The sequence below is a fragment of the Diadema antillarum genome, unplaced genomic scaffold (assembly GCF_040938485.1).
Source record: "Diadema antillarum isolate AM-2024a unplaced genomic scaffold, OU_Dant_1.0 seq00001207_RagTag, whole genome shotgun sequence".
Taxonomy (NCBI): domain Eukaryota; kingdom Metazoa; phylum Echinodermata; class Echinoidea; order Diadematoida; family Diadematidae; genus Diadema; species Diadema antillarum.
In genome coordinates, this window is record NW_027272000.1 from 58,762 (window position 1) to 179,077 (window position 120,316).

The 120,316-nt window shown below is 37.9% G+C and overlaps 3 protein-coding genes across 3 annotated transcripts; all 3 read right to left on the bottom strand.

Annotated features, from left to right (window-relative positions):
• Positions 1-15,280: 15,280 nt before the first annotated feature.
• Positions 15,281-40,450, bottom strand: LOC139744748 (ubiquitin conjugation factor E4 A-like). The gene is given in 22 exon segments (XM_071655171.1): positions 15,281-15,398; positions 16,043-16,200; positions 17,590-17,841; positions 19,042-19,118; positions 19,966-20,140; positions 20,819-20,932; positions 21,365-21,557; positions 22,874-23,027; positions 24,320-24,583; positions 25,903-26,172; positions 27,355-27,576; positions 28,200-28,317; positions 29,681-29,863; positions 31,274-31,347; positions 31,350-31,475; positions 32,233-32,304; positions 32,307-32,379; positions 34,284-34,448; positions 35,337-35,458; positions 36,170-36,260; positions 37,574-37,682; positions 40,353-40,450. Coding segments are annotated over 21 exon segments (3,096 nt in total). The 5' UTR covers positions 37,649-37,682; positions 40,353-40,450.
• Positions 40,451-56,094: 15,644 nt separating this feature from the next.
• LOC139744734 (uncharacterized) lies at positions 56,095-74,202 on the bottom strand. The gene is made up of 7 exons (XM_071655157.1): positions 74,007-74,202; positions 67,512-67,838; positions 63,171-63,464; positions 60,709-61,023; positions 59,707-60,033; positions 57,443-57,552; positions 56,095-56,692 (listed from the first exon to the last, which is right to left on the bottom strand). Exons 1-7 carry the CDS (start codon positions 74,200-74,202, stop codon positions 56,624-56,626), a joined length of 1,638 nt encoding a protein of 545 aa, XP_071511258.1. The 3' UTR covers positions 56,095-56,623.
• Positions 74,203-74,324: 122 nt separating this feature from the next.
• On the bottom strand, positions 74,325-75,788 carry LOC139744736 (uncharacterized). Its single transcript, XM_071655158.1, has 2 exons — positions 75,281-75,788; positions 74,325-74,776 (listed from the first exon to the last, which is right to left on the bottom strand). The coding sequence occupies exons 1-2, from the start codon at positions 75,786-75,788 to the stop codon at positions 74,325-74,327; spliced, it is 960 nt and encodes a 319-aa protein (XP_071511259.1).
• Positions 75,789-120,316: the final 44,528 nt, after the last annotated feature.

Here is a 120,316-nt window from a genome sequence, read left to right on the forward strand (position 1 = left end):
AATTTTCGTATTTTTCTTTTGTTCTACTTCTCATTGAGTAATTCAGGTGTCTTCCAGCAGTTAACAGAAAAAGATGAATATCATTCCAGTTATCAGATTGTCAGTTATGGACCACACATTGAATTTTATGGAAACATTAGCAGAGGAGTTCCCCAGTCAGTAGTAAGTATCCATTTTAGGCAAAGTAGTCTCATCACCCTTTTAATATAGGATAGGAGAAAAGACATCCCCTGAAGCCCAGCTGATGAAAGTGCCTACGTATATAAATTTTACAAGTATACACATGTGGGTATGATATCGGCCGTATTAGTAATTATTCGACTACACAGGCTTTGATGGCAAAAAACATCATGCTTGTGTAACATGTGTTTCGACAGTGCCAAGTTGTACCATAGGTGAGGTATGAGTTATGAGGCTACTGGTGGCCAAGCAGTGCGATAATATGCACATCTGTTGTAAATGCTCGCATCAGATGTATGTGCAAGTATAATATAATCTGGGTCAAAGGACAATCTCAATTCTAGTTGGCTGCATGAACATCTGTTCTCAAAAAGGGAAATGATAACGAAAAAGTTATAACAGACACCTGTTACCTCACCTGTCCCATTTCATGGTAGATGGATTTTGACAAGCAGATATTTTTGGATTGCTCAGATGTAATGCATACATGTAGGAGAGAGTACGTAGTTGTCTATCATGCATCAAATTGTTCACTACATGGTAGAAAAAAAGAAATGATGGTCCAGACTTGAAAGAGAAGCAAATGAAGAACATAATTTAGTCATGCGTGCATTTCGATATCAAGGCAGCTGGAATTTAAGAAAGCGTCTTCGCACGAGTGTCAACTGGAGGTCCGCTCTCACTTCACTTTTCTAAAACAAATGACTTACATTGATTCCATGTGCCCTGGAAGCAATTAGCTCCCAACCAATCAGCTCTGAGCATTTTAATTGCTGCCATGGTAACTGCAATTATGTATAACTCTCAGTAATTGCAATATCTTTGGGATGGAATGCACCCCGAGAGGAAGAACTGGCAGATAAAGCACTGATTTGTAAATAGAAGTCTAAAGTGTTCTCAAGTTTGGTCGTAGAGGTTACGTGTGTCGCAATGAGCGTCTTTTGTCGTCTATGTTCAGTTTGGTAAAGAAGCATGCAAGAGAGAGAGTGCACCGAAACCAGGGGGGCATTTCATGAAGGAACTTGTCGGATAAAATGTCCGACAAGTCAATTATATCCGACAAGTTCAGAGAAATCAGCCAATCAGACTAAAGAATTTCTCAAAACTTGTCGGATATAATTGACTTGTCAGATATTTTATCTGACAAGCCCCCCTGATGATAAGGAGAAAGAGATTTATACACTGTAGTCTTGATTCCATTCTGCATTAATAGATTTTGAATGTGCACTGGCGTGGCTCTGGACTCTTTCTAATGATGCAACCACTGAAAACGGGATTGTCAAAGATCTGGCAGTGATTTCAGACAATTTGAAAAAGAAAAACAATTGAAGATAATGGCATTTTGATTGCAATTGTACCTCATGTACACTACTGTAAAATGACTGTAACAAATTGATGTAATTATTTTAAAGAGGGAAAACAGATGCTTGTCATAGCTTATTAAAGAGTACTGCAAAGACAGATAAAAATAAAGTGAGTTGCGAGTTATGGATTATTGATGTTTTCTTCATTAGATGTAAGCAATGCTTTGTTGTGCCATCTTTGTTCATGTGAAGGCAAACGAATCAGTTTAAACCCTCCGGTACGTGTATTCCGTGTTCTGTGAAGATTGTATTCCTGTTTGTCTTAATCACCTAAATCTTGTTTTATGTCAGTTATTATACAGTGGCGAAAACGTACAAAGTGTTTATTTTTCTTCTGTTCCGGTTTCTTTGTTTAAATTGTTGTTGGTCAGAACAGGTCTTAGATCAAACTGTTTTTTTGACATTCTTGTATTCTAGAGATGTATTCGAGTGTTAATACCACCAGTGTTGTGCTTCAAAAAGTGTCCGTATTGTGTCTACGAGTGCTGTCATCGAACGACGTCGGAACCTGTTGGATTCAAACGGTGATGCCCTTTCCCCGAGAGATTCTTCGCGATCTGTGGAGTTTGCACGCTGTTTCAACTCGATATGTTTTGAACACCACATGCATGTACAGTATAAGACTTGACCGTGGAAGAAAGTAAATACTTGCGATACGTCGTATATGAGAACCAGCACAATTGGAACGGTGCATTAAAAGGGCCTGACCCTACCATCTTACAATGTACTATTGTTTGAAATGGACTTTTAAAACATGTCACCTTGTATGTTTGTACTTTTAAGAGTTTAGTACTCCTAATTTGTCTTTTTGTCCTGTTCTCATGTTTGCCATGTACATTTTCAATCTTTTTTGCAGCCTGTATATTCATTCTTCAGTTGTGGAGAATTAAGTGTATATTCATCAGAACTGTACAAACTGTTAATCGTGCAAATCATGCCTGTAAATATACATCACATGTAGAACTTGTTTGCATATATGATTATAAGGAAAGAAAAAAAAAAGAAGAAGACTGTGGTATACAATCTATGTACTTGTGTGCAAGTTATTAACTTTCTGGTGTAGCCTTTTTCCTTGTTCGATAGAAACGCGAAAACTGTAAATCTTTCGGGAAAATTTTATGATGTTGCATCAAAAGCACTTTTCGTTGCTTTCTAGTGTTCGTACATGTGGACCTTAAACTGATTGTGTAATGCAGATATTGTCAAGAAATGAGCCTAGATAAAACTTTGATGAAATAAAGCATCCTCAACAAGCACAAGCAGTACTCACTAGTTCTATTATCGGTTCAAAGTAACCTTAGGTCTATAAATTTATGCAAAAGTGCATGGCTGCTTTCTTAATACCTGTTTCTGGTGTTCAGGCTATCTGAAAATGCTTTGTCCGACAATAGAGTCAAAATTGCAGACTTGTTTGAAATCATGTTGCAACAATTCTCTTTTTTTTTGTTGCAAATTTTAACCCCAGTTTTTGCTAAAAACTTTTGAACAGAATAGCCTTCAATATTATCACCTGTGCTGTGTAGCGTTTAGTACTAACTTTATATGGGATGATCATGGGTAATATTTATGGAGTCCAGCAAGTATGTACTGTAGCTGCAGAGACCTGAAATAAAATTTAATGAATTGCGCCATCTTTCAGAACAGAGTTTTGCGAAATTTTTCCATCGGTATCGTGTAACACTCATGTCAAAGACAAAATGCATATTTGGTAGTGCGTGTGCATTTTGTTTGCATCTTATAGAATTTGCCACAATTTGCATTTACATTGTATGTCATATGATAATCTGGTTATGTTGCTTGATGATACTTAATGTCAGAACAGTACCCTTTAATGAAGAATGGTCCATTGTATGCACTGTATGTGATCTTGTACTACAGTGTATTAAACTTTCTAGTAGAAATAAGTACTGCCATGAAATGACCTGAAATCTTATATTAAAAGGAGTTTGATAACACTAACAGGAAAAAACATGTATTCACTTCTGATCTTGTGCCCATTGTGGACACAAGCAAAAAAGAAAGCCTCTTTCTTTTTCCAGACCTTTCCTGCCATACAGGCTTAATATGGTTTTCATAAAGGGTATTCATTCCCAGTATATGAGCAAAGCGCCAGTAATTTTCGAACTAATCATAAAAAGTACCTTTATCTCACCAGTACCAGGGACTACTTTAATAGATAGTGAGGTACTTTCTCAGTTCACTGACCCATTGTAATTTTGAAGTCATAATTTGTTTTTGCATGCGTGGGGCCTGTTTCATAAAGAGTTCCGATTAATCTTACACTCGATTTACTGAGCGTAAGATCAATACTGATCATAAATCTGTTTCATATTCAAGATACTTCCGCTTGATTTAAAACACAGTTTTGATAGCAGATCAAGCGTAACTTTTGTTTTGATGCTTTTTTTGTAAGTATTTTGTTCGTCACAGATTATATTCATATTTGCACAGTTTATTGTTTGTCTTTGCTTTACCATTTCCTGTGGAAGGCCAGGGTAAAAGACTGACCAGCCCATGTTCAGGAGGTTGTTTTGATTTAGCCAAAAATGTCAAAGTCTTCACTCTTGTCTGTTTTGATTCTTTCAAATTCATTTGAATTCTTCCATTTTGCTAGTTTTTTGTGTTTGTGTTTGAAATGAGTTTGAATTGAGGACTTTTATTTGTGGTATACTGGCCAGAAATCTTTAAGTGTTAAAGTTGTTTCCTCATTCAGTTTTTTTCTCCTTTATAAAAAAGTGAGAAAATAAAGATTGAAAAAAGGTGTTGCCCAGATGTACAGTGTGTGGAAAGGATGAATGCCATTTTTAATCTGTATGGTAGAGTACAATAGCACAAAAGAAAGGAAACTTCTATCTAATGCATGGCAAGTCTGGTAAGATATTGCAAAGCAAACCAGGTCCCATAATGAGATAAACACCCAGAAAAGAAATAAATTTTCATTACTGTCTGTGTGATTATTAGTGTTGTTTTTAATATGATTATCATCATCGTTATTGTCAAAAATCAGTCACTGCTCTTTGAAGTGTTTCGGAAATTCACAAGAACTCTATAGAGTTGATAAATGGAATCCATAGCACAAGTACACCACACATATTTAAAAGTGTCAGCTCTAATAGTGAACAGCTTGTCAGCTTTGTACTGAATGTTGTTGGTGGTGTTTTTGGTTTTTTTTCTCCAAATTCATACATCAAGTATGGCAGTGGGAATATGGGCCAGTATAATAGGAAGAACGGTAGCAAGCCATTTGGAAGCGTCGATGTGATGTATATGTTGTATGCCATCGGGAAAAAAAAATAGATATAAATGCTTTACTCAAAGAAAAGTTAATGTCATCAGCACAAGTGAGTGCATTCATTTTTGTGGATATCATTTTGATATCTTAGCAGTCATGTTGTAAGTGAAAAGCTGTTTTTATGATTTATGTATTTATTTCCTTTCTATATTGTACAAATCATAGGGAGGTTTTTTAGTTAAAGCGAAACATTTTTTTTTTCTTTCTTTCTGAAACCAAAGCCTCGGACTTCATTGATTGATGAGTTTTAACCATGTGAAAGTGCAGCGTCGTTTACTAACTTTATTTGTGTGTATAAGCATCCTTTTCTCCGTGTGTTTCAAATGCAACTGGTATACATTGCTCGCTTAAATGATTTTTGATATTAAGAAATTGTGATTACGTCAGTGTCGGTACCGAGCAAGCCACTGGTTAGTGTAATGGAGATTTAAAAGAAAAACGATAACAGATTTCTGAAATTCAATATGTGATTATGTTTATGCATTGCTTATGTTTTTTGTGACATTGATTAAAAATTCATGAAAAGGGCACATAATGCTTGGTGATTTGCAGTCATTATCATTGTGAGAGTTCAAAGGTCAAATTGAATGATCATTAGATCATGTGCTTGTCATGTCCAATGCTGATAATTCCTCTTTTCACATTATGTTCCTTGTGATATTGAACTTATTAAAGGGATGGTATAGGTTTGGTTGAGATGGGGATCCAAGTTTTAACTTTTTGTGAAATGATTAGAAATTACCTGTAGGAAATATGAAAGAGCATACAATTCTAAGAGGAACTAAAGATTTATCTGATAAATGAATCTCAAGTTATAAGTATCAAGATGTTAAGTTATAAATAATATTGTTTTGTTCTGCCTCGCAGATATTTCTCACCATCAAGATTATTTTATCAAATTGACACTTGCCATTTCAATAGAAGTTACATATGTTGTATTCAAAACAAGACTTACAGAACCTAAATAGACAATTATCAACTTAGGTAAATACTTTTGGCTTATCAAGGGAGACAACTGCCTTTTGGGTGTATACAACACGGTGTATATGATAACCCTTTATAGGGTTGAGGAACAATGTGAGAAAAAGTAATATATTACATATTTCAATGAAGAAGAATGCATGATCTAAATGTAACACATCATACAAATACTGAGGAGATGCATTTCCCGAAATTTTGATGAAATAGAAAGGACCTGTCTGAATATTTGAGTGTGTTAGGAGATGTCTGTAAGACATCAAATTTAGAAAAGGAGGAGGAACTTATCATCACCATCACTACCATCACATCTATCATCATCATCATCATCATCATCATCATCATCATCATCATCAGTATGCCCTATCATAATTATCATCATCACCATCATCATGATCATCATTATCATCATCATTATTGTTTTTATCATCATCATCATAATCATTACCACCATCATCATCATCATCATCAGTACGCCCTATCATAATTATCATCGCCATCATCATCAGTAGGCCCTATCATAATTATCATCATCACCATCATCATGATCATCATTATCATCATCATTATTGTTTTTATCATCAGCATAATCATTACCACCATCATCAATATCATCATCATCATCATCATCATCATCATCATCATCATCATCATCATCATCATCATCATCATCAGTACGCCCTATCATAATTATCATCGCCATCATCATCATCAGTGGGCCCTATCATAATTATCATCATCACCATCATGATCATCATTATCATCATCATTATTGTTTTTATCGTCATCATAATCATTGCCACCATCATCATCAATATCATCAGCATCTTTACCACATGTGCAGAGCTGACACCTAGTGGTAGGTCTTGGTTACACCACTTGGTCAGAGCTAACCAGAGTGCACTGCTCCTGGAAGGATATCATCTCTCCGTCTCTGGAGGAACTTGAAAACATCTTGCGCTGGCAACATCCAACCGCAAAGGTGCTCCCCCATTGCTCCATATTCTTCTCCTTCCCCTCTTCTTCTTCCTCCTCCTCTTCCACCTTCCCTACTCCTCCTCCCCATCCTTCTCCTCCTCCCGCTCTTACACATCTTCCTTTTCCTCCACCTCTTCCTCCTCCCCTCCTCCTCCTCCTCCTCTACCTCCACCTCCCTCGCCTCTTCCTTGTCCTCTTCCTCCCTTCCTCTACATCCTCTTTTTCTTTCTCCTCTTCTCCTTCGTCCTCTTCTTTGTTTTCTTCCCCTTCTTCTCTTCCCCTTCCACCTCCTCATCCTCTTCCTTCTCATCCTCTTCATCATCCTCTACCTCCACCTCCTCCCCCTCCACCTCTTCCCCTCCCCCTCCTCTTCTTCCTCCTCCTCCTTTACCTCCATCTCCTTTGCCTCCTCTGCCTTCCCTTCCTCCTCCTCCTCCTCTTCCTCCTCCTCTTCCTCCTCCTCCTCCTCCTCCCCATCCTCCTCCCCTCCTCCTCCGCCTCCTCTTCCTCCTTAACAGTGGAATGATTTATTGGAGAGGTGTCTGCCAGAATAAATACACACCATCTGCATCATGTGTATATGTGTGTGTGTGTGTGTATGTGTGTATGTTCTGTGTGTCTGTGTTCTGGCCAAGATGATGCTCCTACAGAAGATGATGCTACTCAGCTTCCTCAGAGAGAGTGAGAGAGAGAGAGCTGGATTAACCTCCCTGACACCAGTGTTTACATTACTGTGCAGGCGTGGACCCCGTTTTCACAGGATGCGGAGAACAGTTCCCACAATTCTCACACACTGCACAATGTTTAATGTCAGATATACTGAATGACTGAGATTGAACAAAAGACTGCATAACTGAGGTGAGTATGAAAGACAGACATACACGTGAACAGCTGTATGTCATTTTAACCCTGCTGTCTGCTTTGAGTGCAAATAGGCCCAGAAAAGTCTGTAGCATTGTACATACTGTCCAAATTAAGTCCCTCGCGCAGAAAAGGATAAAATGAGTGACATTCTTTGGGATGTACATCAAACATGTAATTGCCTCTGTGAGATCGTCATGAAACCTTTTTTTTTTTAAATTACCGATAACTGTTATTTCCTAAACACAAATTACAATTTGCTTCATTGAAACTGTGTACACCAACCATTAAAAAAAAAAATCTTTTCTTGCTATGCAGAATTAATGGACATTTAATTGAAGGAATGTTCTTTCTACCCCCCCCCAAAAAAAAATAAAAAAAAATCTGAATTCCCGATAGGGCCCACAATATATCAAACCCTTTTGGAAAGTTAGTGGCCCGTGAGGACTTTTGAGTGGACCCGCGCCGCTGGGATGCTGCTAATGTCAAGCTCGAGCCTCTACCTGCTCTACAGACATCACACAGTCTTACAGAAGCACAGCAATTACTTGACCAAAAGATTGTTCTGTATCTGGTCGTTGGGGATATGTTCCGCAGAGACTACGTCTGGCTTCATGGAATCCCTATGTCTACGGAAGAGAGCCGTAAATGTCAAAAAAATTATAGAGAAACTCCTCTGGACCGACAGATTTTTCTGTCTATAGCAATTACATACTAGCTGATGCTGAAACAAAGGAGCTATGTTCCTGTGCAAACTGCCCCCTCTCTTGATAGCATTCAAGAACCCGTAATGTGTGAGGTCCCATGCAGACAAAGGGGCATAAACTGTTGCAAAGCTGAACAGCATGAAATGGCACATATGGGGCTGTGGAAAGATGCCTTTGTATACTCAATACAAGAGATCCCTAAATTGCAGTTAAAGGGAAGCTAGACGTTATTGTTCCAAAGAAACTATTATAAAGGCCCCCTGACATTCATTTACGGTAATGTGTCATTATGGCTTCTGCTATGTGAATGGGTCTTAATGCCTCAAATTCAGTAATTATTATCCCGTTGGAGACTAGTCCTGAGTAGGGCAGATGTCTATGAGAAATGTGTGTTAAAGAAAAATCAGCTCATTTTCAATGGGTTAATTATATAGATTTTTATGTATGAAAATATTTGTTAAATATTACAAGTTTTCATTATTTTTAAATTGCCCCCTAAAAAGAAAAAGAAAAACAAATCTGATGATGTTTTCACCAGTAAAGTCAGCTGAAGTGAACACAAGAATAGGGCCTACTGATTATATATGCACTTTGCCAAATCCTGGAACACTTCCCACATAGAAATGACTATCATGCCATCATACTATCTGAGGTGTAGTTTTATATGACACCTGTCTTGTTAATTAGTTGTAAATTTGTGTATTTATATAGTCTCAAAGAGATGCAGATCATTATAAGGCATTGTGATGCCTAGTTCAGCTAAATTTCCGCTTGATGACTGAAGAAAAAGGCAAGAGAGATTTTCAAGGGATGCAGAAAAAAAGAACAAGAAAATTATACAAAATCTGTAAAAAATTTTATTTTTAAATAGTTCCAAAATTTGTGATTCGCAGACCTTTCCACATCAACTGCCATCCCAGGAGTCAACATGTAATCACGGTAAGGGGACATCTAAGTTTAAAAAGGGGGAGAGAGAATAGAATTCAAAAATATACAGATCAAGAAAAGCTTATTACGTTAAAGGGACTACCAGGTATGCATTGCAAATGCATTGTATTGATTCATAGTACCCTGATCATCACTTCTGTGGCCAAAAGAATAGCTATGTATGTGCCACATATTTTACAGTAATGTTCTTACTATTTTTTTCTTCACATCACTTGGACACCTCCACCAAAAAGAGAGCACACACACACATACACACACATACGCATCTATGGTGGAAACCGAGGACCTGTTTTACCCATAAGAATTTTACCACAGAACCGAGGACCTGTGTGTCAGTAGGACTCTTGTCAACCGAGGACTCATTCGTATATTACCATCCAACAGAGGACTTATTACAATAATGCTAATCGAGGACCTACAAACATGTACCCCTACATGCAAAAGCATGCAAAAGCAGACCGTTTGGAATGGTCTGCGTACCGAGGACATCCTAGGTTCTCTGTGTGTCCTCGGTCTAAATGCAAAGTTCGTATGTGTGCCCTCGTTTTACTTTTTTTTTTTGGGGGGGGGATAATTCTTTATTCGAATTTCGTTCAATTTCATATCAGAATGATCAGAAACATTCACAGAACAAAAACAAGACATCATACAAAAACAGACTGCATTATACACAAACATAATACAAAATAACATCAACTTCACACTATATAAGGACAAAATGCAGTAATACCAACATTGTGCAAACTAATATCAAACTTACATTGTAACTCTTTTAACCCCCCCCCCCCAAAAAAAAAAAACAACCCCAAAACAACAAAATCAGCTTTTTGTTTTTTTTAACACATATTTTTGCAAAAGCCCGCAAAACACCATGGGTAAGTGCACACACACACACACACACACACACACACACACACATACACAAAATAAAAACATTCCAAACCAAGTTTCTGACAGCGACATCATCTGTCAATCAATGATAAAGTATTCATTTATGTATGTTGGTCATATATTAGCAACAATTACAAGATAAGAGAAAGCACCTTCCCTTAGACCTAGCATGGCTTGCGTGTTTCTGCGCAATATTTTTTATTAACCCATTGAGGACGGCCTGATTTTGCTACAACACGCATTTCCCATAGACACCTGCCCGAGTATACCCGGGACTCACCCTCAATAGGTTATTCACACTGAGTAACATGAAAACACTATATCTGGGTACAGAAGCAAATAATGCCGCCTCCAGCACCACTTCGTGGCGGAGGCATAAAAAATGTAAAGACTTCAGACCAGCAAAATCACATTGCTCTAAGAGGGTTTTATTTGATATCTGACCTCTTTTCAACAAAGTTCCACTTCCTACTTTCCAAGACAAACTCTACTGCATTTTCATTCACATGGCTCATCAGAACAAACTCACATTGCAGGAAGACAAAGCAACAGAGGAGGATGCAGAGTGCATTTCACTTTTTTGATCTCTTTATTGCTAGCAAAATTTGTTTTCATCAAAAAAAATCTTGAGTTACTTGTGGCTGTCAACAGATATCAGGCTGAGAGACAGTTCATTATGTAATGTGTACCTCACAAGAGTAGAATTATAATCCAACCACCAACAACACAGCTACAACTGTATCACCACGAATTGTAACAAGTATGTGATATATGATTAATATGGTATTTCAGAAATGAAAATGATTACCATGGTAACCTTTTTATGTACAATAATCTTCAGAATGCAGGAAAATATAACAATGCAGAAATCAACTTTCTGTTTTTAATTGCTGAAATATTTGTGCATGTTTTTTTAATGCATGTATAGAAAAGCAGACCCCATCAAACCCAGTTATAACAAACATCGAAACAATGAGCCAGAACAAGACATTTTGACGACGACTAAAAAATTGCTTGAATATCATTTTTCTTATTTACTTCATCCATCCTATAAACTCTGATCAGGCTGGTCTTTGAGGCTTTGCTGTATCTGGGGCATGTAACAATCGTCAAATTTGGCACACATATTGTCTGCGATATAATATCAAAGAATATGCCTGGATTTTCTTAATCAATTATTTTTTCATGAACAATTATTTATGCTAATTTATGCAAGAAATTGTTATTTGGGCATGAACTGCTCATGCAAGCTATGGGAATGACTTTTAGGAGGAAATATATGATATAATACCAAGCTAACATTGTAAAACATGAACAACAGCTATATTCAAATTGATTCTTTTGTATTTTTTTTTGTCTATGCAATTTCTCATGTATCTCATATATCTCAAAACAAAATCTTTAGTGTACAACACACTGTGACCTTGACCTTGAAAACTTTCATAAAATTTCAAGCATACAGAATACATGATGATATATTTGAATAACAAATCAAAAGAGTGATTATGATATAGTTCCTCTCATTCCATGGAAATTTATGTGTTATATTCAAGCGGAAAATTTCATTTTCGACCCACAAACTCCAGTAAAATGCCCTGTGACATGGTAAGCCTAACTATTAGTCCAAATTTTAAAAATTTGGAATCAGGAGATGCACAAGACTCTACGCCCAAAAGTCACGAAAGACCAAGGTGCAATATTTCTCAGTTGAGAAATGATTGCGAAAAAACAACAGGGGCGGATTCACCAATTCCCTCCATTCAACTCATTATATAATGAGTTTCTACAATTTACAATTGATCATGAGGAATGATTCATATTGCTATATCATTTTCAATATTCATGCACAAGTATTATACGCACTTGACATGACGACACTGATTAATAAAAATGATACTGCAGCGCACAGGGGACATAATCATTTTCCCATTCATTTTAGATGTTGGCTTCCTTTAATACAAGGTATGCTACCATCTTACCAGTGGCATTAACCTTCCTAGTTTGTGGAGATTTTAGTCAATTTTTGACTCATTTTCAAATAATTGTTGTTGTTGTTTTTGTTGTTATATTATGCACATAATGCTGTATTCTAATTCAATATTTTTTCCGTACTAATGTGCTTTGAAACATCAGTATTAAGCGATATATAAGTTATTAGCATTATCATCATTATAATTATCATTATTATTATCATTATTATCATTATTGTTATAATTATCATTATTATTAGCATTATTATTATAACAGCATTGATGGTTCTGATCCTCACGCGAGTCTAGCACGGTACATGAATGGCAAGGGCAAAAGGCCGAATTGCAGAGTGAAGAAGCTTGTTTTCAAAGGATCTGGTGGAAAACCTACACCTCATCTGTGTTTCTTTGCTCTGGATGATCTAGAAGAGAACACAGAGCTGGGATATGATTATGGCCTACGAGATTTTCCATGGCGAAAAGTGTGAAAATAGGCCTCCGCAGCCTCGAACATTTCATTCATATGATCCATTTGCTGTGAATCCTGGTTAGGAACATAAGTATTCTGCTTAACCCTTCATTTGCCCACCTACTTAGCATAATGTACCAAGCTTTTTTTTATTCAGTAATACATCCATGCATCTGGATGCGGTTGCCATGGTTACAAGACTGCGACCCAGCTTGCATCATGCCACTGAATCCGTTTTGTGCGAGAACTGTCACCTATTACAATATTTATAAAGTAGTTTTCAAAATTCCTTCATCCTAAAACAACTTGCTACATTGTAATTGTTACAAAATTACTTTTGTCTATCCTCCTACCATTCCCTTATGGAGAACGACACCACCGTTACATATTTTACACACTTATTGCACATTTTAGCGACTATTTGCGGCTGTAAACATACAGACATGTTTGTTGCTTACTAATTAATAAACATTAAAGGTCTGGAGAGCTTTAACATGTAATGAAAGAAACAATAACAAATACGCTGCACTTTACACCGACAACCGCCTAGATTAACGATCGAATGCGATCATTCACTTGACACACATGCTAGTACTGCTTACAGTGTATATGATAAATCTTTCATACCCAGACAAGTTTGTTCAATCACTCATCAGCTGCAAATTCTTTTTATCTTGATATAATGTTTCAGACACCTCATTTTCTTTGTAAGAATACAGTTAGATGAGGATTCTCTTAAAATAATTTGTATCAATTGTACAGTATCAACACTTCAGTCTCGCCCCTTTTAAATCTCTCCTTAAAAGTTTTGTTTGTCCCGACTTCATTCGTTCCAATGGGCAGACAGAATTCAAAATAAAGAGTTCAGAAAGAGTCACATATACTATATTCTCTATGTGTTTGCTTGCAAGAGTACATTAAAAAAGCAAAGAGAAAATCCAATACTGCCATAAAAAAAAATGGAAAAGTAATGATTTTCACGATTCAGAATTCAAAAGCCAATTACAAAAGAGAGTGGTCAGTTACCGTCGGTCACTGCAAAGCCTTTCTTCTGCAGTGATTGCAGCAGTAAGATCATGAGAATAAATCATATAGAAGAAAAAAAATATCTAGAAGTATTATCTCATGAAATAACAAAATCAAGATATTCCATTCCACCTTAATGCTCTTTCATTTTATTCCATATCCATAGCCCTGTCTCGAAAATGCTGTGGATGAATAGAACAAAGGGCAAAATAAGCATTGTTGGATCTCGGAACACCACAACACGTCTTTGTCCAAGTACAAAATATTGATATCTGCAGTGAATTCAATGTCCTCGAACATACACCTTCAGTCCTATAATATATGGCTTAATACTCCAACATTGTGCGCATGGGGACTTCATTGGGACAGGCTTAACTGCTGGAATAAATAATATCTATATCAGGATACATGCACTTGTAAACACCACACAAAGTTTAGACTCTACCAATTTTTGAAGCTTGCTATGCAACAGCTTTTAATATAGATATACATGTACATATAATCTGTCTTCATTGGCAGAACATGCAATGGTTTGTATTCTTCTTTTCTATACATAAAGTCTCTGTTTTAAGTGCAGAATCGGTCACTCTAGTATTGTCTGCAATATATTTTTAAAAAAGAATCTCACAACAATTTATCAGCTGTTTGATTTAAAATATAAAACATCAGCATTAAAGTTGAATACAAAAATTCAAAGTACACTGCACTTCTGTTATAACGAGCATGGTTAAAACGTAATTTTGATACTACGTAAAATTCAGGTCTCAAAATCATTATCCAGATTGCTTTATCCACTTTATTTGTTCAGATATAATGAAATTTCGATATAGCAAAAGAAAACTGCCAATTCTGAGAACTTCATTATAATGGGAGTCCACAGTATCAAATATTTAAAGATAACATAAAGAAAGCACACACCATGTGTGCAGTTTGATACCAATCAAAAATAGTAAATTCAGAGATTACTTTGCATGACTCCAGCATAAAACAACAACAACCATAAAACAAAAATGGAAAAAGGATACCTCATTGGAAAGGAGTATAATGATATTAAAAAGAGTTATTCCCAAATGGGTCTGGAGAGTCTACCTCGTACAAGGCAGGACAATGTATAAATATGAAAAATAGGATATACTCTTTTGTAACTTCTACATGTACCTGCCAAAACGCACAGAAATTGCTTGTTAACCATTAAAAGGCTTGGCGACCTCTTGGAAAACCTGTCCAATTCCTCCGAGATATCATCGCAAGCCCGGCAGCGAAGGAGCACGACACCAACAGACGTCTCTCACAAGAAACGTTCATAAAATTCCACAGGAACGTTGCCACTCGTGCTTGGATTGTCAACTCGATCAGAGTTTGAAACTTTCTGCGGGTTGATGCGTGACAAGCGGCGATATGTCTGCCCCACTGTCTGTGGCTGTGAGTTATTTCTTCTTCTCACTCTGTTCCAGGTTCCTCTGCTCAATCAACTGCCTCAGTTCCGTGTTCCATATATATTCCCTCCACCTAAAATTCCCAAATGCCATGCCACTCCCGTGGTTTGCCAACTCAAGGCTTGAAACATTCCCTTGGGTTGATGAATGATAAGCCACTTGAATGTCTTCGGCCGCGGGTTATTTCTTTTTCTCCCTCTGTTCCAGTTTCCACTTCTCAATCTGCTTCTTCAGTTCCGCGTTTGGTATTACCTCCTCCATGGTCAGCGGCTTCCTGTTGAATGGGTCGATTTGATCACTGCAAAAAGACCGGGAAACAGGGGAAAACGTGATTGGCAAAACTTATATGAAATTCATCAATACTTCCACCAAGGTAAAGAAAAGTGACCCTTACAAATCATCCAATCATTACAAAAATAAACAAATTTTAAAAATCATCTAAAAATGACAACAGGAATAAGATGGGCATACATCTAAAAAATGAAAGACTTCACATTCTTCCGTGCATAGATTGTATACATCATTCTTATATGGGCTGACATGAAATATATTCATATACTTGTTTCCTTGGTATATACTCATATTTCTCTCATTGTGACATATCTACACACTTATTTTTTATATTATATATCTATATATTTATCTCAATGTAAAAGTGGACATTTTCACACATTTCGCAGAAGAACCAGCAACTGGCGCAAAAATAAAAGCATGCAATTATTTTTGCTTGCCACTCATTCCAGTAGTTAATGCCTTTATTCCATGGAATTACAAACATGCGGAATTCATCTTACCTGGTCACGTGCGAAAATTACTAATGCAAAAATATCCACTTTTACAGTATATCTATTTCTCTCTGGATGTTAAGTCATCTAACCAAATCTTTGGCTCCTGGATATCACAAAGGTATGGTACTCTGCTGGTGATACACTTCATACACACCTTAGAAGATGCCGAGCTATTGTGGCCCTATCGATGCTCATTCCAGATGTTGGCAGGGTCACTGGGTCAGTCATGAGGGTAAAGGTCAAGGGGTCAACGAACTCGTCTGGGGCATCCGCAAACAGTTCCTCTTCCACTTCTTTCTTCTCACTCAGTTCCTGCATTTTAGAGAGAAACATAACACATGCAAATATAGATGAATATATATGGAAAGAGACAGATAGTACGATAGGTAGACAGACAGAGAGACAGATAGATGAATACAGATAGACAAACAGATAGATCAATAAACAGATAGATTGATAGATGGAGAGATAAACAAATTGACAGATAAATGAATACACATAGACAGAGATATAGATGATTTAAGTGTCTGGTACGAAACAGATTGAAGAATTTAAGTGGACCCAAGTCAGAGAGGTGTTTCCTTTTCTCATGTTTCATAATCCATGTTCCACCAACATCCATACAACAAGATGCATATTTTCCCACTTCTGGGTCGCCGTCAAAGAGATATACACTAAAGGCAATAAGGTACATGTGTATACCGCTCCAATGCAGTACTGAAACTGTTACAATGATATGATCACAACAGCCGTTTCCATGATGGCAGAGGCAGCAAGTGAGTTTCACAGAACGAAAGTTGACCGATTGAAGAACTAGACAAGCACTCAGAGAGCACAGACTTCCGCCAAGCTAGCAACTCATTTCCACCCTTACACGCAGGATATTTCCCAAAATAGAAGCATTTTGTTTACTTCATTGCACGTTGCCTTGCCCGAGCAGAGCACACTTTTTAGTGGGCGTACAACTTTTGTATGTAAACCTCCAGTATGCACAGCTTGAACCCTAAGTCCGTTGACCTTATATGCCAAAAGATGAAAAATCCTTCAAAAATCCATAAAAATTCCTGGATCACTACTAAAATTGAATGAGGTGTTCCATGTGTCAATATCAACTTTTTATGCAAGTTTCACTTTAATCCGTACTCAATTTTTTGAGTTAGTTTGCAAACAGACAAACCAACGCCCATGATCACTTAACCTCCTCCTTCCTTGACGGAGGTACATAAATATTGAACTTACCATGGCATTCCACTAGAATGGAAAAAGAAGGATGAGTTAGTAAAACTAGCACGAACAGCATTTCTGGATCTGTCTAGCCTAGCTATCATTGCTAACCCGTCTCCCAGAAAGAACCACATACGGGCACATGGATTGCGAGATGCGAGAATTGAATGCTACGTGGTCGTCTCTTACGCTGCACTCACTGCGGTCTGCTTTGCAGAACCATCTTCAATATCGCGAGGTTCTTATTTCCGCAACTTTTCTGAGGCAGGTGTTACTCGGGAATTGAACAACATGCGATAAAAATATTTGGTCTAATCCCGATATGAAAGCGACATGCACATGTACATTTTTCCAATCATTACTATATTCCATGCTTGCCAATTTTAACCACTCATGAAATTGTCCGGAAGTTCCGATTCACAAAAAATTAGAATTGCTAAATACATGTATTATGTCATATATAGTAATCCCACACACCTTGACTCTCTTGGCAAACTGCGCCAGTCCCTCGATGACCTCCAGGTTTGTGCCGATCTTCTGCAGGACGCGGTCGGCGCGGACGAACAGCATCGGCGTGTAGTTGCCCTCGTCCTGGGCGGTGGCCTGGCAGAAGCTCTCGGCCGCCCCGAGGTGTATGTACAGCTGGCAGATGTCCTTGACCAGCTGCTTGGGGTTGAACTCCACCTCCTCGAAGTCGTTGACCTTCAGGGTGATCTTGTTGGGACCAACCTTGATTGATTGACAGGCAATCCAATTCAATTTCAATTAAATTCAAAATCTATTTCATGTTCAAATGATTTATTTCACTTTCCAATTATCTACTTAGTTTTCCAATTTACAACACAAATTAACAAAGTATACAGGTCAGATAACGATATAGTCAAATCAAGTGGCGAATATCATTATTTTAAGACAAAAATATTTCCCATAATTCTGCCAAAATTGGAGGAACACACACGCACATACACGCAAAGAGCAGTACAAGTAGTGCTTGTAATGTGCGGTTTCTTCAAATAAAATTGAAAGAAACAGATGTCATGCAAAACACTTTAAAACAATGTCAGCATCAGCACAAGACCCAATGTGCATGCAACCAAGGGTCTAAAGAGGAAAAAGTTTTCAAGACGATAATTCCTTTATTTAATTGTTAATATTCATTACTTTTATTACCTCTAAAGCATTTTGTAATAGGTGCTTTAGAAGATTTACAGATTACTATCATTATCATCATCATTACTACTGATATGCACGTATGAAGACCAAACAGGGATACAAAAAAAAAAAAAAAATCTATACGAGCTTTAAAGAAGAGAGGTTGGAAAACAATCAGGGAATTCAAATTTACAATTTTGAATGTGCAATCTTTACGTCCTTGTAAAAAAAAGAAGATGCACTGTGATTTTCTTCCCATTTTAACCAATAGGCTATGGGCACCTCATGGAGAAAAAGAGACTCCACATCATTCTCAACCTGCTCAAAAGAGAAGGGAATTATGTGGAAAGCTTGATCGCAAAACAGATTTAGCCCCATTTATTTTAAATTCAAACGAAGACCACCATCACCTAGAGCAAAATAGATCTTTTCCAGTGATACAACTGTACCTCATTTGTTGCATAATGCAGAGTATTCTCAAAGTAGTTATGAAAAGACATCCCATATTTTCTGTAGTAGCACTTTCTTTGTTTTTCAACTGGTTCAATTTCAAATATCTAAAATTGGCTAGAATGGAGATAACTTGTTTTGCAGTCAAACTCTTCATGTGTTGACATGGATGTATGTACACAACATCATTTAACGTGTTGAGGACGAGTCCCGAGCTTACTCGGGCAAGTGTCTATGGGAAACGTGTGTTGTAGCAATCAGCCTGTCCTCAACAGGTTAAGAAAAAAAAACCCGCAATCAAAAGTCACAGATGTGATCACCTCTTACCAATTTATGAAGGAAATTGTTGAACATCATGGCTACCCTCTGTACCATCACAGGGTGGGTAAAGATAGTGGTGATTTCTGAGAAAGATATGAAAGGTCAGTGATTTCTGTAATTCAATTTTTTCAAGTTGATGTAGGGCAATTTGTCAATCAGTTGCAATTCAATTTTTAATTCCAAACTCTACATACAATCAAATACATTCTATAAACACGAGCTTACGAGAGTACACAATGACTTACGGGCTCGTACAAAATAAAATCATAATTTCTATTCTCTGAATATTAATGCATGTCAGTAAACGTTGCCTTATATGATTACAGAAAATACTTTCACCATTTTTGTTTATGTCATTTTACTTTTTGCTATGACTTTTTAACCCACTGCATACCACATTAATCACCTGTTCATTGGTATGTGTGTGAAATTTGTACACGGTTCACTCATTGGCATAGAACGGGTAAAATAACTGTACTCTGTTAACATTTTCATAGGGTCATGATACATACATTTCATGCCAGTTGAAACTTTTCCTTTCTGTATACTCCTGTATTCCCCTGTATACTACTGTATCCACCGTATGAATCCTGTTTTCACATCTTGGAAATCTCTGAAGGCTTCCGTGGCGGTAGAACGTTGAGTGGTAGAAGGCTTAATGGGGCACCACATACTCTTTCTTCGGTGTGTATGTAGCCCTGAAAAGGGCCTACCCACTCCTGACGTTTTGGCAAGCATGTTGTTGCCATTCTTAAGAGAATGAAAGAGAATTCTCCTTAAAACGGCATGAACATCCTTGTCAAAAAGTTGGGAGCAAGTAGACCCTTTTCAGGGCCACATACAACGTACATACAAAAGAAAGAATATGTGGTTCACTGTTTAACCTTCTACCATTCAATTTTTACTTCATTACTCTACATTTTTGCTCACCACTCGTGATGTAGACCAGTGTGCTCATGGTCTCGTTCGACATGATGTTGTAGAACCGCGCGATGCCACACGTCTGTCTCAGCGCCTCCTCCTGCTGGCGCCGATCGGTCGGCGACAGTTGCATCCACTCCCCGGATTCTCTCTGCCCCTGGAGCACTTTGATCTGCTTCACATACTATGATGTTGTCAAGGCCAAAAAAAAAAGAGTTAAGACAAATCATTATTCGTATCATTGTATCTATACAAGTCCATGAGACAATGTTATCTCCAGACTACAGTTTACATTCTCTGTTCTACGAATTAACAAGTGGGGCTTCAAAAAAGACATAGGATTACATGTAGCTAAAGAAAGTTGTCCATTTTTTGTTTTGTGTAACAATTGTGAGATCAATATGGATAAAGAGCCTGAAAACATCATCCATCAAATTTCAGACCATCAGAATCTTTGATTAAAATGCAGCACAAAATGCTAACATTGTAGACTGACTACTACTGATGGTTTTATAAAAAGCATCTATTCTGTGTCTAAGAGTATAATCAGATCTGTCAAATAGATAAGTCATGTCTCAATTCAGAAGATGTTTGTTTCATTTGATACTCTTATCACTACCATTGCAACTCCATCCCCATCTTAATCACACTACTCATCATTATCATCCTCATCATCATCATCATTCATTAAATACTCTATCATTACCATGGTAACTCAATCTCCAACCTAATCATATTACTCATCATCATCATCATCCTTTATTTCATTACATACTCTATCATTACCATGGCAACTCCATCAACATCCTAATCACACTACCCATCATCTTCATCATCATCATCATCATCACTGCATACTTACATCGAGGGCCTCGTCGAGAAGGAAGATGGAGTCGTTGATGAGATGGTTGACGAATTTCAGAAACAGAGGTGCCACGGCGTCCTCCATGTGAGCTATGGCCTCCTCTGCTACTATCTGAGGTGTAATGGAGAAATTTTAGAATGCACTATAGACATTACAGAATGTATCATAGACATTTCAGAATGTATTATAGACATCTCAGAATGCATTATAGACATTTCAGAATGCATTATAGGCATTTCAGAATGCATTACTGACATTTCAGAATGCATTACACATTTCAGAATGCATTACAAATGAAAGGGTAGCCACTGAGCAAATGTATATCATAGGCACAGTTTTGACCATGACTGTTTGAATAGAAAGATAAAACCATATTTCTAAACATGTTTTGAAAGCTTTATAAAAACCTGCTTGAAATGTATTTCTCAGGATGCCTAGCTTATCTAAAACAAATCAATGCCAAGATAAACAAATCAATGCCAACAAAAAATAACCTCCTTGGCAGAGATAATCAATCAATCAACTCCTGTCACTGAGTCTCACCTTTATTTGGTTCCTGTGCTGCGGCATGCTCCAGAGGTACTTGAGCACTTTGTACATGGGGCGTCGATAGTTGAACTTCTGCTCAAACTGGTGGGGGTCGCCGGTGAACTCGATGTCGACGAAGATGCTGATGAGGGAGCGGGAGATGTGCTCCCCGAGAGGGTGGGCGTTGAAGGCTTTCTGCCGGTGGAAGCTGTCGAAGGAAAAAATATCCCCAAAATGCACCATCAGTATGATAATCACAAGTCCTTGTTGGAGCTTTATCTCTATTCATTTGTCAACATAGTACACAAATTATGACACTCTCTTTTGTCACTCCTATCAAACATCACGTAGTTATCTGTTAACTTGGCAACTGTAAATCTCTCCATATTATAAATTCTCACAGTCTTGACTGAAAAAATGCAGTTGAACTCTAATGCAGTATGAATGCAAGTGGTTATAATAGATTGAGTTTCGTTGTGTGTGACATCCGATCTACAAAAAAATGGCCAAGCATTTTTGGGTGTCAAGGACCTGAATTGTATTCTCCCATCCCCTCACTGCCCCCCCCCCCCACCCCCTACTGGAGCAATGGAGGGTGGAGTCACAGAAGGTGGAGCCATGGCAAGTGGAGCCATAGAGGGTGGAATCATGGAGGGTGGAGCCATGGAGAGTGGAAAAATGGAGGGTGGAGCCATGGAGGGTTGAGCCATGGAGGGAAGAGCCATGGAGAGTGAAGAAATGGAGGGTGGAGCCATGGAGGGTTGAGCCATGGAGAGTGAAGAAATGGAGGGTGGAGCCATGGAGGGTGGAGCCATGGAGGGAGGAGCCATGGAGAGTGAAGAAATGGGGGGTGGAGCCATGGAGGGAGGAGCCATGGATAGAGATTGGAGTCATAGAGAGTGGAGTCAAAATGGGAGGAGCCAGGGAGGGTGGAGCCATGGAGAGTGAAGAAATGGAGGGTGGAGCCACAGAGGGTGGAGCCAAGGAGGGTGGAGAAATGGAGGGTGGAGCCATGGAGAGTGAAGAAATGGAGGGTGGAGCCATGGAGGGTGGAGCCATGGAGGGAGGAGCCATGGAGAGTGAAGAAATGGGGGGTGGAGCCATGGAGGGAGGAGCCATGGATAGAGATTGGTGTCATAGAGAGTGGAGTCACGATGGGAGGAGCCAGGGAGGGTGGAGCCATGGAGAGTGAAGAAATGGAGGGTGGAGCCATGGAGGGTGGAGCCATGGAGGGAGGAGCCATGGAGAGTGAAGAAATGGAGGGTGGAGCCATGGAGGGAGGAGCCAAGGAGGGTGGAGAAATGGAGGGTGGAGCCAAAGAAGCTGGAGCAATGGAGGCTGGAGCCATGGAACAAAAGGAAGGAATGGATTGGGAGGAAAACATGTTGGAGGAGAAACTAAAGGAGGAGTGAGAGGGTGAGGAGCAAAGCCAAACTTGTAGGTGCAAAGAGGAGAGGAGCTGGGGGGGGGGGGGGATGAGTGGAGATGGGCAAATGGGTGAGAAAGGCACTGAAAGCAACTCACACTGGGATGACAATACCACGACTGCCTGGCTTCTCCTCAGGCATAAGACCTTCCAGAATCTCGGCCAACTTGGCCCGTTGATGGGGGTTGGTCATGTGACTCTTATTGCCCATGAATACGGTCACAAAGGTCATCAAGTCTTTGAGTGATTCACCTGATGCAAGGGAAATACAATGATTGATTGATTGAGGCTTATTAAGGCCATTTATTCGGCAAAATAATACGCAAAAACATAATAATAGTGGCGTTTACAATGAGAGCAAAGGCAGCCTTGAAAGCATCTTGTGCTTGTATTAGAATGCCTACACATGAAAATACTATATACTTTACAATAGCAACATATATCACAAATGATTCTGTGTGAAATCAAGTACCTGTAGATAAACAAAACACTATCACATTTAATAATACATACATATTATATACACTCATACAGATACACACACACACACACACAAACACACACACACACACATGCAGTATACATAAGGATAGAAGACAGGATAGATAAAAAGTATGTTGTCTACTCAGTCATGGCTATTAAACTGTTCGAAAAAAAAGAGCGCTTCAGTAAGCACTTAAATCTAGAAAGAGTTGTGCTGCATTTCAAAGCAGTGCTTATCGAATTCCATTCACTTACACCGGTGAACTTAATAGAGTGGTATAAAGCTAACAAATGAATCTGGATTAAAATTGGGTCAAATCTCAGTTGAAGGATATAACAGATCACTGAAAAAGTGGATATATTTGCATGAGTAATTTTCCGTGCCCGTGCCTGTAAGATAAATTTCAAGTTTTTTGATTTTTTGGAATCAACACATTAGTGGAAGATATGACAAGCAAAAATATGCATGTGCATTCATCTTCATGCTAGTCTCTGGCTGCACAAAATGAAAAAAAAAAATCAACTTTTACAGTATTCATTTTTTCAGAGGGAAGCATAGTGAGAAAAAAGTTCTCACTCCTTCATAATTCTTTATGTTTCAATCCATAGAGTAACAATGATGGAGAACATCCAAATATTAACATACATTTATGTAAAAGAGGAATTTTCTTCTGTTGAAGCTCAAATAAGTTTGGAAAAATGTGAACAATTATGTGAACAATTTTGCATGGCTATGCTTATATTCCATCAAATGAACTATTTATGCTTCTTAGTTGCTGTTTCTTTTTAAATTGGTTTGTATGGAAATTAATGATGCATGTAATTATGTCACAGATATATACTATTGTATATGTATAATGAAAATTGTTGAAATTGTAGGAAATAGCCATGGTGTCTAGTACCACTTATGTAAACATGTTTGATGATACTGCTTAACAATATGGAATTGTAAATTGATGCCATACAGGGAAAAATAAATCAAATCAAATCAAATTAAATGAGTTTTAGTCTAGTATGCAACCCCAGGGATGACATAGCAGTTAACACAGAGTGGCACATACCTCCATCTTCAAACTTTGCCTCGTTGAATCTCCGCAGGAACTGGAGGTACGTGACGAGATTCTCAGCCAGAAACTCGGGGACGGTGCTCAGCTGGGCGGGAGGCTTAATCGGGAGGGGCAGGGAGGGAACGACGAAGGCGGAGGGATCGTCCGTTGTCGCGTACAGAGCGACGAGGCGGGCCGTGGCGACGTGGAGGTTGAAGGCCATGTCCAGGAGTTGGGGCTCAAGGAGGGCAGTCTTGATGCTCAGGAATAGCGACATCGCTGTGGGAATAAGAAGGAACATTGAGACATTACAAGCTAGAGAAGCACTCCGAAAGCGTGGACCTCTGCCAAGCTCATTTCCACCACTGATCTTGTTCTTCCATAGAGATCAGCATTCCACCCATAAGTATGCGTGCTTGAAAGTCGCCAGATTTCTCAACAGAACCTTTTGTTACCTACAGTTACATTATCAACTTCCAGCTGTGCAGCGTGCCTCGCCTTAGCAGGAACTAGAGCATACACTTTAGTGCACGCATCAAACTTCAAATATGCGCAGCTTGAACTCAAAAGTTCATTGACCATACCTGCCAATATATCGAATATCCTTCATAAAATCAATACAAATTCCCGGATCACTAACAAAATTCAATTATCTGTTCCTTGTGTCATTCCCAACCTTTCCTGTAAGTTTAGATCCAAATAAATTCATAACTTTTTGAGTAATTTTGCACACAGACAAACAAACAAACAAAAAAACCAACACACCAACGCCGATGAAAACATAACCTCCTCCCTTGGCGGAGGTAATGATAATGAAGCTGTCACATATCATTACTATGAAGAAGCTTAAAGGGATGGTATAGTTTTGGTTGAGATAAGTGATTCAGATTTAACTCTTTGAGATATAGTTAGAAACAACTTTCATGAAATATTAAAGGGCATACAATTCTAAGAGGAATTAAGAGTTTCTTTGATGGAAGTCAGTTTTGAAATGGCTGAGATATATCCACCTTTTATTAGGATTGCTTTGTTTGGATATCTTAGCCACTTCAAAACAAATTTTCATCAAATAAAACTTTAAATTCCTCTTAGAATTCTATGCTCTTTTACATTTCATAAGACATTTCTCATTATCTCAAAGAATTATCATCAAAAGAAGTTTGAAACCTGAAGTCCCATCTCAACCAAAACTGTACCATCCCTTTAAATGTGTGGCAAAGAGGCCAATTTGCATAAACACACTTTTAGATGCCTAATTCATAAAGATGAGAAGGCATGACAAGGTATCTTCTCAAAATTTCTCCTTGGCACTGGATTAGAATATAGAACTAGCCAAAGTAATTCACTGTCTCACACAGCAGCAAGTGTACCGAAGTTTTGAGAAGTAGCATTTGTGTGCTGAAAAAGGCACTTGGGCGAGGTTAAACAAGTGGCCTTATCAATCTGCACTGTTGTCCACCAGTACTACCCAGTGACACAGACTATATTTCATATACTACAACCTCTTTTTTTTTTCTTTCTCTTTTATTTCCTTACGCACCTGTTGCATCCTACCCCCTCGCTTCCATGTAAAGCCCACCTAACAATACTGATATTACCTTTATCCATCCTGTCACGCAGCTGTACAACGACAGGGTTCCCCGTCGGTCCCCCCATCTGTTGGACCATCTCCTGAAAGGCCTGCTGTATGTGGTGCAGCTCCCGGTTGATGGCATAGAACCGATCGATGAGGGCTTGGAACCCCAGCTGCAGGCAGGACTGCGTCAGGAAGAAGATTCCCGAGGCAAAGTTGTACGGGGGACGGGTGGGGACCTCGCCCCCCTCATCCCCCTCCTCCCTACGGACCATCCTGGTTTCTTTTGGAAGACCTGCCAGAGATGAATCAAAAGAAATACTTTGTGAATGTTCCACCTTTTGTGCAAAGCCCTCTTTTATCCATTTTTCTACCGCATTTGGCAATCTTTCAAGTATGCAGCGCTTGAAAAACATCAATGTCATCATGACAAATATCACAGAATTTACTTTATTTTTTCAAACGGGAAGATAAATATGAGAAAGACCCCGATGAAATGTAAAAAACATTTATGCATTCTCTCTCGACGTTAATTTCAACAGAAGCATGTCAGCTGAAAAAGTAGGAACAAAATGAATATTTTGATGAAGGATTCTTCTATTGATAAGTATCATTTCAATCAAAGAAGCTCAACATACATGAAATAAAAAAATCAGTGAAGTGCTTGGGACAACACAGCTACGAAAGTTACGCTGCACAAAACATCACAAGCTTTTTTCCATGAAGAGACAATGTCAAGAAAAGAGAGACAGAATTAGGGAGGGAGGATGGCATCATTTGAGGTCAAAGTCTGAATGTTTGTGACGTCTGGACCATGGACACATTCAGAGAATAATTTTAGCATGTGACTTCACAATGTGATAGGTACTGTTGGCAAATTAACTCAGCATTTCCATTTGACCATCTTTTCTTATATAGGAACCGCGCAATGAACAGACAGATGAATGATGAACGATAGGGTTGAAAAAGTGAAATCATATGGCAATAGCCAAGGCAAAAATATCAAATCAATTCCCTCCAAAGTACTGTAAAACGAGGAATTTTCGCCTGCATTTTAATTTCGCGAATTTCGCGAGCGCCAAGATTCGCAAAATTAAAATGCACGCGAAAGTTCTTGTCCACATTATATGTACTGAATGCCAGTGGCAGTTCGCAAAAATTTTATGCCGCAAATAAGGCTGTCGGCTCCAATTCGCAAAAAATTCATGCCGCGAATATATCATGTTTTACAGTAACCATCTTTCCAGAACTTCTAAATGCCTAACAACAACACAATGAAATAATTCTTTAGATTCTGCAAATTTTTTTCAGACTAAGTTTGTTCTTTCTCTCTTCATTCTCTCTCTCTCTCCTTCTCTCTCTTGCTCACTCCTTGTCCAGAAAGAGAGAAAGAGAAAAGAGTAAAAAGATCGGAAAGAAAATAGAAGAAAAGACAGCGATCGTACAAAGAGAAACAGAAGCTAAATTAATGAATGACCTAGAAGATGAACTCCAGCCTCGTTCATCTGTTCATCCGTGGCGTCCTGCGGGAGATTGACGCTGGCGTAGCTCAGGTCAACTGACAAAATGGCCGTCGTGTCCGGCTTGGTGAAGGGTCCGCAGAAGCGGAGGAGCACGGACGCGAGGTTGATGAAAAAGGCATCGCTGGCAAAGGCGATGCCAAACGTCGGCAGTTGCCTGGCCCACATCTTCTTGCGGCCTGACGAGAAATAAAGAAAGGAAAGCAAAGAGTAATGGTGATGACACTTTACATGATTCCGATAACCCTTACCGTGCATCCTTCCCTGACCAGAGGAACAAATCCACTGGACCGTTTTATTTCCATTAGGCACAAACGACCGGAAATTAGATCTTGATTAATTCAAATTTAGTAATTTCTCTTAACATAGCTTGGAAATCCAATTTGGAAACCAAAGATTTCATGACCAGGTTGACGACAAATAGCCCTTGCTTGAAGAGTTGCATAGAGTATTCCTACCCCAAGGACAATAATAATCACTCGTATTAATCATTACTCAATTCTTATTACTATTACTTATCATTAAATGTAGTAGAATAGTTTATATTATCATCATAATCATAAAAGTGGTCATTATCATTATTACAAAATACTACTAACACAACTTTATGACTGTCATCACTATTATCGTCACAGTTATCACTTTCATAAAAGTGGCAAAGGTAGCAAGGAAAGGTTATAAGCATTCAAGGTACATTGTATATGATTTATATTCTGCTTGATTCTACCATAAAACTGTCAAACTCTGTGACGTTCTAGTCACTGTAAACATCTCACTGTCTTGAGACAGGGACGCCGCCCACCTGTGTTGGCGTGGATGCATTGGCCGATCCAAGCGAGGAGGCGATTCTTGTTCTCCGGCGAGGACTTGAAGAGGGCGCGCATGATTCTGTAGACATGATCCGCCAGCTTGCCGATTGGCTGGTTTGGAAGGGACAAGACAAGATCAAATCGATATATTTTGGTGCACTGCTTACATCGTCAAAACCTCTTGATTCCTGTTTGTCTGATTTTCCTCCATTTTGCCCCAAAATTACAAGTGGGTCTCCACATATAATTTACCTTGGAATGATGAATTTAACCCGTTGAGGACAGTTTGATTTTGCTACAACACACATTTCCCATAGACGCTTGCCCAGGTATACTCAGGACTCGTCCTCTACAGGTTTAAAAAAAAGGGGGTTCTGGTTGCCAAATTTTATTATTGATCAAAGGTATGATATTCTATCATAATTTCATGTACAAAATAGTGGATACAATAGTGATACTGACTACAATAGTCACAAAGATAATCAGAGGCTGGAGGTCACCCAGTCATAACAATTACTTTTTGTTTGTGTAAGCAGGGATATAAACTCTTGTCATTTGTAGGGGAGCTTGCGTGGCTGAGAAGTGAAGACTACACAAATAAGACTGCAGGCTTCCATGCACATATGATGAGGCTCAAGACCCAGCCCAGCAGTAATTCACATTGATACACCACTTGATCATCATTGCCAATTCTTTTGGAGGGGACTTAATAGAAACCTCCAGATAATTTTCTGACTTTGCATTTGAACAACTAATTATTGGTTATACTGGGTACAGAGTTTTAGAATTTATAGTGACTGGGATGAGGAATAGGAATGTTGTCAAAATCTATAACAAATCACAATGAACAAGGATGATGACATGGCAACTTCACCATAAAATACAGGACTGGGGGCTCAAGGAAGAACGATAAAAGCATACATAAATTCTACACAGGTGAATTTGTCTTTAAAACAAGCCTCATATGTCATCTTTGTTCAGTGTGACTTGTTTAGGTTTTTTTTTCAGAGTATTGGTTTCTCTGCTCAAGAAGCACAATAAATTCAAATAAATCAATACATGGCGCTATCAATTTATGTGCTACATGATGTGAAATTATGAAAATTGTCTGAAATTCCCCTTTCAGCTGTTGGTCCTACTTGCAGGAGAGCTATATACATCATTCTCGCATTGAAAGAACTCTCTTCACTTATTCTCTCATAAAGAGCATGCGGTAACCATCTGAAGTGTTCACAGATGCATGTACAAAAAGGCGGATATCTGAAATAATCTTCAGGACTGATGTACAAATTTGTAGGCAGAGTACCCTGAAGAAGAAGCAGAAGAAGCAGAAGTAGGAGGAGGAGGAAGGAGGAGGAGGAGGAGGAGGAGGAGAAGGAGGAGGAGAAAAAGAAGAAGAAGATTGGAAGAAGAAGAAGAAAAAAAAATGAATACGATGAAAAAGAAGAAGAAGAAGAAGAAGCACCAGCCTCACTTTCCAGACGTATTCTTGCGTGGCCTGGTGCTCCCTGGCCGACGTCCTTGACGGCTTGTCAAAGAAATCCATCAAGCCGTTATCTCGCGGCAGACAGGAGAGGGAGAGGATACAGCCAATGAGAGTCTTCTCGTAGCTCTTGGCATTCTTGGGCTCCTCTGGCGTGATGTGGTCCATCAGGAGCTGTGATACAACAAATAATATGAATTAGCCAAGGGAGGTCAAAGGTCAAGCCTTTGCCACCCCACACCTTGACACCAACTGGGGACCGTTTCATGAAAGTTGTCAGCCCTGACAAGTTGTCAGTCGTTAACAATCACCATGGTAACAAGTCAGTGACAAAAGCTTCTCAGCCAATCAAATCCACAGATTTTGCTGAAATTGTCAGAGACTCACCACTTGTCAGCGCTGACTGAATTGATGAAACACCCCCCTGGTTTCCCACAGAACCAAACTCTACTCACTGAAGAATATGTGACCGTGCACCACAATAAGCAACAAAAAGTCACACACACTGATTTTGTGTGAGGACTGAAAAAAGTTAGAATGGTACAACCTAGCTAATCTGGAGTAAAATGAACATGAAATTGTGGTTTTAACACTTTTTAATAGAATAGTGTGATTAGGTTTGTCTTTAATATAGAGTCCCCTTTTCATTTCTTAAAAACCCTGTATATACTCTTTACTTTCAACTCTAATAAAGTTAGAAAGGATGATGCTTCTGCTTTGAAATTTTGCAGTAATTATAGAAAAAATGTATGTTTATAAAGCATGCTCAATTTCAGCTTAATCTGATAATCCCTTCATTGTTGTTGCTCCTGTGGTTTAGATCCCGTTTTTGTCCAATTCATCGCACAGCCAGCATGCCTTGGAAAAGAATAATAACCGCTCGAATAGACCCTGTACTTCAGAGCCTCTTTTCTCAGTTTACTTTTCTGGAGTGTGCGCTTTCTTTCCAATATTAAGATAGATTAGGAGAGTCCATTGGAATTGAGATATACATCATTTTAAAGCTTAAAGATTGCCTTTTCAGAATCTGCTCTTCACTAAAAATCCATGTCTGGCAACTTTTGGGTGATTTTGTGATGCAGGGTCACATATAGTAAAGTTTACATTACATTCGGCATGAGTAAAGACAAATTGATCATATGTGTAGGGAGCTTTAAGGAAACCTATTGGCAGATATATTGTGCTTCTTCAATTGAATAAATCTTCATTCACTGCTCAGCCTGAGTACATTCAAAAGTGCAGGTCTGCATTTGTGACCCGCCACAACAAAAGGATCTGAAAGTCGCTGACAGCTGAGCCGAGAAAATCGAGTTTGAAGTCAGATCATCAAAATCGGTCAAAACCATTGAATTTCTGTTGTTGGCATAATGTTGTAGTGTACGTAATGTTTCGTCTATCATCTGCCAAAATTTCAAGGCATTAATGATCAAAGGGAAGGCAAGAAATTAGCGTTTTTCTTGGCCATGAATTTCCGACTTTCAACGGAACAGAAACGTGTCCGAAGATTTGGATTTAGTGCCGCAGATAGACTCCGCTCCTAGCAACGAGGGAGTGATCTAATTGGTCAGTGCGTGGCAAACATACCTGTGCCAGCTGAGGGTGTCTGGCGTAGAAGCCTAGAATCTCGCAGTAGGCAAAGTTCATGGGGTTGACCAGTTGGGGCTGTGGCTCATCTGCTTGTAGAGAAGATCAAGGATGGGGGTGAACGCCTCGCCGATGGGGAGCGAGTCATCGAGTTGGATGGCATCGGCCACCTCGTGGAAGAACTTGACAGCGGTGTCTCCACCTGAAAGTATAGAAAAAGGGGCATTCCTAATTGTGAATGAAGTATGATTGTTACAATTTGATGATGTTTTGTACATATTACTGCATCATTAGTATATGTTTGGTTTTTCTTATGTTCCAACATCAATTTTGTCATGTGTAAGTGGCATTTTGTTTTGTTTTTGTATTTCATTTGTTCCGATAAGTTATCTTATTTGATTATGGTATGGTTGTTTTATGTACTGTTCATGCTGATTAAGTGTATGTAACAGTGCCATGAGCATTATTTTTGATGGACTTTGGTGCTTTATAGGAGGCCACTATATTATTATTGTTTATTAATGATTTGTGACTGCCTGCTCAAAACAAACGAAAAAATAGGCCAAAAATGACTTTTAATATTTCTACAGAGTTTGAAAGAGTAAGGTCAACCATTAAAATGATATATAGCTTGTTTTAATAAAATCCAATCATTCTAATCCATTCGACAAGTGACTGAAAAGACAGAGTAAGGAGGTGCAGTTTCATAGAAAAGGGAGAAAAGAGAATAGGGTCACTCAGGCTTACTGTGCAGAAGTATTGCTGAATATAATATACATTTTCCAGTGAAAGCAGTGCCTGTCCCCAAAAATTTAGTCCAGAAAAACAAGATATCTTAATTTTGATCTTGTTTTCAGCCCCCAAATTTTGACAATGGGTGAAGAAAAGATTACACACACACACACACACACACACACACACACACACACATAGACAAACCTAAAAAAAAATTGACATACCCTCCTCTCTAGTGAAAGACTGTAGTAGAAGATCCAGGACTTGCTGCCTGGTGTTCTGGTCATTGTACACTTCGGCGTCAGCAGGCAGGTGGCCGCGTTTGACACGCAAATCCTCTGGCAGCGCTCTGCAAAGTCGGCAACAGCGGACTGCGATCAAACATATGGAAAGAATTGAATCAGTGCAGCTTGTGGCCCTACGTATACAACTCAAATTTATTACCTAGACGTTGAATAATGTAAATTTGAAAGTACATACAGTAAGAATGCAATAATCCATTACATTACCCAATAATCTTGATCCAGATACTCTGAAAATTATTTCTCTCAAAAGTCAACTCATATATTAAAGTGATTGAAACAGAAGGTCTAATACCAGAACAGCGATTGTGACTTGCATAAACACAGCAAAAAGCAATGTCGGCAGGTATATCTTATGTATGCAACGTTTCATGGTTATTACTACCTACCGTGTATCTGTTCGATAGATCAATACATTTAATTTTGATGTCTGATATTAATGAAGGTAGCGTTTACAGGAGTGTAAGGTAAACACATGTCAAAACTCTATTCTTTATCATTTTATTCATTTTTTTTTATTTTGGAAACTTACATTTGTAGCTGGGGCAGACTCTCATAAGGCAAACTTCTTTGTCTACTGGTATAAAAGTCTTTAGAAAAACACCACTTCTTTCTTTTTTTCAGGGCAGATGCTCAAAAAGAACACTACCGAGTACTTTCTCCCAGGGTTGATAATCGAGATATCTGCTAACAAAAGCAAAATCCTGTCGGTTTGATTGGGTGTGCTTTAGACTCCAAATGTGACTGCCTAGCCCCAAACCCACAATAGGTTGCAAATTAGAATCCTCTGTAATGGACCAAAATATGTCATCTGGGTTGACTGACTCAATTTGTTTTATGTGCCATGGTGGAAACCCTCTGTGTGCCACATTATTCTAGGATACCAACGTAGTCATGCTTTGAGAAAGCATTCTGCTTTTCAAATCTATGTTACTGCTATATAGATTTCTGTTAAGCTGGACATGTAGTGAGCAAGGCTGTTGAAAAAATTCCCAGCTTTGCGTGGATGAAAATTGTATTAGAAATCGATGATTGTTTTGTTTGAATGACCAGTAGCTATATTACTGTAAAGACATGACTTTTGCACACAAAATACAGACATATAACTTAGAATTTACATGCAAATCTATCAGAGAACATCGCTTGATAGTCAATAACCACATAAATGCAAGCTACATGTGAGACGAACGGAAGCGCGAGAAAAGCTTTCATTGTATTACAGCATTTGGCGATTTATCGATTGGTTTGGGCGGGGTTTGTGGGTTTGAGCAGAATATGCGAAGTTGGCACGCCGTCGACTGAGTCAGATGTGCAAACGTGGCACAAAAAGAGTTAAAGTTTGTCTTGCAAGAGAGAGCTACCTTATCTCTATCTCCTGTCAAAATTTGGTGGCTTAAAACAATACGGAAATTGAGATGTTAGCAGCTTTTCTGAACCCTATCTTTTTTTTTTCCCCCCATATGAGTGCCTCTTTCACTGTCAAAGAGAACGTTTTCACAGATAACTCCCACACTTACGCCTGAGTGACCCTTATCTTCAAATCCTCTCTTTTCCCTTTTCTAGGAAACTGCACCTCCTTAGACCCTTCCATATTTCAATCACTTTTTGAATTGATTAGGATGGTCCAATATTAACAAGTTATTCATCATTTCAAAACTTTGAGCTTACTCTTTTACTATACAATAGAAAAGTGGAATTTCATTTGGGCTACTTGAGCGGGTTTTGAACTGGACAGTCGCAAATATGAAGAGGACCACGTTCATTATGAAATGTGACTCTCAGAAGCTTGTAGTATTTAAGCCGCTGATGACGAGTCCAGAGTATACTCGGGCAGTTGTGGTGTTTTAAAGAAAGAAGAAAAAGAGAAAAAAATGGGGCCCTATATATACTCAGGCAGGTGTCTATGGGAAACGCATGCTATAGCAACATCAGCCCGTCCTCAATGGGTTCAGAGTCTTTTTTGGGGGGCTCACATCTTTCTTGAGCATGTCTGCTGCCCTCTGGTGGGAGTCCAGCAGGTAGTTGATGATGGATTTCTCCCCGGCCATTCTTGTGTCATCCAGGCAAGGCTTGCTGGAGTCTGTCATGTGGATGATGTGGAAGGAGGGGTCTGGGAGGAGCAGTCTCTCAAAGAGGGCCTAAATGGAATGGATGAGAACAATTATAACAATTATAATATTAATAATAATGATGATGATAATAATAATAATAATAATAATAATAACAATAATAACAATAAGAATACTAATAATGATGATAATTAAAACTAGAAAAAAATTGAAGAGATCTGCACTCTCCGGGTGCATTCATCATTAAGGCTTCCGATCTCTGGCTGTTATCTGGGTATCTCTGGGTGCTTTCGAGTGCTCTCCTAAAGCAAACCATACCGTACCGTAATGGCGCCAGAGGAGCATTCGAACGCTCCTAAAGTGTACCGTACCATACTGTACCGAGCCAAACGTGGACCACTTCCCGATGTCCTCCAAAAATGTACCAAAAGCGTACCAAAAGTTTGATGTAAAGCCTGCGCGTATCATGTGCATGCGTCACAATGCAAAGACATCATTCTCTTTGTTCTGGACAGCTGAAGTAGTTCAAGTGCACAAGGTGAATGACCCTTTAGCTACAAAATGCTTGACCTCTTCTAAAAATAGCTCATGAGGTACACTTCTCAACAGAGTGCTCAAAGTTTCAAAATCTGGCATAGTACGGTATGGTATGCTTTACTTCAGTTCGGTACAGTCCGCTTTAGAGCGCTCGAACACACCCTCTGTGCCCAATTCAAGCTGTACAAATAATTGAAGTCGCTGCGCAGCCATCTTTACCAGGCACACTCTATGGGGACTTGCACACATTTTCCAATATAGACTGTCACCAAGACCGTATGATGTAGTGAGCAAAGACATGGGCGATATGCGTGGTAAGACGGCAGCGCAGTAGCTTCAAAGCAATTGGCCATTGATATATCCAGCTACCTTTTGTAGAGATCAATGGTTTAGGCATGAGAAGATGACCTTTGACCTCACCATGTCAATGTTCTCCCAAGAGAGCCAAGACCACTGCTCCCCGTGTTCCTTCTCCAGCTGGTCAGCCATGTCAACCAGGTATACACAGCGGGCAGGCATCCCAGCATCCAGGGTTATGCCATCTACAAAGGGGGGGGGGGGGGGGGGAGGGGGAGGGGTATGGATGCAAGACATAGCATGGTATCATCAAATCATATATTTCATGACTTAGGGCTGCCAACATTCATCCACCAAAGTCAGGGAGGTTTAAAATAGCAATCAGGAAGATCCCTGCATGCCACATGCAACTCATTGGGGGAAAAAAAGTTCCAAGATCAACGAGATCTTATGTAGTCTCATATCTAGACATGAAGCAATATTGAAGTTTTCAGGAAGGTTCTTGCAGAATCCATAAGGACATGGCAGCCCTGCATAATGTCATCAAAAAGAAACGTTTTGAAAACCTGAAACCTTGAACTTTACAGAGGCAATAAAAATCAATAAGCACCTGCCATATTTAAGCTGGATACATTCCATATGAATGGCCAATGGCACAAGTATACTGGTAAACTGTACTTTAGATTCCAGAATTAAATTTTACTAGATACCCCCGACTGGCAAATGCAAGGTTGAACTTGTGGATTCAAGCAGACATGGGTATGTCGAGCTCGTGGGGCAAATTATTTGTACATGGCCCCATTTTACTCTCTCTTTCTTTAAAACAACATGTCGCGCTCATAACTATGCGAACTACCAAAGTTTGCACTCAACATGCAAAACCTAGAATACTGTCCACATCACTACTGCAAAAGCTCCTATGTAACGATTTGTTAGAAAGCTGCCTGTATGCTCACCTTGATCAACGGTAATAAGGAAGACTTTCTGGATGACCGAGTCCACTAGACTGATCTCTCTGGCCGTTGAAGTGACCTCGATGACACTAGCCTTCTCGCAGACAATGCATGAAGACAAGATGGGATGAGAGAGAGAAGAGAGGACACAAATACAACCATTTCACATTAAGCTCCAAACATTCACCCTTCAAAATTCTTCCAGTGGATATGCACAAGGATGGCAATGTGAACAGGGCATTGCTGATTTATGTCTCTGTGCTTTCTCTTCTTCTTTTTTCATAAGTGGTTATGCATTGAAATACAAAAATTCATACAAACAGCAAAACAAACAATTTAGAATTTTAGGCATTTTTGTCCATTTGATTTAAACTTTGTTTGAAAGACAAACAAAAACATTCAGATGAGTGAAACAGTGAGGAATTATGAAGTCTCTTCCGTCTGGCTGGTATGATGTTCTTAAACTGCTAGCAAACATTAACCCGTTCCTTCCGCAATTCTCTGAGTGCCTTAAATGCCCCCAAACGATATTCTTTTCGCCCGTCGACAGAGAGGCACACAGGTTGGTAATCCAGCTGTGTGAAGGCAGTCACGCGGTTCATTGTTTCCCCCTACATGTGCCAGTGAACAATGGAAATATCGATCGGGAACGAGGTATGAATAGAGCGTGCGCTGATGAGCTCTCAGAATCTTTTGTTCTACACAAAATCAGGTACCTGAATGAGGTGACTGGAGTCAGCGAACCCGCATTTCTAACTGATCTCAGCCTTGATCGCTATGTACATGTTCGTAAAAGAGTTTACGGCAGAACAAGCAAAAAACTAAATCAGGAAAAGGTACATAATACTGTAAAACACGCATTTTTCAAACAGAAGGAGAACAAATCCTGATAGAGTAAACTCTGATCTTTTTATCAAACTCACTTTCCTGAGCATTTTAACACAAAGAAACATGAATTTAGGCCACTGAAACAGGCACCCTTGTCTTCATTTTGTATATCAGTTGCTCCCACGGGAACCTGGTTTACCAGGTTCCCGTAAGGAACGGGTTAAGTCAACTTCAACTCACACACCACCACACAATACTTAAATTCATTAACTTGTAACTTCACAATATCAAGTGAACTCAACTCACACACCACCACACACTACTTAAATTCATTAACTTGTAACTTCACAACATGCTTGAAGACAAAGGGTTTAGTTGATTGCACAGGTATGATTATCTAATTCACTCTCTCACGCCAACCATATAAAAATGCCACTGACATTATTCATGAACAGCTTGTCAATGATGTAAAGTTTAAGATATGTGCAATCTCATTCTGAGAACATTTTCAAAGCATCCAAAAGCCCCAAGATCATACTAATGAAACCTGTAAAAATCAAATCAAGGTCAGAATCTCACTTTTGGTGCCTCTGCGCTGCCGGCATCCTGACCCGGAGTCAAGAGAAGGGAGAAGGGATTGGCCTCAGACGCCATGGCAACCAGCGATCTCTCTGATAGCGACAATCACCTACAGCACGTAAAGGAGAAGAGCAAATTATAATAACACATACTGTGTAAGATGGCTACACAAGCAGCTTAACATACCTGCCCTCAAAGTAAGCTCCTTGTTAGACATAAAAATGCATGTATGTCAGTTTGGAGGTTTTTGTAATCATTTTTTGACATAATTATGGCTCTCCTCCAAAGAAGGGGATTTCTCAGAGCCAGATACAGTCTCCGCGGAACATATCCCCATAAACCAGGTACAGGTACAGACTGATCTTTTGGTCAAGCCTGACTTTACAACAGCAATTTCAGGTACCACAGCAAATAACCTGAATTATTGTTCACTGCCAATTACAGTACGTAGGTAGCTGTGGCCAAGTTGCTGTTGTTGTAATTTACAGTTGTGAACTACAATGATCATTACCTACCTCAGTCAAAGAGGTCATGTTTTTGCCAGCGCTGGTTTTCTTGACTATTTGCTTATAATCTAATATTCTGTTTGCAAAATAACTGAGAAAAATAGACAGATTTAAATAAAATTTTAAAGAAAATTGATACTGCCACAAGGAACAGCTTGAACTTGTATACCAAGTCATTGGGTGTCTGGACAGGTTGTGGGACCGGATGCGTACTGTAAAGTGCGTCTGGTTTGACAATGACGTGCCTACATAAACAGTTGTTTGTCAGTGAGGAGCTGCGCGTAAATGCGTATTCACAGTAGAATAAGCAAGTCAGTACGCGAGAGTCTTAAGTGTCTGGACACCCAACCCCCCATCCTACAGATGACTACATTTTGGTAGGATATCATTCATTGTCTGGATCTAGGAATAGGATATTTTTTGATTTTTTGAAGTATTCATTGTATAAATTGGGAAACACGGCCATTTGCAGGGTACGTCATTATGACATTAGTCAGTCAGTAACAGTTAGACTCTACTAACAGTTAGGTACCGGTAGCACGTCTGCCTCTCGTAATGGACCCCGGTTCCATTTCCAAGTCCCACTGCTCAGCAATGACAATGACAATGTTATGTACAAAGTATCGTCCCCTCTTCTACATACAGTCTGTAGTAGGCCCTACTAGTAGCCCCGGAGACCCGCCGCTCTGCGGCGGGGTCCTGGCGGCTACCCCGCAGTTTCGTTCAAGTGAGAATCAAGAACAACTCCCTATTGCCACATATACGGCAACTTCACAAATAAACCATGGCTGAATGTCCATCATAAACACAGTGACAATATAAAATGAAATATACACTACCCCATTGCCTTGGTCCTTCTCACCAATTTATCTGGAAACTGCATAATTTGCCACATTTTTTAGGAGTAGGCGGTCTGCCCTAGTGGAGAGCTTTGCTGCTATTTTGAACGTGTATATCCATCAGTACGCATCTACGCATGCGTAAACAATGACGTCAACGTTACGGACGCAAAAGGATATGAATAATGCATCATCGCACGGTGAATATGCATCATGTAGCGAGTAATACAGCTGTCAATGCACTGCACTGAATGCATTGTGTGCGCATGTGCAAGTGATTGTGAGTTTCAGTGAGCATCGGTGAGCTGAAGATATTTGCCTTATAAGACAGCATTTTCTGCATCATAAGCAATGAAATGCATCAAACAGTCGCCGATGTGAATCATTTAGGTTTAGTCGACCCATGTACGTATTCCCAGTAGTTTTTGTTGAAAAATTAAGGAAATACAGCGCCGGAACGGCACCCGTTTGGTACAACATTAAAATATCGAGGCCAAAACGGCGCAGCCCCAACACTGTACGTTGTACGTTGGGGCTGCTGGTCGCAGTTACCCTACTAGTAGATTCTAGTACGTAGTAGTAAAATTTATTCAGGTAGCTGTTAGATCTAAGCGGCAAAACACTCTGTCCCTCAGATAGGACATAAAATTAATTAAGGCAAATTAAAATGGAGGTCCCATGATAGGCCTAACCCCAGCACGGGGCGCTGTAACATGGTAACAGTATGTCAGTACGTATTGGGGTCGCTGTTGCGCGGTTACCATAGCCTAGGCCATGTCATGTCATGTGTGAGAGACTCACAACTCATGTAACGTTAGGGCCTAGCCTAGGGCCTACGTGAATTTACTACAAAAGACCCCGCTTCATTTAGGTCCCTACCGCTATTTAGTAAATTTATTCTACATAGCTCTAGTTGATAGTAGGGCCTACAGTAAGACAAGCAAGGCCAAGGCCAAAAAGGGCAAGCAGGGCCAAGGGCCAAGGGCAAGGCAGCTAAAAGTAAAATAACCCAATCAGTGAATGAATGCAGAATGGAATTGGAACCGCCTTAAATTTACTACAATTTGTATTTTCTACATCCAACTTAACTGGACACCATGAGAGACCAGCTGAATCATGTCGGTTACCCAGCCATCTTTTCAGATAGAAATGAAACATACAAATCGTTCCTTCATTCACTCATTGCAATAGCAACGAAACGTAGTTTACAGTGTCAGTGCAGTGAAGCAGTACACTACACTACGAGTGAGCGAGTGTGAACGTCCGCCAGAGGTTGGGCGTGTATAGGTTGAGCGTGTGCGCTCAAACCGGCACTACGGGCCGGTTGTACATCGAACAGTCGGCTAGAAACCCACAGCATTTAGGAAATAAAACTCATTACAAGGCAGCAGATACAGTTGAAAAAGAAAATTTTAGCAACTCAACAGTGTTTACCTTGAAATCACGCAGAAATGTGATCTTCTTCCTCGCAGGATTGGAATCGTTGCCTACTACAGCAGCATGCTATGCTCCAAAACAACCATAATATGCATACGTGCAATGCAATGCCAGTCTAGTCGCAGTGGCCGCCGCGCCGTGGAATGATGACGAGTCAATCTTCTTCCGTAACAGTGAATGCCGTCACTTCTACTTCCGGGGTCGCGACAAACCAGTACGTTGCGTAATAGTGGAGGTCATATCTCTTATTTGACTTTTTAACATCATAAATGTGTTTTTGATGATATTTGCCCCTACATCATATGGGAAATTACACATTTAAGGGTTATAAAGCTTCTCAAAGAGACACTTTTAAAAATGATGCCCCTTAGGGTTTTTTCAAAAATAAATCTTGCAGTTTTGATTAGTTTTTCATAAGATGAATACATAGATGCAGGTATAGTTATCCTTGATTAAGGGTGTGTACTCATCACCTTATTGCCTAATAAACTACTGTAAACCACTTTTATTCATCAAACAGATTAACTTGATGTATTTTGAGCTGTTTCAACGTGGTAGCCCAAACAAAAGAAATACATTAAAATGACACAATCATTCAAAGTTGTGTGATACTAATGACTATAGTTTCTATATACCATGATCTATACCACAAGAACATAATAAGAAAACAAACAGTAGTTAAGCAGAGTTTTTTTTTTTTTGGGGGGGGGGTAGAGGGGTAGGGGTAAGGGGAGGGGGGAGGTAGGGAGAGGGGAGGGATGGATTTGACAGAATGGATCAACAGAAACCAGCAGAGCTTGTATGGGAGGAATACTTCCCATTGACTTGTGTGCAATGCGTGCCTTCTCTATAATGGAGGTCATATCTCTTATTTGACTTTTAAACATCATAAATGTGTTTTTGATGATATTCGCCCCTACATCATATGGGAAATTACACATTTAAGGGTTATAAAGCTTCTCAAAGAGACACTTAAAAAAAATACCCTTTGGAGTTTTTTTCAAAAATAAATCTTGCAGTCTTGATTAGTTTTTCATAAGATGAATACATAGATGCAGGTAGTTATCCTTGATTAAGGGTGTGTCATCATCACCATACAATTGCCTATAAAGTACTGTAAACCACTTTTATTTATCAAACAGATTAACTTGATGTATTTTGAGCTGTTTCAGTGGTAGCCCAAACAAAGAAATACATTTAAATGACACAATCATTCAAAGTTGTGTGATACTGATGACTAGTTTCTACCAAGATAAAGCTTCTCAAAGAGACACTTTAAAAAAAAAGATACCCTTTGTAGTTTTTTTCAAAAATAAATCTTGCAGTTTTGATTAGTTTTTCATAAGATGAATACATAGATGCAGGTAGTTATCCTTGATTAAGGGTGTGTCATCATCACCATACAATTGCCTATAAAGTACTGTAAACCACTTTTATTTATCAAACAGATTAACTTGATGTATTTTGAGCTGTTTCAGTGGTAGCCCAAACAAAGAAATACATTTAAATGACACAATCATTCAAAGTTGTGTGATACTGATGACTAGTTTCTACCAAGATCCCTACCACAAGAACATAATAAGAAAACAAATAGTAGTTAAGCAGAGTTTGTTTGTTTGCTTGTTTGTTTGTTTCGTTGTTTTTTTTTTTTTTTTGGGGGGGGGGGTAGAGGGGTAGGGGTAAGGGGAGGGGGGTAGGGAGAGGGGAGGGATGGATTTGACAGAATGGATTAACATAAACCAGCAGAGCTTATTGGATGAATACTTACCATTGACTTGTGTGCATTGCGTGCATTCTCTATAGGGCTCACACGGGTAAATAATTCCCCATAGAGACGTGTATTAAAATTCAAATTTCACAAAAAAAAAAAATCTGTAAAATAGCTGGAAGAAATGAGGTGTTTCATCTTCACTAACCTGAATAAGTGAACTATACCCTAGCTGCCATCCATCAAATTTGCAAGGCAGATTCTTCGGCTCAAACTCTGTCCAAGGGGTCCGCAAAGCCAGACTACGAGTTCTTGTCACTCAAAATATCACCTATTTTCCGTACACGTACCCAATGAAATATGGTCCCTTCAAATTCCTTGAGAAAAGCTTTCATTATCAAACCAAAATGCAGTTTATAGAGGAATTCATACTCAATATCTACAGCTATTCAGTTTTGTGCCAACTCTGCATTAATGATTTTTAATTAATTTTTTTCTTCATTTATTTTGGTATCTTTGGTACGAATTTGTGAAGGGATCTGCACGGGACATTCCATTTTATTTACAGGTGTGAGCCCAATACTGGTTCATTTTGTACCTATATTCTGGGTCACAGTATACCTTGGTATCCGGTTGTTTTTACATGTGTACTTTGATCCGAGTCCCTTTACTTCGGATCAAGACTGTTTGTGCTAACCTTTGAATAAAACATTATGCAAAGCGTCCTGCGGGTGTATGATAATTCGTTAAACTTCAGACGAAAGTGATCAAAATACTGATTTTAGTATGCCTATACTTCCAGCTGTATTCAACACAACTCGCTTCTAAAGGAATGTTCACTGAAAGTGTTGGGGAGCGCCTAAAAAAGACTACACCATAGCATCAGATGAGGTAAAAAAAATGATAATCAATCGATTGTTTCAATGTTTTACAAAATGAACCAATTAAATTGATATTAAGTTACATCCAACCATAATTGAAAGTTGTGGGAATCAACTCCCTATTAAGTTTGCTTTGAGCATGTTGACAACTAGAATACGGAAGACACACAAAAGGACACCCGTCACTACACTCGGGCATACTGTGTGAACACTTTTCTTTCAAGTTCGAAATTTAGTTCACCAGGCTGTGATTGGTCATAAACACTTAATACTATCGTGTGTAAATAATCCCATGGACAGTAAAATTGGAGAGAAAGAGTGATATTATTGCCTCCTATATCTGACCATGACATTTTATTTCACTGGGTTTTCTTCGGTGACATGATAAGAGCTGATACGTCGTTACCGTCATAACAAATGATAAAAAAATAAAATAAAAAATCAAGTTCCGCAGTGTGCTTGCAGTGATAGGTTTTGGCTGCGTAAAGGCCACTCCAAAATTTCCTATACAGAACGTTTCGAAAATGACAGGAATCTGATAAGAAATAAGGAAGATTATGACATTTTTAGATTTTACATTTTTCGGAAAACATTTCAAGATCAGTCTTATGAATTCAAATTCAAATTCAAATGTTTTATTTCCAAAGCGATATACATAACGCTAGTGTTAACATGAGTTCATAATATTTAACGAACTTTGAATCACATAAGTTTCAACAAAACATGCATACAATTATAGTGATATCAACTTTATTTTCAAATAAATAAACAAGTAAGCAATACAATTTTATTTTGTAACTCTATATGGAAAAGAGGAATTCACAAGAGAAGCATAGCTTGTAAATTTTGTGAGGAGATGTCGGCATCTCAAGATCCGTCAAGGACTTCATGCATGAAAATTTAGATATCATGACACCATGAATGTTCAAATGAGCATGCTGATGATGTCATGCCTTCACACTTTTAATGGATCTTAGAAATTTGGAAAAATTATTGCTTTTTTAAAAAAATAAAAAACAGGTGTAAGCATAATATTCCATACCAAAATATATCAGAATTAACATTTGAAGAGTTTAAAACAAAACGACCTAACTCCATTTTGTTAAGTTGAGATATCTGTGATTAAAGCTGCCAAAGAAAAGAAAATATGATAAAATATATAAAGATTTTAATCATAACTTCTAGAATATTCCTTGTTATGTCACAATTAGTGAGGTATTACTGGAAAGGTTTAATTTTGCTCTATCTGATGATGAACCTACTTTGAAATGTTTGAAAATAGTGCTAAGCTCAATTTTCAATAAAACACTTCATTAGTTGCGTGCATTATGCTGGGTGAACTTGCAGCGTCTTATGACGTTCCTAAAGTCGACAACTAAAAGGGTCTTTAACACTCAAAGCAGGTCTTATTGAATGATAGCGTATATTTTATTATTTAGTCTTAACGAAGATGACCTGTTTGTGGTTGTATTCTTTAAAATCTGGTCAGCAGGTTGTAAGCCTTCCACTGTTAAAAGCTACGGAAAATAAACAATCATAAATCGCGCGGTGCACGGAACTAGTAAAAAAACAACAACGTCAGGAACATGGACAGCGAACGAGGGAAACAAGCGAGCTGAACAAGCACAGAGTTTATGGGGTCGGCGAGGAGCGAGATAGTTAATAAGTTAGCAACACTGGGCGAAGATCAACCAGTGAAGGCTTATCGTTGAGTTGATTCAATGATTAAACACAGCTTCTCCTCCTCGTAATCGTTTCTCGAACAGCAATAGTAATATAAGCGCTGTCTCGGACTCTTAAGTGCATTCTTCGTCTTAGTAAAGCCTTTAGAAACAGGTTGGCTATACACGAGTGGACTACGCGAGTTGCACCTCTATAAAGTGTATATCACATTACTATTGTAGCACCAAAATCTCAGTCAGACGCAATGGAATTGCACGGCGCCAAACTGCAACTATATGCCTCCGTTTTGGCAGCATTTTTCACAGTAGCAAATGCAGGACTTGGTAAGTGATGATGGTTTCATTACGGAGGAATTGATTTATCAAACTCCAGAGGTAGAGAATCGATTTTTTCTAATCTATTCATCCATTTTCTGAAAGTGTATATTGCTTCTCCATATTTGAATTAATTTGGATTAGATTCGCATACATTTTAGCATCAATAAGGGACATATCCTACAAATTGATAATCATACACCATCTGTGACAATTAATAAGACGAAGTAGAAATCATGCAAGGTGACAAGAATGCTTTTAAAAGTAAGGATTATGGTAGCTCAATGGTATGGGCTGATTGACTTGACAGAACTGTATGATTTTTTTCTTCTTTTGTAACTCAGGGATATTTAGTGTAATACAGAAAACAAACGTTGAATGCAACAGTAAACGTATATATTGGAAATCACGAACCCATCGCCATTAGCAGGTGCTTGAAATCGATGGACGACTTGAATTTTATTCAATTCAAATCAATTCTGGTCATTTCAAATCCAATTTAATCTTAATATTCATTTCTTTCTCGACAGAATATTCAAAGTAACGTGTCAAATTGGACATGCATTTTATGAGATTGAAGTAAAGAGAAAAAAGAAATTTAGGAGAGGATATGCAGGGTATCTATTTTTCAAATCACATATAGCAAAATCAAACAATGAGATATGATATAATATAATATGATATGATATAATATGATATAATATAATATAATACAATATAATGAGATGAGATAATGTAATGGGTGTCACTTATACGATAGTGCTGTCAGTCGTAAACCTATTGCATGCTATATCTTATAAAATGATGTCTTCCCCTAGTAGACACTTAGGGCATTATTTACCATTTGCAGATGAAATACATACCCAGCTTTAGTGCTTCAAAATAATTCTAAAATGTGAGTTAAGGATAGAAACAGCCAACATTGATTATATAATGTTTATATAATCAATGTCAAGTATTGTTGATTATACAAAATGTGAACAATAGTTATCATAACATTGTTTCTAGAATAAACGGTCTACAGTTATGGTTTATTTAGAAAATGTTATATCTCGTTATGTTTTAGGTTTCATTGCAAAGTTTTTGTATGGTAGCATGTTTTGTGATACAACTGACATTCACATATGCATCAAATGCGATAACTTGTACATTTTGCTCCCAATAGTAAACAATGCCTTTGACTGAACACTGAAAAAAGGAGTTTCTTGTCAATGCTTTCGTCATAAAGTATATTTTATACAATCACCTTTAAAATTCATCGGTGTTGGGTTTTTGCAACGCCAGTCACCATAATCTGATTAAAAGAAAAAGTATATTCTCTGTTTATCTCATTTATACATAAAATTCAAATGAAGATTTGCGTATAGGACAATAAGAGAATGAACATAAAGATGCATTTTCTTAACAAGATTCAAGATTCAACTTTATTTTCACTTCCATCAAGTAAACAAAGAAGTTATATACATTGCATATGTACAGGATATTTATAATAACTCATCTATGCGTATGCTTGTGATTGTAAAACATACCATTTTTCTGCAATATCCCTATGCTAGCTGTAAGTAAGTCTAATACACACGGTAGTTCATCTTTGGCGGTAAAAGCTATAGTAGTCATTAGACACCTATCCAATAATTTAATAAAGGTTCCCTAAAAAGAAAGACAGAAGGTCTTGGAGAAGGCACAGTAACTCGCATTTAGGTGTATTATGAGAGTATGGAGTATAGGCTGAGCAATTACATTAGACCCTCATCTAACGCTATACCTTGACATCACGAGTGACGATCGAAATTAATGTATATTTGGATAGGGCCCCTTCGCTATCAGAATTTTTATAGTGTTCAGCATTATTAACGTGGTTGATGTACAAAACAAAAACAATAACAAAACAAGTTCTTCGTTTCATAGGATTGAGAATAAACAATATTCTAGACTTTATGACATCTTATAAGATTTCCTTAATGTACACTATCGATAATTATAATCATGCAAATATGAATGAATTGACATTAATATCTATTTCAATACGTTGGCAAGGATCAGCAGAAATACGGTATTACGACAGTGTATACCTCTACTGCTTGCAAGTGCGATTCTCTTTTCACCTATTATGTCATTCTGTACACTCTAAGTATGGGTACCATCATTACCAATAAATTTGCAATCAAATGTAAAAAAAAAAGAATGTGTTGAAAACCCGTATCGTCTTTATAATCATGTAGGCCTATGCTTCATACATGCTCTTAAATGCGATAAACTGTACAAGACGAGCAACCTGTTGTTATAAAGAAATTCAAATTACAAATCACATTTTCTTGCTCCCTGGACATATATTTTGTTTTCTGTTTACACAGAACAGAACATCAAAATTAAATTTTCTATAAGCACCTTATTGTTGATAATTCCGCTATTACTTTGAAATCCCAATCTCCAATTCTTCAGTTTCTTTAGTACTCAAAGTGAATGTAATATGCTCGGAAGTATAATCTGCCAGATCGATATCAGTGAAACCAGTAGGTCCTATCTAGTAATGATTCTCTACCTGTTGTCAGACACCTGTACCTCATTTTTTCGTTCTCGCTATTGTTGCTGTTGTTGTTTTTGCTGCTACTGTTACTAACTCCTAATGCCAATCATATTTATTTCATGTGTGCCAATGCATCGTTATCATAATGAACAAGTTAACATTTCATTCAACTTCATTCCATTCCATTCCATTTAATCTAATTTCATTCTATTCCATTCCATCCCATTCCCATTCTACTTCATATCATTTCATTCCATTACATTCCATGCTATTCCATTACATTTATTTTCATTCAATTTCCATTTCCAACAAAAGATATCATACACACTCGTAAACACAATGCAATTGTGTGAATACAAAGTATTTCAAATATTTACATCAGCATCTCGCGAACTGTTATCATTAACATTTGGTAATCTAACAAACTTCAATCAAGCCTACTGTGCATTAGGTAATCAACGTTGTATAAAAATGGGTAAGTATTAACTATTGCTAATGCCTCTCAATGTATAAATGGCCACCCAATGAGAACACAACAAACTGTAAAATATTGTCACTGAACAAAAAAAAAAAAAAAATTGACCTACATTATATGCAATGGGAAGATAAGTTGTAACTGCTGAAAATGCACAGAGTATAACTTTTTATTTCATCACCATCGTTTGTACTGTCTATGTCTCTCTTCACTTACTTTTTTCAGTCATCTTTATTTCATTCATTTCGGGCGAGCATACATTACGCATAGGGTTTGTGGATGATCTCCCCAACTTTGGGTCACTGTGTGTAACCAATATAGCCGCTGAACGCTTATCTGCAAGTGTTAGTTTGAACTCCTTGTTTGCTTTTTTCTCCGATATGCGCCACCGACAGGCTCAGATAAGTCGGCTAATCATATTGTGACCACGCCCATACTTCTTCGGCACAGATAGGATAAACCCGTGTACTGAAAAATCTGTAACGTTAGAATGACAGGACTTTAGTCTGCTTCAGAGCCTTCTGCTTTGAATTTGACCGCCCTCAACGGCCTTGCAAGCTAAAGTGAACCCTCAGAACACCACCAATTATACACTAATGTATTACTTTTCCTGACTAATCGAAATGATCATTTGCAGAGAAATGAGAACTTAAAGGAGACTTCCGGATGATTTTCAGATTTTTACATTTAAACAACTATAAACCTGTTATACTGAGAACAGAGTTTCAGAATTTATGATAATTGGGATGAATAATAAGAACATATTCGAAAATTTATAACAAATTGAAATAAGCAAGGATGATGACATGGCAGTGTCACCATAAGAGTTCATGAGTTGTGGCTCAAGGAACCAGAACAAAGGAAGAAGGCATGCATAGATTATGCACAGGTGAACTCGCAAGCAAGCGGCATAATGGAATTACACTGCTACATTTCTGAAATATTATGTGAACCTCCTATGTCATCATACTTGTTCAGTGTAATCTGTATAAGATTTTTCAAAGTATTATTTTTCTGCTCAAGAAACATGATAAATTCTACAAATCTATACATGGAGCTGTTAATTTATGTACCATAATGATGTGAAATTATGAAAATCATCTGGAATGCACCTTTAAAAGAAGTATGGGCAGTCACCGATGCCCAAGCGATATCCAATGTTAACGTAAAAGTAAACATCACAATATGAAATAGTCGATTCGCATGCGGTCTATGTGAATAGGAGCCAACATTTACCGATGGACGGCACTAAATTCATTTATTACGAATGATTAGACCCTACACCGGGGACTGTGTCACTTTTCGATTCGAGCAATATGACTTTTCTGATGTATTTTATATGCATGTGTTTATTTAGGTGTATGTTTTCAATGATATATATGGGGAAATTATAGTCACAGAGAAACAATAAACAAAGACAATCAGAGAGTGAGATTTAGTGGTTTTGCCGTGATATTATACATCGCCAACACTTATTAATCCTAAATGCATATGTATCGACCTATATTGTATATGAAATAAAGAGGAAAGAAATCAAGCTCATGCTATCAATACCGAAAGTTTGACACATAAATTTCTAGGCGACTCCTCCCTTTATCAAGTGTTCTTCATATTAAAAGGGAAAGTCCCCCGAAAATTCGTGCGTCAAAATAACATAAAGTAATAGGTATAACAGTATGAGCTTCAGTTCTGTTCTATTTTTGCGCCTACACGGGGACTATAATATATGTAGGCCCTATATATACATATATGTATATATATATATATATATATATATATATATATATATATATATATAAACATGTTGAAAATACACGTATTGACTCCACGAAGAAATGAAGAAACAAACCGGTAATGCATTTTGGCCAATAAAGAATGAGCTTATTCGACTCAAATTGTCAAGACTCCTGAAGAAGGAGTAGGCCTATTATGTAGGATGCCGAAAATTTGAGTTGAATAAACTCATTCCGTATTGTCCAAAAATGCATTACTGGTTTGTTTCTTCATGACATATATATATATATATATATATATATATATATATATATATATATATATTTATTTATTTATATATAATACTATGATATAACACATATTTTTTTATTAATGTAAATGTGAACGTATATACAGGATATTGCAGTACACCAAGCGGCGTACAATGATGCATGTAACAACATCGAAAAAATTTGAATCTCAGACAGTTTCGAAATCTCATGAAATCTACTTAAAACAATGTCGTAAGAGACAGTGTAAGATCAAACTAGTATGGAATGCATGCTTACTTTTATAAGGAACGATTTAATGTAGTCTAAAAATGCTATTACATTCATACTATACGTATACAGTTACATAAAAATGAATCACAATATGGCGATCAAAAAGAGAAGTTTGCGGTAGTATTAAACAATGTGTACGTAGGTCCTTATCCTTTCAAGGACTACATATACATGCGCAAACTTCTGTTCTTTATTTATATCACCATGCAAAGTTTAAAAAAAACACACAATAATCGACAATCGGTAAATAACATACGACTTAAAGACTAAGGTGCATAAGTATAGGAAAAAAATCATAGAAAGCATAAAGGCTCAAACAAACATCAGTTCAGTTGACATTTATTTCTATTCATCCCAACAAAATCAAGAGAAAAGCCAAAGAACATCACACATTATCGTTCATCATTTCGAAAGAAAAACATTATAAAAGGATCATGAAGTATAATGATTATCAAACTTTACTAATCTCCTAAGATAACCAAGAATAGCAATGTACACTTTGGAAAGTTGACCAAAAAAAAAGTAAATATTAGAATTAAAACAGTGGCCCCTTGAAACGAAAAGCTTGCAAGACATGTGGGCCACTTTAAAGACGTATTATAAAGTAAATATCACACAAAATCGTACCATGTACAACAGGTAAAAAATAAAACGAAACAAACCTCACACTACCATTACAAACTGTAACTATCTTTTTAATCCTAACAAATTTACATATTTTTTTCTTCTGTATTTCTTCACCAGGTCCCTCAACGGACAGCCCATGGCAGAAGAATGACACCATTGCCTACAGCGTTGTGGTGGGCGTGGCTGGAATTGTATTTGTGATCGCTATTGGTCTCTACTGTCAACTGCAATATGTAAGTCATGGATCTTCGTGACTTTGAGATGCAGACAAGGGTGGGCGGAGCTATAAAGGGCGGAGAGGGTGGGGAGAGGGCAGGGTAAACTAGGAAGATAGACCAATGATATCTGTCCGCTTGAAGAATGAATAGGGAGCTTTAGATTTTCGCGACGGGGACATTCAAAGGAAAAAAAAAACATGTTCTGAACATGCGCAGAAGCGCGCGTCAAGTCGATCTATTTTTAACTTCGTCGTCTGAGTTTTTCTCTACACGTACTGAGCTATTTTTACGTCCGCACAGTTTGCAACGTGGAGAGCTACTTCATGCACTAATCATATGGGGGCGCCATTTTATTTTTTTCAAAACGTTCCGTCCAAGCGTAATCTAAAGCTACTTTTCAGCACGACGCAGGGGAGAGGAGAACGTCCACCGCAAGCGTCGTCTCAAACGTCCGCGCCTCAAAATCTAACGCTCCCTAATCTCAAATGCTGCAGACGCAAGTTACACTTGATTAAAACAGACCTAGGAGACTCAAAGAAACAATTGTGTCGTTGGGAAGTCTCTTTGCATATACATCGAAATTCATATAGATTGATCTGAACTGTGACGATCAATGTCTGCATGGTGTACACAAATTCATACATTTTGCCATGATATACGTGTGGTTATATATTCAATTCAATCAATTCAATTCAATAGTTATTTATTTCCAACATCAAAAAGAAAAGAAAAAGTTGGCATAATCCAAAGTGATGCAATTTTTTCATTTTTCTCACACACGTCTGATAAAGGATTTTTTTCCAAATACAATATAAAGTATATGCACGAAAAAAAAAAATAAACAATTCACTTTGCCATGGCAACAAAAATAGTATATAATCACAATGATGGAAAACAGTGTTCCACTAAAAAAAGCCAAGCTTGTAAGACGTGGAACACTGGAACAAAACTACAACAACACCAATTCAACCAATAAAACATATATTATTCATTTTAAATTCTTCTATATACTGTTGTACATTTACTCATTGATATATGATGCTGATACTATGAACAATACTTACTAAGATTTTAGAATGCAAACATATAAACTATGTAACATATCACATTTGTGGCACAGACACTATGAGGCCAGGTATGCCAGGAAAGTTGAACGGAAAGGAAGATATGCAATCGGCCACAAAAAACATAACGACAACAACAACGACAATAACAACACAGAACACAGAAATAACAGAAATTGAGGAAATGCACTCGGACAGATACTGGACAACGAAGAACGAGGAAAGAAGAGCAGGGAAGAATAGAGAAGGAAAAGGAGAGGGAAAAGGAGAGGGAAAAGGAGAGGGATGCATGGAATAGGTCTGTGGACACACTACAAAATCTCAAGGACAAGTGAAACATGACGGGGTTTTTCATTAAAAAAATTAACTGGTATACATACAAAACAAATATCTTTTTAAGTTTATACTAAATGTAGTTAACTTCACAGATTCTTTTAAATCATTATCTAAGCTATTCCAAAATCTGGGTCCGGTATAAACAAATGTATTTTGAGTGTGTACAGTTCTCACTAGGGGAAGATGAAATTCTTTAGATTGTCTTGTGGAATAATCATGTACGTGGCTGTTACGGTGAAATAAAGAATGAAATATTTTGGGTAGATGGTTGCAGTTGTAATAAATTGACCAAGTTGAAATAAATACAACTCTTTTATTTTCAGAATTTTATGTTCAAGGAACAGCTTATCAGTATGTGCTCGGATATGAAGGTTAAAAACAATTCTGAGCGCCATCTTTTGCAAAAGAAAAAGTTTATCTAACAATGTCGAATATGTATTCCCCCAAGCAAGTATTCCGTAATTCAAGTACAGCAATACTAAACTTGAATAAAGCGTCATCAAAGCAGAAGAAGGAAGATAATATTTCAATCTATTCATTATGCCTATGTTACGTGTATTTACATTACAAATATTGTTTATATTACACTTCCATGATAACTTATCATCAACACAAACACCTAAGAATTTAATAGACGAAACCTCTTCTAGGGGAGTAGTGTCAAATATAACATTACCTGATAATCTATCAAAGGAATTACTGAAAAACATATACTTTGTCTTCTCAATTTTCAGTGACAATTTATTTGCATATATCCATTGTGAGACATTCTTGAATTAATAATTCACTGTACTAATTAAAGTATTAGGGTCAGGGTGGGAATAAAAAAAGATTGGAATCATCTGCAAATAATATAAAATAGAGTTTATCTGAAGATCTATAAAAATCATTAATGTAAACTATAAATAACAGGGGGCCTAACAAACTTCCTTGCGGAACGCCACATTCGATTTTCTTCATAAAAGAATCAAAACCGTTCACATGTACATATTGAAATCTGTCAGATAATAACTCGTGAACCATTGCAAGGCTTTTCCGCGAATACCATAATGGGATAACTTAGAGAGAAGTATACCGTGATTAATCGTATAAAAAGCCTTGGAAAAGTCCAGGAAGATGCCTATTGTATGCGAAAAGTATCAAGTGCATGTGTAATCTTTTCCACAAAGGTAAGTAAAGCGTGGGTGGTGTTGTGATTTTCTCTGAATCCAAATTGAAAATTCGTAAATATATTACTCATCTTGAAAAAAATTTACAGTTCGGATATATACTATTCTTTCCAAAATTTTAGAAATTGAAATTAATAACGATATTGGTCTGTGATTATTGACATCATTCTCCTCCCCTTTCTTATGTATAGGTATAACTTTGGAAGTCGTCATCTGATCTGGTACAAGCCCAGTCATAAGTGATACATTAATAATATATACTAAAGGATCTATTATTTGAAGAAATATATTTTTAAACAAATGATTATCGATTGCATCACAACCTGGGCTTTTCCCTTCTTTCAAATTGTAAATAATATCAATAACTTCTTCATTATACGTAGGGTCCAAAAACATAGTTTTAGGATTAGGTATATCTAAAAAAATCATAAAATATATTCTAAGGAGAATTCAACAAAATGACATTTAAGTGAAAGTGGGCATTCCATAGACTTGTTACTAACATGAATGAGGGTATTTTCATTCCCCCTGCTTTCTGAAAAAGGCGAGTTTAATGCTCTTTCAATATTCCTATAAAAAAAGAAAAGAAATAATGCTATGTAAAATTTTCTTTATATTGATATCCTTGATATAAATTTGCGTATATTCAACCATACCTGTTAGCATTTGTCAAACATTATGTGTATAACATGTATTTTGTGAAATATCATGTTAGCATTGTACTAATAGGTGGGTTTGCATTTTAATCTTTCTATCATTGCATGTATACGACCATGATGACATACATTCATTACTTTGAATTGCTAGTACCTGATTAATATTTTAATATTTTCTGTATCTACGCCTCCAGTTTCAGCGAATTGGAAAGATCGAGTTAGCTGCTGAGATGGCTGCTAGCGAAGCCATAGCGAAGAGACAGGCCGAGGAAAAGGCGAGGCAAATTGCCGCCCAGAAGGAGCAGGTCAAGAAGGACATCGCAGCACAGAAGGCCAAACAGAAGACGAAGTAGGCACAGTTCAAAGGTCAAAGGCAACGTGAAAGAACACTGAATCTCACGCAAGTCCCTGCCATGCAAACTGAGTTATATTTGAAACCAAACGCAGAATTCGGATCAATCAATTTTTACAACAGTCGTCAGTTTGTTTACCTGTGACATATCCTACTCTCATTTCAAGCGCAACTTGAAATCCTTCAGGGATTTAAGAGAGAGAGAGAGAGACAGAGAGACAGAGAGAGAGAGAGAGAGAGAGAGCGCACTGGATTTGTCGTTGTTGTTGCTTACGTTGATGGTTTTTCTTACCTAGATCAAACGTTCTCCCTGTGATCTTGTGTGGCGTAATTCTAGCTGATTGAACGTTGTCCACACACCCTCGATCCAGTTTCTGATTTACAGATTTATTTACTGATTGACTTGAATCCATCTTTGTGTAAAGACAGAGATACATGCTTCTTTGTTCTCTTAATACACAGACACACACAGACATACAGACAGACAGACAGACACACACACACACATATACATATATATATATATATATATATATATGAACAATAAAGTAAATAAAAATGTAAATTTAACGAACATGCTCTCAGGAGAACGACACAAATGTATTTCGACATGAATAATGATAAGTTAGAATTTCAGGCATAAGCGAATCAGAATAAATCATATCCATCTGATCTCTGTAGGTATTTGTTAATATATTTTAAAACTTGCTCTTGAAAGCTCCGAAGCAGAGAGAGAGAAAAAAAAATACACCACAGATACACATACTGAATCAAGCACATATTACATAGATTATCTAATTTATCACTAAGTTATCTCTGTTTTGGAAATTTTGTTTCAAGTTCCTTGTGTGATTAATATTTACGGTATAAAGAAGCTTACGACTTGGGTTTTATTTCAAAATGGTTGTTAAGCTTGAAGAAGTAGTAACAATGATGCTTTGCGTCATCTTGCAGAACACTTTTTTAGCGCATTCGTCCTATTCCAAGGTTTATAATCGAAACGAGACTGCTATTTTTATACTTGTTCAAACAAACATCAGTAACAAACATAGGTAAAAGTAAAAGTACATTATTTGATAAGGAAAAACAACAACAGCACAGGACGCAGGCTAGTCGGGGTTAGTCCTTAATTTACAACGCAATTATGATACCAATTTTATTATTACAAGTTTAAGCGCTTCATGCTTCGACCATTCGAATATATTTGCAATATTTCCAAATATTTTGTCAGTACTCACATTCTTTTTATTCATGTTTTTTTTTCAAGGCGAAATGTTATTGAACATTTTAAGACGGACGTCACAAGAACGCACAGTGATAATATTTTGATAAAATTGAACTGATTTAACGATGCTTGAATTGAAACAAAGGAGTTACTCACTGCAGATTTGTATACACTTACAACGGATATTTACATATCTATTTTACACGCACTACAGTGTGTGTTCCGTATCCTTGTTGGTTACTTTTCATTCAGTTATTCAACACTTTTGTAAAACCTTATTTGCTAAATATCTCCACTGTTCTTCGTAGGTATGAACGTCTAAGAGTCCATAATTTCCGGTGGCTTAATGTTTCTTTAAATGTACATAATATTAAACGCATAATGATGTGAAATAGATTCAGAGGATGATCTTCACAGCTTTGTTTCATTTCTGTTAGTGACTTTATTCATGCTTTAATCCAGTAAAACCTGCACTGTGAGAACGTGAGATGAAAATTAATACATGTACTTGCATATACATTTTGTGTGTGTGCGTGTGTGTGTTTGCGTGTGTGTGTGTGTGTGTTTGTGTTCCCACTCGGTGGTTGTGGGTGATGTGAAAACTAGAAATTAATCGCGAATACCATGTGATTCATTAACCACTACAAGCATTCAACTTCACGTTGCGACAGTTATAACGTTGGAAAGAGAAGCGACTAGTCAGGCTAGCAGAATTTTGTTTGTCCACGCTCCTGTTTACGTTCCATGTCCACTGTTATCATTTCTGTAGAAGAGGCATCTCAGAGAGCCGAGACTGCTGGCCCAAATGCTGACGATCGTGCCATTCCTGTTCACAAACAGTCAGAAATTCATTTTGATAAACACCTTGAAGTGCATCTATCTACATTTATGCTTACTCCTGCGTTACCTTTTGATCGACAAGCGATAGTCGCAGTTTATATCAACTCAACCAAAAACCATCCCAGCTGTAGTCTAATTTTACTAACATATTATTGTGAAACTTTGAATGCATCGCAGCTCACCATTATTTCCCTATCCCATTGCAGTTTCTACCACAGAACTCTAAGAATATGATCACTATTTTCTATGACTTAGTCCTAATTCTTGATTATTTCATGCTCAAATATTATACAATGATGTTTTCTGAATTAAGAAGAGATAACGAACCATACAGAACCATACAAAAATAACAAAATGAAATGAAATGAAATGAAATAAAATGAAATGAAAAGAGAAATTGCTAGGGAGACAGAAGGATTTCCATTTTCCTGGTATACAGCCATGACCTCTCATTGTCTGTGACGATTGATAGGTTCTGTCAGCATTATTGATTAAGCATCATAACTCAAGACACGCAGCGGAAGCCTGAAAAAGAAAATGCTTTATAGCTATAAGAGCATTGATTTGATTATGATTTCAATTTTCTTGTCACTCTATAATCGACATGAGTATTAAACAACAATCATAAATATAAACGTGTAATCTCATTCCAGGCTAAACTTTCAGCTCTTTCAACGACAGTTTGTTGACCGTTGATACTTCATCAACCAGTATTTTTAATGAAAAAGACACTGACCTTCAACCACTTCTTGAACAGGCGGACGAAAAGAAAACCCAGTCCCCCTAACAGTATGAACCCCGAGCCAGGTGGGAGTAACACCTTCAACAAAATGTGATGCCAACTCTCTGGAACAGAATGAATACGAAATACGACAGAAATCAGACAGGAAACACAGGCTTTATCAACAAATTTTACACCGCAGCAGACACGAAGGTGTTACTATTTTTAAAAACTGGGATATATGAGTACAGTGTTTTAGAATGGATTGCATTGATCTGCATCATTCTCTGGGCACATAAAGACATACATTTCACTTTCTTGATTGCACCTTGTTAAAAAAAGGGAGTAGTAAGTAAACCGGATCCGCTGGCGCTCAATGTAGACTTGTATTGATAAAGCTATGTTTTAGACTCATAAACATAATTAGCCGGTTCTTTTTTTTTTCATCCGATTAGATGGTTAGACAGAGCCATGTTCCCTTTTCTCTGGCATGGCAAGTTACAAATGAATTTATTTGTATTTTCTCTTGGTTTCTTTTTTTGTGGTTGTTTTCGTAGATTTCCTTGACTTGAAAACGATGCGTGAACGCGTATAATCCACTATGGCGTGCATGGTTCTCGAAACGACAGGGGATGGGGGGGGGGGGGGATGGAAGCTGGCCAATCAAAATCCTGATTACCAATTTTTTTAGTGCCCTTATGTCTGGAAGTATAATTGTAGATATTAACACATTTCATACAAATGTACACCTAGCTAACAGGCTACACTGTCTTGAGGAAGGAAAAGTGTAGGTTCATTCATTCAGTATCCGAATTATGTGAGACGCACCGAAAGTCAGTTTCCTCAAGCGATTGATTTTCCTTTTACAACTGAAGTAGGGGCCGTGGAACCATTGTTGTTGTTGTTGTTACTGGTGGTATGTGCTTTTTTTAAGTGGATAAGAGTATAGTCAGTGATGCACCCACCCCGGCTTTTGACGGGAGGAAAAAACGAAAATATTTTAATTCTCTTCTTTTTTCTTTACTTGCCTTTTCCGCAGATTCCATAAAGCGTGTGTATGTGTGTGTGTGTGTGTGTGGGGGGGGGGTCAACTGAAGTGCAACGAATGGCTGGAAAATAAAACTCACCTTTCCCTACAAGTATATTGACAGTGATTTCCGTTGGTTGAGCTGAATTGCCATGTTGCACGATGCATAAGTACGTCCCATTAAGCTCAGGACGAACATTCTCTATCTCGAGAAATGTCTTTTTTACGAGTTTGAATCCACTTTGGAACCGCATGTAATGATTGGTAATGTAATCGGCTTCTATCAAAAGCTCCTTCAAGCCGTCCTCGATCAGCCTAAACCACTTGACTGACTGGATGTCGAGTTGAACCTCCATAGCATCGATGCACGGAACCACCTCTTTGCTGCCTGTCTTGAGGTGGACGACGTCGGTACGAACATGGTTAACTGCACTCAGATTTAAACGGGAAACGACCTTCGTAACCAAGAATAAATTCTTCCAACCACAATTTGATGACAAAAGCTATTTGGAGTTATTTCAATGATCCTACTAATCGTATGGTAATACTAATCGTATTACATAATAGACATACTGAGTGTGTAGACATCACACAATCATCATGAAAATGATTCCATAATGATTCAATATTTAATAATATTGTAACCGTGAATCTATGAAGACAAACAATAAACTCGGCCAAGAAGGATTCTTTGAGAAATTGATGTATGGGCTTATTAAGATACAGGCAAGGTTTGTCTTTTTTTTTCAAAATAAGAGACGGGAGTGAGGAAATTCACTCGAAAGTATATTGTGAGAGCTGCCAGTAATAAAAACCAAAAATGATAATACAATGTTCCAAAAGAAAATGAAATTCACTCGTCACCGAACCTTCTGACCGCTTTTGTTGTAGCAGGTTATTATCATCGTTCTCCTTCATTTTCTGAAGCTCTAAGATCATTACTGACGTGTTACACTCAGGGTGAATCGCACGGTCCTCATCAGGGGCCATGGAACCACTGCTGTTGTATGATTGTCTGTTTTATTTTTGTTTCTTTTTTTTTTAGATAAGAGTATGGTCACTGGTATCCTTACCCCGCGCTTCAGACGGGAGGATTTCACTTAACCTATGGGATCACTTAAAATATAGGATTTAATTTTTCCTCAATTTTTTTTTTCGATTATCTTTTTAACAGATGCCATAAAGTGTGGGCTTGTGGCGGGAAAGAGGTTCAGCTGTAATGAAACGGGACTGGCTGTAAAATAAAACTCACCTTTCTCTACAACGATAAAATTGAAAGTGAATTCCGTTTGTTGAGCTGAATTGCCCCGTTGCACGATGCATGAGTACGTCCCATTAAGCTCAGGACTAACATTCTCTATCTCGAGAAATGTCTTGTTCACGAGTTTGAATCCACGCTGGTACCGCATGGAACGATTGGAGGTGTAATCGGCCTCTAACAAAAGCTCCTTCAAGTCGTCCTCGATCAGCCTATACCACTTGACTGACTGGATGTCGAGTTGGATCTTGGTAACATTGATACACGGGACCACTGCTTGGCTGTATCTCTCGAGGTAGACGTCAGCCAGAACATGCTTCACTGCGATCAGATTCAAGAAACGACCCGAAGCTGCCCTCTCAATAAATCATTTCAGGCAAAAGTTCGTGACAAGAGCCATTTGAAATTTCTTTCTAATCGTCCTTTTAACCAACTGAAGGTATTGATAGACCTACTAAAAGTTTAGACATCACACTTTCCTCAGTAATGAAAACAGTGTCATAGTAATTCAATATACTCATTCAATATACTCGTTAATCTGTTAATAGAAACAATAAATTCAGCCAAGAAGGATTCTTTGAAAAGTGGTTGATATTGAGCCTTATTCCGATGCGAGGAAAGTATTTCATGATATCATGAGAGACGAGATATCGAAAGTATACACAAGATATTTTGAGAGCTGCCATTTTCCAGATGGATAGAATTTGAACTGTGCGTACAATGTACCAAAAGAAAATGAAACTCACTGGTAATTAACCTTCCGATCTCTTCTGTTGTTGCAGGATATTGTGGATTTTTTTTTCTTCTAAAGTTGTAAGGTTAATACCGACCCGTTAGATTTTGGGTATACAAAGTGCGTTGACCAGATGCCTCAAATAAACCAAAGTTCCCTATCACGCACCACTAAAAGCGCATTATGTCACGAGTATTAGGGATAAACAAACATGACAGCCAAAATGTTTTCTTAAAGTGATTAACATTATTCTCTCATCTCACCGTCAACAATGAATTGTAACTTCAGTTTCGTCCGTTGAAACAAAGTCGTTCCGTTCTTCTCTATGACGCATAAATACTGACCCTTGTGGTAACAAGTGACATTCTTTATCACCAGGTCTTTGATTGTGACGACGTCAAAGTCAGTGATTCTCGAGTTGGCACTTGTACAATTGGGCTCAGCTCCCGGCTGCTCGTAAGAATTAGTGTCGATCCTACAGCACCTTAATGATTGAATGTCCCCGTTCCAGCTATCCTGATATCTGATCAGTTCTGTCGCACCTCTCAGGATATGGACATTCGGGCCCAAGTTGCCTGCTTCATAAAGAATATAGGAATTTTCATCGTAGAGCTTTCAATACATCCATATTATAAATAATGTATGTATTATATGTACATGTATTGTAATATATATATATATATATACATATATATATATATATATATATATATATATATAGTGTTTGCGTGTTGAGTACATGTGTAAATTTCAGTATAAATTATTACAAACCTTTTTGAGTTTGGTTTCGTTTAAAAATAACCGGTGTTCTCTTTGTGAGCAATCGGTAGGAACATGTAAACATTTGTTTATTTGTTTGTTTGTTTGTTAGTTTGCTTTTTTTTGGGGGGGGGGGGGCATGTGAATGTTAAGAATTTGTGGCAGAAAGTGATAAGTTTGAGATGACAGATCTTCGAAATATAGAGTGGAAAGATGATCATTTTGGTGTTATGGGAAGGATCCTAAAAATGAAACTTAATAAGACATTTTGAATTATGTCATTTTTAGATTTAGGTCTGAGGGGGAAATTCCCGCTTTTGAGGAAATTCGTATGAGAATAATAAAATTTCGGGATGAAGAAAAAGAAACTGCTTTAAAAAGAAATAAGTTTGGATTACATTTGCTGAAATGGGAAAATGTTTCTGTGTTGGTCGGTATGTGTGTGTGGGTGTGGGCGTGGTTTAGGTTTTGGTGAATCGGGGGTTGGTGGGATGGGGATTAGATTTGAAGAAGAATAGCTATAAATTGTATGAATGATATTGGTAGAATTTCATATTAAGGATAGATGTAGATTTGTTTTAGTTGGTAGGGGAAGGGTTGGTTGGGTTTTTTATGAATGATTTCATTCTAGGTTTGTATAATGTATTTTTTACGTATACGCCCTTGTGAGAATGAGTTACATGATTCAATATATTCAAGGGATATAGGTTTAGTACATGTCAAAACTTTGTCGTGAAGAAATTGTCAGTAGGGTTGACATTGTATGTGTGCTCACATAAGCAGCTTTTCCTGGAAATCCCTCCCCCTCCCATCTATCTTCTGTTTCTTTCCCTCTATCTTTTCTATTTTGCTTCCTGGGCACACATGGACTGTGATTTACATTTACATTATGCAGCATTCATTGTTGCACTCTGCTATTTTATTGGAATGATCACGGAATGTTTTCGCATACGTGTGCATGCATATTTGCATAACAACACTATATTACAATGTGTGCCCATAGAGGCAGCTGTTCTATGGAACCCTCTCCATCCTTTTCCACCTCTATTCTTTTCTTCTTATTCCTACTCTTCTTGGGCACACATGTGACATGTGATCCCTGGGTTTCTGTATAATGTACATTATGTACATCACACATGTTTCACTCCCAACATATTTTTAGGACCTGTGCAATTTTGTATTTATGACTTTGCATTTTTGATATACATGTATATTTGTCATAGTCAGACGTCAGCATGTTGAAAAGTTTCAATGCATCAATAGTATATCTTAATGTTCTATTTTTATAGTCTCAAACATACCTCTTCATTTCATTAGTATTTCAGTTTAATTAGTTACGATATATTTTTTGATGATGTATCGAATTGTTAATTGATTATCAGTCATTTTTTTATATGTGATCTGTTTGTTATTCTTGTCGTGTTATGCTCTGTTATCTTGCCAGTGGAGAAGGATTTTCTGTATTTTTTAAATCAGACGATAAATGATTGAATTGAATTGAATTGAATTGAATGAATTATAATCGAGTTACTTAATCTTATGTTGAAGAGAGATGATATGCAGTATAAACTGGCAAATGGATTTGTTTGTGTTTTGAATTACATTTGTAGTTTTTTTTTTGTTCATTTTACACCCAGAATGGGTTGATTTATAAATGACTTGAATGAAAGCAATAAAACATCAAGGAAAAACAAAAAATGTGTGTGGCCTTGAATGACTGAATAATGAAACGAGAGAAAATGAAAGAAAAAAAACCAACTAAATTTTAATGACTTTCTCATCGTTCCTGCCAGTTTGCAAATGATCATCATGGTTTGTATCTTGATATTTTCTATCATCTAATCTTTTTTTTGTTGTTTCAATAAATTTGAAGACCATCGAATCACTATCCAGCAGACCCCCTCCCCCCACAATGAAATTAAAAGCACAACAACGATACTGCACATAAGTATTGATCAGTGCTTACTATCTACGACGAATCTGAAGACCAGCTCTGTTTTCCGAGAAGAATCATTCCTCGTGATGACGGATTTGTAGGATCCAGCTTGGTCGATGGTAACATTCGGAAACTTTAGACACAGCTCGTGATTCTCAAATGACCCGTCAGAGCCACATTTGGCAAGTGTTTCATCCATAACTTCGCCTTCGTCGGTTAGTTTGTACCACTGGACATGCAGGTAATCTTCTGACCAATGGTGAAGAAATTGGACCCGCTCTGATGCCCCACTCAGCAGATGAACGTCGTTACCAAGACTAGACGCTAGATATGTTGAAAATTAATGTTCGAAGAGACCAGGTTTAGAGCGATTTCAAATTCACAGATATTCAGATTGAAATTCAAGTAATTGCTAGTGTACAAAATCCACCAACATTCAATTGAACATCTTTATTTTCATAGAAATGCAAATATATCTTTTACTTCTTTTTCAAAGAGCCGACTGGATGTTTTTCAACGGAAACAACAAAACACAAAAGCAAATGACAAAGACGTTCACGTTTTATCAATATCCAGAAAACACACATAATAGATATGAATGTACATACATTGCGTCTATGTATGTATACTTCATATGGATAACAAAATATATGTATATAATATAATTTCCTTTACTCTTTAAAAAAAATCGAGTGAAAATATTCACTCTTAAAGGAGTGAATTTAAAAAAGAGTGAATTTAGAGTGAAATTGGAGTGAATTTTGAGTGAAAATGTTCTTTTTCACTTGTTTTAGAGTGACCTCAGGGATCACTCCAAAATCTTCGAGTGATCCCTGAGGTCACTCCAAAATGAGTGAAAATGGACATTTTCACTCAAAATTCACCCCAATTTCACTCTAAATTCACTCTTTTTTAAATTCACTCCTTTAAGAGTGAATATTTTCACTCGATTTTTTTTAGAGAGTACATGAACTAATCAAGGGCACCGGAGGCGGGGGGGGGGGGGGAGGGGGGGGGGGAGGGGGGAGGGGGGAGGGGAGCAGAAGGGGCACTTGCTCCCTCACCAATACACACACATAATTATATATATTTTTTTTGGGGGGGGGAGAGCAAAACGAGTCCTAAGATTCTCTGTGATACACCATAATTATGTCATTTGGGCTGACCTGTAGTCATTCCTTTTAAATTTGTCTTTCCTGAGAGATGAATCTTTCCTCTACCCATCGGTAAAATATGGCGTCTTCAAACAAAGCTGGAAATGTCCATTGGGATATCAGCGTTTATGCCTTTGCTAAGAAGTGTCGCCGAAGGCATTGTGTTTTCGGGTTTTAATAATCGTCCGCCCTTCCGTCAGTGAGCAATTTTTTGGATATCTTTATAACTTAAAAAATACTTGAGCTATTTTTATGAAACTCAGCATATGAGTGGATTAAGTTTTGCCTGTCAACTGTTGGGTATGTATTAATGGAAAAAAAAAATCTAGAGATACAGTTTTGAACCATGGAGTCAAATGTGAAAGGACAAAGTTCAAATGAAAATAATAACATTTCATTGGTTATTTCCATATCTCTGAAATGTTTGAAGGTGTCAGAATGAGATTTAGTATATATCCATATATTGCCTGACAATGATTCTCTTGGGACTTTTGAGATCATGGCTTTCAAAGGTCAAATTTCCAAGGTCAGGGTCACAAATTTTTTGTCACGAAAATGGATGTTGCCAGCTAGTGACTATTTGAAGAATTGTGGGCTCTAGGGTCAAAGGGCAAGGTCACAGATCAAATAAAGATGCTAAAATCCGGAAATACCTGCTCTCGCCATCCCTCCAAATGAAACCTAGTTCAGTTTATATAAACAGTCAATGCGTTTGTGACAAATATGTCATTTTTTTCCAATTATGTGAAAATATCGACTCGCATTGTAGTCCTGGGAGAAGAACGCACATAGGGCGGAGGCATACCAGTCGTTATAGTGACATTTCGATTTTGTTTCTGTTTCTTTTTTCTGCACCATGTTTTGGTTTTTAATGCCCTCGCCATGAAGTGTCGACGGAGGCATTATGTTTTCGGGTTGTCCGTCCGCCCGCTGTCAGTAATAATTTTTGTAGACATCGTAACTTTTAAACCGTTGAGGTATCCTAATGTAACCTGGCGTATGTATATATGAGTGGACAATGTTGTCAACTTTGTCCACTCATACTCATAGATCCACTCATGGATCGGGGGACCTTGAATTTGACCTTGACCTTTAGGAAAGGAACCTAAAAGATGACGACTCTTCTTTTCTCTCCTGTAATCATGGTAATAGACCTACTGAATGTGTAAGCACCACACAGTCATTAGTTATGAAAATAATTCCACAATTCAGCATAACCGAGAATCTGTAAAGATAAACAATAAATTCATCCATGAAGGATTCTTTGAAAAAAATGGTTGATGGATTGATTCCGATACAAGTAAGGTTTTTACATAAGAAACGAGAAGTGAGAAAATTAACTCGAAAGTATATTGTGAAAGCTGCCAGTTACAAAAAAAAAAAAAAAAACGGACAGGATTTAACTCTTCATACAAAGTTCCCCCCCCCCCAAAAAAAAATACATTCACTCGTCACTTGTTTTCATTAATCTTTTTGAGACTGCAGGATCATTACTTAGGGTGGGATTTCACGGAGCACGCGAACGATTTGCGAAGGACGCGAATGGCAAAATCCAGCATTCGTATTTTGGTCTGCAAAAGATCGCCAAACGAACGTGAGGGTTCGGAAGCGTCGTCAATTGTTCGTGAACGTCGTTTTTACTTCGGCGAGAATTTCAAAAAAGTTTGAAATTTTCTGCGAACCTTTTCCGCACACTTGGTCGTGATTTGCTCGTGAATTGTTCTCGAAAGTGTCTTTAAAGCCTCGTCATATGCGCAAGACCTTCGCAAGACACGCGCGATGTTCGCAAAATGTTCGTGAAACCCCAAACAGACTCCGAAACTTTGGAGAATGTCTCGCGTATGTTACGCGAAATCTGCGAAGTTTTTCCGATCATTTTACGACGTAATCGCAAACTGTTCGCGTACCTTTTGAGACATTCTCGCGAACGTTTAGCGCACGTTTGGGGGATGTATGACCTCTACGTTTTCTACAAATAAAAATCGTAGCATACACCTAAACATCAAACAATTATTAACAACTATAGTAACAAAAGAAATTAAAGACTAGCAAAGAGAAAGAAATGTTTGATATACAAAAAAAAAATCGCAGAATACACTTAGAATTAATCTAAAGTATGTGTTGGAGGAACTGAAAAAAAAAGTCAAATGCTTTACTAGTGGAGATACGTCCTAGGGAAAAAATGTAGGCAAGCACACCATAGAGAGATGAGAGAAAAAGAAAGGAGAAATAGGGAAAGAAAAAAAGTCAACTCAAGACAGCTTCCACCTCTCCTTGGGTACATTTTCTCCCATGATTATTGAAAATTTTTCGTTGTTCGCATTTCCGTCGCGTGTTCGTCGTGTACGTAACATGCTGTACTTTAGCAATGATACACACGACATTCGCACATACGTCGTGGAAACTTCGCACAAATTGCGCAAGAATAGTTTTCGGCTTCATTGTCGGAAAACATTCGGAGAAAAACTTTTCCGAATGTCGGATTTTATCATTCGCGTCCTTCGCAAATCGTTCGCAAATCGTTCGCGACATTCGGAAAAGTTTTTCGATTTGCGATTACGTCGTAAAATGATCGGAAAAACTTCGCAGATTTCGCGTAACATACGCGAGACATTCTTCAAAGTTTCGGAGTCTGTTTGGGGTTTCACGAACATTTTGCGAACATCGCGCATGTCTTGCGAAGGTCTTGCGCATATGACGAGGCTTTAAAGACACTTTCGAGAACAATTCACGAGCAAATCACGACCAAGTGTGCGGAAAAGGTTCGCAGAAAATTTCAAACTTTTTTGAAATTCTCGCCGAAGTAAAAACGACATTCGCGAACAATTGACGACGCTTCCGAACCCTCACGTTTGTTTGGCGATCGTTTGCAGACTAAAATGCGAATGCTGGATTTTGCCATTCGCGTCCTTCGCAAATCGTTCGCGTGCTCCGTGAAATCCCACCCTTATCCTTTGCACTCAGGGTAATTCGTACACTGATAAGCAGAGACCACGGAACCATTTGTTCACTTTTAAGTGGATGAAAATATAGCCACTGGTACCCTTACCCTGAGCTTTAGACGGGATGAAAAAAACTAAACCATGGGAAAATAATGGGCTTTGATTTTCAATTTCGTTTTCGATTATTCTTTTAACAAATGCCATAAAGTGTGCGCTTGCGGCGAGGGAGGGGTTCGGCTGAAATGTAACGGGACTGGCTGTAAAATAAAACTCACCTTTCCCTTCAACGATAAAATTGAAAGTGATTTCCGTTTGTTGAGCTGAATTGCCCCGTTGCACGATGCATGTGTAAGTCCCATTATGCTCAGGACCAACATTCTCTATCTCGAGAAATGTCTTTTTCACGAGTTTGAATCCAAGTTGGAACCGCATGGAATGATTGGAAATGTAATCGGCTTCTATCAAAAGCTCCTTCAAGCCATCCTCAGTAAGCCTATACCACTTGACTGACTGGATGTCGAGTTCAACCTCCATAGCATCGATGCACGGGACCACCTCTTTGCTGCCACTCAAGAGGTGGACGTCAGTCTGAACATGGTTTACTGTGATCAGATTTAAAAAAAGAAACGACATGAAGGTGCATTCTTCATAAATAATTCCAGACAAAGTTCATGACAGCAACCATTTGGAATTCATTTTCGATCGTCCTCATAAAAATTGAACGTATTGATAGACCTGAATGTTTAGACATCATTACATAACGCCTGAAGAGATCCTTGTCATTTGATTGGCTGTTTGACATTGATCATTTAGCCCATTTCACTATGACGTCATCATCTTTGCAATTGTTGCTTGGTGCATTTGAATCCAAAACGATTTGCTCCATTGCACGCTCGCCGACTCTGAGCCCCGCAAACTACTCGTGTAAAACGCTTGCGTTTGCAATGTGTGTATGCGACAGCGCGCTAGCGTTAAGCACATAGTGAGCACTCTCGCGATCTCAGATTCTCTCTTGTTTCTAAATTATTAAAATATCATATGACAATGATCTATCATAAACGTTATATAAAACAAATAAGAAATGTTTTACATTCGTGCGATGAGCAGAATATTTCATTCGGTGAAAAGATGAAATGTTTGATCCATACAACTTGGCTGCGCCTCATTGAATGGATCATTTTCATCTTTCAACTTATGAAATATTCAAATCAATTCAAAATGAGTTTATTTCCATATAAAGTAATACAAAGTAATATACATAACGCTTACATGAATACAAACATCAAAAGGACCTTTCAATCACGTAATTTTCAACGAAACATGAATACAAGTATCATAATGATATTAACGCTCGTTTGGATAAATAATCAAGTAAACAATACAATCTTAATTTATAACTTTACATGGAAAAGAGGAATTCACAAGAAAAGCATAGCTTGTAAATTTTGTAAATTACTCTAGAAGGTGAGGGCATCTCAAGGTCCGTCAAGGACTCCATGTGTAAGATTTTGATATCCTGATGTCAGGCGAAATAATCAGAAAAAAAGATTGTGACAAGGACAAGAACAAAAGCATGGACGGAATAGACAGAAAATAAAACTAAAGATAGGCATAACAAAGAAAGGGAGGGAAACAAAACAAACAATGTCTACATTCAGTTATCTGAAAAGGTCATCAAGGCATTAAGAAGAACTTAAAATTCTTGACGAATTTAGCTTAAAACACAAACTCTTGAATTGCTTAAAAAATACTCATCATTAATTCATTTATTATGTTTTTTTTAAAATGAAGATAACAAAAAATTCTTTTAACTGTGTCTTTGTTTGTTTACGTGAGGATGACAACAGAATTTTTTTCAGTTTTGATTTAAAAGAAGGTAAAGTCAGAGCATCTTTTAGAGTATTATCAAAGCTGTTCCATAACCTCGGGCCAGTGAAAACGAATGTATTTTGGGCGAGAATTGTACGTAGTAATTGTAAATGATATTCACTGGAACGTCGAGTAGGATAGTTGTGTACAGCATCATTGCGTCGAAAGATTTGATCAAATATTTGTGGTAAACTCTCATTGTAATAATTGAACATAAATTGACCCAACTGAAATAAATATAAATCATTTATCTTTGATAATTTATTATCATAAAACAAATTATCAGTTTGAGCACAGGGATTTAAATGAGAGATTACTCTAAACGACTTTTTTGGCAATAATATTTTTTTTCCAAAAAGGAATTGATGCATGTTGCCCCTTTTTCAAAAAGGAATTGATGCATGTTGCCCCACACTAAAATCCCATTATTCAAATACGGTAAAATAAAAGTGGAGTAAAGCATAGTTAATGTAGAAGTTGTTTAAAAATATTTCAGTCTATCTATTATACCTATATTTCGTAAAATTGTTTTACAGAGAACATTGACATGATCTCTCCATGTAAGTTTATTATCAACACAAATACCAAGAAATGTTATACTATTGATTTGTTCAAGAGGAATATTATCGATAAATATGTCCCCAGGCAATATTTCTACTGAATATTCTGTCCATTTCACTCATAAAAATCTAATTGTTTACCATCGCACATTCCTTAGTAATAAGAATAATTCCACAGTAATGGGAGTTACCTGATTCATAGAATATAGAAAGGATCAACGTAGAGCTCTCTCTCTCTCCCCTCCCTCTCTCTCTCTCTCTACATATATATATATATGTATATATAAATGTGTATATATATATATATATATATATATATAAGAGAGAGAGAGAGAGAGAGAGAAAGCAAGTATTTCAATGGTTGAGCTTTCGGTTTGTTACTTGGACCTTAGCGAAAACTTTGAGCAAAGAAAATGGGTTTTCATTGGGATGATCCCGATGAAAACCAATTTTCTTTGCTCAAAGTTTTCGCTATTTGTTATTACAATTGTTTCTGGTCAGTTTTTCCTTCCTTGTTTCAATATATATATATATATATATATATATATATATATATATATATATACTAGGAGTTTCAAAAAACATTTCCAACTTTTGATCACTAAAGGACAAGTCCACCTTCATATACATAAGGATTGAGAGAATGCAGCAATATTAGTAGAACACATCAGTGTAAGTTTGAGGAAAATTGGACAATCCGTTCAAAAGTTACGAATATTTTAAGTATCTGCGCAGTCACTGCTGGAAGAGAAGACTACTACAGTGTATGATGTCACATGCGTACAACTATATAAGGAAAATAAAAAGAGAATTTCACAAAACTTGACTTTTTGAATAGAGTGTACATTTCTTCGACTTGCTACTGACGTATGTTAAGGGTAATATTATTCCCCCTGCCTTCTGAAAGAGAGAAGTCGAGTGCTCTTTTGTTATGCGAGAAAAACGGAAATATGTTGAATTTTCTTTATTCTTTCTTTATATCGTTGTACTCATATGACATCACAAGCTATAGTAGTCTTTTCATCCAGCCGTGACTGAGCAGAAACTTAAAAAATTCGTAACTCTTTGATGGATTGTCCGATTTTCCTCAAACTCTCACTGATGTGTTCTACTAATATTGCTGCATTCACTCAACCCACATGTCTATGTAGGTGAACTTGTCCTTTAATAGTTCAAAAACTATTCATCCGATAAAACTGTCATTGATATGAGTAATAGCTGAATAGTGTACAATCTTGTTTGAGGTAATTTGGATGTGAAAGCATAAATCAGTTTCATTAAATCTAAGATTGATTTTGAAGTAAGGTTTCAGATTTGGGTCAAATTTTAACCCTCTGTACATAAATGAACTTTGCACAGGAACCAATGATGTGTATGTGAGTGTGTGCGGACAATGGCCCTGGACAATGGACATTCCTGAACCACCTGTTGACTAGGCGTCAGTCTCGCGCTCCCAGGCACATGAATGCTTAATCAATAATTCATGTGGATTGCCCTGGTCACTGCTAGTCTGAATTCACGCACAGTGAAGGGTAAAATGCATGCACATGGAAAAAAAGCAAATGTTTCCATGTGCTTGCAAACACCACATTTCATTCCAGTTGGCAATCATTTTCAAATTTTGCTTCACATATCAATAAATCTGGGATATAAATAAGCATAAATGAACTAAAGTTCTTCATTTTAATACAACTGTCTACTAAAAGTCGGCAAATCTGTCGCCTTTTCGATACAAAGAGATCATTTTTGGTAAAGAGTTCAGCAGCATTTGTCATTGGGGCGATTTGTTTCACAGTAGATTTATTTAAGGCTCCATATACACAAATGTATACTCTAATTGATTTTCTTTGCTCCCTGTCACCATGTTTACGACAGAACAGAAGGTATTCATCGCAATTTCGTTTTTCAGAAGTCGTTTGTGTACGTGTGAGCGTGGCTTTGGATGACAAAAATAATGAAATAAACGAAAATGAAAGAAAAAGAACAAATTCTAATTACTTCGTAAATATCATGCCTGCCAGTATCGCAAGTACACACATAACACATGTCAAGGTTTAATATCTTAATGCTTTTTTTTTCATATTACTTTTTATGAAGTTTTCTTTGCTTTTTTTCAGGCCGACAGATGTCTACGCCAAGTTCCCCCTCCCCTTCAGAAAAAGATATTAAAAGCACAGGGAATACAGTGCGCATAATCAAAATCAGTAAGCTAGGAGTACTGAATGAACCAAACAAACAGGTTAACAAACATTATCTTAAAGAGCGCTCACTATATCTACGACACATCTGAAGATTGATTCTGTTTCCTGACGTGACTGAGAAGAATTCCTCTTGATGAAAAATTTGTAGCATCAAAAATAAAGATGTGAAATTCCGTGAAGCAAGTGTTTTGAAATGTACACAATCCACCAAACGGACAATTCATAGTAACAGAAAGCAACATCAGTGCATGAAAACGCTTTTGCTCCTTTTACTAAGAACTGAATGTATAGTTTGGGATGAAAAAAAAAGCAATCAAACTCCAAACCAAATGTTAAAAAAGTTCATGATTTATTGCTATCCAGAAAACATGAGGTGTTAAATACTTATATATGTGAATGTGTGAGTGGAATTGATTGTGTTTCACCTTTTTTTTTTTCCTCTGGAGACCCACCCCAACATGCCACCCCCCGCACATAATGTCAATTATCCATTATGAATGTAACGTACTCTATACAGATTCCTTTGAATTTATCTTGTGCCGTGTTATATTATTAGAGTCTTTATATACTCCATTGACAATTTCATTGACACTGTATAATTTATGTGGAAATTTTATAAGGGAAATGAAATTAAATGTAATATAGACATAAAGAAGTATGTATACGTTTAATGTGTATACAATCCTAGGATAATATACACGTGTACAATTAATCATAATACCATGTGTTGTTGTAGATGGTGGTAGTGATGGGTTTGATTAGGTAACTTCGTCCTCATAGAGATTGGTTAAACAATTATGAAAGAAAGGGTTTTTTGAATACATGAAATTCTAATTGCGGTTTTTTAAAATTACAATTGATAGACAAACTGCCCTACATCGGCAAAAATAGGCAGTGAAAATTTATTAAAGTTTATTAAAAGTAAGCATGGAAAAAATAGCCATGTCACGGTAACTATTTAACGATTGATCAATTCAGTGCTTTTTAACGTCGATGTATCAGGGCAATTTGTCAATAAGTTGCAATAAAGACTGGGTCTCTTAAAGCCGGTCTGCACTAGCCATTATTTTGATGCCAGAACTTTTTTTTTTTGTAAAGAGCGCCATCTATCAAAACTTCCGGTGGCCGGGTTACATCCACAGAACTCTAGTTCAGTGGTTACATCGTTATTTTGTACTGCGGCTGATCGCCGCCTGCCGGTCAGCGCACGATCTCACAGCAGCTGTGCGCAGAGCCGAGAGAACACACACAAGCAGTGCATAATATGGTGGGGTAGGTCCGAGAGCCCAGCCCGGCCCGCCCGGCGCGGCCTCGATCTTTCAGCCGATCGCGAGGGAACGGGTTACTTGTCGCGAGAGAGATCCACGACAATCCACTCACTCAGCCCAATGACCTACTCGCTATACACCAGCGCAGCTCGCATCTCCTCCCACTGGAACCAGCATTTACCAAGTTGTATCCGCGACATAATCGCAGATTGAAGTTCGACACAACGATCAGAATAAACGATCTGAGTGTTGAAGACAGTGTTTGAAAGCACCGAAGAGATCGCGAAGTGACAACGTATAAATGGTACGTACCATGGTACTATGGTACGTGGTAAACATATATGCACTGGACTGCGCAAGATAATGCGGGATCGAAGCGAGCCGCTGCGCTGCTAGGCCATCCCCTACGTTTACGGGAACCTGGTGATCTGTGTGTTAAGTCTATGGGGATATCAGATTTCAGTATTGAACGGGTTAATTGCTGCACGCCGCTCGGCATTGTGGGAGAAATGCTGGGCACCACAGAGAAAAATGAGCCTTATGATGGCGCTAGACATGTTTCTTTCCAGTGCAGACCCGCTTTAAGCTACAGTCACAAAGATTTCGTACGAGTACAAGTACGAGGTCTGGAGTTCGTACGACCGCCTTACGAAGAGAGGTAAAAAATTACTTGAATCAAGAAACTGGAAATAAACTCACTGTTGCGACGTTTCAGTTGGCTTCTTCGGGCGAATGAAGCTCCCGATGATGGAATGGCCCTTATATAGTGCGAGATTGTGCAGAGCGCACTGGACCTTGTCCAGCGCGCGAAAGACGGCTTGGGATTTTGCGAACGGCCCGGTCCCACGCGTGCGATAAATTGAAGCGGAGACCTCCTCTCTTGTTAAGTGTAGGTCTCTCCACGCGTTCCCAGATGGCTTCCTTGGCGCCCCTCTCAAACCACTTGGATTCTCTATCCAGAATAATCACTTCATTGGTGTTAAACGAGTGTTTGCTGGCGTTGATGTGAGTGTTTACTGCTGAATCCGGGATGCTTTCTGAGTTACTGGGTCTTCTGTGTTGGTTCATGGGAGCTTTCAGTGATTGTTGGGTCTCCCCTATGTAGAAATCATGGCAATCCTCCTGGGAACATCGGATGCCATAGACCACGTTTCTCTGCTTTTCTTTGGCGACTCGGTCCTTGACGTGAACTAATCTCTGCCTATGTTGTGGGGCTTGAAGGCAGTAGTGATGTCCTGTTTCTGAAACAGCCTTTTGATCTTGTCCGACAGATCATGCACGTACGGGATAGTGATGGTGACTTTCCGTCCCTGTACACCGTGGGTTCTCCGTGTGTTCTTGCTTGGTTGTTTCGGGGTGTCGGCTTTAGAGAAGGCCCAGTCTGGATATCCACATCCAGCTAAGGCGTTTTTGATGTTGGCCTTTTCCTTTTCAACCTCAGATGGACTGTGAACTATGGTGTCTGCTCTGTGGAAGAGGGTCCTGATGACTGCAAGTTTGTGAACCAAGGGGTGATGTGACTGGAAATTAAGATACTGGTCCTTATGGGTAGGTTTCCTGTACACTGAAGTGGACAGGGTACCATCTGAATCGACGTGGACCTCAACATCTAGGAATGCCAGATGTCCATCCTTGCATGTTTCTTGTGTAAAGGAAATGTGCGTGTCCAAGGAGTTGATGTGACTAAAGAAAGACGCACTCTCTTCTTCATGGAGGATGACAAAAGTGTCATCCACGTATAACGGAGCCAGATACGTGGTTTGTGTCCAGAGTAGGTACTCAGTGCTGTGGTCTCAAACTCTTGCATGTAAATGTTAGCTACTATGGGAGAAACTGGTGAACCCATAGCACATCCATGTTGTTGTATGTAGTGCTTGCCGTTGAAGGAGAAATAGGTTGTACTTAAAAAAAAAACCCCTAACGCTTCAACAATCTGATCTACGGAAAGTGAAGTACGATCCTTCCAGCTGTCATCCCGACTAAGACATGTCTTAACCACCTTTACTGCTTCTGATGAGGGAATCGATGTAAATAGAGCACTTACATCATACTAAGCTTTCGTTATCTGCTAATTTGAGGTGTGAAATCTTCTCAACGAAGTCTTGGCTGTTTTTCACGTGGTGAGGCTACTTTCCTACTAAGGGACTTAGAATGTTGGCAACGTGTTTGGCGAGGCTGTAAGTCACAGAGCCAATGCAGCTTACAATGGGTCTCACTGGAATGGGATCAGGTTTATGTACCTTTGGCAAGCCATAAAATCCTGGTACTGTAGGTTCTGTAGGTGGAGTCAAGAACTGTTTTTGTCTGTCGCTGAAACCACCTTCCTTGTGGATCTTGTTAATGACACCAGTTACTGTCTTCCTATATCCATTGGTAGGGTTGTAACCTATGCTCTTATAGGTCTTCTTATCGTCCAACAAATCTAGACATTTGTCAGTGTACTTGTCCTTGTCAAGTACAACCACACACCTCCCTTTATCTGCTGGTACAATAACACTGGTTTTATCCCCTGCTAACTCTTCCAAAGCACGTCGTTCTTTCCCTGTGATGTTCGGTTTCGGTAATTCAGAGTGACATAATACCAATAACACCAATGAAGTGATTATTCTGGATAGAGAATCCAAGTGGTTTGAGAGGGGCGTCAAGGAAGCCATCTGGGAACGTGTGGAGACACTTACACTTAACAAGAGAGGAGGTCTCCGCTTCAATTTATCGCACGCGTGGGACCGGGCCGTTCGAAAAATCCTAAGCCGTCTTTCGCGCGCTGGACAAGGTCCAGTGCGCTCTGCACAATCTCGCACTATTTAAGGGCCATTCCATCATCGGGAGCTTCATTCGCCCGAAGAAGCCAATTGATAATTGGCGAAACGTCGCAGCAATGAGTTTATTTCCAATTTCTTGATTCAACTAATTTTTGATCTTGTACTTCGACTGGTTGAATGAGAAGAATTTACATCAGTCTTTACAAAGAGAGGGTTTCGTAAGAAGTTTAAAAAAATCTTGGACAAGACTATCAACCAGACTACGAATTTACAAACTGTCTACCAACTGTCTACGAACGCTGGTTTCGTATGGCCTTCTTAAGAAGATCTTACGAAATTGTCTAAAAATCGTTCGTACGGCGTTCGTAGCAGTTCTTAATGGCATTTGTGACCGAGCCATGAATCATGGATTCAAATCGGAAAAGGAAAACGAGTGAAGATTTGTATAAAGTCGAATGAGAAACTTGTCACGTCATATCACTATGATAACCTCATCTCAATTGCATTTTTGGCCATGACTGATATCACTCTTCAGGCAAAGTAAAGGAAGCACACTATACTCCGTCAAACAATTTTTCCATTTAAAAATGGTATTTCTATTCCGACTTTTTGATAATACATACTTTTAACTTCTGCTAATGAGAGGAGCGGAAAATTATGTGCACGAGCGAAATGAATACGAAATATGTGAATGACTTATTTCTGGCGTGGGCAAGGTCACGTAAGGTAATGTTTTATACACTTGGAAATCAGTTGTTAGATATACCACAGTAAACATGGTAAAGAACACATGAAGTTGAATGTGTGCAGCAAAGTATCGCAAAGAAATAATCTAAAAAGTAGACATTGACTTAATTGCATTCAGCTTTTCAAGAAGGGGTTCAAAAAGATAAATTCAGATTATTTGCAGGTTTTTTTTCAGATATCAAGTCATGAGGTGATGAATTTCTATCAAGGTAACCAACAACATTAACTCTTTTTATTCTGTCATGGTGTATCTAAATTCAGAAAGTATTATTATTTACATCAGAATGTTTGTAGAACACGTTATTGTACTATTTATATCATTTTCATCCCTATCCAATTGCCGACGTGGATTTCCAGAGGTCTACAAGGTCAATGGCATTCTCCCTGCTCTATGCGTGAGCTACGAAACACGTGACAATGTCTGAGTACGAAAACGGACGCTGAGAAGAGAGAGAAGACAGAAAGAAACTACAAACATAGAAAAGCTGATAGCTCGCGAGTCATCTCTTCAAGGTTAACATGCTTTGAATTTTCACGTCTGAATAAAGAACACTGGTTTTAATGTAATCAAGGTATTTTCAACCATATGTAGATATTGGACGGGAATAAATAGAACAGGAATTGTTCTGCACTTGATTTCAAACTTACGAGTTATTGAAAAAGAGTAATTCCATTGTTTCCGTGGAGCTGTGAGGATGGTTGTTGTGACAACACAAGCAAAACGCCCCGAGTGATTGCCATATTTATAGCTGACATTTTCTATCACCAGCGATGAGTTGTCCTCTTTCAGTATATGCGCACCAACTTCACTGACTCCGCGGGATTGCGCCACTGGTGGTGGGATACTAGTTAGACTTTCATCCATTCGGAACCACTGGATCGATATGATATCTGACCATGCTGGTAGCTCAATCGTAGGCCTAGGCACACAGGGTATGGTCTCCTTGCTGCCTTCTATGAGTTCGATTCGATCGCATGAGAGGACCGCTATTGTTAAGTTTGAGAAGAAAAAGGAGAAAATAAAAGAGGAAAAGTGTTGGAATGTCCACCTTTCATTTTCTTTTATAAAAATCGATCGGATACTTGCCTGTACTCCTCTGTTTCTTTAACATAGGATTCAATCTAGTAATTCGTTTTTATTGCTGGAAAAGGGTTATCAATGATACTAATATATTAACATACAAAATCAAGTACACTCGTGAAACCCGCTTGGCCTAATGAAAAACAACAAACATTAAATGAAACTCTTTTATGAATACAGGAACATTCGTGTGAGCATACTATTCATTTAGACGAATTATTTTCCGGACGTGCCAAGGAACAGTGTCAAAAAGATACCAGAAGCTGACGATTAGATTACATAGATATATACTGCAGTATGTGATTTGTGAAATACGAGCACAGCGGAGGAATCAATTCTACGAAAAAGGTATACGTGAACAGATATAAGCTAATCACATGACATGCAATTAATAAAACGCACTATTTTGCATTGCACAGCTGACGACAGCAGTTCCTATTCATTCCCGTATTCAGGCTCATATTCAACTCGTGTTTTTTTCACGACTCTTTCAGATAGGCCCTGTATATTCATTTCATTTTCAAGAACAATACAACGCAAAGACAAAAAAAAAGGACAAAATAATAATAAGTTGGGATTCATATCAAGCATCATTCTCCTTGAAATGTTAAGATTCAAAAGACATCTCAGACGATTAGATGATAGATTGATATAATTGATTTCGAGTTCAATACGCTGGCATGCACCACCAGCTTTACAGCGTTATGATAGGGTGTAAACTACGTCTACTACCCACAAATAACTTCTTAATGCAACGCTTTTACATCAATGCACTTTATCCTTACATCATGAATGTGTTCACATTTAATTCAGAAATACACACTTATACGGGCCGTCACATGGGGAAAAAGAGTCTATAATGAAGATTGTGACTTTTTGTGAAAATTTCAATATGTAGTTAATTCTGGGCGCTCTTTACATTGGTGACATCGGCTTGTCACAAAACGCTTCGGTGGTTTTTTTTTTCGTTTTTTTTTTTTTAAATAGATATTTCGTCCTCTCGTAAAGTTTTAGGTAAGATTTTATGGTAAAACGGTCTTTAGAATGAGATAAATGATCGGTGCTATCGGTGATGTCTTACACGGCAAAAGGGGCTATCATTGACTTAGACCGTTTTACTAGAGAAATCGTCCCATCGCACATCGGAGTTTTATGGTAAAGGCGTCTAACAATCCAAGATAGACCCTTATTACCGTAAAATATCGGTCACCGTAAAGGCCGTGTCACACTCCTTTAAGGGCAAGCCTTGCGTGCGATTTGCGAAGAACATGTTTTTTTTCTTTGCTACCCGGAGGTCCCCGCAGATGACCCTCACATAACAGTACCTAGCACGTATCTCACCCGAAGTTACCCGGAGTTTGCGCACGCAGGTCCTATTTACCCGCAGCCATAAAAGACCCTGTCACACCTTTCCGGGTAAGCTACGCAGGCTTGTTGCATGTAGGGATTTTCTAGCATACGCTGGGACAATTTCTGTGGGCGGATAAGGATTTGGGCGAGTTTTGCTGGACGCGTTTTACGTAAATTCTACTTAATATTGCGGATATCGTGGTTGACCTCAGCGTGACAGGCGCGTGGGGGTTGACAACTCAGTGAAGGAATTCCTCTGAAGGAATGGCAGAAGTCCCAAAGAATGTCAATAGGGAGCTTTAGATTTTTGCGACGGGGACGTTCAAAGGAAAAAAAAAGATGTTCTGAGCATGCGCATAAGCGCGCGTAAAGTCGATGAATATTTAGCTCGAGTTTTTCTGGGCTATTTTCACGTTCGCAGAGTTTGCAACGTAGAGAACTACTTCATGAACAGATCATTATGGAGGGGCCATTTTATTTTTTATACGTTGCGTCCCAGCGTAATCTAAAGCTACTTTTCAGCAGGACGCAGGGGAGAGAACGTCCAGCGCAAGCGTCGTCTCAAACGTCCGCGCGTCAAAATCTAAAGCTCCTTATCATCTTTGCCGCGTACGGGGACTGCGAAGTACCTGCGTGGGAGTTGCCTGCGAGGTGCTGCCGTTAAGGGCCTCATGCTGGCTTTCTGCGTGGATCTCTGCAGGCAGGCAATCCTCGCGACTCTCCCGGATAAAGTTTTGGTCATACTCAAAACTTGGCTGCGGGTAAATCGGACTTGCGTGCGCACCTCCGGGCAACCACGGGTGAGATACACGCAAGGTGCTATCAAGTGCGGACCAACTGCGGAGAGCTCCGGGTACCAAATTTGTTTCCCCGCAAGTCAACCCGCCAAACTTCGCCGGATACGGCATGACAAGGCCTTGAGCACGCTCAAGACTTGTTCCGAGCGAGTCACGCAGAGGTGCACGCTGAACACCAGTAGGGGACCCTTACCAGCAGCACCTCACATGCAACCCCAACGCAGCTCCACTTCGCAGTGATATTTTGATATTAATGTGACTAACAAAAGATATGGCTATTGAACATGCAAGTTATGCTGAGTAGAGGGAAAGGTGCATTCCAATGTCTTTCGTTTAACAATTCAGTACTTTAGCAATGATTGAAAGATGAGGTCATCTGAGGAATATTGGCGTGGAAGAAGTTTTTGTGGGCGTTCCCAAGTAATCTGAAGAATAAAAACCAAACAAATATATGTGACCGTGCATCACAAAACGAACAAAAAGTCGCACGCACTGATTTTGTGTGAGGACTGAAAATAGGTGAGAAGGGTCAGTTTGGTCAATCTTGACTTTTTTATATTTTCTGAAAGAGCAAGTCTTCTTCTACATTATGCTAAAATTTGGTATCATGTTTTTAGCAGTTTATCTCGAACACTTTTTTTTAAAATAGTGTGATTAGGGGTGTCGTTAGAGTTCCCCTTTCATTTCTTAAAAAAAAACCCTGTACACACTCTTCACTTTCAACTCTAACAACTTTAGAAGGAATGGTGCTACTGCTTTGAAAGTTGGCATTTATCATGGACAGAATGTGTTTATACAACGTGCTCAATGTCATCTTAATCTGATAATCCCTTCATTGTGGTTAAACCGGTGGTTTTCATTTTTTTTGTCCCATTCATTGCACAGGTAGCACGGCTTGGTGAAAATGAAACGCTTGAATAGACCCTGTGCTGCAGAGCCTCTTTTCTCAGTTCACTCTTTTCTGGATTGTGTGCTTTCTTTCCAATATTTAGATAGGTTAGGAGGGTCCATTTGATTTGAGTTATACATCATTTTAAAGCTTGAAGTCTGTTCTTTCAGGATCTGCTCTTAACAAAAAATCCATGTCTGGCGACTTTTTTGTTTTTGTTTTGTAGTGCAGGGTCACATATATGAAATGTTTCTAGATATTCGTTTCATCGCAATAGTGATGTCGAGGGTATCATAAATCAACACAAATCAACATGCATTTGGATTTCAGGGGCCCTTTAAGGCTTTTATCTCGAAAGGGTGCGGCGCCAAGTGGAGCGGAGCAGAGCGCTCAAATCACCCGTTCGAGACAAGCCCCCCCCCCCCCCCGCCCCTCGTTTGTCTCGGAGTATGTTCGTTCATGGACCTATCGAGTTAGGTCCACGGTTCGATGAACGTACTTGAGACAACGGGGGGGGGGGGGGGGGGGGGGCTTTAGTCTCGAATGTGCGTGTAAGCTAGTCTTGGAGACCAGCCTTCTGGTCACATCATATCCATCCACTACTTTTCCACTTTGTATTTATTGTTATTATTTTTTTCAACGTTACTTATTTATTTTCTGGAAAATGTGCATTTGACGTGCCTTGAAAGCGCTAAAACAATTGTTTGGCGGGACAGTTCAAATTTTGCCCGGCAATTTTGATAGGTGGATTAATAAACTACGCGCGCGTCTGCTATAGCGTAGCCTAGTTTCTGTCCAAATTTAGTTTGCCTTTATTTCTCCCGATTTCTCCAATTTGCTGCAGACGCCCGAAAATCCGCGTTTTGTCGTGTGAGAGCGCTTACCCTGTAAGCCCGATATGCCACAAGGGTGATTTTGTCATGTTGATGTCAATTTATGGATGTTATGATGTGGAGGACGAAGTTTAATGTTAAGCTGATGTAATGGTGTGTAATGTTAAGCTAATGTAATGATGTGTACATAGGCCGTGAGGGGAAAAGAAGTGACATTTACGTGATAGTAATTTGCTATTCAAGTGTTCGGATGGGTTTGGCAGGCAGGACTAGTGTCTGTGAAGGGTTGGTGTAACATTAGGCTCACATCTGTATGACATCAAAGTGATTGTTTAAACGCTTGATGTACGTTATTAAAATGCTAAGGGGAATGATAAGTAAAACATTGTGTCAACATCCATGTGACGTTTATATGAATGGTTGGTCCGCCATGTCACAACATAACTATAAGTAGAAATTAATTGTCTACACAGTGTTCAAAAATCCATTCCCCCCCCCCAACAAGAACAGTGGTGTTTTGATGTGCTCGTCACTTAATTCAAACCATGCATTTAAGGTTATTTGGATGATTTTCTCCTTCGTAGTCATTAGTAGAGATGTCATTGAGAAATTTAATTGAAATGTATTTTCCGTGAAGTTTTGATGAGGTAACAAAACTGTTGTCACTGAGGTTGTTTGTAAGATATTTGGAGTGATTACTACATGTAAAGAGGGTGGATTTAAAATGGAATGCATGTATATGAATTTAGAATGTGATATTTTGCATATAATGTAGGCTACTTTCTTTTCTATTCTGTTGTATAGGAGGTCGCTGGAAATGTCATAGATCTCCTGATTTTCTTGATCGCTTACAATTTGTTGAAAATGAGAATGATACCTTCCTCAAGTAAGTTTTCCTCAAACAGTTACCAATCATATTTTCTTGTTTTTCAGGGTATTTTTTTATAGGAACAAGTTATCTTTTAGGGTGCACACAGACCTGTAGATTCATCTATTTCAGCGTTTGAAGTGCTGTTGTATCTCAGCTCATTTCAAAAGTTGTTGATTTCTACAGCCTGGATGAATTAGGATGCATGCAGAAAATACACATTTGGTTGAGAAAAACATGCACTAATAATATGCTGAAGTAGTCATATGAGCAGTTGAATTGGCAGAAAGGGATTGAAAAAACGTCTTAATTTGGTCGCAACTGGTCAAAGTGGTCGCATGTCATATAATGACTAGGAAATCACCTGATTTCAACGTCTTTTTGAAACGTTTTTGTGACGTCATGTTAGGGACATCCTATGATGACGTAAACTTTACGTCAGTTTTCCGACATAAAAATGTTATTACCAAATAGTGAAATATAAATGACGAAAAATTTACGTCCATTTTGTGACGTATTTTACGCCATATTAACAACGTATTAATGACGTAAAATCTACGTTGCTTTGCAACGTATTCATCACGTCATTTAAATGATGTTTTAATGACGTAATATTCACTTTGCTTTGCAACGCTTTTATGACGTCATATTATGACGTCATAAGAGCGACGTATTAATAACCTTATAATTACGTCAGTTTTGCTACGTACTTATGACGTCATATAATGAACGTATTATAGACGTAAAATCTAAGTCAATTTGCGACATGCTGTTGTCAGAATGATAACAATTTTAAGTCAGTGCTGTGAGAAAAACGTCGTACACTGTCGACGATAAGACTTTTTTTGCTCAAATGGAAGACATAAAAAAGACGTCATATCTAGACTTTAGAAAGACGTAATAACTGTCGACTGTTTGACGTAAATAAGCAAAGAAAATAGATGCCGTTTAGATGTTTCAAACTGACGTTAGAATGTTGTATTTCTTCTCAAGTGGAAGACATCTAAAAGACGTCATATTTGTGACGTCTTTCTGACGTATTTGTTGTGATACAAAGACGTCATTAAGACGTGTAAATTACTTATTGAAAGACAAGACCTGACGTCAAGAAAGTCTTTTGGACGAAAATAAACAAAGGAAATGGACGTCATGTAAACGTGTTAAACTGACGTCAATTTCTTGTCGTATTTTTGGCCAAATGGAAGTTGTCCAAACGAAGTCATGAGTGGTCATTGGTATGGAGTCATCATGTCGTGTAATAACGTCATCAGCACGTCGTTTACACATCAATTCATGACTTTGTAACGTATATTGGTAAAGAAAATAAGAAAGACGTTTTTAAAACGCGTTTTTTTTCACAAAAATTAACAAAGGAAATGAAAGTGATTTTGACGTCATTTTTAGGTCATGACCGCTGAGTTAATTGGTATTTTTCATTTTAAAGGGTGGGTACAGTTCTGGTCGAGGTGAGGATTTAGCTTTTAACGTTTTGTGAGATATTCAGAAACCACTCCATGAGATGTCAAAAAGCATGCAATTCTAAAGGGTATCAAAAGTTTGTTTGGTGAAAATCAGTTTTGAAATGGCTGAGATATCCAAAAACAAGGTGAAACAAAGAGATCCTAATAAAGTTGTGGCCTGTCGCCTTTTATTATCATCACTCTTTTTTATATCTCAGCCATTTCAAAACCAATTTTCATCAAATAAACGTTGAATCCTTCTTAAAATTACACACTCTTTCATATTTCATGAGAGGTTTCTCATTGTCTCACTTAGAAATGTTCAAAACATGAATCCCTTACCTCAACCAGCACTGTACAGTCCCTTTAAGATCTAATAAAGCTGTGAGCAACTCAAGGTACGACCATGATACGAATCTAACCTACCCTATACACGTGTACTCCAAATCTTTACAGTCACTGCCAGTTTGCAGCACTGGTGATATAGTAGTAGACATTCGTTGAGTTTGTACCACTGGATTGTCTTCAAACCAGACCATCGCGGTATATCAGGCGAACAAGGTATGACCTCCTTACCTTCAATTGTTCTATAAGTTCGATTTGTTCACACGAGAGAACTGCTATTGTTTGATAAGAAAATGGAGAAAATTTAGAAAAAAGAAAAACTGGTGTGATATAAAACCATGATGCTCTATTGATCTTCAGTCATCGTTCTCTTGATACAAAATTCAGACAAGTCAATTCACCTTAATTACTGAGAAATGACGATGGTTATCGATGATACAATCAGCACATCCGTTTTTATCACCTTCCTGCTTTTGGCAAAATCAAACACACTAGTACAACGACACTCCGCCTCAATACCGAATGTAACATATCCATGAATGTGCAAACGTGCGAGCATGAAGTTCATGTAGACGATTTATACTTACCGGAGGTACCAAGGAGCAATAAAAAGAAGGCGCCAACAGCTGGATTAAGTGACATTTTACAGTCTACAGCTTAGCAGATTTTCAAGAAATACACGCAATTTCAGTTGTAAAATGTGAGCACATCTACAAGCAGTTTTTCGCAAGGAATAACCTGAAGTCACCAACACCCTGGACACGTCACAGGAAGATCACACTGCTGATGTTCTACCCAGATTACCATGACAAGGTTCCTCAAGGTCTATAAGATCTCTCTACACTATTTCATGTTGAACAATTGTTATACAGATGTGAGTTAGCTGGGAAGTCGAATTTTGTTCATTGTAGCCGAGATAACTCAGAGGTCATCCGATCCTTTCTTGGCGCTCACTTCCAGTGGTGCTGCTGTAAATCTGACCTTTGGACGAAAGGACCATGAGTCGGAGATAATCTGCTGCGCAAAGAAAATCCCCTCGTGTTCTCCTTCGTGCTCTGACCCATGTACACTGAATGTTTCCTGTAAGTTGATATTCGCTATCAATGTATAAGACAATAAAATGATTAATTACCTTGCGTTTGGTGTTATACATGTACAAGCAATATAGGAATTTCGTGTCACTCGCAGTTACGGACAAATGTGAATGCCAACCGGCAAACTTTGACCAAAATATATGTGGCAATAATAACAAAAGAAAATGAATAACATTCATTTCCTGTCTTTAACTGGTATACTTTCTTTTGATTATATACCTCGAGTTATTTATTCATTACGTCATGTGAATACTTACAGGACTTGAACCATTCGGTTTTGAGACTTTTCCATTCATCATATGTCAGATCCGCCCGAGATCTTAGCTTACAATGACAGCGTCAAGGCAGATGCAGGCACTGAGTTAACCCTACGGTGTCAAGTGAACTCTAACCCGGAAGGAGAAGTCATCTGGTATCATGCGGAAGCTGAGGTCAGCAACGCTGCATGGCAACGGTCGTCCGTGCGCCAAGTTGAGTCTCAAGGAAAATCAGTAATCCACTCTCTGTCCATTGGCTACGTAATCCCGGAGAGAGACTATGGAACGTTCAAATGCGTCGCTAGGAACAGTGTAGGGAGTGACGAACGCTCCTTTCATGTGTTTGGAACAGGTAAGGATGAATATAATAGGGCCTACATGTATAGTAAATTAATTTCATGAGATAATTCATATCGAGCGCTAGAATCCCTGGTGGTGATATCCGGAATAATTTTAGATGGATACAAAAACAATCCTACCCTTCCCCGCCCCTAACAAAGTTACCATGCCTACCCCAACCTTCGTCGCTGGGGTGACAAGACCTCGTATCTCAAAAATGACAAATGTTCAGGAGAGCAAAAAAACATGGCGGCCAAAGCACTGTAGTGAATGGGAAAGCCTTTCCTTTGACATTTCATGGTGGCTTCATTTTTGGAGTAAGACAGTTGGGATTTGGCCAAGACATCACTTGACCCATTATTTGACCATTAAGCCAAAAAAAAATATTTTTTTTGACATTTTTGAGATACGAGGTCTTGTCACCCCATCGACGCTATGTTGCTGCACCACTCTTAGAAAGGCCCACTATTCCAGTTTTGAACCATGAATTTTACCCAATATATTTGCTAAACTCATTTGAACTCAGTGCAGGTCAATACAATAACACAGTTTAACGCAGTTCAAATCATTGGAAACCTTTAAGGAAAAAGTCATTGCAATACACAGTCATACGTGACATTTTAACTTATAAATCAGTATCAATACCACGGTAGAATCGGTGAAAACTGGCACGTTGTTTTGATAGTGATGAGAGAAATGACTTCAAAATTATTCTCTTAAACATACCTCATGTGTAGTGGGAGAAAATGGTAACATGAAGACAAGATATATATATATTTTTAAATTATTATTATCAATATTCGTTATATCGCTGTCTTTTCGCATTGATGGTGCATGGGTTCAACCATAACTTAGTTTTATACTTTAAACAGAGTGTCCGATTTAAAAAAAAAAACTTAAGTGATGTGTTCTGCTAATACTTTTGCAATAACAGCATGATTATATACATATACATATACATATGTATATGTAATACATATGCATTTACATATATATATATATAAGTATTGAATTAATTTAGATTTTCTTTTCTTTCAGTTCATATTATATATACATGTATACAAACAAGCAGTTTGTATTTTTCATTTCTCTTCAGAAAATGCTAATTCGGAAATGTAGACTTTTAAAATCTATCATTCTTGTTTCATTGATTGGAGGCATAGAAGCAGAGGAGGGAGGTATAGGCCTACTAGCACCCAAAAACCTTCCACTGTTTGCTTCAGTTACGTCAGGAGGAGGGTTAATAATCATCATTCTTATTGTCATCATCTGTGCGATGCTCATCAGATGGACAAAGGGTAAACGTAATTCATATTGATAAACATCTCTATTCTATGTTTTGTTTTGTTTTTTTGCTTTTGTATTCCCATGTATTGAAATAGTAACATATTTAGTAGAGTAAGAATGAATAGTGCAGCTAGGACCCTACTCCTTGCTTTCCCATCATAAGTAGATTGTCTTAGGTCAAAACAATTAATAGCAATAGCGAAAGAGAAACTATTGTACAGGTAAATGTTAATGAATTTTCAATTAAACCCTTTTTTTCGTACAAGACATGTATTAAAAGTTCAGGACATTTGGCCTTGGCAAGGCGTTTTCATTGAGGTTTCAACAGGAAGCTAACTTGCCTGTATCAAAAGGCAACAGGCAACAGTCAGTATTCAAAACATTTTGAAGAGTTTTATCGCAAACGAGCTAAATCCCTTCCTTTTAAGTTGTGATTAAAGCTGCCAAAAACAAAGAAACTAATAAGAAAATACAGAATATTTCAATTATAACTTGTCGAATATTCCTTGTTTTGTTACAAGGGAGGTATTGCTGGAAAGGTTTAACTTTGCTTTGATGATGGACTTACTTTTACATGTTTGAATATAGCACTTGAACATTTTTGCAATAAAACTCGTCATTCGTGTTGATGTTATTGTCCCATTTTTTTTTAATGCCTGTGGCGTCGGATGTTTTGTAATGTCATGAACATGTTATTACTCTGTAATCCCTGTCACGTTAATAGCGAAAAGACAAAATACAGCCTCCAGAAAACAAAAAAGAGAACTACCAGCTACACCTGTTCCTGTGAGTAAACTCTATGACTACGTGTGGCAAGACAATGAAACCAACGTGACACCAATACGCCGAAAAGTAAGTGATAATGATGAGTAATTAGACAATATCATCATCTAACAATGATGCAAGTACTTGTTTAATCCGGTTAAGTGGTCCCATCTGACATTCAAATATACCCCATGGAGGACCAGCTTAGCGTAGCTGAATATGGGCTATCCGGCCATCTCAGATGGAAATGAACAAACAAACAAACAAATAAACAAACAATTGTTACGGTCCGATAATACTTCAGTTATAAATCTGATTTTCATTGTAAACAATACAATATAAACAAATGCAAACAAGCTTTTGGTGAGATAATTTTTGCTGATATAAATACATCTAACAAACAGTTGAATTTAAATTCCATACATTAGATGATACAAAATACAGGAGTGCGTAACATTTTTTCTTTGATGACATGTTCCACGTTGCAGGGGAAATCATATTACGTAATGATGCTTGATAAGGTGATAGAGCTTTCATATTGGCAAATGCAGAAAACTAGTGTGAAGGATTTGTTCACAAAAAAGGGGGAGGGAAGGTGCAAGTAAAGGGAGAGCTGAAGAAATAAGATTGGCCCAGTTTGATTATACAAAAACAAAGAGATATAAGATTATCAATAAAGGGAACATAAATTTATGTTGTATTCGTCATTACTATTCATACACTACACTTCAATATAGCTTAATGTCCACTGGTCATATCATTGAAAACCTGATAACAGATTGGCTGAAAGTTACAGGCAGAGGTGCTTCTTTTTACCATTGGTTTATGAGGAAATCTGTCACGTTGCTTTGTTTTGATATGCCTATTTCGGAAATTAGGAGTCATATGTCATCAATTTCTTCACAATCTTATCGAGGATACAAAAATACAAAGAATACAAATAATGCAAAATTTTGTATTATTTGGATATGGAAACAGAAGACGGCAGTATCATTTTCACAATCTTAAGCGAATTTTGGACTTATTCTATACGATAAATGCATGTTGAATATAATATTCCAAAGGAGATGTAATTGAATAAGCTATCGGATAATCCCTAATGTCCAGTTGAAATTCTAGGTTGAATGATTTGTTAATACGTGTATTGAAAATTTCACTCTGTGTTTTGGGATTTAAAAAGTATGTTTGTTCATGGATGTGCTAAATGATTTGGAAATAATATACAAATTATCACTAAAAAGATTTGAAGCATTTCAAACATAAATCTTATGGAGAAAACAAAACAAGTTTGAATAACAGACGGGTTATTATTTTTACTTTTATATATCATATCAACGCCATTGATGAATTTGATAATTGCTTTATCTAGTTAATTACATTACCATCTGCGTTTAGCAGTTTCTGTTAATGGTAAATTGTGACCATGCATCACAAAACGAACACAAAGTCGCCAGACGTAAAATTTTAGTTAGGAGCATATTCTAAAAGAGCAGTCTTTAAGCTTTAAAATCATGTGTAACTCAAATCAAATGGACCCTCCTAACCTATATAAATAGTGGAAAGAAAGCACGCACCCGAAGTGTGAACAGAGAAAAGAGGCTCTGAAATACAGTGTATATTCAAGCGCTAAATTTTTACCAAGCCGTGCTGGCTGTGCGATGAATGGGACAAAAAAACAGGATGTGAGCCACCAGAGTTACAACAATGAAGGGATTATCAGATTAAACTGAAATTGAATATGCCTCATTAACACATTCTGTCCATAATTAATCTTAACTTTTAAAGTAGTAGCATCATCCTTTCAAAAGTTATTAGAGTTGAAAGTGAAGTGTGTACGAGGTTTTTAAGAAATGAAAAAGGGACTCTAAAGACACACCTAATCACATTATTCTACAAAAAAGTGTTCCAAATAAACTGCTAAAAACACACTTTCCTGCCCCTTTTATGATCCCAAATTTTATCATACTGTAGAAGACGACTTGCTCTTTCAGAAAAGGTGAAAAAGTCAAGATTGGCTAGGTTGACCCATATCACCTATTTTCAGTCCTCACACAAAATCAGTGTGAGTGACTTGTGATGCAAGGTCACAATTAGTTTTGTGCAATATATTTACACATTATTTTATTACGCTACTTTTGTTATGTTTATACTAATTAAAGGTCATGTTTACCTATGGGAGCAGTGACTTTTAAAACAATGTTCAAGATATCACATTTGATGAATATGTGGAGGTCAGTTGACTCATAAAATATCCTACATATTAAAATTTTGCAATAAAGCCTAAATTTATAAGGACATATCACTGTTTTTGTCAGTAGGCCATATTTGTAGACGGTTAAGTATATTATATAAATATTTTATTATAACTATTGTCCACATTTTGTACATTTAGCAATACATAACACCGATTCTACTGATTCAAATTTTTACATTGGTTGTTCCTATCCCGAATTCACATTTAGAACTATATTGAAGCACTAATGCTGGGCTTCTGTTTCATCTTCAAATAGTAAATTATGCCTTTAAATTTCGATATATTTTGTTTACGCACAGTGTCTGATCTAAATACTTTTGGCGGATTTTTTTTTCTTTACAAGGCTTAATTTTCATCAAAGGTTAATGTTAGTATTACAACATTCTTACAATGTGGTTCAAAACTTGTCAAATGATCTGTTTATAATTATATGATTTTCTCTGTAAACGAACGAACACAATTTATATGCTAAGTCATTATTTACGGGTGTCACATTTTCAAACTTTTTCTTTTCTATATCATTTGGTATCGTTGGTTCTTTGAAATGATTGCGAAGATAAAGGAAAATATTGCAAATGATCAGATGCTTCACAATAAAAGATAGTGACTGTATAAACTATCTTAATCAAAAGTATTGGAAATTTTATCATGAATTTGTGAAAAAAAGGATGTGGTAGTCTTTATTGTTTTATCTGTACTTGAAAAAAAAATGCTGCTTTCATTGAGATTTTGATCTGCTGAATTAAATTCTTTAGAAAGGAACTTGTGGAAAGAAAATCAACAGATTTCACTTAATCAATGATAAATTCTCCCAGGAGAAAAATAGGTTAATTTTTCGGACCATTTAACCTGAGATGTTCTCAACTCTCAAAGAAAAGCCATATTATTACTTTTAGGTCTGTATAAAATTCCAGTTATAATATTTGTCCAAACCCATCGTCTCTATACTTTTATGAAAAACGTTTTCATGTATATCTTTCCTTGTCGTTAATCACTTTTTTTATGGTGAATAAAGACGAACGCCTTCTATCTATTTGCTACTATCAACATGAAACATTTCATAATCCGTATTATTGTTTATATCAGGTGAATTTGCATGGAACCTAGTTTCAAATATTCCAATGACGGAAAAGGAGAAATCAACTCGATAGGAAAAGAAATATTCAAACGAGTCGAATTCATTGGAAACAAGTCGTACATTAATATGGATAATTATGTAATCATTGTTATTGAAATCACTTAAATCAGTAACCATGTCGAACGGTTTATTGATTTTGGATGCTAGCTGTAATTAGAGTATTCATCAATTTTTTCCTTTTTTTCTTTTTATAGGAGGTTAAAAATTCTTGAATAGTATAATACTGACAGCATTTAATTTCATGTTGAACACTCAAAGAGTTTTGTGTTTTACCTTTAGCAGCATGTGTAGGTATTTCAAGAAATTAGAGGCATTTCACTTAGTATTTTCTTCGAGTTTAAGTGTTCAAGAATGAAGAGAAAAAAACACACCTTGTAATATTGATTCTCTCTCGTAAAGTAGGCCTACGTGGTAGCTAGTGGGGACGACCAGTTTGATTTCCCGAGCTATAATCAAAAGGAATAACAATGTTTTATGCCTTAAAAATAAAGAGAGTCGGCCTTAAAAAGAAAGAGAGTCGGCCTTATGCTATGGCAAAGAAAAACGATGTATGTATAACAGAAGCAATGTTACTTGTTACCCTTATTCATTGTAACTTCTTTGTCAGTCCTGTTTTGCTTTATTCACGTTGATGACTAACTCCTTGATTACTTGGAACAATGTGATATCCTACACGTATCAAATGAAGGTAGAATTCCGGTATCGTCAAGACACAAGGGTTAGCTCCTGGTAGTAAAATTTGGCATACTCAATATATTCAAAATTAACATGGCCGGATCTCTCTCTCTACCACGCTCATATTGCTACAGACAGTGGACAGTGACGAAGAATACGCGGAAATAAGGGAGCTGCAGGCCATGGACGCCAAAGGGGGATAAATACATGCCTATGACTTCATCACATGTTCGCGCAATTTCCCCCTACATGTCGCCGTCTTTCCCGAAGAGCGTCGACAGCAGGAGGAATTTGTTTTCTGGCCAAGGCTACGTGGACTCACCGACCGTCTTCTACGAGACCAGACATCCGTCACTCATGAGAGATTTCACGACAAGACAAGATATCAACACCACTTACATTTGATCGTCGAGGAAATTTATAATGCAAGTGATTGAGAAATGATATTATGTACAGGTCATCACTGTTGATTAGTGGGAATCACCCAATAGTTTGATTGAATCACGACATTTGGCAGACACAATAAAAGACAAAAATTGCAGGCCTTTAAACAAATGGTGGGGTGCCTTCCGGGCTACGCGGCTATGGAGCCTTTGATTCTTAAAAAATTACAACGAGCACACCAAATGTTGAGATACATTGGAAAACACCTTTTCTTTGGTTAAATTCTATGTTTATAAGAATTTGTGTATTACCTATATAAAATTTATTTATGTAAATACTTAATGTATGACTGCAGTTGAAGAAAAGGTTTAATTTCGAAATTGGACTTTGGAATTTGCACAAGTGCCAAAAATACATACAAAATAATGACGCAATGTTATTTTCTCACTGAATGTAATCAAACGAATCACAAATACAATATAAAAGCACAGCAACCATGCACGAAGAGGGTTAGTACATCCCTCCAGTGCCTCTTGCAAGAGATAGGTTTTGCATTTTTATTTGAGAATTGATATTCAACGATCTGCTGTACATTTATTAAAATATTTAGAAAAGTTTCGGCAAAAAGGTAAGGTATTTATCATGTTGGTTATGATATTGAACTTACCAGAAAAGATAATTCTCTATTCTAAGACCAAATGTCTCTTTCATACTGATCAGCTGATTTGAAAATGTTTGAACGCAGCCAAAGCGGGGGAGGGGGAGGGGGGAGGGTTTATTGTATGACGTCCGATGGCGAACTGCGCTCTGAGTACTAAGTAGTCCAGGTACTGACTGGCAGATTTTAACTCTTTATGTGCCACGTTCGCACGTCCTGCACAGTCGACGGCGTGCCAACTTCGCATATTCTGCTCAACAAACAAAGCCGCCAAAACCGATCGATAAATCGCTAATCACTGCTAATCCCGCTTCACAATGAAAGTGTTTCTCGTGCTTTTGTTCCTCTCATTATACGGTTTGCATTCTATGTGGTGATTGACTATCAAGTGGTGTTCCCAACTAGATTTGCTCGTACATTCTAAGTTTCTGTCACGGTTTTATGTGCAAAAGTCATGCCTTACAGTAATGTTAGAACTGGTCATTTGAAAGAGAAATTGAAAGTAGATTCGTCATACAATTTATATCGAAAGAAAGTTTGGCATTCCTCTTTAACTTTGCTTACTATTATGACCATCTTTACAGAAATTTGTAGAGGTTATAATGCAGAAATTGGAAAAACAGAATTCTTTCTCAAAGCATGACTAACTTTGTGTCTCGGAATAACGTGGCACACAGGGGGTTTCCACCATGGCACATAAAGAGTTAATCGTCCGCATTCCCCACACAGGTACACGCATAGTAAGCACCCCACACAGTTCAAAGCGCAATATTCCGATCGGTAATTTTGCGTAATTCAGACGCCATCAACGTCCGTATGGCAAGCCGTTTTTACATTTAAAGTTAATTTCTGATATCACAAATTCCATTTTGTGATATCAAAAAATCAAATTTTTGATATCAAGAATTCAATTTGCGATATCAAGAATTAAATTTGTGATATCACAAATTCCCGTAAGTGTAGCACATGAACTTAATTTGTGATATCAAGATATCGAATTTGTGATATCACAAAATCCATTTTTGATATCACAAATTCAATTTGTGATATCAGAAATTCGAATTTGTGATATCTAGAATTCAATTTGAGATATCACTAAATGAATTTGTGATATCAGAAATTCGAATTTTTGATATCAAAAATAGGTTTCACGTGAAAAACCAATGGTAATTCGTGATATCACAAAATGATTTTTTGATATCACAAATTCGAATTTGTGATATCACGAAATAAATTTGTGATATCACTAATTTCAATTTGTGATATCAAGAATTCTTATTTGTGATATCACAAATGCGAATTTCTGATATCACAAATTCCATTTTGTGATATCACGAATTGATTTATTGATATCACAAAATCGAATTTGTGATATCAGTAATTCACAGGGAATTCGAGCGTTAGTTTTGCGCTGAAATTCAACTGTGAATTCGAGCGTTAGTTGAGCGCAGAAATACACGGGGAATTCGAGCGTTAGTTCAGTGCAGTAAATCCCTGTGAATTCGAGCGTTAGTTGAGCGCAGAATTACAAAGTGAATTCGAGCGTTAGTTTTGCGCTGAAAATCAACCGTGAATTCGAGCGTTAGTTGAGCGCAGAAATACACAGGGAATTCGAGCGTTAGTTCAGTGCAGTAAATCCCTGTGAATTCGAGCGTTAGTTGAGCGCAGAAATACGAAGTGAATTCGAGCGTTAGTTTTGCGCTGAAATTCAACTGTGAATTCGAGCGTTAGTTGAGCGCAGAAATACACAGGGATTTCGAGCGTTAGTTCAGTGCAGTAAATCCCTGTGAATTCGAGCGTTAGTTGAGCGCAGAAATACAAAGTGAATTCGAACATTAGTTTTGCGCTGAAATTCAACTGTGAATTCGAGCGTTAGTTGAGCGCAGAAATACACAGGGATTTCGAGCGTTAGTTCAGTGCAGAAAATCGCTGTGAATTCGAGCATTAGTTTAGCGCAGAAATACAAAGTGAATTCGAGCGTTAGTTGAGCGCTGAAATACACAGGGAGTTCGAGCGTCAGTTTAGTGCAGAAAATCGCTGTGAATTCGAGCATTAGTTTAGCGCAGAAATACAAAGGGAATTCGAGCGGTTTTGTTTGTTGTGTTTTTTTAGCGCAGAAATACATTGGGAATTGGAACATTACTTTTGAGCTGATATTCAGATGGAAGGTATACTACTGCTAACTTTTTTTAGAACAATGTTCAAAATACCAATAACTATATATGAGAGATTTACACATCCATCATTCCGTACATGATCGTCAAGGTATATTCGATGAATTATTGATACAAATCAATTGTTTTGCAACATGTTGTCATGAATTCAATGATACTATGTTCACTTAGGGCTTACATTTAATTCATCGTTTTGGTCCTCAAATTGTCATCTATTACTACATTATTGTTAATTATGATACATTTTTCATGTGGTAATCCCCTTTACAGTAGACTCTTCCACCAAATCGATATTATGTGTGGTGGTATGTGTATGTGTGTTATAAAAGCATATACTATGTGTTTGTATTGCGGAGGACCGACCGAGGGCCATCAACCCTCTGGTCTGTGTATGTCAGCAGCGGAGAATAAGAGAGAGAGAGAGACTGTGAGTCATGCGGGGTGCGAGAGGGAGTCGTAAACTTGCCAATTTAATGTCCACCACTGGTGTCGGCTGGTGGTCACATAAAGCAACGTGTTTCTCCTAAAGACATTTTCTCACTCCTCAAAATCAGTCCTCCAGAACAAAGGGGTGTATCCATTAAGACCAATTGTGTTGGGTGTACAGTTTGCCTGCCCCAGTATGTTTATGATTTTGTAAAATGATTTAAAGTGTAATCATATAGGCAAGTTTATTCAAGAACCAAAACCGCGGAGAACAAAACTGGAACGCACAAGCCCAAAAGTCTTCAGACCAGATCAAGAAGAGTGAAGATATCCAGATCTTATGAGGAGTTTATGCAGCAGTATGCATGGCAAACAAACAGTTAGAATTTGTAGTAGGAAAAAAGCAGTGGTACGAAGGACTTCAATTTTGTTAATCTGCGCAATGAGAAATCTCTCTTATTAAGTAACAGGGGGAGGTCGGGAGAGAGTATCTTTCACATGACAGAGTAAAGAGAAACGCAAGTTGTAAGTCAACCAGTCTCTGCCAAATCAGTGGCGAGAAATGGAGGGGAAAAAAAGAGAATATAATAATGACTTTGAAGTAATTGACAACATATAAATAATGGCATTTTAGATATGTTGCTAAACGATTTATTTTCATCGATTCTTTTAAAACCAATTCCTAATCACTTTAAATGAAGACGAGTTGCCAAAACTCTTCATTTAGGTTTTTTTTTTTTTTTTGTAACTATCGTTATATACAGCCTGTACTATGTAAAGATAACACCTGAAATTCCATAGGAATATCTGCGCTAAACTAATGCTCAAATTCACAGTGTATTTCTGCGCTCAACTAACGCTCGAATTCATTGTTGAATTTCAGCGCAAAACTAAAGCTCGAATTCCCTGTGTATTTCTGCGCTCAACTAACGCTCGAATTCACAGTTGGATTTCAGCGCAAAACTAATGCTCGAATTCCCTGTGTATTTCTGCGCTCAACTAACGCTCGAATTCACAGTTGAATTTCAGCGCAAAACTAATGCTCGAATTCCCTGTGTATTTCTGCACTGAACTAACGCTCGAATTCACAACTGAATTTCAGCGCAAAACTAATGCTCGAATTCCCTGTGTATTTCTGCGCTCAACTAACGCTCGAATTCACAGTTGAATTTCAGCGCAAAACTAATGCTCGAATTCCTTGTGTATTTCTGCTATCAACTAACGCTCGAATTCACAGCTGAATTTCAGCGCAAAACGAATGCTCGAATTCCGTATGTATTTCTGCGCTTAACTAACGCTCAAATTCCCGTTGGTTTTCTGCACTGAACTAAAGCTCGAATTCCCTGTGTATTTCTGCGCTCAACAAACGCTAGAATTTACGGTTGAATTTCAGCGCAAAACTAATGCTCGAAATCAAATCATTTCTTTGCGAAAGATATGTGCTGAAATTCCATGTAAATTAATGATATCACAAATTGGAATTAGTGATATCACAAAATGTATTTCTTGATATCAAGAATGTGAATTCGTGATATCTCGAATTGAATTTGTGATATCACGAATTGAATTTGTGATATCACTAATTCGATTTCGTGATATCAAAAATTGGTTTTACGTGATAAACCAATGGGTATTTGTGATATCAAAAATTGAATTTGTGATATCAGAAATTCGAATTTTTGATATCACGAAAGGGAATTCGTGATATCAGAAAATCTTTTTAAAAAGCAATATGGCTTGCCATACGTCCGTGGTATAGGCACACTGCATGCATGGATGCTACGAATACAGTCCAAGAAGTGGACTACGCTCTGAGGGGCTTAGTTCCATCGTCTCTTCAACTACACTTCGTTTCCAATGAGTGACCGATAAGCAGAAAAAAAAAGTCAGTGCTATGACTATGGTTCCTCACTCTATCCGATTCGGTTACTCCACACTGGTCGATACGTATTTACGTGGTAGCACATTAAGATTATAGATCCATGGTAGATGATCCTGGTGGGTACTACCAACCGTAGTTATCCCTTTTATTTTATTACAATTATCATATTCCAAACCGTCACCGAATCTTTTAAATATAGCGTAAAACGCACGCTCTTCTATCATATGTACGCCAATTGCACATGTCATTATCATACACATACACGCACACAAATATGATAATTATCTATGATGTAAATACCGCATGAAAAGTAGACATTCCAAGGAAGCAGTCTGTAGTAATAAAGCAATAATAATGGCCTCTTATAATGCGCTGAAGTCCATCAAATGATGATCATGGCGCCATTACATAACAAGCATGAACAGTTAACATGTACAACAATACAATAATCAAATATGATACCTTATCAGAACAAATAAAATATAAACACAAACAACATGCTTACACATTACGAAATTGATCTCAGAACATAATCATTAAAACTAATCAAACATAATTATGAAAAACCCACCATGTACGAAACATGCAGTAATGTGTTTAAAACAACTCAAATTATAGCAATCATGCTTCATTCACAATTGAGAATTAAAAAAAGGTATGTTTTAAGGAGTTGCTTAGAGGAATTGGTTGAGGAAGCCTGAAGAAGAAAATGGGGAAGATTGTTCCAGAGAGAAGGACCGGCGCGGCGTGGGAAAAGCTGTGGTCTCCCATCCAAGGGTGAGAGGATCGATAACGCTGGCTTTCAGGTTTAAGAAACGTTAGTGTACAATAATGTTCTGTTTTCAACTTGTTATCATACTTTTTTGTTTGTTTGTTTGTTTGTTTGTTTGTTTGTTTGTTTGTTTCAAATTTTGTGAATCCCATGCGGTCACATACAGACTATTATATTTGAGTAAGATGATAAAAAGTATGCAACGTGTATACAGTGAAAGCACATCCCAAACCGAAGTCATGAAAAATTTTAGTCACCATATGAATGGTGAATTACTTACTCGGGAGTCATATGAAATTATTTGCGTTATTATCGAACAATCGTGTGCAGAATGTATGTGCTACATCTTTGCAAATAAAAAGGACAATAAAAAGCTATGTTTGCGTTTGTTAAAAAGAAGACACGTATTACATTGGTCTTTTTGCATGCGAGAAAATGTTATGAGTGATGCAATGGCAGGAAACTGTAAAATCCCATAACATACAATATATATTATACGTATATAGTAATGCAACAATAGAGGAATGTATTAAATGCTAATTGCCATTTTTCTGGGGCCTCCCCCTTCTTCAGGGATGAAGCAAAAGTTAATTTGGCATTTAATGCATTTCTCTATTGTGACATTACTATATAATAGTGTTTCTAGTACTACCAATACGCGGAGCAAACACAATGTTTGATACATGTATACCCAAACACCTTTTTTGTGTAGGCGACAAATGTCATGAGTGTTGCAATGACAGCTTGCATATGATATCAACAGTAAAATCCACTAATTTATATATATATATATATATATATATATATATATATATATGTATATATATATATATATATATATATATATATATATATATATATATAGGGAGTTTAATGATTTCAGAGTTACAGACCCGAGTTGACCAATATAGTATTGTGCGAAGAGCGGACTTGCCCGCATGCCGGGGACATAATCGCCTACTACACCGGGGAGCATGGGCGTGACCCCTTGGCGGTCTTCCCAACTAAGCTCCGAGCGACACCACCTGTTGGCCATAATTTATGTGTGTCGCCGGTGTAGTAGGCGATTATGTCCCCCCTGGAGAAACACTCCGGGGGACCAAATCTCCGTGTCAGGTTTCAGGATTTAATGTCTTAGGATGTGATATCCTGATTTCAACCGGCGATATGGTCCTAGGTCTTTTCAACACTGACGGAAATAGTGTCCCTACTCCCACACACAGTAACTCTGACAGCAGCGATAGCGCCAGTGGCCGATGTGTACTGCGACAGTACAGGACACTGGGTCGAAATTTAATCATTTTAAATCTACATTTCAAGTGGTGTCTGTTTGGTACCATGACCGTATCTATTAATAGTTGAGTGGAAGTTCTGATGTGATTTGGATAACAAAATTACTCTTCATATCCGAATATTAGTGTTTGATTACAGACTTACGTGGTGACTAAGTCGCTGCGTTCTACATAACACTCAGTCCCACACATTCCTATTTTTGCTGGGCAGGAAAATCGTCCTATTATTGGTATGTACACGTTGTATCACTTTTTTACACTTGTAAATTTTTGCTTAGCCCCGGACCAACGGTGGGGCTAAGGGGGGGGGGGGGGGCCTTAGCCCCACCGTTGGTACGGGACTATCCTTAGCCCACTTTCTGTTTACACTCGTTTTTGCCAAAGTGGGCTAGCCCCACCGATAGTACGGTACTATCTGGCCCTGCAAAATAGCAGGGGTTAGCACCGTAATTGCGGTGCTAGCACCGCAATTGCGGTGCCAAGCAAGTGAGTGTAAACAGAACGAAAAAAATAATCCTGGGCTAAGCGACGGAGACGAAGTCCGACCCTCACTGACCAATCAGAAACGAGGTAATCAAGTGCTGCCGGTGCGTGCGTGTACGTGTATAGTACACAGCGTAATTATGAATATCCATGTGGTTTGGAAAGTCCGGGGCTAAGAAATACGAGTGTAAAAAGGTCAGTTTTCTCCTTAGCCCCGGACAAGAGATAGTACGGGACTAATTGGCGAGTGTAAAAAGCTGAAAAAATTGGTACGGGACTAACGATAGTCCTGGGTCAGAGAAAGTCCGGGGTTAAGAAACACAAGTGTAAAAAGCCCTTTAGTGGTGCTTACACTGTGGTGGTGGTGGTGGTGGTGGGGGGGGGGGAGGTTTCAAAGTTTACCCCATCCCCCATCCCCATTACCATGCAACGTTTCACAAGTTCTACGTCTGCATTCTGAATGTCACCATGGGTACGACTTTCGTGAAATTCATTTTGGAAAAAATAATAATGATAATACACCTGCAGTCACTACGTGTATTCTGTATGGCGCACATATTCAATTTTGGTGCAAAAGGCGCTTTGAAAAGGAAGGAAGAAAGAAAAATATACACACATATTACCTAGGCCTACATGTACAAAACATGACAACAGGGAAGTAAATGACAAAAAAAAAAGGAAACATAATCCCTGACAAGATTTTTTTTTAAATATATATATCATGGATTGCAGTTATATGTAATCCTCAACACGTAATACGTCCCTAGTTTAGATTTGAATGTTCCTGTTAATGATGGAAGTTGGCGCAGTGGCATATGTTACAGTTTGCATGATCCTATGACCGAGAGAGAGAGAGAGAGAGCGATCCCCATCCATGTTAATTTCTTGGTATTAGAATGGACAGTGCATCTCACATGAAGAACGTATAGGCTTTGTCTCCGCTTCAATGTGTAATTGGGAATCGTACAGAGACTTGCAAGTATGCGGGGAAAGAGAGTGAACTGAATGATGTACTAATAACAGAATCTTAAAAATGATTTTTTTTTTCAACGTAAAGAACGGAAGATTGGTGATATGTAATCAAACTTTTTTTTGTGACAGGCGGGAGGAATAATTTTGGTATTGTTGAAGTTTTATAACATCTCCCTGTGGAGATTACATAGCAGCAAATTCGAAAAAAAAAATCCAAATGAGAAAATATAAAAAGGAAAAAAAGAAAAAGCATTAATTTTGCGGATTTAGAGAATATCTTTTTTTGAAACTTAAATTATGCAACTGCATGATATCTAATACTCCGCTGAACTTGAATAATATGATTTGGAAAAGACATTTCCTGGACCCCTATAACACCTATAACAGACTGTTTTTGATGGAATGATGTAAAATTGCTAGCAATGTGAACATAAGGCGCTCTCGTGATAGTCGTTCTTACTTAGCATGTCATTTGAATCTAATAGTAAATAAGAAAAATTAAGCTTTACCATTAGTCAGCTTAAGGTCATTCTTCAAGACAGTTTTGCATTGGCGGATGACACGGTAAACGTAGTATAGTTTTTAAGACACAAAGAGTTTTATATCATCTTAGTCCAGGCTAGAAGGCACCCAACCTTGTTTTTTGATATATACAATGTTTTTTGATGGTTTCTTGTCAATTCGAGGGTGCTGATTCCAAATCCGATTGATGCCACTCGCGTAACCATGAGCATTTTCGGCAAAATGCAAAAATCCAAAATGGCCGCCAGATATGCTAATTCGGCCGTGATAAACACAATAATGTGCCTTATATGACCAATTATTCCACCAAACTTTATACATTTTTGTTCCTAGAGTTACTCCATCTGCATTTGCAAGAGAATTTTCATTTCACATAGGTTCATATAGTATTTAAAGGTCATTTCTTATTCAAAATGGCCGCCATTCCTATGCTTATGTGCTATATGAATGGCAAAACATATGCATGGAAATGTAGAACAAATTTACTGTATTTCCAGTCCCGTATACCTACGCTGGCATGAAGTGTTGCATGTGTATACAAATATGTTGGGTGTCACTTACAATATATAGAGGGCCTTCATGTATATTTGAGCATTTAATATTCATAAACCTTACGATGTTTAACACAATTTCTTATATACTTCATTTTGTCTCAACAACGAATTCAAGTTCACTAAACGTCTCGCAAGAAATCAATATACCATCACATTCTACATGCAGGTTGAATATAGAAATGTAATACTAACACAATATAATAAGAAGTCTACATGAATGGTATTTATCAAATAATGTTGAAAATGGAGGGGAAGCTAGAAAACAAAGCTTCTAATATGCATTCCCCTAAAACCATATCAACAAAGTACAGAAAAATCCTATACAGTAAGTGCAGAGATACATGGTTGCAGACAAAAACACATCGGACATAATGACCCAACTAAAAACCCTTTCCATTGTACATTTGTTTTTACCAGCAAGGAGTTGGGGGGGGGGGGGGGGAGGGAGGAGTCCTGAGGCGAGTTTGAAATGGATCATAACCTCCATCACTTTGATATGATATAATTTAGAAGTACCGCCTTGATATTATCGAGCAAACTTGATTTTCTTCTTGAATTAAAACAACAAAAACTGGTGAAGGCATAAACGAAACTGTCCAAACGCAATACGGTACAAATTATTAATTAAACATCAACCAAGGAGCAATGTAAATACTCTTTCAGTTCTCTCACAGTTCCCAGGAGTTGATAATATACACTTTGACATAATGATCTCCTTCAGTCTTGTCTTAAAAATAAAACTGTCATTTTTATTGTCTTTAAAGAACCCTGCAATTGGATGTTTGGTAGCAGGCGACATCAGCCCCATATTTGAAGAATTCTCAGGCTAAAGATGCATATTAGTCCTGCAATTGCTTCAATTGCAACCACATCTGGTGATGTTCAGCACTTCCTCAGGAGTCAGAGGGCAATTTTGCCATAGAAACTAAATGAAGACATGAAGACTTGCTTGATCACCACCCGTTGAAGCCCTATGGCTTTGTTGCCAGGCCAGAGACAGTTGTAGGTAACTTGGGTGGTATCAGAGATGACATCAGACCAGCATCTGCACCAACCTGTTTTGGGGTCAAAGCTTTCAAGTTACGGGAGGGAAATCTAGGTTTGTGGGATTTCAGACGCATTGATGGCAGGTTGTTCAAGGGGGCATTTCACACTCTAAAAAAAAAATCCGAGTCAGAACTGACCCGGAACTGGGTCCGTTGTGGTCACACACCGTTCCGGGTCAGAAATGACAAGGAATGGGGTCAGATATGACCCCATCCAGAGTCATGATTGGATCAGGGTGACCCCATTCCGGGTCTTCATGACCAAATTCCAAGTCATCAGGTGTGTGACCCCAACGGACCCAGTTCCGGGTCAGTTTTGACCCAGATTTTTTTTAGAGTGCATGAAGCGCTTTGTCAGATCTTTTCTTTTTGACAGTTGTTATAAGCTACTAAAATCCTTGCATCTTATTGGCCGAGAGCAAATTTGTCAGACAAAACGCTTCATGAAATGCCCCTATGCTATCGTGTTTAGAAGGTCAGGGTATGCGTTGACGGCACTGGTGAGGTGGTGACACTTGTCTTGTCATCCTTTCCTTCCAGCGTGAGGGAGAGTGATCGAGAGCCAGTGAAGAAGGGTGGACTTCCTTAGCCCATGCTTGGAAGGCTTGCCACAGAGGGCTACCTTGAACATAGCGTTGGCAAGATGGTTATTAAGATGGAAGGCATGGGTCTGATGATAATCTTATAAAGGTTGGGGCAAAGTCGCCAGAAGGTGAAGTACTCCTCTATTGTCTTGAGATGGGTCAGTACTCGGCTGAAGTCATCCAAGGACTTTCTATGAGACGTAAAGGCGAGATCATCTGCAAACTTCCTACGTGAAGCGAATGTTATGTCACCATGTATATGTTAAAAAGAGCTCTAGTGGAGTTAGTTTACAGCCACCATTAAGGAGGCCATCATTCAGAGTCCTAACACAGCCGGTCTGGTTACCTAGAGCAATCCTGAATCTGCAAGTGCTGAAGATTAAAGACAAGCAGTGTGAAGTTGTTATAACACTGCTTTCAGAATGAGGCAGCACTGCACAGATCTCAGAGTCTCTCTTGACATCATATACGCAAACACATTCACTTCGAAAAAAATGGTGATAAAATTCATCTACCATATACAATTCATCTGGGCTAACATGAAAAACTTCGGGGCATTGTTTTCATTTCAGAGATTTGACGACAGGAAGTGAGGTGGTCCGTTTTTTCCTTTTTCCCCTGCCTCATATTCTTTCTCGCATGAGGGGACTGAAAAGTTTGTATAATATCGCTTTTAGATAATGTAGAACAGGACAGGTAATTGGAATTTTCATTTGTGTGATCATCTAGGATTCAGCCTTTTAATTTAGTAAATGAGAGTGAATATTATACTGTCAAACATCTCAAGGCAAGTAAGTGTCAAATGTTCATATCTAATAATTCCTGATAAACAATCTTGATGTTGGCGTCAATTCTAGCTTTGGTGGATTTTTTCCAAATTCCTAGGGAAAAATTCAGATTGAGGTACGAAGCAAATTCAGATGTTTGCATCAAACAATAAAACAGCTTTTGTTACTAACAACCTTCTGATTTATAATCAGCACACAAATTGATAAACAGTGTACCTGAGTGACAGAAAAAAAGAAAATGTGTTTATTTTCATGTACACTTTGCCGTTCATATTGTGCAGGGGTATATGAGTGGCATCCATTTTGAAGTTTTGTATTAAGAAGAATATAATAAGCCTAAAAACAATAGATTTTCTGTTTGTTTCCTTGTTTTGCTATTGGCACTCATCAGATTTGCATTGCACATGCAAAACTTGATGAAAGTGAAGGTATGTGACTAAAGATTCGTCTTCTATTTCTATGCATATTTTTTGCCATTCATATAGTACATGAGTATAGGAGTGGCGGCCATTTTGAATTGAAAATAAGCTTAAAATACTAAATGTGCCTCTCCAAATGAAAAATTTCTTGTATGTGTAAGTAGAATTACTCAAGGAACAAAAATTTAAAAAACTTTCATGGAATAATCGGTCATAAAATTGACATAACTGGGATTATCATGGCCAAATTAGCATATATGGCGGCCATTTTGGATTTTTGCATTTTGCCGAAAATGCTCAAGGTTACGCGAGTGGCATCAATCGGATTTGGAATCAGCACCCTCGAATTGACAAGAAACCATCAAAAAACATTGTATATATAAAAAAACAAGGTTAGGTGCACTTTCTATGGAGCCTAGCCTGGACTATCTGCATAACAACGATAACCACTACAATGTTAGCGAAATACACTTCACTGATTTATTGCGCACAAGTAAAAAGGATAGCGGGCTTCCAACAATACCCTTTCCTGGCTTTGGTACATCAAACATTGCCAAACTTTAGCTTTATGACCAGGGGTAAAATAACAAATGTGATTCTGACGTACCACTGGGATTGTTCAGAGAAATGGGACTAATCAAGGACGGTTTCCTCGATACCCAAATATTTCAGCCTCTGAGTCTGCATTGCGTGATTTACTGTGCCACGAGCTGAGCTCATATCAAGCATGATAACAACAGTGATATTCCCATAATCCAATTCTCTGAGCACAATAATGTATCTTAAATTGACAAAGTGTTTCCACATCATTCGACCAGGCTAAATTGCAGATCTAAATGGATAAAAGAAAACCAATCTTGCAGATAGTTGTCAATTCTGAGAAAACAACAACTTTCAAGCAGTTTACTCAAAAAGAATAAAAGTGAGATTAGACGGTAGTCTCAGAGAAACTCCAAACCTATTGTTATTTCTTAAATTTTGATAAATAGCAACTCTTTTACAATCCTGTGGAAATACACCTTATCTCAGGCTGGCATGTTTGTGATTCTTATAATAACGGGTATAATACCAAAACTGTGCTACAATTCTTAACCAAATCAGTTGTCAGTGGCGTATCTAGGGAAAACGGCGCCCTGGGCAAGCGCGAAAATCTGCGCCCCTAATTTCTGAAAAAGTGTTCAACCTAAACCCCATCCCGATAGAGACTTTATGCTTTTTCATATCATATGCTTTTGAGGTCTTTTGAGGGTGATTTAAATGTAATAAATTTTGGCGATTGAGCGCAACGAGCGAGCCGAAAATGTTTGTATTTCAGCTTATAAAACATGGAATTCTTGTCATATTAGCTCATTTAATCTTACAATAGACCAGTTCGTAATTACACTCTGCGCATGAGCAGAAAAAGGTCAGTTTTACCAACAGGCATTTTGGTTTGTAAATTCATTGAGATAAGCATCCGTGATGCAATAATTATTCATGTGATCCTTATATAAATGAGACTTGCCAGCACATCCACCTGACAACAAGACTGTTATTTCGCAATCATCGCTATAAGGAAATAGGCTGTTATTGCATTCAAATACAAAACATGAATTCCATAAATTGTTACGTTGGGCACGCTTATGCATTATGCCCCCTTTGAAAACGAGTGAAGTGCTTAACCAGCAGAGAAAAAAGAAAGGTCATTTGTACCAATGTGTAAATGAGGTAATTACGAACTGGCTTATTCTAATCAAGATATAGTGACTGCCTTATAGATAACGATTTATACCAACAAACTGAGGACTTGAAAAAATACTCCATCTTAGTACGCGCGAGTGAGCTGAAATTTGCATATAAGGCCTATTTCCGCGTCATCATCACGTTTTGTTCTTATATTTTTATGACAAATATTAGGCGAGTGAGCCAAAAATGTTTGTTTTCCAGCTTACAAAAATGGAATTCTTGTCATTTTTGCTTATCAAATCTTACAATTCTAGTTAAAATAATAATAGTGACGGCGTTATAGATAACGATTTATACCAACAAACACAGGACTTGAAAAAATCCTCTGAATTAGTACGAGCGAGTGAGCCGAAATTTGTATATTTCTGCGTCATCATTACGTTTTGTTCTTATTTTGTTTTGTTTTTTGCCCCCCCCCCCCATGTTCGAAACCGTTGGCGCCCTCCTTTGATCCAATCGGCGATCTCTTCAGAATAAAAGAAATTGCAGCCGCTGCTACGTGAAACATTTTGCCTGTTAAATATAAAATGACATGTGTGAACACAATATACATTGTCATTTGGTCCGCGTCATCATCATGTTTTGTTTTTATCTTATTTGATTTGGTTTACTGCCCCCCCCCCCCCCCCCGGTCGCGTCGAGGGTTTTTTCTTCTTCTTCTTCTTCTTCTTCTTCTTCTTCTTCGTTTTTTTTTTTTTTTTTTTCGTCTTTTGGCGCCCCGAAGAAGTGGCGCCCGGGGCAAGTGCCCCCCTTGCCCCCCACACCGATACGCCACTGTCTGTTGGGATTGTATTTAGTTCACGTGATTTGTTTGGTGAGTTCTTGATTAATAAGTTAATGTTCTATACCATCTATAGTGACATACTGTAACTCACTCAATTCTTACTTGGCCTCACAGACAATGTCATCTGACTGTACGATGGATGTTTGGAAAGACTGTTGAATTGCCAGGATTCTACCAACAAAATTCTGATTAAAACAATTTTCAAGCTCAATCTGATCACCATGAGTGAGGTATTTTGGTAAAAGTTAAAGCAATAACAGCTTTATACAGTTTCTTTGTGTCTTTCCCACAATCCGTAATACTTTTGAATGGTAATTTGATGAAGACTTAATGAAGGCATTTACATATTGCTTTTGGGTACAATATCTGCTTGTGAAATTCCCGTTTTATGGACCTTAAATTTCGTTTTATTTGTCAGCGAAGATTTGCTCGAGCTATTTCTTGGGTATGGAACCATAAAGCGTTGGGGTGAATAAACCTTGAGCCGTTTCTCATGTGCTAATATTTATCAACCTTCCGCTGCCCGCCTTGTTACACTTGCCAAGAAACGTGAACACATAATCCTTCAAGATCTGCACTGGCTTCCTATAAGATATCGTATTTAATACAAGATCCTCCTCATTACTTTCAAGGCACTACACGGAACAGCCCCGCACTACATTACAGAACTCATAACCCCATATAAGCCTACTAGATGTCTCCGATCCTCTGCTCGAAACTTGCTTGTTGTACCTACCATTCGAACGAAGTCTTATGGGGACAGGGTTTTTTCTTTTGCTGCACCTACTCTATGGAATTCTCTGCCAGACCCACTTAGAAGTCAGATGCCAATAGACAATTTCAAACAAAAACTCAAAACCTATCTTTACGAAATAGCCTATGATTGTTAAACTTGAAGTCATTTTTCAGTAGTACTGGCAGCTCTGACCTTCAATGTACGTATATTTAAGAAATAGTGATTGTAGGTAATATATTGTGCTTGGTAAATTGTAATTTTTGTTGCTACATTTTGTATTATGGTATAATTTGTTTGTTTGTTTGTAAAGCGCATTGAAATTTTTTTCAAGTCTGAAATGCGCTATATAAGAACTTGTTATTATTATTATTATTATCATTACTATTATTATTATTATCAAGGGCAGAAGTGAAAAAGATGCATGTTGTACATACATGTATTCACTTATTGAATTCTTCATCAACACTATAATAGTTAGGTCAGGGAGGTGAGACACCTCCCTGGTTAAGTTCATATTCTTAGGGTCTTAGGTTCATAATATTTACAAGAACAATGAATTTTCTTAACCAATTCTCAATTTGCGTTTCGTCAGAAACACAGCACCGTTCATGTCCATTTGAAGTTTATTGACCACACACCGCGCATACTATTTATAATCATTCTCATCTTATTGGTATCTTCCTGAACTTCTCCAAGGCCGTCAATACAATTAATCATGACATTTTACTTCACAAAATATTGTCTTATTATTGAATACGGGGGAAGGCCTTGGAGTGATTCAGGAATTACCTACAAAATCGAAAACAATACATAACTCTGAACGAGAACAACTCGAGTCTATTATAGGATTCATTGTGGCGTCCCACAGGGTAGCTTGTTAGAGGACCTTTACTTTTTGTTATTTACATGAATGGCTTTTGCAGATCATGTGACATACTCTCATTTATACTCTTTGCCGATGACTCAAATATTTTCTTTTCTCGCCAAAATCCAGATACTCTCGTTCGAATCGTTAATTCCGAATTGAAGAAAAAGTGTTTCAGTGGATAAGAGCTACTGAATTATCACTTAATCTCCAGAAAACCGAGTAATAAAATTATGCTTTTTAGCAATTCCAGAAGCTTTACGCATCTATAGGTTATTTCTGATGACTCTGCACGTATCACGATGGACGATAAACTTTCGTGGAGGCCGCATAATTTCGACTAATATTGATATCATTGATAGACTCAAGTTTCATATCAAATTACCCTGTTTGTTGCGGTTGTATTTTCTCTAATTTTACCTTATCTTGATTACGGACTCCTAGCATGGGGTAGTGCCCATCAAACTATACTAGATAAACTACTGTTACAAAAGAAAAAAAAACCGAGCACTTCGTATTATTTGTGGCATCCCGCCACGTTCTTATTCAGATCCATTATTCACTAACTATAAGATTTTGAAAATCAAAGATTTGTACCTTGATTTTTTCATCTTGGCAAGTTTTGTGTTTAATTACAACACAAATGCACTTCCCAATATTTTCAATTCAATGTTCTCACTGAACCAGTTTTTTCATAAATATCCCACTAGGCAATCGATGAGTTTCATTTATCCCTCCTGAGAACTTTATTGGCTCAGAATACATTTTATTTACACCGGTCCCAGATTTTGGAATTCATTAAGCTGTGAAGCAAAAAATATATTCATCTTTGTATTATTTTAAGTGCAAGTTGAAATTCTTTCTGTTAAATCCTCTCTGATATCTTTTTTCTTTATTAGCTAGGTCTCATCAACCTCAGGGTTCAATACACCATCAATCAGTCAGTCACTAAATTCATTATTTCGCAATGATTTAGCTATAATGATACTTCCAAAGCTGTGAGCTGTGAGCTCTGAAGCACCCCAATTCCCTGTTCCATTTCCCTTGTTCAGCGTGTATAGGCATTCTCTTTTTTCTTTTTTTCCTTCCGTTCTTTCCCATCTATTCTGTCAAGACGTCTTGTGTTTCTCTTGTTTTGTTCCGTCCTGTCGTAAATTATATTTGTGATAAGTATTTGTAAATAAGTAATTCATAAGATTCTTTGAGTGGTTAACAGTATACAAGCTTGTTAGTGGACCTCTCAATTTGTTTTTTTTAACTAAAACATAACTTTGCATTTTTGCCAGTGTGCATTCTAATGTTAAACTGTATCATTTTATCTCTTACAGAGGCGAATGTTTATGTTCATGATGTAATTCCTGATTTATTCTGTTTTATGTTTGTTGGAAAAAGAAGAATTAAAATAAATGAATTGAATCAAATTGAATTGAATAATCCTTTGTTCATGATCTGATTCGTCCAGATTATGCGGCAAAAGATATCATACCGTATATATGATCAGGAGCATGCAGAGAAGGGAAACCTATTTGCAAATACTTTACAAATTTCCTACTTCGTTGACTTCTACACCTGATAATCAGTTTGTTCCCTTTACGATGAAGTGCAAAAAAATAATAAAAATAGTGAAAACATTCATGGACAATATGATATTTGTACTGCCCTTAGAAGTAGGTCCCTACATGGCAGCTCCTTCTTTGCATATTTTGCCCATAATTTGTATGTCAATAAAATGGATTTAATTCATTCAAAGTTTATTTCTTCTTTCGACAAAAACATAGTATGTACGTTTCAATTTCTCAGGCAACAGAGAATGATGTAAATAACATTGTATATAGAATATAAGACAATGAACAGGCCTATATTGTGAGATAATTTCGACAAAGGATTGAATAGCATCAACTTCTTTTCTGCGGCCCCTGGTATTACCTTCTTGTTAGTGCAGGATGTTATTAGTGTTATTGGATTTGTCATTTCTGTCGAGAAACAGCTGATAGATTGCATGTATGGAGAAAAGGTGATGATTTCCCTTTTTTATGCCAATAATTGGTCTTGCACTGAGAATCATACTAGTTTGTGTGTGTGTGTGTGTGTGGGGGGGGGGGTGTTGTTATCAAGCGTACCTAACCCTATGCCAAAAGAGCCCAATTCCCAACATTAACTCTAAAGTAGCCTACTGCTAGGAATCACATTTGTCAATAACCCCACCATGAAGGGACTATTATGGAACAGTTATATTATTATTTCTTGAATCCACTAAACAAATCAAATAACAACACCTCAGCGGCAAATCATCCTTCTGACCTGCTGATTTAAGTCCCTTGCACTTTGACGTTAGCGAATACTACAGTATAATCACGATAATAGTAGGCTTGTGCTTCTAAACCCACCGATCAAGTCCTTTCTCGGCGGCGATTTGGTCCCCCCGAATTTGCGTATAAATCCGCCCATTCGACCCCCTCAGCGGCGATTTGGTCCCCCGAATAGGCTTCTTCGTACAAACCCGGCGATTCGATCCCCCTCGGCGGCGATTGGTCCTTGCGAAACGGATATTTGGTCCTAGGATACTATTTCCTAAATTCGAACCCGGAAATAAGGTCCCCCGGAGTCTTTTTCCGGACGGACATTACTTCCTACCACACCGGACCTCCGGATTGATAGCCCGGTGCTCTACCCACTGAGCTATTGAAAGCCCTAGTACAGTGTCGTCCCCTATAATTCTCAATGCTCGAATGGTCAGAAGATAGCAGTGTGTATATGTGTGATACACACGCACACACTTAAATCGTGACATAGACTCGAAGGATAATTCAACTTGGGAATAAATGGGAGGGATCATCGAAGTGATGCAGCTTCTTGAGTATGTAACAAACGCAAACAGAAGAAAACTGACCAGAAATGAATAATTTATTAGTGAAAAAAGACAAATTCTTCTAACTGACTGAAATATCTGTTCTGTTTGTCACAAATAGCGCCAACGATTTTTTTAAAATATTCATTTGTCTGTAAGTAGCTTATCCATTTGCATCCGTGCTGTCCTTTTGAAACAACCCTCAATTACAGGGATGAAGGGCAATAACTTATTATTCTCACCAAATTACACTTCAGTGTAACACACAAACGAAAATACAACTAAGATAAAAACATTTCAATATTAAAAATAAAATTTCCAATCGCAGGAACCAAGTTTTGTAAACTATTTCACGAGATTATTTAGAAGCAACATGCAAAATATAGTAAATTATTTCTCTTCCACATCGTAGCTAAACACTGTTGCTGTCAAAACGATAAACATGTTAAGTTTAGGGATGATGTTAGGCAGGTGTTAGGGGTGCGAAACAGCGCTGCAGGACACAGGGAATGATCATCATGACAAGGATGGAGATGCCGCCCAAGGCAATTGTGGCGATCTGGAGTCCTTGAACATAGCCAGCTGCATTGAAAACAAAAACAGTAGTGAGACATAAGCGTTAATGCATGTGGATGCGCATTATATGCCTACACACACACACACACACACATATATATACATAGTGTAACCTTGACATTTATGACTTTTGTACAGTGCATGATCGACCTCTATGAACCATGAATTCGTGCATCGATTACACTTAGTTATACCATGGAGCTACTAAGTAGCTCCATGGTTATAGAAGGTTCGTTTTCCAAGGATCCGTTATTCCGAAAATGAACAAGAGACGCAGGGGTCGTCCGCTCACCTGGGTATCGCAAGTTCTCCTACCATGAATTCTTGCAGACTCTGTTATCTTAAACATTGGAAACTTGTGATGGGGTAGCTTTGAGAGATGGGGGCATGGTGTCCATTTCCATATTCCATCACACTGTAAAAAATGTCTGCCAAGTACACTGTATCCCTTACAAGGCTTGACTACGCAGTTTGAACAACGCCACGAACAACAAAGACTATAAAGGTCTTCCACTTCTGATTCTAGAGAAGAATAGTTATGAATATTTCTTGATTTGAGGGGTTGGGGTCTTCTGGGACCCCGGGGGAGCATGGTGCCCATTCAAACAAATTAAGATATCCAATCTCCCCAGGAATGCTACCTGCCGAGTTTGGTAAAATCCCATCAAGTGATTTTGAATAATTATGAAATGCATAATTTAGTCCCTGATTTGATCCCTTGCCCTCCCCCAGACTTTAAGAGGTGGGGGCACCCTTGGATCTGCAATAAACACACTTAAAATGTAGGCCTACTAACTCATAACTTTAACTTCAACTGCTTCATCACTTCTTGTTTTAGAGCAGAAGATTTGGAAATACTCCTTATATAAGATTTTGGGCATCATGCTCCCCCTGAGGCCCTTATACGTCACCAATACAACCTATTCCATAAAATGAATGATCAATGTCACACACCTGATACAAAAAAGTGCCTCCTGTGGAAATATGTATGCTTCACCGTTTAATATCTATTCATTCATTTCAATATTCTTTTAGCAGGGTAGCCATTTTAGTTGGTCAACTGTTCTACCAATGGGATCTGCTCACATTATGTACAGATGAAAATGTAATGAACATCAAAAATCAAAATGTGACAGGGGCATTACAGAAAAACAATACTAAAGGAACGGATAGAAAACGCATATAGGTCGTCCTTATCAGATTTGTATTTGTTTTAATCTACATTGCGTTCTCTTATGATATTGGGAGAAAAGTCATTGAACCACGACATCCATGTTCCAACAGGCTGAATAATAGTGCCGAAACAACTGAACGTGCGCAATGTTGAACAAGTTCTAGACCCTGACAAAATAACTTACCTCTCTTTACGATGAAATTGAAGGTCAGTTCCGTTTGTTGAGATGGATTTTCCCTTTGTGTGATGCATTTGTACTTCCCAATATGGGCAGGAGTTACATTTTCAATCCTAAGGAAAGTCTTGTTCACGACGGCAAATCCGTGCAGGCGACGGGTGGGATATCTTGAGTCGGCGATTAGTCTGATCTTCATGGTACTCTCATCTAGTCTATACCACTTCACGGACTGGACTCTGAGTAGAGCTACCGGGAGATTGATGCACGGAACCACTTCTCTTGTGCCAATCACGAGTTGGACGTTGATATTAACATCGTGATCTGCATGAAAAATAATATCGATATGAGAATAACGCAATAAGTATACCGCTTTCGCAAAAAAAAAAAAAAATGTAAAAATTCTTCAGATGAAACAGAGTTAAACGACTGCAAGAATTTCTCTGTATTGGATTAACATGCACATAATGAAAATGTGATTGCACACATCGCACAATGTACATCACAGTGACAGTAAATAAAACGGGGTCATCCAACAAGACCGACACCCGCGAGATTTGTCAAAATGTTTTCAGAACTTCTGCTTATGGAAGGTTCTAAACTTATCTAGAACGTTTTATCAAATGGACCTTAAAAACACATTTCTTAAGAATAAAAAATAAAAACAATAAAAACCTTTCAACCTCCTGAAAATCCTTAGTACGTTATAGATGTCAGAAAACCTTTTAAGGATATTCAAAACCTTTAATAACCGTTTCGAACAACACTGAGGTAAAAAAAAATGGGAACTGCACGAACAACACGATTTGTGCCTGAATGCATGAATATTCAAGATATGTATAGAAACCAATGACGAAGATGTAGCGGACTCAATAAAGACGTTTTGTCAACGGTCTTGAAACGCTTTGTGTTTGCTGGGACAGCACACGAGTTTGACACTGAAAAAGATCCATACGTCGTACAGCCCACGCATACTCTCTAAAAAAATCGAGTGAAAATATTCACTCTTTAAAGAGTGAATACAAAAAAGAGTGAATTTAGAGTGAAATTGGAGTGATTTTTGAGTGAAAATGTTCATTTTCACTCATTTTGGAGTGACCTCAGGGATCACTCGAAGATTTTGGAGTGATCCCTGAGGTCACTCTAAAACGAGTGAAAATGAAAATTTTCACTGAAAATTCACTCCAATTTTACTCAAAATTCACTCTTTTTTTTTGTATTCACTCTATTAGGAGTGAATATTTTCACTCGATTTTTTTTTAGAGAGTAAGTTCGACACTTCTTAGGTAATAGGCCTAATGCCCACGAGTTCGACACAAGGTAAAAGCAGTTCATGAGTTCGACATTAAAACTCGGGGCTTAACGAATGGGCTATGTGGACTCGTGGACTGTATGCCTAACGGGCTTTATGAGTAGTGGGCTGTGTGATTCGTGGGTGTCGAATTGGTGGCGTGCACCCAATAAAACTGGCCAATGTAAGATCAACGCTGTTTTTATCACGTACGCCCTATTATTTACTTAATGTCGATTGTCATATTCGTAGTTTTATTTCAATCTAACCTTTCGTGTCCAGCTAGCATGTCCTGACTCCATCTCTCAAAATCAAATTGACTAATGAATGGCTGTATAATTCTTATTTATAGGATTACTTCACTCATTCAAGGACATAAAAAAGCAGAACAAAGGTAGTGTACAAAATCAGTCTACCAATTAAGAAAAAAGATATGTAAGCAAGCAAATTGTAATTCATTAATTGCTCACTATCTACGACGAAGTTGAAGACTAATTCTGTCTCCTGAGAAGAATTGTTTCTCTTGATGACACATTTGTACGAGCCAGCGTGATTGGGCGTGACGTTCGTAAATTGTAGATACACTTTATTCACAATCACGAATTTGTCATTGGCCTCGGTTGACTCGTCAGATCGGACGTGGGCAAGTGGTTCCTCGATAACTTCGCCTTCGTTGTTTAGTTGGTACCACTGGACAGGAAGGTAATCTTCTCGCCAATGATGAAGAAATTGGACCCGCTCTGATGCCCCTTTGAGTAGATGCATCTGGCCACCAACACTAGACGCTAAACGCGTTGATGATTCATGATGAATATGCAAAAGAGGTCATGAATTAGAGCGATTGAAAGTACACAGATTGACATTTTAAAATAAATAATAACTATTGCAGTGAATATGAATCACCAACTATAACCTAGGCAATTATGACTGTTGCATTTGATATCAGCATTAGTTTATCAAATATCTGTCGCTTTAACTCTCGTTCTTTTCTTTATCTGATGACTGACTGCATCGTCTTCAACCTAGAGGAAACTAAAGACTTTGATTTTACTATTCTTTTGATAAAGAGAAAAAGTTAAAAGTTATCAGAATCAATGCACTTCGGACATAAAAACTTGCTGTATCAGAATGAGTTCGTGAAAACACGAGCATATTATTGTAGTGCATGAAGGGATATTTGTCGAAAAGATGTACGTCTGCTTTGAACCAAAACAATGTTTTTGCACTAAGGACCTTACTTTGAATGTCGTGCAATATTGCTTGAGATTATATTTTTCTGATTAGTTCATTTTACTTTGACACGTGGACTGTATGCCTAACGGGCTTTATGAGTGGTGGGCTGTGTGATTAGTGGGTGTCGAATTGGTGGCGTGCACCCAATAAAACTGGCCAATGTAAGATCAACGCTGTTTATATCACTTAGGGCATATTTACTTAATGTCGATTGTCATATTCGTAGTTTTATTTCAATCTAACCTTTCGTGCCCAGCTAGCATGTCCTGACTCCATCTCTCAAAATCATACGATTACTTCACTCATTTAAGGACATAAAAAAGCAGAACAATGGCAGTGTACAAAATCAGCCTACCAATTTAAAAAATGACAAGTAAGCACTGGACAGGAAGATACTCTTCACGCCATTGATGCAGAAATTGGACCCGCTCTGATGCCCCACTCAGTAGGTGAATCTGGCCGCCAACACTAGACGCTAAACACGTTGATGATTGATAATGAATGTACAAAAGAGATCATGAAATAGAGCGAATAAACACAGATTTGAATTGAAGTCCTGTCAAGCTAGCTATATGAATCACCAACTAAGCAATATGATTGTTACATTCAATATCAACTATATTTTATGAAATATATGTCGCTTTAACTCTTTTTCTGTCTTTATCTGATGACTGACTGTATCGTCTTCAACCAAGGGGAAAATAGAGGACTTTGATCTTTATTATTCTGTTCATAAAAAGAAAAAGTTAAAAGTTATTGGAATCAATGCACTTCGGGCATCAAAACTTGCTGTATCAGAATGAGTTCGTGAAAACTCGAGCATAATTCTAGCGCATGAAGGAATATTTGTCGAAAAGATGTACGTCTGCTTTGAACCAAAACAATGTTTTTGCACTAAGGACCTTACTTTGAATGTCGTGCAATATTGCTTCAGATTATATTTTTCTGATTAGTTCATTTTACTTCGATAAAACAATCCACTTCAACAATAGATGAATGCTGCTATCAGGACTAAACGCTAAGCATGTTGTGGTGTTGTGATGGAATGCTGAAAAGATCAACTTTAAGTACGATTTCGCTTTTAGTTTTAGTTTGATTTCCTGCAGTTCTTTTTTCTTTGAAAATCATTCATAATGTTCGGTACACCTATTTTGGGGTAATCACGATTTTAGGAGAGAATCAAATCAAATATACCTACAATAAAATTGCACAAAATCAGCAATACACTCAAATCCATCTGAGAAAAACAAGACAGTGAAAGCTTAGCCGCACCTTATCATGATATGATCTTATACTTGCTAAAGTACTCATAATTCTCATGATTTGCATTATCTTCACGTTATTCTAAACTTTTAATTTATTTAAATTTCATTTCATTTTTTTCTGTACATTTTCAAAATTCATTTGCCGGAGACCAAAATATTATGCGATTAAAAGAGCAAAGACAATGCGCGAAAGTTGTTTAACTAGCTTACTAACTTAACCAAACAAGCATAACTAAAAGAGATCATAATCAATTAGGTCTCACTATCTACGACGAATTTGAAGATCAGTTCTGTTTCCTGATGGGAGATGCCATTCCTTTTGATGACGCATTTGTATGATCCAGCGTGGTTAGTGGTGACATTCGTGAATTCAAGAAACGGCTTACCCTCAATTAACTCCACAGATCCGAAGTGATCAAGCGGTCCACCCATAACTTCGTCTTTGTCGGATAGTTTGTACCACTGGACAGGAAGGTAATCTTCTCGCCAATGATGAAGAAATTGGACCAGCTCTGATGCCCCACTCAGTAGGTGAATCTGGCCACCAACACTAGACGCTGAATATGTTGATAATGTATGTACAAAAAAGACCATTTTTATTAGAGCGATTCCAAACATATATATATATATATATATATATATATATATATATATACATGTATTCAAAAAATATGGTCAATATGATCAAAGTCATGTGTACTTCGGTCTTTTTAGGGACACTGCACAATGATTTTCATTTTTGGTTTAAACAAAAGAAATAAAAAAGGGGGTGCTGTCCCCTCTTAATTTTCGAAAGGCGCCTCCCCTTTTCGGAATTCCTGGATCCGCCCCTACTGAAATATGGATAATCCCTTCACAAACATCATGATAATACCCACTATAAATGATTGTACCATATCCCCCATGAACACGGCATGAATCGTTCCCAGGGGCCTGGATTTTTTTTTTTTTTTTTGGTTGTTGTTCTTTATTCAAAATATGCGACAGAGCATTCAAATTGTGTACCTATACGTGTCCCAGGACTATATTTGTCAAACAATTCAATAGGCAAAACAGAATAGGATTTTATGTTGGCCCAGCCATCCGTGATTCATGTCAGTTCCACTGAGATTGTATGTTTCCACCCCTTCAAAGAAGTAGAATAGAGAAGAGACATACTGGGGCCAATAGATATGCGTGTAAAATTGTGTGCGTGTGCAATGCATGTATTTTACACAATGTATACTCTACTGTTTGATAAGTAGATTTCTGACAGTTAACTTTGCATTTCCACGCGCCACCAAGCTGTAGCACTGCACTTCTCAAAATGTGTTAGATACCTCATATTGCCTGGATTGTACTCACAAGAACGGTGAACGAAAACAAAGCAACATAATAAGCCTGTATACATCGTAGGCCTGTGTCAAGTTTGAAAATATATTGTGGGATCTGCATCATCCCGTCTGGACAAAAGAATCAGTCAATTCAATGTACTTGCGATATTTCAGGGATATGTGGAAAACAAATCTTGTTTTGCAACATATAAAACTTACGAGTTATTGAAAAGGCGTAATTCGATTGTAGAGACGGAGGATGGTTGAGCCCTGTCGTTGTGATAACACATGCAAAACGCCCCGAGTGGTTGCCATAGGTGACATTTTCGATCACCAGGGATGAGTTGTCTTCTGTCAGCATACAGTAACCACTTTTACAGTCACGGCCAGTTTGCGCCACTGGTGATTTCAAAGTAGTAGGCATACTTTCGTTGATTTTGTACCAATGGATTGTCAAAATTTCTGACCATGGTGGTACCTTAGGCGCACAAGGTATGACCTCCTTGCTGCCTTCTATAAGTTCGATTTGTTCACACGAGAGAACTTCTAATGTTTGAGAAGAAATGGAGAAAAGTGAGATCAAAGAAAAAATGGTGTGATATAAAAGCATGATGCCTATTAAATCTTCAGGCAACGTTTCTTTTTTAATACAGAATTAAGAAGAAAATAACTTCAGTTAATTGCTTGGAAATTATGATGATTATCAATGATACAAATCAGCACATTATGTTTCTCTCACCTTCCCGTTTCATGCAAAACCAAGAACACTAGGAAAACGGCATCTAGCTTCAAAATTGAATGTTACACATCCGTGACAGGGCCTAAACACGGTTGCGGGTAAAAAAAATATGCGTGCGCACCTCCGGGCGACTACTTTCGAGATACAAGCTAGGTACTGTCATGTGCGGATATCTACGGGGGCCTCCGGGTAGTCAAAATTGTTCTTTGCAAGTCGCACGCAAGGCCGGTGTGACACGGCCTTTAGGTATGACAAGGCATGAATGAAAATTGCAAACATTCTTGTTCGCCCGCTGAAAATCTTCTACGTGCTGGAAACTACCTCCTCGCCACAAGCCCGCGCTATGGTGTGACACGGCCTTTATGTTACTTCTTCATAATGATAAAGATTGTGTATAATCGTGCGACCTGGTGTTATTTCAAAGCATGTGCAACAACCACCATATGTCCTGCTCGCTGGGCATTGTTTAATCAAAATGAAAGTTAAAAAAACCCTCAGATTTAATCCGCTATTACTTTGAAATCCCAATCTTTATCATCTTTTCCTCTTTTTTTTCTCCCT

Excerpts from the sequence above, each read along its gene's own strand:
- LOC139744734 (XM_071655157.1), bottom strand. The coding sequence starts at position 74,202 with ATGAACCAACACAGAAGACCCAGTAACTCAGAAAGCATCCCGGATTCA. Across the intron at positions 67,839-74,006 it reads TACACTTAACAAGAGAGGAG|TAAACCATGTTCAGACTGAC; the intron begins GTCTCCGCTTCA and ends ATCTGATCACAG. Across the intron at positions 60,034-60,708 it reads GTTACAATTCATTGTTGACG|TGAAGCATGTTCTGGCTGAC; the intron begins GTGAGATGAGAG and ends ATCTGATCGCAG.
- LOC139744736 (XM_071655158.1), bottom strand. The coding sequence starts at position 75,788 with ATGGCTTCCTTGACGCCCCTCTCAAACCACTTGGATTCTCTATCCAGA. Across the intron at positions 74,777-75,280 it reads ACACGTTGCCAACATTCTAA|AAACATGCAAGGATGGACAT; the intron begins GTCCCTTAGTAG and ends CCTTTACACAAG.